Source organism: Brachionichthys hirsutus, chromosome 10 (assembly GCF_040956055.1).
Source record: "Brachionichthys hirsutus isolate HB-005 chromosome 10, CSIRO-AGI_Bhir_v1, whole genome shotgun sequence".
NCBI classification, from domain to species: domain Eukaryota; kingdom Metazoa; phylum Chordata; class Actinopteri; order Lophiiformes; family Brachionichthyidae; genus Brachionichthys; species Brachionichthys hirsutus.
This window is the reverse complement of record NC_090906.1, coordinates 1,343,887-1,459,766: the sequence shown is the minus strand read 5'-3', so window position 1 is coordinate 1,459,766 and position 115,880 is coordinate 1,343,887. Positions and strand designations below refer to the sequence as shown.

The 115,880-nt window shown below is 48.1% G+C and overlaps 12 protein-coding genes and 3 non-coding genes across 17 annotated transcripts in view; 10 read left to right on the top strand and 5 right to left on the bottom strand.

The window, feature by feature from the left end:
- The first annotated feature begins 28,440 nt into the window (after positions 1–28,440).
- Positions 28,441–28,513, top strand: trnav-aac (transfer RNA valine (anticodon AAC)). Its single transcript has one exon. It is a non-coding gene; the product is annotated as a tRNA-Val (tRNA).
- Positions 28,514–28,787: 274 nt separating this feature from the next.
- Positions 28,788–28,860, top strand: trnav-cac (transfer RNA valine (anticodon CAC)). The gene has a single exon. It is a non-coding gene; the product is annotated as a tRNA-Val (tRNA).
- A 1,915-nt stretch (positions 28,861–30,775) lies between these two features.
- Positions 30,776–34,623, top strand: pgap2 (post-GPI attachment to proteins 2). 3 transcript variants are annotated; one of them, XR_011105674.1, is made up of 7 exons: positions 30,776–31,113; positions 31,431–31,599; positions 31,687–31,936; positions 32,035–32,141; positions 32,866–32,974; positions 33,055–33,253; positions 34,367–34,623. XR_011105674.1 is itself a non-coding variant. In XM_068744807.1 (6 exons), the coding sequence occupies exons 2-6, from the start codon at positions 31,432–31,434 to the stop codon at positions 33,183–33,185; spliced, it is 765 nt and encodes a 254-aa protein (XP_068600908.1). In that variant the 5' UTR covers positions 30,776–31,113; position 31,431; the 3' UTR covers positions 33,186–33,300. The 3 variants fall into 3 exon arrangements, 2 of the variants coding, with proteins under 2 accessions (XP_068600908.1, XP_068600909.1); XM_068744807.1 differs by lacking the exon at positions 34,367–34,623 and having other exon boundaries at positions 33,055–33,300; XM_068744808.1 differs by lacking the exons at positions 30,776–31,113; positions 34,367–34,623 and having other exon boundaries at positions 31,423–31,599; positions 33,055–33,300.
- A 117-nt stretch (positions 34,624–34,740) lies between these two features.
- Positions 34,741–42,156, bottom strand: rhogb (ras homolog family member Gb). The gene is made up of 5 exons (XM_068744809.1): positions 42,075–42,156; positions 36,380–36,489; positions 35,989–36,141; positions 35,724–35,894; positions 34,741–35,479 (listed from the first exon to the last, which is right to left on the bottom strand). Exons 3-5 carry the CDS (start codon positions 36,115–36,117, stop codon positions 35,204–35,206), a joined length of 576 nt encoding a protein of 191 aa, XP_068600910.1. The 5' UTR covers positions 36,118–36,141; positions 36,380–36,489; positions 42,075–42,156; the 3' UTR covers positions 34,741–35,203.
- A 2,534-nt stretch (positions 42,157–44,690) lies between these two features.
- On the top strand, positions 44,691–57,296 carry LOC137900401 (stromal interaction molecule 1-like). Its single transcript, XM_068744483.1, has 13 exons — positions 44,691–44,814; positions 48,872–49,002; positions 49,080–49,194; positions 49,944–50,055; positions 50,173–50,288; positions 50,538–50,712; positions 52,328–52,505; positions 53,474–53,641; positions 53,719–53,819; positions 54,125–54,360; positions 54,727–54,813; positions 55,838–55,901; positions 56,785–57,296. Exons 1-13 carry the CDS (start codon positions 44,691–44,693, stop codon positions 57,206–57,208), a joined length of 2,031 nt encoding a protein of 676 aa, XP_068600584.1. The 3' UTR covers positions 57,209–57,296.
- Positions 57,297–62,003: 4,707 nt separating this feature from the next.
- Positions 62,004–67,002, top strand: dub (duboraya). The gene is made up of 7 exons (XM_068745037.1): positions 62,004–62,030; positions 64,361–64,450; positions 65,142–65,207; positions 65,305–65,373; positions 65,477–65,710; positions 65,789–66,214; positions 66,307–67,002. The coding sequence occupies exons 1-7, from the start codon at positions 62,025–62,027 to the stop codon at positions 66,334–66,336; spliced, it is 921 nt and encodes a 306-aa protein (XP_068601138.1). The 5' UTR covers positions 62,004–62,024; the 3' UTR covers positions 66,337–67,002.
- Positions 67,003–69,301: 2,299 nt separating this feature from the next.
- Positions 69,302–73,001, top strand: guca1d (guanylate cyclase activator 1d). The gene is made up of 4 exons (XM_068744227.1): positions 69,302–69,496; positions 71,404–71,553; positions 71,890–71,977; positions 72,877–73,001. Exons 1-4 carry the CDS (start codon positions 69,302–69,304, stop codon positions 72,999–73,001), a joined length of 558 nt encoding a protein of 185 aa, XP_068600328.1.
- Positions 73,002–73,419: 418 nt separating this feature from the next.
- Positions 73,420–77,486, bottom strand: alg8 (ALG8 alpha-1,3-glucosyltransferase). Its single transcript, XM_068745036.1, has 13 exons — positions 77,398–77,486; positions 76,780–76,858; positions 76,503–76,696; positions 76,244–76,353; positions 76,060–76,127; positions 75,760–75,886; positions 75,173–75,276; positions 74,879–74,999; positions 74,618–74,757; positions 74,313–74,452; positions 73,997–74,094; positions 73,829–73,901; positions 73,420–73,758 (listed from the first exon to the last, which is right to left on the bottom strand). Exons 1-13 carry the CDS (start codon positions 77,484–77,486, stop codon positions 73,533–73,535), a joined length of 1,569 nt encoding a protein of 522 aa, XP_068601137.1. The 3' UTR covers positions 73,420–73,532.
- A 518-nt stretch (positions 77,487–78,004) lies between these two features.
- On the top strand, positions 78,005–81,383 carry ccdc90b (coiled-coil domain containing 90B). Its single transcript, XM_068744738.1, has 9 exons — positions 78,005–78,105; positions 78,928–79,047; positions 79,224–79,327; positions 79,446–79,547; positions 79,633–79,674; positions 79,762–79,833; positions 80,066–80,119; positions 80,251–80,365; positions 80,480–81,383. The coding sequence occupies exons 1-9, from the start codon at positions 78,054–78,056 to the stop codon at positions 80,533–80,535; spliced, it is 717 nt and encodes a 238-aa protein (XP_068600839.1). The 5' UTR covers positions 78,005–78,053; the 3' UTR covers positions 80,536–81,383.
- Positions 81,384–85,682: 4,299 nt separating this feature from the next.
- LOC137900163 (hepatitis A virus cellular receptor 2 homolog) lies at positions 85,683–87,630 on the top strand. Its single transcript, XM_068744224.1, has 8 exons — positions 85,683–85,743; positions 85,912–86,090; positions 86,159–86,321; positions 86,403–86,468; positions 86,576–86,659; positions 86,738–86,845; positions 86,956–86,989; positions 87,449–87,630. Exons 1-8 carry the CDS (start codon positions 85,683–85,685, stop codon positions 87,531–87,533), a joined length of 780 nt encoding a protein of 259 aa, XP_068600325.1. The 3' UTR covers positions 87,534–87,630.
- Positions 87,631–88,141: 511 nt separating this feature from the next.
- Positions 88,142–88,213, bottom strand: trnad-guc (transfer RNA aspartic acid (anticodon GUC)). The gene has a single exon. It is a non-coding gene; the product is annotated as a tRNA-Asp (tRNA).
- Positions 88,214–88,760: 547 nt separating this feature from the next.
- lrwd1 (leucine-rich repeats and WD repeat domain containing 1) lies at positions 88,761–93,230 on the bottom strand. Its single transcript, XM_068744223.1, has 15 exons — positions 93,151–93,230; positions 92,846–93,080; positions 92,585–92,704; positions 92,357–92,503; positions 92,174–92,257; positions 91,757–92,095; positions 91,271–91,388; positions 91,091–91,197; positions 90,699–90,909; positions 90,536–90,608; positions 90,210–90,350; positions 89,982–90,085; positions 89,715–89,876; positions 89,425–89,528; positions 88,761–88,913 (listed from the first exon to the last, which is right to left on the bottom strand). Exons 1-15 carry the CDS (start codon positions 93,228–93,230, stop codon positions 88,761–88,763), a joined length of 2,178 nt encoding a protein of 725 aa, XP_068600324.1.
- Positions 93,231–94,424: 1,194 nt separating this feature from the next.
- On the top strand, positions 94,425–97,034 carry alkbh4 (alkB homolog 4, lysine demthylase). Its single transcript, XM_068744644.1, has 3 exons — positions 94,425–94,540; positions 94,949–95,137; positions 96,031–97,034. The coding sequence occupies exons 1-3, from the start codon at positions 94,433–94,435 to the stop codon at positions 96,550–96,552; spliced, it is 819 nt and encodes a 272-aa protein (XP_068600745.1). The 5' UTR covers positions 94,425–94,432; the 3' UTR covers positions 96,553–97,034.
- A 666-nt stretch (positions 97,035–97,700) lies between these two features.
- On the top strand, positions 97,701–104,500 carry LOC137900374 (E3 ubiquitin-protein ligase CBL-like). Its single transcript, XM_068744451.1, has 15 exons — positions 97,701–97,844; positions 98,118–98,365; positions 99,317–99,463; positions 100,101–100,257; positions 100,357–100,478; positions 100,567–100,704; positions 101,055–101,142; positions 101,235–101,366; positions 101,468–101,686; positions 101,887–101,997; positions 102,083–102,363; positions 102,995–103,153; positions 103,325–103,425; positions 103,490–103,669; positions 103,978–104,500. Exons 1-15 carry the CDS (start codon positions 97,701–97,703, stop codon positions 104,328–104,330), a joined length of 2,580 nt encoding a protein of 859 aa, XP_068600552.1. The 3' UTR covers positions 104,331–104,500.
- Positions 104,501–109,648: 5,148 nt separating this feature from the next.
- Positions 109,649–115,880, bottom strand: part of mcama (melanoma cell adhesion molecule a) — an 8,818-nt gene continuing 2,586 nt past the window's right edge. Inside the window, exons 7-15 of the mRNA XM_068744221.1 lie at positions 115,395–115,522; positions 114,419–114,560; positions 114,207–114,322; positions 113,976–114,117; positions 112,908–113,038; positions 112,653–112,794; positions 111,616–111,651; positions 110,289–110,418; positions 109,649–109,793 (exon numbers count right to left, since the gene is read on the bottom strand). Of these exons, the coding sequence (XP_068600322.1) occupies positions 109,649–109,793; positions 110,289–110,418; positions 111,616–111,651; positions 112,653–112,794; positions 112,908–113,038; positions 113,976–114,117; positions 114,207–114,322; positions 114,419–114,560; positions 115,395–115,522 (1,112 nt within the window). The remainder of the gene's footprint in view (positions 109,794–110,288; positions 110,419–111,615; positions 111,652–112,652; positions 112,795–112,907; positions 113,039–113,975; positions 114,118–114,206; positions 114,323–114,418; positions 114,561–115,394; positions 115,523–115,880) is intronic.

Here is a 115,880-nt window from a genome sequence, read left to right as displayed (position 1 = left end):
ATGGATGAATGAAACTAAAAGTTTACATCCTGGTTTTAAGAAATTCACGTCATCAGCTCCAGAGATGAAATCACATTTCCTCATGATGATGCATTTTTTGAATGTGAAAGCAGCATTACACACACACGCATGTGTGAGCACACACACACATACACACACACACACACACACACACACACACACACACTCTGCACTACATCTGTTTAGTCCAGCAGTTATCTGTTCCTTCTTGTCAAATCATTAACGGGCAATCAGCTTTTAAATCACCTTCTAATTGCCTTTAAGGCAGTTGTCATGGCAACCAGGCTACTCTTCAAAGCCATTTGATGGTTTTAGGGATGCTGGGGGGCTCTGTGAGTACGACGCTGATGATCTGCGGATTGGGCCACTAATACAAGTGACGGGATGGAGGGTGCCAGCTAAACACGCACACACACACGCACATGCACGCACACACACACACACACACACACACATTCACGCTGGGCTGCTGGTTGCACAGAGCTGTTGGGGAGGCAGACAGCTGCAAGGAAATATATTTTAATCCTCCGATTTGAGCTGGAAGCTGAAAGAAAACAGCAGCCAAGAAGTCACAGCTTCAACCCTCGTCATCATCAGTGGCTGAAGCTGCAGGTTCAGACCCGAAGGACGGAGTGGTTCTGGCACACGGTACCAGAACCGAGCTCAGCCTCTGCGACAGGAGGAGAGAGTGAAGAGGAGGCTGACGGAGGAAGGAAATCTGTTTGGACTAAAATAAATGCTGCAAGACAGATGAGAAGGTGGACCCCATGCCGTCCCGCTGTTGAGTAATACAAGCTGTCTCGCCGCTTCCTCTTCCTCTTCTTTGTCCTAAAATAGAGTTAAACCACAGCCGGTTTCTCCTATTCTCCACCTACATTCTGCAGTAGAATTTAATGCAGATTTTTGTTGTTTTCTTATTTTGCTGTGGTTTGGGCTCCAGGGCCACCGTACCATGGCATGCTATTTGGTGCTTGCATCACCTCCAATCGGTTGACCTGGGGGTGAAACGTAATCCAACATCTGTGTGAGAGCCAAACAAAAGAAGTCCTTAGAGCCAGAGAAGTTTGTGAGTTGTGAGCATGAAAGGTAAAATGAGCAGAGCTCATTCCTGCTCACACACAGCCGGCCAATCACAGGATGGCACACGCCCGGAGCGTCAAATCATCGGATTAGGAATCCCAGAGAACTGAATGCATCCTCCATACTGGTCCCAGAGCCACCGGCTTACTGGCGGAGGATGTCAATGATGGTATTAATGTGTGTGCGTGCGTCAAGGTGAACGCCTTGTCGTTGTCATCAGAGTTCCAACCAGCGTTAGCAACGCTATGTGCTGTTCGACTGCGTCTCAAAATGCAGAGGAGGAAATAATCCCTTAGCAACGGCATCTTAAAGCGCCGTTTCCCTCCTTTATACCTCTGCTCACTCTTTCTGTCCCCCGAACAGACCGATAGTTTTGGTGGTATTCCTGCTGAACACAGTCTGTCCTTTCAGCTCTGCTCAGCTGCTGCTGAACGCAGATCAGGAAACACACCAACTCATTCAACTAGGAAACAAAAGGATCTGCCGACTTTCAACCGAAATAGAAACGTCACGGAGCGACGGTTTTCCCAGCAGGCGGAACGATAAACAACAGCAGCTCCTTGTTTTACATTTTAGATGAAGCCCAGAGACGTTTTCCTGTCTCTCTCTCTGCCAGTAATTCCTGCGTCTGTGTCCAAAACGTATCTAATAATAATAATGATGATAATAATCATATATGTATTTATTGCATCAGTTTAAATGACAAGGATAATTCAGAAACAAATGGTTGCAAAAAAACAAAAGACAAAAGACAATCATTCTGATTCTGATTTCCTAAAAATATGCTCGACTGGATCCATGAATCATTTATCTGATTATTATCATTTATCTGATTATTATCATTTATCTGATTATTATCATTTATCTGATTATGCAGAATGTTACATTTATGTAACATCGAGGGATCATCTGATCAATCCAGAAGATTGATTTCTGCAAACAGAATTCGATTTGGTAGTAAAAAGAAAAGCTCACACATGGGTATTTTTATTTTGATTTGGCTGCTTTATTATTGTTTATTTCACAACACTAGCAAAATGTTAAATAAAAAGATCAACTTCTTCATTCAACAGCTCCTTCTGGCTATAGTTTTCATATTTATGACTTCCTGTGTGCAGACATGAGATGACGCTGAACTTGGAATTGAATTTGATTTGATTTGAATTTGGATGACGTGTGAAAATCAGTTGAACATGCTTTTATGTGCTGCTTCTCCTGCCGTCTCCATCCTTCCTGCCGCTTCCAGAAGAGCTGATTTGATGCTAACTGCAATCAAAGAAAACAGCAAAAGGGAGTAATTCCGTACTTGTGGCTCGGAGCGGCACAGCTTTGAAGTACAAAATGAATTGAGACGCCCAGCAAGAGTCTGTTTCTAAGATACATCCGACTAACCACATAGTGTGGAGGCACCTGGAAATTGGGCTCATGGTGGGGGTGCAGTGCCCCCCCCCCCCCCTCCAGGATCTGGTATGGAAATGGTGCTGATCATTAGAACATCAAATTGGATTGCTGAGGAAGAAAAGCTGGAAGGGTTTTCACGACTGTAGCTTTTATACAAAACGCCGCAGCTTGAAAGATTGAATTATAGCCCGAAATGGGGGGGGGGATTAAAGTCATGCAAATGAGGAAGGGATGCTGTAACGGAGGGGAAACTGCCAGACAAAAGAATCTCTGCTGTCAAAGAGCAACGCTCAGTTTAGCAGGGATAAAATGTCAGCCTTGCAGATGAAGAACAAACTAAAGTAAAGGGAACACGACGTGCGCCGCTCCGGGGGGGGGGGGGGGGATCAATATATAATAATGACCATGGTTACAGCTCTACGCAGGATCCAGATAGCTCGATACCTTAGCATTCTTTCTCGCTGATTTTACTGTATGACCCCTGATTGTTTGCTGAAGGGAACAATGAGAGAGGCGCCGCTACTCTTCCCTTCCACATCTCTGCTGGACTGCTGGTGGATCGCCTCCTGCTCATTCTTACAAAGGACGTTTCTTTCCGTATGGGCCAAAGAGTTTATCCGAATCCCTGAAGAGAACATGTTTGCTCTCCAGGCAGAAAACCAACTCGGCAGTTTTACCTTCTTGCCAGCAGAAAGTTTGTCGAGCCGTTTCCTCGTCTTTATTAAGCTGATGTGCGGAAAAGGCCTCATATGAAAAACACGGTCGAACCGGGACCAACCGGCATTTGATTTAAACTTCTACAGGCGCATGTCTTAATCTCCATATCTGCTGATGGTTCTGAATGACATCACAATCTGTTCCAATCCGTTCCGGGGGCTTGTTAGATCTCATCAGCAGATATTCGCAGACGTCTCCGCCTCCGCTTCGTCAGACAAGCTGGCTCCGACGAACCCCTGACCCTGCGTTCAGCGTGATCATCCTCTCGTTGCGGAGGAATAATAAATGTCATTTAAGTTTTGTGCAGCTTTGCATTTAATGAGGTCTGTTAGGGTCCGGCCTGTTTCTAGCAGGAGGTGAGCAGAGCGGCGAGGGAGCACGCCTGATTTAACTCCCCGGGCGCTGAAAAGGAGGAGCAGCTCCTCATATTCAGGAAGCTTAATGAGGCGTGTGTCCCTGCATGCTTCAGCCCACGCAATGTCCTCCACATGTTAAAGGAGCCTTCCTGTGTGGACACACAAACAGGAACAAAATGACTGTGAATAGACACGCAATAACCACTAAGAGAAAAAAAGCTGACAAAATGACCCCAAAGACACACAAAATATTCAAAAAGTATTTTTTTAAACGACCACAGAAGCACAAAATGATCACAAAGCTTTAACAAATGACTCCAAATACACACAATGTAACAACAACAAAAAAGACCATAATGAGTCCTCAACATGTCCACAGAGACACAAAACGATGACAAAAATGTCCAAATGGCTTCAAATAGACACAAATCGACATCAAAGAGATAATAAATGACAACAAAGACACACAAAATAACACAAACACAACACCTCTGACAAATCTCCATTAATAAACAAAACAGGACCAAACAATGACACAACTGCATTTCACTTTGAGAGATGACATCATTGTCTGCGTCCCCATACTGTGTGCGTCGGGGTTGTTTGTCTCGCGTCCATGTCCTAACGTCGTCCTGCTGCTACTATGTTGTGGTTGTTGTTGTTGTGGTTGTTGTTGTTGTTGTGGCACCGAAGGAGAAGCTCCTTTTAATCTCGTTGTACATGGTGTGTAATGGCAATAAAGCGTTCTGATTCTCTGACTCTGTGTGGCCCGCTGGCGAGGCATCCGGGGTGCTGGGATGGGCCCCAGCAGACCCGTGACTCGCAAGCCGGACAAGCGGATCTCGAAGAGACGATTGTGATCGTCTCGTCGACATGAAAAGGATGGATGGATGGATGGATGAACACTCTCCACGTTTTAAAAACAATAATCCAACTTCCGCTCCTCTTCAGTCTCTCCTGGCTGCCGCATCAATAAATTATCTGATAAGTTGATGAATAATTTGCGTGCAGTCATCTCTGCACTGCCAAAGTTCCCTCAAACTGAACTTTCCCCATCTTTATTTCATGTGTTGTCGATAAATGAGTCTCACCTCAAAACAAGAGGAGCAGCTTTGAACCATCAGCGACGGGCTTTGTTTGTTTTTGGTCGAAGCTCCAATTCACCAACAGGTTTCACCCGCATGATGTGAGATACGGTTTTAGTCTGAGAGTAAAACCTCTGCAGGTTCCCAGAATCTCAGCATGTGATTGGCTCCTCGCACAGGTCATGTAACCTCACAAAGTTTGAGTTGACAAATATCTTGTTCAGTCACTTTAATAAGAGAAAGAAAAAAAATCTCCGTATCCAAAAAGTCACAATCTAAAAGTAAATGTTGAAAATGAAAGAGACGTATCATAACAAAGAGGGAGGAGATGTGCTGCCTACAGTGACAGCTTCATGCTGCGTTCAGGCCGCGTGGGAGTTCCAACCGACTCAAAAACTGACAGCTCAAAGGCTTGTGAGTTGTCATCCTTTTGATTGAGCAGCTTGAAGCGATCAAAGACAATGACGGAAGTTTCCTCCAGACTGTGATCGCCGTGATGTTGCTTCGCCGCTGACGTGTGGCGGCGTCGGATGAATGAGAGCCAACGTGGTAAACTGTCTAATAGACAGTGGCGTCATCAGCAAAGCTATACCTTTAAAAAAATATCTGACAAATGGGGTTTGCTTTGATCACAGTTTGGAACATTTACTTTGTGATGTTCTCAAGGATCGGTTCAGGCAAAGTTGCAGCGTGATATGAAGTTGTTCTACAGGTTAAAGACTGAGGGACCTAAAATTGAGCCCTGAGGTATACCATTATTAATGTTTTGATGTCTCTTCCTGAAGTTTGACTCGTTTATATAATAATTACCATTTAACATAAAACATTAGATGCTCTTAATTTGTATTTAATGTTTCATGTCTCTTTATGAGTCTTAAAATGCAGCACCTAGACGCTTGAAAGAAACGGGTGCACCTGTGGTGGAAGAACAAACGGACGAGTCGGTGGCGTGTTTGAATGTTCTGCTTTTCTGGGAACGAAAGAAGAACTTAGAGATGTTATTGTTCATTTCAGAGAGAAGACCAAACATGAGAAGTAGAACAGAGAGGAGGCAGATGGGTGGATGAAGCGATGGATGGAAAAAGAAACAGAAGCGAGCAGGAGATGGAAGACGACGGCAGCAGGAGGTGTTGAAGCAGGTTAATGAGCCGACATGAAACAGAATGACAGAGCGAGGAGGTAACTAATGATGTTTCGGGCAGAGCTGCAGGTCGAGCTGAACATCTCCATCATCACACCCACAGACACCCAATCAGATTATTACAACGCAACATGATTCACTGCTCTAATCTATTTGGGTGAAGGCATAAACCTGCTCACAGCCAACAGCGGCGTCGCCGCCCTTTAATCAGGACAAACACAACGGGTCAGCTTTGAACCTCTGGAAAACTGCCTCGAGAGCTAAGTGCTGGAGGAGGTCGACCCGGCCGGGCGCTCACGAGTCCAGGAGTATTTCACATTTAGAAAAATGTCAATTCTGGTCACTCTGAAGAATTTTCAGCCCGAAACCCAAAGAGCCGCTTTTCCTTTCTTGTTCAACAGAAGGTGTGTTTGAAGTGGCGCTTGACTTAGAAATCTAAACCCCTTCGGCTCTCGCGCGCGTGTGTGTGTGTGTGTGTGTGTGTGTGTGTGTGTGTATGTGTGTGTGTGTGTGTGTGTGAGGTGACTCGTCAAACACGGCAAAACACAAGGCCCTTCGGTTAAAATAGATTCAGGCTTTAAATTTAGGAGGTGAGATTGTAAAGTGAAACATGGGTAAATATATATTCACCCATTTTTGTAGTCCAAGATCAAATGTCCTTTTAATTTGGTTAAGATTACGATGATGATGATGATGATGATGATCTCATTTTGTCCTGTGTGCACAGAATTATAATTATAGCATTTCTTTCCATTAAACCTTCCTCTGATTGAGATTTGTGAGATTTATTCATATAAATAAATAAAAATTCAGGTCAGATTTTATTCTGGTTTGTCTGGAGTAAATTGCCAACATATTCTTGGAGGGTGAGGAAGACGAGCGTCGTGATCCTCCTTTTGCTTTTTCATGTGTAAATATTTCGTTTCATTGAACATTTGTGATGATTCTATCCTGTGAATATTTCATGAAGTCACTCTTAAAACGAGACTCCCGGGAGCCGCTGGCTCTGTAATATCCTCCCAATGCGCTGCATGTGATTATTGTTCTATCGGTGATCATTAATCTCATTGGATTCTGCGTTACAGAGTCAACACTGAGAAGGCCTGTGTGGAAGAACGGAGTGAAAGGGGGGGGGGGGGAGGGAGGAGAGAGAAAGAGAGGGAGGGAGGGAGAATCAAATCCATTACCTGAGGAGCAGAGAAGGAAGCTGACAGCAGCAGCTCTGTTCCTCTGAGGGCTGCGTTAGCTCTGAGGCTAATAGGCGCTAACCTTTAAATTCAATCTCTTACCGTCTTGCTGACCTCAGAGCAGCAGAACCTGAGATCCGTTCAGACCCACGTTTGATTCGGTTCAGTGGAACTACTACGGAGTGACATGACTTCAGCTATCGTCATGGTGATGGATCCCATTCCCGTGCGTAAAACCAACTCTGCAGATGTTTCAACTGTTAATCTGCAGAATTTCACGTCTCCTATTTGGGCTGTTTGACTTTCACCGTCGTGGACGAGGCAGCTTCTCTCGTTTTGTTCTGTAGCAGCAACCTGAATGTTCTGCTCCGCGTTGGGACGGTTCATCCTCGGCGCTAATCACAACAAACCCACGTTGATATTCAGATTTGAGTGCAATCCTGATTTCAGAGCCAATAAAGCCTGACCCCCCCCCCCCCCCCCCCCCACACACACACACACACACACACACACAGAAAGATTTGAGTAATGATATGCTTGTAAATATCTTCTATGCAAAGGAAAACAGCAGTGCTTCCTCAAGCTTCATTTTTTGAAAAACAGATATTTTCATAGTGGAATATAATGCGTGCGTGTGTGTGCATGCGTGTGTGTGCATGCGTGTGTGTGTGTGTGCGTGTGCGTGTGCGTGTGCGTGTGCGTGTGCGTGTGCGCTTCATGGATCATTCTAAAGCCTCTCCTGTGTTTCTCAACATGTCACAGATCAGTAGAGCATTAATGGAGAACATGTTTATATGGCACCACACACACACACACGCACACACCCACACACACGCACACACACACACACACACATAAGCTCCATGATGTCTGAGAGTGAATTTCTCCGGAGCCGCTGACGCTCCGGTTTCTGTATCTCACTAGTTCAGCTGCTGCAGCCTTCACTGATTCTGCACCTCCTTGTAGGCTCTACGCTGCAGAGGGACCAGGAGGTCAGGGAGCAGGAGGCAACAAGGAGGTCAGGGAGCAGGACGCAATAAAGAGGAAAGGGAGCAGGAGGCAACAAGGAGGAAAGGGAGTAGGAGGCAACAAAGAGGTCAGGGAGCAGGAGGCAACAAGGAGGAAAGGGAGCAGGAGGCAACAAGGAGGTCAGGGAGCAGGAGGCAACAAGGAGGTCAGGGAGCAGAAGGCAACAGGCAACAACCTGCAGGAAGGAGGAGGTTCAAGTTGTTTTTATTTAAATATTTCCCTTACTCGGTCATCTCGACTAAAGGAGGTATTTTTACCAATAAACAGCTACTTCCCCCTCTTCCTGTTTTATCTGTCACCGCTCCTCTCTCGAATAGAGATCCAGGATCGGGGGGGGGGGGGGGGGGGGTACACTTCTGCACTGCCCTGGGCCGATCCTGGAGCTCCAGGTATGACCCAGTCGGACGGCCACGTGTCTTTGTTAGGAGGGAATATAATAAACTGGCTCTTTCTAGAAGGAAGAAAGGAAATTCCTTTCATTAATCCCACGTGGGGAAATCCCTTTTCCACTCGCCGTACTATTTCCACACACAAATACATGGAGAGACGGCAGAGTGAAGGACAAGCTGTGAAGCAGGGAACAGGGAGCAGCTTCTGGGGTTTGGTGCCTTGCTCAAGGGCACCTCGGCAGCACTCGAGGCAAACCAGCACCGACTACTAACCCCACATACTAACCATCCATCCTGCATCCATCCGTCTCTCCGTCCGTCCGTCCGTTCTTGAAACCCACCTATGAAACTTCCTGCATTCTTTCGGGACAGAATTGATCTTGATCGGCTGACAGCCAGAGGGAGAGATGGGAAGTTTTGTATCTTCAATAGACTTCCAGATTTTCCGGGTGTCTTAACGCAGTAACGCAGTAACACTGATGACCTGAACTATCTCGTGGACTTCACTCCATCATGGATGTTTTCCTCATGATCCAGATTTTAAACATTAAAATTGGATTATTATTTTTTTACAGCGCTCTGCTCCTTTCAGTTTTTTCCATCTGTTCCCCCCTTTCTATCTCTCCATCCCTATCCTTTCTTTCCCATCCGCTCGCAGAGGCACACCGAGCACGCTCAGCAGGGAGAGTTAGTCATGAGATGGTCTCATTAATATCTGAGAGAAACGGCTAATGAGGGTTAATGAGACACCCAGCAGGACTGACAGCCGTGTGTGTCTGCATGTGTGTGTTCAGGGTTTAATCAGCGGGGTTTCGGGTTTTATCGTCTCCTCGCCGGAGATGGATGAACAGAGAAAGGGAGGGATGAAGGAGAGGAGGAGGCGGAGGAGGAGGAGGAGCCGGATGGAGAGTGCTGACAGAATGAAATTAAACTTAATGTTAATGATTAGACACGAACCAATCAGACACCAGCGCCGCGGTTCAGTGTGAGAAAGCCCATTGCCACAGTCAGGTGGTTAGTTGCCATGGCAACCCCGGAGGTAATCAGAGAGCTCATTAGCAATGTTTTTGTTTTCTCCCATTTGTCTCTCCTCTGTCGGTAAACAACTAGATGATCGTGATTCTCACTGCATTACATGAGATTACAGGCGACAAGGCGGGGTCAGATTAGGTCACATGACATCAGATTAAATGAGAGAAAACAAAAGATTTTATATCAAATTAGATGAGAAAAGACTCAATTGAGCTGGACGTGATACAATGAGGCTCAATCAGATTAGAGATTAGACTCAATCAGATTAGACTAAATCAAATGAGACGTTGATAGATTATATTGTGAGGTCTGAGATTATATTAGATTAAAGGAACAAGATTATCATGGATGAGAGTGACTTCCCAACGCCGTGCTTTCTGTTCTGATAGAAGTTTGAGCTGCTAATCAATGGGCCTGTGACGTGCTCGATTACTATTGGTCCGATTGATGCTAAACTAATTGTTTCCTGACTGTGGAACGAAAGCGATGGGAGGAGTGAAGTCATTGTTGGTGGATGACCTGAAGAGGAGCTGCTGACGAGGTTGTCCATCTATCCAATAGCACAGCGACACGCCTTCATCTTTAGCCAATCGCCTTGCTGCTGGCATTTAAACAGTGTCTTTCTGCTCTGCCTTCCACCTCCAGAGTCTTCATCATTCGTCAGCTTCAGCAGGTTCATCAGTCGCCTAATTATACTGATCTGATATCAATGTAATAAACATCATTTATTCCAGCATTGTAAGACAGGTGAAGTTTCTAATAGTGTTTTATTTCTACCTTTTCTCTGACTCGCATGGATTGTTCTGTATTTTCACATACAATAATCAGAAAGAAAGAAAGTAGTTCCTCCTCCAGTGGATATGTTCCCGATTGATTCAAGCATTTTAGAGCTAAACTTCAGCATATTTCCATGGTTGTGTTTTCTGCCCGGCAACAGCGTGGAAGTCCAGATGGGATTAGCATTGGTGCAGCAGCGTTTAAACATCAAGAGGATTAGCCTTCTGTTAACATGAATAATTTCTTAATCCAGTTACAAACAGGAACTCGCCTCATCTCTCTCCTCCTTCCTGCCTCCCGTCACTTCACTTCGCCTCCTCTTATACCTCCTCCCTCTCCTCCTCCTGCTCCTCCTGTAGACGTGCAGCTATATTAAGCACCATTCAGGAGCGCTGACTGTTGCATTATTGTTCAGCGAGTAATAACAGCTGTCACCTGCGAGGACACAGTAGTGGGAAATGTTAAAAAGTTATTATGTGGCTGTCAAACTCACTCTCAACCGACAACCGAGAGGAGGAAGCAGAGAGAGAGAGAGAAACAGGAGAGTGGTGACAAGCAAAAATAAAGGATTTAAAGTGTTAAGCATAAAGAGTGACATCAACGGTCCCAAGCGGGTTGCGGCAGGAATTAAGCGTGTAATCGACTAGAAGGTTGATCTGCTGTGGAGACCCAGGATGGGACAAGCAGAAACAGGAGGAAGAGGAAGAAGAAGCATAAATGGGAGCGTTGACATTCAGATGGATAAAGGTCCAGCGATGAAGCTGAACTATCGTAACCTGATTAACTGTCGCATCAGCAGAGACTCAGCTTTTGCATTGTACAGCTTAAGCTCTTCATGTTCTTCTTCCTTTCTTAAATCTAATCATCTGCTCAACGGATCTCCCACAGGTTGTCAGCGGCGTGACGGATTCCTAGTTAGCGCAGGGGATGAGGGATTTCTCAGCCGGATGGGAGCTGCAGTGAAGTGAGACGTTTGTCGTCTCCTGAAGCGTCGCCCACTTAAAACGCGTTGCGTCCAATCGGTGGTCTGAATGTGAAGCTAGAAACTCGTTCATCCGTTCAGACTTTAGGCTCTGACTGAAGGCTCCACGAAAGAGCAGCGGTGACCGATTGCTCATCATTCATTGGCTATTTCCCTCCGTAGCTCCACACCCATATATGGTAAAACCAGGAAGCTCATCATGAAAATGGTTTTAGACAAATCACACATTTAGAGCAGAGTCTGCTTCAGGTTGTTGTAACTTGTTGCTGCTGGCAGGATGACGCTCCACCATCAGCATCATCATCATCATCATCATCATCTTGTTAGGCGTTGCAAAATAATTTGCACAGATTAGATGTTGACTGCTTATTTCTGGAGACGCAAAAGACGGCCGTCTTGAACGCAGCCGATCTGTCAGTCACAGAAGAGAGAGCTGAAGTCATGAATCGGAAGCGAAATGAAATGATTGCTAGCAGGCGGAAGCTGAGAGCGTGACAACAAGCTAACTAGATGCAAATTGGTTAAACTGGAATTCAGAAAGTCACCGTCTGGGGTTCAAAAAGCAGGATGGCAGGACGTCTGTGACACAAAGACAAAGCGACATGGCGATGAGGCAATGGCACACCGGCGACACAAAGAGGAGGAGCCTATCAGGGACAGGTGGGGACAGTCAGCCAATCACTCACTGACAAACAGAAGGCAAGGCAGCGGGGAGTGTAACACAAACGACTCAGCACGGAGACCTTTCAAAATAAGAGAGGAAAACGCAACACAGCACAGAACCGACGTGAGTTGTCAATATCTGGATCTCAGGCAACCTGAGGAGGCAGGTCAAGTTGGTGACCTCTGGTTGAAGCCCCTAGAATGGATCCAGAAAGTTCTTCACAACATGAGCCTTATTTGTCCATAAATAAATGGGGACTGCAGACATCCGCCGCTGGCAGACGTTGAAAGTAAACCTTCCTGCAGACCTTCCCCGACTTCCTTTATTACTTCAGGTATAAATTTAGAGGCTGCTGCTGTATATAACTCCTGTGATCAGAAGAAAAAGATCATCAAATGTCTCTCTGATGATTGGGGGGGGGGGTTTAGATGAGGATATTTTTATCGCAGCAGCACAAGAAGAAAAGAAACAGGTGAACATTTTGCTTGAAGTTAACTTGAGCTCCTCTCTCAGAGCCACACGGAGAAACGTCGCAGAATTCCACAGAATGTTCCACAGAATGTTCCACAGAATGTTCCACACCTGTCCTCCTGACCCGCCTTGCGTCTCCTGCACGGGTGAGCTAATGTTAGCCGTCCTGCACGACGCTTCAGGTGCTTTTAGTACCAACTCAATGCACTGGTTACAATTCACATGATCATATAATGTCATTATAGAATGAACTGTATATTTTATATTACACACAAGGACACCTACAGCAAGGACATTTTCCTTGAAGCAAAGCCTGCTGGGAAAATGTAACCAAATACTTTTTTTTTTTTGAAACACACTTTTCCTTTTAACTGGATATTATATTGCACAATGAGATGTTTGATACGTATTGACTGAAAAGAAAGAAATTAGATTCTCTACTAAGGAGATGCACAAAGCGAGAGCGAGACAGAGAGAGAGAGAGAGAGACATTTAAATCCTGCAGCAAATCACGCACAAACCCAGGAGCTTATTAACTGACACATTTCTCCATCCATCGTCCGTTCATTTCCTATCTCCTCTCTCTCTCTCTCCCTCTATCTCACCCACCGGGCCCAGCTCATGCAACGCCCTCCTCTCTACACACCTCTTTGTGTGTAAATAGATTAGCTTCATGCGCTCCATGTGGCCCACATAATATCTCCAGCGGCTCAGTTTTAATTTTCCTTTCTCAGCTGCTTCCTGCAGCTCATTAAAGCGCCGCGGTTTGGTTTTTAGTTTCACTTCGGAGTCACCGGCTCCCGAACAGACAGACGATCACGCATCGGCCGGTCCGTGTGCTTTGCAGATCAACTCTTCTTCATCGTCTTCGTGTATCGGGATGCTGCTGGGTTCTTCCGTGCGCCGCCTGCTTGGCAACGGGCCCGATTCTGATTCTGAAATGCATCTGTTTATATTTCAGATCTGTTTCTTTCCCCACACCGCCTCCAGCTCTTCCAGGGGGATCCCAAAGCGTTCGCAGGCCAGCCGAGAGACAGTGTCTCCAGCGTGTCCTCGGCCTCCCCCCCCCCCCCCCCCCCCCCCGAGTCCTCCTCCAGGACGGACGTCCCCGGAACACCGTGCAGGCGGCATCCCAAACAGGTGCCCAAACCACCTCAGACTGGACATCCCTGCTCAGACTGTTGCCTCCGTGACCCGACCCCGGACGAGCAGAAGAGTGGAGGTGTGTGTTTGATTTGAGAGGCAGGCACGCCAAGAGTCCGGTTCATGTCTAAGTTCTACAGGACCCATCATTCAGCGTACGTACATCCGTCCACCCATCCATCCATCCGTCCACCCATCCGTCCACCTATCCATCCATCCGTCCACCCATCCCATCCCAGCCTACTTTGGGTGGGAGGAGCTGTAATTAATCCGGAACGTTCCAGACAGATGTTGAATAATTAAAAGTGCGTTTTCAGGAGCTTTAAAGCATCGTTATCGCAGCTGAAACCTTTTCATCTCCTTATCTGCAGCGCACAGGAACACGCAGAACGTGTTCCTGTGCGCTGGCGGTCAGCGTGACTCCGCCCACCCGGCTCCGGGTGGTTAGAGCGACAGAGAGGGGCGAGGCTGAGACGCTCTCCCTCTCTGCAGGTCAAGGAAGCTGTTGAGCTGCGAAAACAATTGGTGATATCTCTACACCAATGAGAACTGTAACCACGGCAACAAGCGTCAAAGATGACGACCGGTCGTGCAGGCATTCACGGACAAACGCGGTCATACACACAACGAACTAGGCGTGGTTAGTCCAGGGTCTGTAATAACAGCAGAGGGTCTGGGCTCGGCTCCATCCATTTATTTTCTGTAGCCTCTTATCTTGTGCACGGTCACGGCGTGGGTGGAGCCTATCCCAGATGACTCTAGGTGAGAGGCGGAGCTACGCCCAACGACAAGTCACCAGTTTATCACAAAGAAAGACAAACAACCAGATTCACATGTTTTTGGTGGTGAGAAGAAACTTTAACAGAAACAGAAGTCTTTATTCTCAGTTATCAGTGAGGAAACGTTTCTCATGCGTGTGTGTGTGTGTGTGTGTGCATGTGTGTGTGTGTGTGTCTGTCAGAGGGAGGCTGATTAAAGATTCACAACTACAGCTAATTATAAACAGCATGAAACACACAAACACAGAATTTTGACATCACTTCTGCAGAAGACAATTTTTTTTCAGCCAGTTGTTTGAAGCAGGAGAGAAAAAGCAGGGGGGGGGGGGCTCTTCTTAGATCCTCCCACTGGGCGTCTTTAACACATAAATGTTTATTTATTCTACTTTTTCCTTTCACTAAATCACTGCCTCTCCACTGCCTGCTCTCTCAGCCCTGCCCCCAACCCACCTGCAGGCCCCAGGTAAAGAAGGGGCTGTCACGACCCGAACTAGGACTTGAACCCAAATGCACGACCCCCGGAGCAATGTCCAATTCAATGACGTTTTAATGCAACATTTCAACAGAAATCACTCTCACAGAGAAATAGAATTAGGACCGTGATAAAGAACAAAGTAGCAAATCAAGAATGGCAAAGTAATAAAGAAGAACAGACAAAGTATCAAATCTCACCTGCTTGGATTGGCGCCGGTTCTCTGTTTCATACATGCAAGACGAACTAGCGCAGGACAAAGGGGAACACAGGTGGAACCAATCGGGGCGGGATTGACAATCACACAAAGGCAGGAAGTCAAGGTTAGAAAGGTGAGAGGAGGGGCGAGTGCCAAAATAAAACAGGAAGTGGGAAAAACACAGACCCGAGACAAAAACTAAACATGACCCAGCACATTTTCCTGGACATGGAATGGACATTGCTGGAACACAAACTGCTGCTGTAATAAATATTTGGTTTCAGAACATTTTCGTCTCAGTTTTATATGTTAAGACAAAGCTGGAGATAAAAATGAAAATGAGAAAAGGCAATTATTTGACCGCTGAAATGAGATTCATCCTCATTTACAGCTTCAGTTTCCTCTCGAAGGAACGAAAGACGTGAGACGAGGAGTTAACTCAAATCCTGTTATTGTGTCTTCCTCCCTTCTGGCTCTTCAGTGTAATAAAATCATCACAGCTGACAGTAAACACACACACTCACACACACACACGCACACACACACACACACATACACACCCACACACACTCACACACACACACACGCCTAAATGTACAGTGACAGCCGTGTCCTCAGGCTGCACCTTTGCTTCCACTGAAAGACAAACACACAAAAGAAACCCATCGAGTTAAAACGCCGCCGTGGTGCATTCAGGGTCCTGCCGTTAAACTTCAACCCGTTGGCTCAGGCTGTGTTTTTAGCTGGTGGGAGAGCCGTCAGTCAAGAACAGCTCAGTCCCTGATGACTGCGTCTGCAGACCCACAACAGAGAAGGGAATTCTTTGCGTGTTTTTATTGTATTTACTTTGTCATTTGCAGCTGGACCTAAAAGAAATCAGTTGTCTCGGCTGCCCCGTGTTAGAAAGTTATTAATCCATCAGTTATTCATGGAGGCCGCTTCTCGCTCCTCCCGCCAGGCGGCTGCACGAAGGCGACTGACTTTCTGAGTGCTGTTTCGTCTGTTCGCCACAGAACCGCCGCCGCCAGACCAGATTCACAAATTGCTCTGCAACCGCAGCGACGGAATCCCTCCTCAAAGCATGTTTACATGAAAATCCACTTCCTGCCGGGGTCACACCAGATCCTCGTCAGGCAGCACCCTGACCCCCCCCCCCCCCCCCCAACAGTGAATTCCTCCCTCACATTGCCTCAGGGATGCCTCCAGCGAGACGATGTTAGCGTTAGCAAGACATTCAACAGGTTCCATCAGGCTGGGGCCATCGGATCAGAACCAGAAACATTGGAGAAGAAAATCTGCGTGTGTGCGTGAGGGATCTGACCCTCACACACACCTTCGTCGGGCTGAGCGGTGATTCTGCCGAGTCTGAACCAGGTCCAGGTCCCTCCTTCACTAATCCTTGATGTGATTCCAGCAGGCAGTGGCTTCGCTCGACCCACTTTACTGGGACACGTGCCCCGGTCCAGTATAGATCGGCTGTGGCCCAGTAAAAGCCCACAGTCAAGATTTGACGACCTCCAATCTGGGACAGCAGGTTCAGATTCAGCAGCGAGACAAACGAGCAGACGGGGGGGCAGCAGGTGGAGATGTGGTCGCGGCCCAGAGCTTCACAGTGTAGATATTCCATCCATTGTTCTCCTGCAGCCGCTTTTCCACTTTGCGGGTCACAGGAGTCTGTCCCAGCTTGCTGTGGGCGAGAGGCATGGGTACACCTCGGACGTGTCGCCAGCGCATCGGGGGGGGGGGCACACACATAGACAAACGAGCATTCACGCACACACTCATAAACTACGGACAGTTTGGAGTAATCACTTCACCTAATTTGCATGTTTTTGGAGGAGGGAGGAAACCGGAGAACCCAGAGAGAACCCGCGCGGACACGGGGAGAACATGCAGCCTCCACACAGAAATTATTCGAGCCTCGCACCTTCTTGCTGTGACAGCGCTAACCACTACACCAATGATGTTTTTATTTAAAGAGAGCATGCAAGCAAACAAACAGACCCCCCCCCCCCCCCCCCCCCAGATCACACAACCCTCTGGACCTGACTGAAACTAAAGACGATTGATTGATTGATTGATTGATTTGTGACATCATAATCAACGATTCATCCAACATGCAGTTTAATTTAAATGATAATAGATTAAAATGAAGGCTTTAATATGGGAGAAGGACACAGGAGATAGTTTATATGTATTGTTTAGTACACGTGTGACGGGATTATTGTGTGTGTGTGTGTGTGTGTGCGTGCGTGTGTGTGTGTGTGTGTGTGCGTGCGAGAGGCGCTGCTCCTTAATGTTTGATAGGTGGGGAGTGGCGGCGCTGCTTCATGTATTTTTAAAAGAAAAGTTGCCCAGGCGTTCTGCGTGCTTTGTTCTGCCTTTTAGTTGGCCTACTTTAAACTTTGCTACGGCGGCGGCGATGAATCAGATATCGACTCCGCCGGCTGCCGTAAACAGCATCTTCACACCTCTGAAGAACAAAAGAGGCTCCTCCGTCGCGGCAGCGATCCCACATCAGCCAGCGAGAGAGGAATCCATTCGGTTCCAGCGAGACCGCAATGGCGTCATAAAGGCTTTAGCGCGCTTCTCATCATGCATGTCGGGCTCAGATCAAGCCCCCGCCTCGGGCGCGGGTCAGTTTACATTCTAAAAGTGGCCAGGATCAGGTCCAGTGTGACCCAGATCCATCCTGATTGGACCGGCAGAACAAATCCAATCCAATCACGAAGAACCATGGAGATGTCCTTTGATCCAAATCTACCGCTCTTCCACACACGTTCATGAAAAGTCATTGATGTGTAACTGATCAAAAATATATCTGTATCTGATTCACTTTAAAGTATTGACTCCGCCCCCATCTATTTCCCACCCATCCATGCGCTTTCATGATGAAGCATCAAGTGCAACAGATTATTATTAACTAATGTTAGAAACCAGCAAATTCCTGAGTTGCAGCCCTTTCCTGGCGGACCTCTGGACAACAACGACAACGACAACAACAACAACAACAACAACAACAACAACAACAACAACAACAGGCAAAACAACAAGCACAACAAGAACAACAACGACAACAACAACGACAACAACAACGACACAACAACGACACGCTCCTCGTGTAGAGCTGTGTGCTCAGGTTTAGACCAGGGCGTGTCATCTATGATGCAACACGATAGAAAATAATGAAAGGGACATGCTGGGATGGAATAAATCCGTTCCCATTAGTCCAGCGGGAACCAGTCAGGTAAGCAGGAGCGCTTGTTAAGATGACAAATGACAAGTTTCTCTTTAAAGAGGACACGCTCCACAAAGCGATGGCGTCCAGAAACCCTTCGGGGCACGATGCACGTGACAGGAAGGGCGTCATCAAGCCAAACGCATCCTAAAAGGTTTTTAATAGCATGAAGGACTTTGATCTGTGTTCTAATAAAAGCGTCCTCTGGTATTGATCCCGCGAGCCCAATGCCGAGCCGTGATAATAAACGCTGCTTTCACTGGGATGCGACCCGGTTTCAGATCGCAACCAGCCGTCGCGCTTGAAGTTCGTGCATCTCATTGATTTATCGGTTTAATCATCTGTGGTGAGATTAGCTGGCATCATTGGAACCGGATGCCGCCGCCAATAAAAGTTTTCAACTCAGTAGGTCATTTTTTACGCGCGTGTGTTCTTCAGGTCGAACCGAGGAATAACAGAACTATAACAGAATAACAGAACTTCCCTGAACAATATTTAAACAAAAGGGAACGGTCATTCGGCTTTTTATTGGTTTGAATAAACTTGTCCACCGTCCACCACCGTGGGTGCTTTCTAGTCTCTCACCTCTAGGGGGCAGTAATGAGCAGCTCAAAAGTTATTTTCTATAAACCCTGCTGAAACCCCGACACCCCAAAGACAGGGTTTGAACTTCACTGGATGTATATTGGGAGCAAAACAAGTTCAAGTGTTTAAGACAAATACAATTCTACAGGAACCAATCAGGAAAACTTAACTTTACCGAGTCTGAAATCCCGTGTGCCATTTATAAGGAGACTGCTACCTTTCCCACCAATAGCAGGGCACGTCCTAAGAATGTTAAGGCTTTAAATATAGACTGATATTAAAAACCAGCCAGTGTACTTAACAAGCGGCGTGGCTAAATATTTCATCGCCTCCCCCCCCCTGTGGAGAATTAATTCAGCTCTAAGTGCTTAACGGAGTCAGCCGACTGCTGAAAGGCTCCTGCCATCAGGGCCACAGATTTGTTTGCCTGTCACCTGTGCGTTCATGTGTGTGTGTGTGTGTGTGTCCCAGCAGGTAAAGCAGCCAATTACAGCTGGCCGGCACTCACCTCGGCGGTAGCCGAGGGGAATGTGCAGCGAAAGCAGCCGTAAATGGGGGCAAAACTCTTCTGATGCAAAACGCTTTTGCTGATTTCAGCATCTCAGGTCTAAGCACAACAAATGGTGTATTCCCCCGCCTCCGGCCGTTTCCCTGACACGCAATCTTTCTTACTTTCCTCTGTGGAGATGCGTTTATGTGTACGATGGTAAACGGCTCAAAGGAACACGTTTTAAACGTTGCAGACATCGTTTCTCTTCATTTCTCTTTGCGGCTCCTTCTATCCGTGACAACTTTAAATCCATACAGGGTTTAGATCTCTAAGCATGACCAAGTGAGCATCTAGGAGCATGTCCAGGTTGATTATTATTAACATTTCAGATAACTTGGTTAGAGCATTTTAGAAGTATCTCTGTGGCCATAAATGCAATTAAAAAGTTCTGAGAACAATTACCTCCACCAAGCAGCTCATCCCCCTCCTAACTGGATTTACACCGTCCACATGGATGGTGATCTGGATCATCATCAAAATGTTCTAGATTGTTCTTGTTATCTTTAATACACCAAACATGAAAAGTAAAAGTGAATCAGAGTTGTTGTGTATTTTTAACTGATTTTTGTATCCGTAAATGGGTTTCAATGTTAAACTTCAATATCTTTTACTAACTCTATTCTGAATCCAATCTGGATGAAATTCAGTGGTGAGATAGAGGCCCCCGCCCTACATGACTGTGTGAAACTCCATAAACATTGATCAATAATCAACAGAGATATTGAGGAATAATTTTGAAGCTCCATTGACTGCAATGTCAACAAAGATTTCAAAGTGATCCAGAGTCCATGTTCTCTTCTGGATCATCACCAAAATTTAATCTAAATTTAATCCCGTAAATGTCACTTAGATCCGTGGAGAACCTTTTGAGTTATCTTGCTAACAGACGGCGAAGGTTCTTAGTTTGGTGCTCATGTTGTGTTTCCTGGACTGACTGTCGGACACGAGCAAAGTGAAACACACCGAGCGACGTGCCTGGGTTATGAGGTGAGGAAGACTCTCCAGACGAGTCTGCAGAAAACTCTCCTCTCCGTCACTCGCCCTTCTCCTGCCTCTTAATCTCGTTTTCAAACACTTCTCTCCCACGTTCCCTCGTTCCCTCTGCCTCTGAGAGACGCGAGAGGTAAAGACAGAAAAGCAGAGAGAGGGAAAGTGGGAGAGGGGGCGGGAGGCAGAGAAGCCATTTTATAACTGAGTGACCTGGAAATGTCAGAGATGAGGAGTGAGAGTTTCTAGACCCAGCTTCCTCGCTAACTTGATATGAATTCACACACACACACACACACACACAAACACTTTCAGGGCGAGGCATGCAGGTGGTTTGTCTCTTCTGACGGGATTTCAAAGAGTGAAGCTAAATTACAGCAAAGAAAACTGGAAAGTTGTAAGACATTAGCTGTGTGAGTGTCTGTGCTCTAGCGACCCCACAGGGCAGTCGGGTGCAACTGCAGGCGACCCTCCTTCATGATGATAAAGCGCAGGTGACACGGCGGCGCAGTGGGTGGCGCTGTTGCCTCACAGCGAGAAGGTTCCGGGTTCAATCCCCTTCTGTCCTCCCCGCGTCTGCGTGGGTTCGCTCCACCAGAAACTCGTAGCTTCGCTGGATCAATCCGTAGGTGTGCGTGTGTGCGTGTGTGCGTGGTTGTGTGTTTGTCTTGTCTTTCGTGCGGCCCTGCAATGAGCTGGCGTCTCATCCAGGGTGTGCCTCACCTCTGAACCACCATCAGCTGAGATATTCGAATAAGAGGCCGTAAATGGATGGATGGACTCCTGGAACCACAGCTACGTAAAGTAATGCAGGCTAATGAATAAATGCAGGCCGAGCATTTAATAAACAAATTTAAATGCTTTTGACTTCTGTTTAAAAAATCATATCAGGACGGATTAAACTGTCCCGAAGGCAGTGAACCACCCAAACGCCATGTTCTCGCTCTCGCTGCATGTTGTTTATGAATAAACAATCACACATCTTCAGTTGCTTCCCTTTACTTTTCATTTATTCATTCATGTTTTCCAGCGCTGATCGAATTTGGGGAAAATTTGCATATCTCACAAAGAGTAAACAGAAAATGTGAAATGTTTGTGAGAAACACTTCATGTCTCCATCTTTCATTCATTCCCATTCAGTTCAGTTTCTTTCCACCGATATATAATCACTCTGTCCTCCACCTGTTGATCCCACCATTTATTCACCCTTCCTCCCAACATTTAAGTCGTTCGTTATCGGTCCCTCCTTCTTTATGTCTACCATCCATCCCAGCCATCATCCCTCCCTTCATCCCAGAGGTCCCTCTGTTTTTCCACTGCAGACGGCTACAGACTGAGAATCTCTTTCTAAAAAAAACGGCCACAGGCGTTAAATCAAATTACGGCATCGCGCCAAATTACCCGAGAGTCTCCGCTCATCTTGTCTCTCGTTGGGTCCAATCTGTCCGTCCGGCTCCAGCGCTTCGCCGGGCGGCGCTGTTTGGTCCGATCAGCCTCCGAATCCTCCTCCCATCATTGGGCCGTAGAAATAAAACATGAAATCGATCTGCATGCGGCGGGAAGATGAGTGACACGTCGAATCACCGAATCACCAAATCTCTGTCTGGATTTGTGGCACTTTACAAACATGGGTGGGGCAAAAGTGTAAATGTGATCAATGTGATCAATGTGGCTGGAAGGAGGAAAGCAGGAGGGGAAAGAAACTCCCTGACAAGGTCACATGGTTGGGTTTCATCTTAATCTAGGGTGCCCCCCCCCCTGCCTGTTTTAGCTAAACCCTGTTTGTTCAGGATACATTTCAGTTCAAACAGCTGATCAGGAGCTCCGCCTCGTAAGCAATCAATCAATCAATCAATCAATCAATCCATTCACATCAGGTTCAAACTGATTCCAGTAAACTGATTCCACTCCTGTCAGAAAAAGGATTTCCTGTTCTGATTGAAACCAGAATAGTTTTTTTTTATCAGACTGCAGCATCTGAGAAACACACACACACACACACACACACATACACACTCACACACACACACATACACACACACACACCTACACACACACATACACACACACACACATACACACACACACACACACTCTGGCCTCAGGTTGTGATTGCAGATCATCTGGATTAATGACGCGGATACGGCTGGACTACAGCTCTGCTCTTTTCCTTCTCTCCTCCGCCTGTCCTCTATCGTTTTTGTTCCTCTCCCCTTTTCCCTCCCGTTCTTTCATCCTTTAATCCGTTCTTCTCTTCCCTCGGGTCACACGCGTTCCTTCACTCCCGCCATCACTTTCCGTTTTATGAACCTCCACATCTTCCTCCTGGCCTGCGGCCCTGCAGCTGTGCTTTAAGAAGCGTGATGACCTTTGACCTCCAGTCACTGATCGTTACGGGAAATAACATAGCGATGCTTCCTGATAGATAGCAATGCTAGCTAGCTAGCTATCTGTCTATCTATCTATCTATCTATCTATCTATCTATTTTTCTCTCTCGTTCTCCATCTCGACCTCTCATCTCTCTCTCCTGTCTCTCACTCTCCACCTCTCTATCTCTCTCCCGCTCTCACTCCGTCCCGCTCCTGTCTCTCTCTCTCTCCCTCTCTCTCCGTCTCGCTCCTGTCTCTCTCGTTCCACCTATCTATCTCTCTCCCTCTCTCACTCCGTCCCGCTCCTGTCTCTCTCTCTCTCCCTCTCTCTCCGTCTCGCTCCTGTCTCTCTCGCTCCACCTATCTATCTCTCTCCCTCTCTCACTCCGTCCCACTCCTGTCTCTCCCTCTCTCTCACTCTGTCTCGCTCCTGTCTCTCCCTCTCTCTCACTCTGTCTCGCTCCTGTCTCTCTCTCTCTCTCTCTCTCTCTCTCTCTCCGTCTCGCTGCTGTCTTGCAGCAGTCAGTTTGCGTTTACTGATTAGCCTTCAGCTAACCTGTGGACGACGGGATCCACCGGCTCCCGTCCGTCTGGATTAGAGTCGCCGTTAATTCTCCCTGTTGCTTTTGGCAAAGTTCCAACTGTGAGGAAAGAAGGAGAAAAAGCAGAAGAACGAAAGGGGCGGAAGTGAAGAGAAACACTCTCTGCGAGACTGATGAGTTATCAATGAATAATAATCACATTAATCAATGAGAACATTCCAACTGATCGTTCATTCTGAGGCTAGGAGCTTTCTTCTGGGGGGGGTGCTACCACTGCACCAATGTACCCCCCAATTAAAAGCTATTTTTGTAGCTACTGATATATCAGTATACACAGTTTATATACTGGTTCTCTACTGGTTGTATAAAACTTGACGAGGCTGAATTAGTATATTAGTACATTACAACATTAATGTAAAATAACATCACATCATCGTGTGAGACTGTAATTATCTACAAGATATAATAAAGTGCACGTCTGTTAGCATACAGAGAATACCCTCTGAATATGTGTGTGTGTGTGTGTGTGTGTGTAGGTGTGTGTGTGTGTGTGTGTGTGTGCGTGTGTGTAGGTGTGCGTGTGTGTGTTAGGGAGCTTGTTGGCCCGTTATCGGGTCTGTCCAGCTGCTTCATGTTCTCTAAGCTCTTTAGCTGCATGCGAACACACACACACACACACAGTGGTCCATCCTACCTGATAACAAGAGTATCTTCACCTCCACCTCTTTCTTTCTCTCCACCCGTCATCTCTCTTCTGCTTCAGGTTTCTTTCGGTTGAGTCTCGTTTTCCTCTTAATGACACAGCAGCAGAAAATCCACGGAGAAATTCTGAAATATATGAGTTGATGTTTGTTGTTTTACATCATCCTGCAAGAAGCTCCAGGTTTCAGAGGCAGTGTGTGTGTGTGTGTGTGTGAGAGAGAGAGAGAGAGAGAGAGCGAGAGACATACACATTCTATTCTCCAGTGTATATGTTGTGGTGTGTTTTTGTTTCTGCATCGATCAACATCACTCCAACCATTAACGACACACACACACACACACACACATCAGTCAGACCTGAATAATTAAATAAAGTCTGTCAGACTTCTGCCTCCTCTAATGAAACGCCACCGTTGCCTGTATTCAGCGGAGTGTAGACGCGACTGCAGCCGTAACAGAGTGGCTCATTATGCATGCGTGACCTCTAATGGACATAAACATTAAAATATACGCTGAGCTGTAATGATGCTTTTAATCCCTGCAGCGTTAAATGATGAAGGGATGAACTGCGCTCAGCACGTCTGTCTCTCCCTGCAAACTAACTTCATCAAACTTTCCACACGAGTCTTAAAAAACGATGCGAAATTGAGACTTTTGATATTTTGAGTGTTATTTTGCGTCGTTTCCATTGAAACATATTGAATTAAGCGACTCCGAAATGAGTAAAGTGTGTCTTTTCCAACCTGTGAACATCATAGACTAACCGTGATGCTGCAGCTCCCTCCGTTACAAGCGAGGAGCGACTTAAGATGACGTCATCATCAACTTCATACGCTAAAAAGGAGCCTCAGTTGATATCTTCTTCCTGTAGTTCCTGTGGTGGAGCAACCCTCTGATCGTTGCCGTAGTGACTCGCTCTGACTCCTGACCTGCTTACAGGCTGATCACCATGTCGGCGTTGGGAGGAGCAGGCTTCCGGTGGCTTTGCTCCAGAGGCGGACTGTCTTCACTGCGACCCGGCTGCAGCAGCACCTGATTTAAATGATGATGTCATATTTATGCTTTTCTGATCATGATGGCGTCAGTCGATAGAGAATCAATTAGTCTCTTGATGTCAGATTAAATTAAATAAAAAAGAATCTTCTATGGATGTAAAACCTAATTACAAAATAAATTGTCAATTGATTGATGATGATATTTGAGGCCTTATCGTCAGTGAGAAAATGCATTGCAATAGGAATCGTTTCATATTTAGTCAGGTCCAACTGTTGGTGTTAATTCGCATGGAGTCCTGCTCACTTTTGACCCGATACTGGAACTAATCTGCAACCTGGACATTTATATTGATGACTTTTTTTTTCTCTCTCTCGCTATATAGTGAAAAAATGTTGTTTAAAATTATAAAACTACAATTTTGAATGGTATTTCACTTTTTTACTTGCTCGTCTCCCACCGTGAAGCCAAGCGCTCCAGACGCTTCGCCATATTTCCTCGTCTTAGCTTCCGGTTGTCTCGCTACCTCCGTCTCTCTTCGCCTCTCTTTTTGTTATTATATTTTTCCACGCCGCCTCTTGAGTGGTTTGTTCGTTCACTGACCGGATGTTACGTCATAACTCCCGCTCTTTGCTGTGTGCGCGGTGAAAAAAACAAGCCTTCACCATAGTAGAGTTAATACTCCCGTTGGACACTGACAATTAACAGGCCACTGCCACCTACTGTAGTGGATGTGCAATTACACTTTAGTCGAACACACCGGCAAAAGGAAAGCATGCCCCCCCCCCCCCCCCCTGGCATCGCTGCCTTAGGGTGTGATTTTGGGATCGCATTAACGGGCTAAAGATGTTTTGGACTTTCTTTCTTGGGAATGATAAATGTCTGATATGAACTTCATTTTTCATACTTCAGTACGTTTTGCCACTGCTGTTGCGAGTCCTCAAGATGCATTTCCACTCCATTTTCTCTCCTTCTAAACTCTAAAGAGTCAGGAATGCATGCGATCTAAGCTTCCAGTCCCTTTCAGAAACAAATTCTGCCAGCTTTTCTTGCTTCTGATTGGCTGCCGTGGTGCACCTGAGTCAGGCACGAAGCACACGTCGCCTTTCATTCACTTCTGACTGTGTTATCTTTTAGGCGGTGGAATGAGCCTCGAATCCCATTGGCTCTGCATGCAGGTGCAGTGAGGCAGAGCGGCTGCAGCCGCCATCCCTGTGTGAAGAGGAACATCTTTTTTTTATTTTGTAACCATTTGGATGTGCTGCGGTGACATTGGTCCCACTGGATTATGGCAGAGCCCTGCAGTGACACTGGAGTCTCTGAGCCGATTATGAATCCGGGTGAAAATGAGTGGGAGCGCAGCTGGAGAGGTGGCGAGTGTGTGTGTGTGTCCATATGTCAGTGCAGATGAGGCGTTCAAGGGACTGAGTGTGTCGGCGCCTGGGGAATGGATTTGTGTGTGTGTGTGTGTGTGTGTGTCAGTTTGTACTGTCCATCAGATGCATCATGTTTCTCCACAATGAGACACGCGGACCTCATCACGCGGGATCACATGGGTGAGGTGAAGGGAAATTGAATATCAGGTTTATTTGCAACACGTTTTATCAGCTGTTAATTAACTTCATGCAAAACAAATTCCTCTGGAAAACGCTGCAGCCTGTAGTCAGAAGGATTCCATCAAGGATTCTGGAAGCAAACATCACCTGTGAGGAAGATGAAGCTTGGATGTCATTGAACATTCCTGAAGACCCCAAGCAGATGTCAGAGTTCACCAAAGTCTGGCTCGAGAAGAAGTCCTGGATCATTCGAGAGGCGTCTGTCGCCTGACTGGGATCCATAGAAAGCCTCTGGTGGGATGTGAAGAAGGCGGATTTACATCACCTTAAGGGTCTCTAGGAAGGACTGGTCTTTAAGGGCGGGGCCGTCAGAGACTGCAGTCGGGAATAGGAGGCTTCTGGGTTACGACTGGTTGACACAGCTGCTGTATTGATCTCTGACTGATGAATATTACAGTGAATTCAATCAACAACCCCCCCCCCCCCCAACCTTCCAGGGACAGTTCAGCCTCTCATAATGGTGCCTGAGTTACTATTTTTTGATAACATTTTGCCCCCTCTGGATCTCTAATATCTCTGATCAATCTTTTTACCAATAGTTGATCAAATCCAAGTCCACTGTTTGAAGATAACATTATTTTCTTCCTCCTGTAAATAAGTAAACACTTCTGTTGGTGTTTCTTTCCTAACAAAATAAGTCTGTAGGATTATGAGGATATCATGAATGTCAGGATAAAGTCTCATCCCTTCTATTTATTTTTTCAGCATATTTCAGTCTGGTTGCAGAAACTTCCTCCCACCTGTAGTGGAACGACAGCGGCGCCACATTACCCGTGAATCTCCTGTCATAAACAACTATTTTTATCCTTTACTTTTTTGAGGGTAACAGACAAACCATTGAGAGGCCGGAACTTATTTACTCGACCAAACCGTCTGCTTCTTTACTGCACTGGGCCGCGATCAAGATTCCGCAGATTCCATGTCTCCCTCCCTCCCCGTCGCCTGTGTGTGTTTGACGAGTGTGTGATGAGGAGGGCAGCACTCAGTGAGGAAGGCTCTCACGCTGTGATTTGGCTTATTGTTCCGCTGAAGGAAACATCCTGCCTGAATTAAACCCGGGATGAAGGGAGCGAGCATCGGGGGGAAAGGAGCAAAAAGAGAGCCAGCAAATGTTCTTCCGAGGCCTGCAATAAGGGAGGGACAACATGATCCATCGCAGAGAAATAAAGTGTAGAGCTGGGAACGCTGGCAGCGGCACTGGTTTGAGCCCGGCGTGAAGCGGTGCAGGTCAGGATATTGTTTAAGAGAGATTGAGGCAAAGTTCATAAATAAAAGCGAAGAGATGATCCACTAATGTTAGAAAGGCTCCAAATATTACCTCAGTAAAAACAGAATTATCATCAGGAATAAAAGAACAGTAGCATTACTAGCTTTGTGTAAATAAATCAGTGGTTTGCAGTAAAATGTGACACATTTCTCAGGATATATACTTAATTTTGTATTTGTACATTTTACATTTTGCTGATTACAGTATGCCTAAATAAGAAATATTTTCTTCATGTTCAGAATTAGTATTATGGTAAGTTAAACACAGATCCAGTATGCAGTGTGTTGATTATGCAACGTCGTCATCAGGTCTGTCGCGCCATCTAGTGACGCAGCACTGGAACAACTCCCGTGTTTCTCATCCGTGAAGCCAGCGAAGATTTAAATCATTTCAAGCTTAGATTTTGTGGTTTGAAATTTGAAAAGAGAGACGTTCTGACGTCACTTCCTCACAATGTCACTTGACCAAATTTAAGAAGAGAAAGTGGGTCAGAAATATTTGGAAGCATGTCATAAAAATGAGTTGATGTCGCAGCATTTAATTTCACACGCAGAGTCCTTTTCAGTCGGTTACGGATAACACATGTGAAAATACGGTATATAAAACCAATGTATTATTATTATAAACTAGTACTCACAAGCTGTTATTTTTAACTCGTCTTCGTGGTTTCTGTAGTGTAGTGGTTATCACGTTCGTCTAACACACGAGAGGTCCTCGGTTCGAAACCGGGCGGAAACATGTGGAATCCCAGTCCACAACGTTCTTAAGCTTTTTCAGTTCTACAAATAGTAGAATAAACACTATGGAAACCACAGGATTAAGTTAAAAATAACAGCTTGGGAGTACTAGTTTATAATAATACTACATTGGTTTTATATAGTGCTTTTCTGGACACTTGAAGACACTTTACATTGTGAATTATTTATTCCTTCACTGGTTTGTCTGTATGTCAAAGTCTGACTTTGTCTATTTGGACCCGCTTTCGGCTTTACATGTTTATTCCCCCACAGTGGTTTCCGTGGTGTAGTGGTTATCACGTTTGCCTCACACGCGAAAGGTCCCTGGTTCGAAACCAGGCGGAAACATTATAGTTTATGATGATATTTGGAAGAGATGCTGTCAAATTCCAAATAGGTTCAAGGCGACTTGGATTCAGTAAATTCATTTAATGCCACCTTTTTAAAGAAATTTCCAAGACATCCTTATGATGCCGTGTGAACGACTCCGTCCAGACCGGAACTTGTTTGGGTTCCGTGTGTTTCTCCTCCGGACCTATTTGTAGAACTGAAAATGCTTAAAAACATTGCGGACTGGGTTTCAGCATGCTTCCACCAGGTTTTGAACCGAGGACCTTTCGTGTGTTAGACGAACGCGATAACCACTATAGTGCTTTTCTGGACACTCAAAGACACTTTACATTGTGAATGATTTATTCCTTCACTTTGTCTATTTGGACCCGCTTTCAGCTTTACATGTTTATTGCATTTATTACAGTAAATTAAGTTAAAAATAACACCTTGTGAGCTACGTTCCCTCTAAGCTGCGCGCGTGCGCAATTGCGCACTGCAGATGCGGTCTTCGCGCAGCTAATCAACGTCTGCCGCCACAGGTGTTTGAGTGAACAAAGCGGCGAGGCCGATGTGGAAGGAAGACGCTTTATAATAATGACAAGGCGGACGGGCAGTGACGCGTCATCTCAGCACGCCAGAGTGGAAAGGAGATGCCATTCTTTTTAGCTGGAGCGCACCTTTTCCATGTGAGGCCTCAGTGAAGTTCCATGTCACCCCTTTAAATCCATGCATGAATGGCACAGTAGAGGCTAAGTAAAAAGAGGATTCATTCCTATACAGTAGTCCCTCATTTTCCGCGGGGGTTACGTTCCAAAAACAACCCGCAATATGTGAAATCCGCAATGTAGTGATCTTTATTTTTTTACAATTATTATACATGTACATAAATGTTTTAAGGCTGTAAAACCCCTCACCACACACTTTATACACCTTTAACAGTCAGGCATTAATCTAAATAGATTGTTTTCATTCTATAATACTGAAACAAAGATCAAAACCTTTTCAGGACGAAACATTTGTTTGAGAAATAAAAATATATAGTACGTACAGTAAACGTTTTCCTATTAATAATGTTAAGGCGTGCAGGTCGAGGAAAGAGCCGCTTGGAGTGCAGAAGAACAAATATTCTACTATTTAGCCTCTCATGCTGCTTTATTGGATAGCTTAGCACAGCGGAACGGCAGCGGCTACATATATAAACAGGAAGCTAAGCCCAAAAGGGACGTGACGTTTATGCTCCTACAAAATAAAAGCCTCTTTTTACACAGAGAATAGGAGCGCTATAAAACAAACGCTTAACAAATAAACATGATAGCTTTTAGAAATAACGAATTTAATTTTAATGATCAACCTACGAGGTTGAACACATGAGAAATGATTAATAGCAACTCACGCGTATTTCACAGTTCCTCCGACCGCACCCCGTCGTCTTGCGCCGTTTCAAGGCGCGTTCAAGTGCAAAAATAAAATCTGAAATTGCACTAAAAAACTCCGCGAAGCAGCGAAGTCGCGGAAAATGAACCGCATTATATCGATGGACTACTGCACTGAGAAGTTGGGCCGTCTGATAGGGGAAAAAAAAACAGCCATTACATTTAGTTCAATTCAATGTTCAATGTTCCAGATAGAGCGCTGTAATTATCCAGAAACAGTAAAACATGTACTATTAGAATAAATACAGGGAGGAACGGCAAATAAAATAAACCGCGTGTCATTAGAGGATCTGTTCCGGAAAACTCAACCAAAGTTTAAATTAAATGTTTAAGAGAGAGGGAGAGAGATGAGATATAAGACACAGGCCGGGGCTTCCTTCACGGTGTTGTTTCTCCCTATTTCACCACCGTCCACGAGGTGGCGCGACTGCGTCAGACTGGTGAACAAACGCCACAAATCCCACCAAGAAGAAGAAGAAAAAGAAAAATGAAGAAGACGAAGAAGAAGCAGCATTAGCGGTGGTCGGCTTGTGTTTTAAAACGATTTTATGTTCTGACAGCGACATCAAAGCCAACCGGACGTCCGGAGAATCGCTTCTGGAACTGATTTTAAAATGCTAGCAGCTCACAGCTAACGGAAGCTACACGCGGTCGTTCCCCGGACGAGCCCGACCTGAGCTATCGGGTTAGCCGCAAGCTAAAGGTGTTCCGGAACCAAACGAAGGAGCTGCGATCGGGTCGACTTCTGCAGTTCCGCTTGTCATCGACGATACCGGCCGGATGGACGGTGGCGGCAGGTCCGGGGAGCTAAAGTGACGTCATCCGACCGCTAAAGGTGAGCGGAAACGGACCAGAGAAGAGATTTCTGCCTCTCAAACACAAATCAGATTGTTAAAGTCACTCCAAGTTGTATCTGTGCCTTCCTTTAAAGGTAAATTACAAATGTATATTATAGTTTGTTGTTTTTCTACTTTAGAGAAACTAAACTCAGGTACAAGTTACAGTGTATAAACATTTAAGGCAGTTATCTAATGATGACTAACAACAAGAGGCTGCACTGACCTTTAACTGACCTTTAACTGACCCCGTCGTTTAAAGTCTGGGATCAACGTGGAAGAGTTCAGGTGTGTTTTCTCTGGTGGGTTTACCCAGGATGCTTCAGGGCCCGTACGGCGGCCTGGACCGGGACCGGGCCCTCTTCCGCCTCCCTTTCACCGTCTTCATCGTGGGGACGGTCCTGCTCCCTCTGGCCGCCCTCGTCTCCAGCGTCTTCATTTCTCTCGTGTTCCACTTTGAGGACGCCACGTCCACTCACTGCCACGTAAGTCGCCGCGCGAGGCTCGACGTGGAGCGCCGAACGCTCCGTGCGTCGGGGGGGGAATCAACGTTTGCGTCTTCCTCCAACCAGGTGACAAACTACCTGCCGTCCATCAGCGCCGCCATCGGCGCCATCCCGGAGCGCTACATCTGGCGCGCCTGCGTCGGGCTGCACTCGGCGCCGCGCTACATGGTGGCCGTCGCCTACTTCAACTTCTACCGCGGCCGCTTCGCCAGGAAGCTGCCGGAGCTGCTGCTGAGCGGACTGGCCCTGGTCTGCAACCTCGCCGAGAACACGGGCCTGGTGCTGCTCACCTACGTGTCGTCCGGTGAAACGTACGGTGAGTCCAGGGGCCCCGCCGGGAGCGGCCGCTCCGCCGCCGGCTGGGGTGGGCGGAGCTTTTCAGGGTTCCTGTTCATGGCGTGCTTGCCTCCGCAGCTCTTCACAAACACGGCTTCGTGGTGTTCATTGGGAGCTCGCTGCTGCACATGCTCGTCACGTGCAGACTGTGGCACGTGATCAGGAGGAGCAGCGTGAACCCGGAGGTAGAGAAATAAACCGTTTCCTGTTTGCAATCTGTAATCTGATTTATTGAGATTATATGAACACACAAAGTGTCCAAAGTAACACAATAACAGCTTTCTGTAACAATTGTATATTTACATTAGTAGTCTCAATCAGCAATCAATGATTATTATTATTAGGATTAGGGTCAGCTGTGCCGCGGGTTGGCCTGCAGGGGGAGCTAAAGAGCGCCACAGCAGACCTGGTTCTGTCCTCGTTGAAGCGCTGTTGGTTGAGAACGTTCTAAAGAGGCCTCTGAGGAGGTTTGACTGATCTGGACGACGGTTCTAGAGGAACATGTGAAGAACCGGTTTTTATTTATTGGTACCTGATCAGACGCGTTCAGAGTTTAAACTGGCGTCTGAGCAGGAAATGAATGAACGCGCTCTAACTGTAGCTCCTCCCTGAATGTTATTTTGGTGCTTCCCCGTTTCCGTATCGGCAGAGTGAACGTCGCTCAGCGGCGGCGGCACTTTAGCCGCAGTGACGGCGCCAAACCAGCGGATTCATCATTGATGATGTCCTGGAGAACACGGGATTATTTAACCCTCTCCTCACGAACTCTGGATTAAATTATGTATTCCTAATCCCGTAGGAACAAGCCCCGCCCTCATTCTCAGAGTTGTTACAGCGCTGAGAACTACAAACCCCATCTCGACGACGTTTTCCTCGCTGTGAATTTAAAATGGCTTCTCTCTGCCTCAGGAGAGACGGTCGTGCCGCTGGAAGCTGCGTCTCTTCGTGTTTAACGTCTCGTGCTGCCTCGCTGCCGCGTACTTCTTCAGACGCCACAACGGGTTCTGTGAACCAGGAGGTGAGTTTGAGCCTCCCGCCGGCGTCCGTTTGTCCCGCCCACCATCATCATCATCATCATCGTCCTCTCCTCTTCTCCAGTCTACACCCTGTTCGCCTTCTTCGAGTACCTGGTGGTCCTGTCCAACATGGCCTTCCACCTCACGGCCTTCTGGGACTTTGGGGATAAAGACGTCACCATGGCGACGGCGACGGAAGACAAGCGATACTGAGCAGCGTGTTGGGACCGCTGTCAAAGTGATCACAGAACTGAACCACCTGTGATGTCATAACCCCAAAGGTCCGCTGTCTACTGGAACCTTTCAAAATAAAAGCCTTCTGTTTTTATTATTTTCTTTACAGAGTCCTGGTGAAACAGGAACCATGAGCATCAAGGCAACCTGAAGTTTTCTGGGTTTTTTGTCTTCCTGTTTTACCTGCCAAATCCTTTATTTTGATTTGTTAAATGATTTTATCAAAACCCAAAAAAAAAATATTGTGCTTGTTTCAAACTAAGATAGAAATACTGTTTTTATTCTCCTTTATTTGCTTCCATGTCTGACACTGTAATCCGATGTGAAGACACAAAAGGGGTGTTGAGCAGGATCACGTAAAAACTGCTGGATGGAAATAAAGCCTGAAGATGAATTTAGATCCCATTAAATTTTGAGAGCGATCCGGATACGGAAAAAATCTGGGTTTTCCCATTTACTTATAATGGAGGCTTTTAAAAAACATCTTGCATTCAATTCACTCACCAAAATCCATAGAGGTGTCCGATATCATGAAAAATGTCTTCTGGATCTAATATGAGGTCAAGAAAGAATATGACATTTTAACATTGAAACCTGTTTATGGATCAAATAAATCATTTACAAATACGCAACAACATAAAGATATAAAGATACCAAAAACAATTTAGAACCTTTGGTGATGATCCAGATCGCCATGTGGACGGTGTAGATCCAGTTAGGAGGGGAATGAGCTGCTTGGAGGAGGTCTGTGCTCTGAGTGCTTTTCTATCTTTTTAATTTTTTTCTCTGCTGAGGTTTGACAGGTGAAACGTTTATTATTGAATTAACCAGGAATTTCTCATTTTCAAACATTTTTCAAAATGAATATCTTGAAAAATGTTTATGTTTTGACTGACTGCTACAGTGAAGAGTTTATTTTTTATAATTATCTTATTTAGAAAATCAGAATATGAGTTTAATGTTCCTTAAAAATGTTCTCAGAATTCTGAGATTATCTCAAACGAGGGAATCTTTTTTTCCATTCTGCTGAATAAAATTAGTTTTTAGTACAAATGTTTTCTCTCATGAAGTATGCAAAATTTTAATTGGTTTTTGCTGACCCGTCTGATGACCTCATTAGTGCGGCTGCCTCATGAGATTTTCTGATTTGTTAAATCCAGGTAGTGAAAAAACAAACTTGAACTTGCTTGGATCCGCCGGCGCCCAATCAGCGCCCGTCCTCCCGTTTCTAAGCTGAGTCATCGCCACTGAACCGGACTCACATGGTCCCTGCTCATCGCTGACGAGCTGCGTGGGACAGCTGATTGCCCTCGTTCCAGTGGACTTGGTGAGGAACAACAACGGCTGAGCCTGGAGAGTCTGCAGGAGACGAGGGACAGGAACAGGAAGCGGCTCCGGGGGAAAGGCGACATCCTGAAGCAGCGACTTCACAACGGCGAGCTGGAGCGGCTCCTTGTTTCGGCGTCGGCCTCTTCCTTTAGTGGGAAATCTGTTGTTTACTGACTTCACTGAAATACATTGCAAAAACCTTCAGTGGAATGTCATTCAATTTATTTCAGTTCTCAAACACCAAGCGGGCGAGTCCGGATCGACAGATCCTCAAATCTGTCCGTCGGTCTTTTCACAAGTCAACTAGATCCTTGTTGCGGGGTTTCATTAAAAAAAAAAGATTGAAATTTAAAAAAACTGCCCCCCCCCCAGTGCTGAAACATTCCAGTCATGATGCATTCAAACAACCTGCGAGTGTTGAAACACTTGAACTGTGAAGCCGCTCATTGAAAACACTTCGCTTGATCCGAATTAGCATGTTTAGCACTACAAATGCTACAACACAATCATCTTTCAGTTTCTGCCGAGCTCCGCCTCCATCATTCCGTCACTGATCCCAAAGCCAACTCTTGTAATTCTGATCAAATCCTAACCAATCATGAGAAACTCCTCCAGTCTCTCAGGCGGCTCCGACGGCGGCCGGCGGCCGAGGCGTTCGAGGCTCCGCCCTACAGCAACACGCAGTGCCTCTTGCCGACGGTGGGCTGCGGGTCGAGGAAGGCCTTCACGGCTTCCGTGAACACGTCCTTGATGCCGTCTTGGTTGAGGGCTGAACACTCCAGGTAGCGGAGGGCGTGGATCTGGCGGGCGAGGGCGGTGCCCTGATGGTGGGTGACGGGCGTCTGGTTCTGCTCCTTCAGCTTCTTCTGAGTGTCGCCGTCGTTCCGGAGGTCGCTCTTTGTGCCGACCAGGAGGATGGGAATGCCGGGACAATGGTGCGACACCTGACCATGTAAAACAAGGAATATAACTAAAAGTGGAAAAACTAGCAGAAAATCTGTTCATGTTCTTTGACTTTTGATGATTATATGTTGAAATAAATCAACAACAAATGGAACAAAAAAGTTTCAATTTTAAATCTCTTGAATATAAAATTCAAACTCATAGTATTTTTTTTCCCACAAAAAGCTTCTTTTATCTCATTAAAATCCTCCTTTAATGTGCGACCGTGAGATTTTGACCTCTGACCTCTGGATGCCACTTGTGTTTGACGTTCTCGTAGGAGGCGGGACTCGAGATGGAGAAGCAGATGATGAAGACGTGGGTCTGCGGGTAAGACAGCGTCCTCAGCCGGTCGTATTCCTCCTGCCCCGCTGTGTCCCACAGGTTGAGACTGACGGTTCTGCTGTCCACCGTCACCTGAACGCACCACAGACACACACAGATTGTCACCAAAGAGACCATGACTATCAATAGAACATAGTCCGACACACACACACACACACACACACACCTGGCTGCTGTAGTTGTCGAACACGGTGGGGATGTACTCTTTAGGAAAGGCTCCGGTGGTGTAGGAGATGAGGAGGCAGGTCTTCCCCACGGCGCCGTCTCCCACAACCACACATTTTATACTCTGCATGATGACCTCTGACCCCTCGGCAACCTGCGACACACAACGAAGCAGAAAAGCAGCATTTTTAGCAAAGTCGTCATGTTAAAAAACGCAGATGTTTATGGTGTCGGTGCAGCTCTAGATAGTAACAATAATATATTATAATGATAATAATTAGCCGCTACATGCTAACAGAGAAAAAAGGACGCGGCTATCAGCTGAGAAAATAACGTTGACAGTCGTCTGCATACGTTTGATTTAGTTCATCGACCGGACGGAGAGCGTTCACCTTCGGTGAATGTGATTGGTTCCCTCGTCTTCCTCCGGCTATCAGACGACGAAGATTCCTTCAGTCAACAGCTCAGTTTGTTCAGAAACACGTGACGTCCCATCGTCCTTCTGCCGAGGTGGGAGAGGAGGGGGAGACACACGGGGGGGGGGGGGGGGGGTGTCTTCCGTCAGTATTTGTGTTTATGGAAATAATCGCTGCAGAAGGAAGCGGCCTCCAAACAAAGCTGAGATGTTATCACAGCGACTCGGATGCCGGCGCGAGTCAAACTCTCGTCCAACAAATACACATTTACAGTATATTTTACAACTGCGCCTTTAGCCGCATGCTAGCGACCTTAGCTCCGTGGATATTTTACATCTGGTTCGTGCAGCACGTCCGGGACAGGAAAACTGCTTCTTGTTCTGCAGCTTTCCCTTTTCTCTCTCTCCAGCTTTTATGAAGTTCACCGGACCCAACAGTGATGATGATGATGATGACGATGATGTCAGCATGAGGTTTGGCTCAACGCCGCCGCGGCCAAATTCAAAGCCAGCGGCATCACACGTCCGCCAAACCGTGACCAAACCATGAGGACATGTTGCGTTTCCACGGTGTTCCGACACACACCTAGAAATACAAGCTGTTTGCTTCCAGAACTGAAGTCCACGGTCTTGACCTCGTCTTGAGTGATACGGATCCACATTACAAGCTCTTGAGTCATTTCTGAATCCCTGAGCTCCTGTAAACATCAGGGGTCACGTGTTTCCTCCGAGTTAGCGGGTACATCCGAGTCATTCGGGGTCTCACGTTGGACTAGGAAGCCCGGGCGACTTCAGTCGGACCTGAATGAATCAGGACTGACGCCATAGCAGGCCTCAGTTCGGTCCTTTCTGATTGACCCGGGTCAAGCCCAACTCTCTCAGGTCCAGTTCCGGTCCTGCACTCATTCTACTAACTTTCACCAGCTCTCACGTTGGTGCTGTTACTACGTCCGTCTGTGACTCGGAGGTGCAACCCCCCCCAATGTTCCCACAGAAAGGAGACATGCACCAAAGGCCAATAAATCACAAAGACGGCCCCCCGATCTTTTACGCATCATCCTGGCCCCGCCTCCCCCGGCATCGTATAAATCAGCCAGGCCACTTCTGAGTCACCAGCGTTCCGACTCGGATGAATTCCAAGCCCGAGTGACCAAATCATGTCGTAATCTCTGAGGTCATGTTTGAGTCTGAGCTGCAGCACCTCTGGAAACCACAGAAGAAGAAACATTTTCATATGGAAGTGTGTTTGTTTGCCTTCATTCAGCCTCATCGCTTGTCTCGAGTTTCAAATCTTTGGCAGGAATGACTTCAGTGTGGAAAGGGAACGTGAGTCGGCTGAATAACTGTTGTGCTGCTCCAGATGTCTGGATAGAGAACGTGGTTCAACCCAGACTCTGGGGATCCTGACCCCACCCTCCGCTCTCTCTGGGCGGAGGTCTGCTGGTCTCACTCCCGCTGGAAGCTTTAGCCTCTAATCTCTGCTGTTCCTTTTCTCCTGCCGATTGTTCTGTCATTTTCTCTAAGACTTCAGAAGGACTGTGACCTCTGACCTCTGACACAGATTGGTCAGATCCAGTACTTCTGAGGTTGTTCTAACGTGATTATTAATGCAAATCATGTATACCGGTTTGTGTATTGCTGTTCTGACCATTGACTCTTTCTAATGACTAATGACTAATGAGGGCGGGGCTTATCCATGCGTCACACACAGACACACAACTTGAGTTGAAGGCAAAGTCAGTTGAGGACACACTACAAGAGTTTTTGTCAGATTATATCACAATTCCCAATTGGGCAAAGTCTGCACCAGTTCGTACTAGTATAAACCACTATACACCAGATTGCACCAGTCTACACCAGTCTGTACCATTACGTACCAGTCCATGCTAGCATGCACCAGTCTACACCAGTCTATGCTAGCATGCACCAGTCATTATGCACCAGTCTGCACCAGTCGGCACTAGTTGTTGACAGTTGGTATAGATAGTTTTCATAAAAATCTGTTCATGTTTGAGGGGAACAATCAAAGTCAATCAGACATCTGTGATGGTGGAACTCAGGAAACAGCATCAGAGGATGACTGGAAGTAGCGGGAATGTCAAAACAACAACGGTGAAGAGTGAGTGAGGGAGAGCCGAGTGTCACCCTCGACAGAGACAAGAGCGATAGAGGTAAAGTATGCTGTAAAATACTCAAATGAACATGTAAAATTAATTACACCACACATCATCAATCAGCTGGACCTCAATGAAAGTGTGTGTGTGTGTGTGCGTGTGCGTGTGCGTGTGCGTGTGCGTGTGCGTGTGCGTGTGCGTGTGCGTTGATAACCTCCAGACACACAGAAATAAACGTTTCAGGTGTCGTAACAATTCCTTGATGTACTTTAGAAATTCTGTAGTTTGGAAAAAAGGAAGTTTCCTGTCGAAAAACTGTCACTGCGGTTTCATGTTGAAATGAAGCGTCAAACTGAAGAACTCCGTCCGCCTGCAGTTCCTCTAATGGCCACTAGGACACGCATGAACCGTAACGCTGTGCGGCTCATAACTGCTTCCTTCAGTTTGTTTAGTTGTACATGGTTAGCTTTATTTTCACTTTGAGCAGTTTTCTGTTCATGGAAACAGACTCTCAATATGGAACTACAAACATGGTCTATCCAATCACACCTCGGCCAGCCCCCAACACCAAACTGTGGGAGGTAAATAACAACGAGCGTAAACTAAGACCAAACAAGAGAGCAGACGCAGCTCAAACCGCCCGGCGAAAGCAGCAACTCCAGAATCTCACGAGGAACGTCGTGCTGACGGGCTGAGAGGAAGAAAGACGAAAAGAGGCTGAGAAAAAGAGGAAGAAAAACGACGATCAGAACCTCCAGCGGGCCGAAAATAACTGAAACACACATTCATTGTGTAAACGGAGCCTTCCTGTGTGTGTGTGTGTGTGTGTGTGTGTCGCTGAAATGTGAACCTGAAACAAACACAGTTTCTGCTGTATCTTAGTGAAAGTTCATCGTAATCCAAATAAGTTGAAGTTTGTCTTTGAGGGTTAATCTTTGTCTAAATACGTCTAAATAAATGCGGTGAGAAACATCCAATCGGAGAGCTTAAAATTCTTAAACTGAAGTTAGAGGAGGAACTTCTGTTGACGACAGCTGACTGGAATATTCTGGGCGGTTTGCAACATCTCGGAGTTCCTCCCGGCTCAGCGGCTCTCGTGTGAAACGGGCGTCCTGGAAAGGCCGGCGTGCGTTTCGCCACTTTGTGAAACGCCTGCTTCACAAAGGACGTTACTTCAGAGCGACCGGAGGACCGTTGTCTGTTTGCAAATGATTACGCTCGTCTCTGATTGACGCAACTCCTTGTGCGACTGTAGAGCGCGCTAGCACAGCCGGCTTTGTGGAACGCTGCCCCTCAGATTTCCACGCAACTTGTGTGGTGACATGGAGTCTGAGGAATCTTGCGTTTTGGGAAGTCGAAGAACTTTATAGTTCGCTGGGAAATGGGAATTAAAGGCGCAAAAAAGACAAAGGCTCTGTCATCTATTGTTTCAAATCCACGAGCCTCTAGAAAATGAGTTAAATAGGAGCCAATCAGAGCCAATCAGGTGGCAGCAAAGATTCCTGCTGTTTGCAGAATACGACCTCTGGACTGAGATCAGCCGTTAGGAGAGAGACCGCCAGCCGTCTCATCGCCGTTTCAGCGGCCACGCCTTCCAGGATTTCAGGAACCGGCCTCTTTGCTTTCGCCCCGTCAGCTGTGTTGTTCCTCTGCTTTCTGGTTTCATCGACCCGTTTCGGGAAAGTCTCCTGACCCACAGAGGAACCGAGTCATCCTGTCCGGTGGGAGAATCTCTCAATGATCATCTGTGTACATTTAACTCCCCCCCCCCCCCTCTCCCAGTACTCAGACGTGCTCAAACATCCTCCCTGCAAACTGATTAATGAGGACAAACGGGGGGGGGGTCAGGTACGCGTAGAACTTCAAACAGGAAGGTGGAAGGAGGAAGACTGGCTTTTCCTTTATGGTAACAGAAGCATTTGGGCCTTGAGACACGAGTGTCCAAACCCCCGGAGGACCGTCCGTCCTTATATGAATGTGCCGGCATGAATTTGTATGAACTTGTCTCACAAAATGATTCACCACGTCGGCACTACCTCAGCGACCCAGACGCATCTCACCCTCTGACTTCCTGTTTCATTCTGGGAAGCCTGACGGCGTCCAACTCGACTGACGCTTCTGATTCACATCGGAACGTGACGCTCCGGCTGACGTCACCACTCAGTCCACGGACTTGTCTCTTCTTGTCACGATCGCATGGGGCTACGTGTTTATTAGCGGTTAGCTCGGCGACAGGTTGGACGTTTCTTTTACCGACTCCGGCAGTCTGGAAATGATCCAAACACGTATTCAACAGCACATATTTGTACTTTAGCAGCAGAGTCCCAACGGTGCTGCTGTTCAAACCTCGACCCCCATCAGCTCCCAGACCTTCACCACCTCTGACCTGAAAAAGAGGCTCCAGCAGGCCAGAATCATCAGATCAGACCCAAAAGGTTTGAGATTCTGTTCTGTGGAGCCATGAAACCGAACTGGACCTTCTGGGTCCTCTGGATCCTGGAGGAGGAAGAGTGAAGCTGCCACTGATGACCCCCCCCTCCCTACATGAAGCACGGCGGGGGCCCAGCGATGCTCTGGGGCCGCTTCGCTTCCTGGTCCACTGGGAACCTGCAGCCTGTACCGGGTCAGATGGGTTCCATCAAGGATCAGGAAGTCTCCGTCTGTGAGGAACGTGAAGCTTGGACATCACTGGATGCTCCAAAAGGACAAAGATCCCAGAGTCCACCGAGACCTGGATCCAGAAGAAGTCCCGGATCCTTCTAGAGGGGTTACATTCCTGACTCGGATCCTGGTTGGATCTGAAGACGGTGACTTCATCAGGTAAAGCTGGAATATACCAGAACTCTGTCCATGAGGAATGGGCTAAGATTCCTCCAGAACCAGTAGCTGCAGTCTGGACCTGCATCGGGTTTGCAGCTAAAGGGCCCCTAGCAAGAACTGGAGACGCTGGTCATTCAGGACCGGACCAATCAGAGACTCGTGGGGTCAGTAAAAGTACAGATCTGTTGTATTGATCTATTTAAACTGATCTGATTATTGCAAGCTGCTGATCAATATTAGGAAATAAACCTGACATTCGTTGATTTATTTGCTTCTAACGGTAATAAAATAATCATATCAGAAATTGTCCATCAGTCATTTTTCGACATTGATTCTCACTTTAAATACTTTAACAGGGTATTATAGCTTTTACTGCAGTAAAGGATCGGAGTACTTTATTACTACTTATTATTACCAAAGTGTTACAGACACTGTTTCCCTTCGTGTTTGGTTCCGTGAAGTTAAAGGTTTACATGAAAATGTATAAAACCTAAACAAGAAGTGAGTGACAGAACTCCACGCACGCACACACGCGCGCGCGCGCGCGCACACACACACACACACACACACACACTGGGAGTGGTCCACTTCATCTCTAGTTTCCTGCAGCAGCGCCCATAAACAAACCAGAAGGTGATTGATCAGCTGGAGGGTTAAAGCCGAGATCAATAATGCGGTGAAAGGAAACACGCCCGTGAGAGTCCGCGGACCTCAGCGGGGGGAAGAGCCGACACTCACCGCTCATCAGTCCTCCTCTCCGGGCACACAGCTGCGCTCAGAGCCGCTTCTCCTGCGGATCTCCCAGTCAGCGTGAGGCGGGCGGGCGGAGCCAATGAGACGCCGAAGGCGGAGGGGAGAGGAAGTGAAGGGGGGGGGGGGGCAAGTTTGAGGAAGTTTGTGTTTGGTCAGTCCAGAGCTGACAAATTCAAGGAACCAATCAGCAAGCAGCAGGTAAACAGTCTAAAGCCCCGCCCACAAAGAGTGATTAACATAAGTGTTGATTTGTGATGGTGTTAAATCTGTTTAAACCTGCAGTACCAGGACCAGGTGGGCAGAGGGACAGGGACAGGGACAGGGACAGGGACAGAGGACAGGGACAGGAGCAGGGACAAAGGACAGGGACAGAGGACAGGGGCAGGGACGGGAGCAGGGACAGGAGCAGGGACGGGAGCAGGGACAGGGACAGAGGACAGGGACAGGAGCAGGGACAAAGGACAGGGACAGGGACAGATTAGATTACAGATTACAGGGTCGGCTGTGCGTCTCTTTCCACCAAATTCGTTTTATCTAATTCATTTATCATCTCCTCTCACTCTCGGACATGAACAAAAGTGTTAATTTGTTCGTGTATTAGTTTTATTTGATTTAAATTAACTTGGACCAGCGCTGCACTTCCTCCTTATGGCCACAGGGCGGAGCCATCACACTGCTGCGTCAAATGCCGCCTTGCAGGTGTGTCGTAAATTAGACATTGGGACCGTGCTAAAGAATGAAAGTACTACTACTACTACTCCGACTACTACTACTCTACTACTACTACTCTACTTTCGGTTTGTCCCGTGAGGGGACTCCACAGCACATCAACGTTCTCCACTTCACCCTGTCCTTTGCATCGTCCTCCCTCACCAGGTCCGTGTATCTTCTCCTGGGTTGACCTCTGGCCCTTCTGGACGTTCACGCGTGGGTGCGTCTGACCTAATCTAACCTCAGCATCGCATGAATGAACGCGCCTCATTCTAGAACAGGTGGTACCTGAATGCACCAGAAGAGCCTCCTGAAGAAAGTTAGGATTTTATGTCGTCTCTCGTCGCCATGGTAACTGATTAAGTCCATCTGCTGCTGAAGATTTTCTTTTTAATTCTTCTCCTTTCAACAAATCAAATGAAACCAAATCCCATTTCACTTTTGCTGTAATTCAAACTTCTCTCTCGTTTAAAAGAAAAATCGCATTTCATTATTTATAAGTTGAAAGTACACTGTATTGTTAATATAATAAATGATATATTAAATAAAAACACAAATGAATAGTGCCGTAACTTACAATCATTTATTTTCTCTATTGATCATTAAGTATATTAAATATCAAAAAGAAGATAAACTACGACTATCAGTCCATCAAAGAAAAAGAGCATTTATCTTTCACGTCTTCAAATCGAAGCATTCAATTGATCTTCATTATAACTCATCCTCAAAGTTACTCGATCGATACATTCCGATAGTATTTTTGTTCTCTCTGCATTCGAAGCTTTTTGCGGGTCCCTGAACGCAGCGCAGGCGGGTCTGTTCTTGTGTTGTATTTTCTTCCTCGGAAGCAGTTAGTTGAGTTTGAGGCGTGGAGAACTGAGGATCGATCAGCTGGAGCGGAGCAGATCGATGGATTAGACGCGCCGCAGCGTCGAGGTGAGTGATGCGTTCACGTCCGTCTGTCTCATTCTGGGCGCGTCTGCTGGCCGAAGTCTGCTTTTTTTTTTTGGCTTTTTGAGGCAGCGGGGATGTGAAAGTGAACAGCTGTTTAACCTTTGACCTCCGGTGTGGCGGAAAAACAAAATATACGTAAGAGAGACAGAGAGAAAATGAACGACTGGAACTCTAAGGAATAAGTTTACGTGCTGCGTTTAAGGTTCATTTACTTTCACGACGTTCTTGTTCCTGCCTATGAGGCGGACAGTGAACGTCGCAACGTGTTTGCGCTTTCTGCTTTTTTTGAGGTTTTTATTGTAATTTCTTTAACAATTTTCGTTTCGTGTGTAAATATCACCTGAAGCCGGGAGGAGTGTTAAAAAAGAGTTCCCAGCAATTTATTTATATTCAGGAAGCTCACAGAGGCGTCGGAGGAAGTCTGATTGGACCCGTTTGTTTGTTTGTTTGTTTGTTTGTTTGTTTGTTTGTTTGTTTGTTTGTGTCGGGAGTGAAGCTGATAAAACCTGTGGGTGGATCTGGATGCAGTTTTTAATAATTATTTCTCTGGCCTTTTTTCTCCAAATAATAAAACTAGACATCACTCGGCGAACACACACACACACACACACACACCATTAGTCGCTGTCTAAAACTGGCTGCCATGACGACCCTTATCATGAAATCCTGATTCAGCTTCATCTATAATCTGATCTCAGTTCAGTCGCTGTGATTATTATCCGTTGTCGCACGGCAGGGACTCTTCTGTGGTTCTGTCCATGCCAACAAGTGCGGGTCGCCGTATTTGGAGCATCGCTTGGCTCCGGGTCGGAGGCCGGCGTCTCCCGGCGGGACGCCTTTGTGTCGTAGAATCGAACCCGTCTGGACCCGGAGGATGTTTGACCTCGAAATGTTTCTCACAAACGTGTAAAAGCCATCTCGACTCTTTCCTCAGACATGGAGGGTGTGTGTGCGTGGCTGGTGTGTGTGAGTGTGTGTGTCGGGGCTCACGGCTCGGGGAACAGGGAGCACCGCGCCCACCCGGACCACCGGCCCGTCTCCAGCGGCGACGCAGCCTCAGGTAGGAAAACTCACTCCCTGCATGCGTGCGAGTGATGTTTGATTAAACCGTGTGTGTGCTGCAGATGAGTGTGTGTGTGCTGCAGATGAGTGTGTGTGTGTGCTGCAGATGAGTGTGTGTTTGTGCTGCAGATGAGTGTGTGTGTGTGCTGCAGATGAGTGTGTGTGTGTGCTGCAGATGAGTGTGTGTGTGTGCTGCAGATAAGTGTGTGTGTGTGCTGCAGATGAGTGTGTGTTTGTGCTGCAGATGAGTGTGTGTGTGTGCTGCAGATGAGTGTGTGTGTGTGCTGCAGATGAGTGTGTGTGTGCTGCAGATGAGTGTGTGTGTGTGCTGCAGATGAGTGTGTGTGTGTGCTGCAGACGAGTGTGTGTGTGTGCTGCAGATGAGTGTGTGTGTGTGCTGCAGATGTGTGTGTGTGTGCTGCAGACGAGTGTGTGTGTGTGCTGCAGATGAGTGTGTGTGTGTGCTGCAGACGAGTGTGTGTGTGTGCTGCAGATGAGTGTGTGTTTGTGCTGCAGATGAGTGTGTGTGTGCTGCAGACGAGTGTGTGTGTGCTGCAGACGAGTGTGTGTGTGTGCTGCAGATGAGTGTGTGTGTGTGCTGCAGACGAGTGTGTGTGTGTGCTGCAGATGAGTGTGTGTGTGTGCTGCAGATGAGTGTGTGTGTGTGCTGCAGACGAGTGTGTGTGTGTGCTGCAGATGAGTGTGTGTGTGTGCTGCAGACGAGTGTGTGTGTGCTGCAGATGAGTGTGTGTGTGTGCTGCAGACGAGTGTGTGTGTGTGCTGCAGATGAGTGTGTGTGTGTGCTGCAGATGAGTGTGTGTGTGTGCTGCAGACGAGTGTGTGTGTGTGCTGCAGACGAGTGTGTGTGTGTGCTGCAGATGAGTGTGTGTGTGTGTGCTGCAGATGAGTGTGTGTTTGTGCTGCAGGGAGAGGGCGAGGGCGAGGGAGAGGGCGAGAGCCACGAGCAGCGAACCACAGCTTCCTCGAGTCGACACGTTGATAATGTCACAGGAAGCGTGATGAAAGACAGAAGTTTATCTGTTGCGTTGGAGAAGATGAATGCAGAAGCCCCTCCCCCCCCATGTTTGAGAACCAATAGAAAGAGAGTCGAGGCCCTCCGGCGTGTTGCATCACTTCCTGTTCTCCTGCTGGAGTATTTGATCCAACATATTTCTGGTTTAATTTTGAGTTCAGTTTAGGTGTTTTTGTAAAGTTGGCCTTGATTACAACTTGAGCGGTTTTGGGGGACAAAAGCGTTTTTAATTTAAAGCTTAAAACATGTCGACATGTCGTTCAGCATCGATATTGTTCCCACACTCAGACTTTAAAGATCACAATGAAACCCAAACTGTCTCCCAGGATTGGGCCGTAAAACTCTAAAAGGTGCATGATGGGAAGTGAAGTGTTTTTGAACTGACCTTCCTCTTCTTTGACTCTATTAACTCCGTATTTTTATCCCACCAGCTGCTGACCTTAATCCTCAAACTAAACACAGACCTTGAGTGAAGCTGCTTCCTCATCTGTCACGCTTTACCTCGCTGTCTTCTTCTGTGGCGTCGCGGCGGCGAGGACAGCGAACCCGCATATTTTACAATATATTGTGGACGGTGTAGATCCAGTTAGGAGGGCAATGAGCTGCTTGGCGGAGGTCTGTGCTCTCCGAGTGCTTTTCTAGTTGTTTATTTTTCTGTGTCCCCTCCCTCTCTCATGTTCTGTTCTTTTAATTTAGTTTTGGGCGTGGCCGATGTAAAGACACATTTTTTGACTGTTGATTGTCTCTTCGCACCTCGTCTCTGCATCTGGCCCTTGACCTGGCCCTCGACGGATGACCTCCTTAACACCCGTCCATCTCCGAATCCTCGTCGGATGTCTCGTCGCCGCAGCTCGACCAGTCTGAAAACTCGAGTTTTGATCAGAGCCGCGGTGTGAAAAACCTGCTTGGTCTCAACTCTAATCTGTCCTAATATTTACCCGCGGAGCTGAGGGAGGCGACACGCACACACGCTGCTGCGGGTTCACTGTCATGTCATCGTTACCTGCAGTGTGAGCGACTAATATTTACATAGTCTGACTGATCCGAGATCTGGATCAGCCGCAGCTTTATCAAAGCTAACTAAACGGAACGATGTCAACGGTCGCCAGCCAAAGGATCAGATCTGGAAGTGTTTACTCTAAAAGTAGGAGGTTGGTTCAAACCACAAACGATACTTACCAGAGATGTGTGGATCCAGTCCCAATGAAGTCCCGATGAAGCGCAGACCTCCGCCAAGCAGCTCGTTCCCCTCCTAACTGGATCTACACCGTCCACATGGTGATCTGGATCATCATCAAAAGGTTCTAGATTGTTCTTGGTGTCTTTATACACCAACTATGAAAAGTAAAAGTGAATCAGAGTGAATCTATTAACGGGTTTTAATGCTAAAATGGAACATTTTTTCCTGACCTCGTTCTGGATCAGATCCAGAAGACATTTTGCATGATGGTTCATATCGGACCCCTTCATGACTGTGATGTCTGGTGAGTGAATTGAATGCAGATTTTATTTTGTCTCCAGACGGGTATCCAGATCGCTCTGGAATGTAATTGGATCTTAATTACACCGAGACCCATCTTCAGATTTTTTTGTCATCCAGCAGTTTTTCCGTAATCCTGCTAACAAACAGACAAACAGACAAACAACATCCTTGGCGAAGGTAATCGGTAGCTCTTTTTACCAGCAGAGGATCACTGCGCTCACGAGGATGTGGTGTGGCTGCTACCTAAGATGTCGGATGTCCTGGTTAAATCAATAAATAAAACCCAGCTATAATAATAACTTGAATGCAGCCTCACGGGTAGCGTAACGTAGCATAACCGGTTCCTCCCTTGTGCTCGACTCAAGCCCGGATAAATGCAGAGAGTTGCGTCAGGAATGGCATCCGGCATAAAAATGTAAATATTTTACATGCGAATCGACGTAAATAAGAAAGTCATACAGGATTGGTGGATGCCTGAGTTAACAGAGAGACAGAGATGGGAAGGATGCTCAGCATGTTAGTGAAGGATAGAGATGACAACGTGTTGACGGAGGCCAGTAGAAGGATTCTGAGGATGGAACTGCCAGGGAACAGGGCTAGAGGTCGACCCAGGAGAAGATACATGGACGTAGTGAGGGAGGACATGAGAGTGGCTGGTCTTGGGGAGGACGATGCAAAGGACAGGGTGAAGTGGAGAAGGTTGATGTGCTGCAGGCGACCCCTCAGGGGACAAGCTGAAAGTCCAGTAGTAGTATAATACTAACTTTATGAATTAAGAATTTTAAATGAAGAACATAACGTGTGATGTTTGTTCTCTGTCGGTTTATAAAAAGTATAGAATCCTAAATCAGTGACTCGGATGATAATAATACAGCAATAAAAATGACATTATGGTTCCAGTTCTGTAGATGTTGCTTCTCCTTTGGCTCTTTTAGCTACTTGTATCTATTATTTTACTGTGTAGTGTACTATTATTGGCTCTGAATACTTACGGTACTTATTATTACTTGTCTAAGTAATACGCACTTTAAAAAAGCCTTTTAAAACACCTTCACGCTCTCTCGCTCTCTCTCTCTCTCTCTCGCTCACACACACACACACACACACACACACGAGATCATGCAGACATTTTGGAGGCAGAAATGACCAAATGTAGGCATGAAGTTCTGTCTCTGCTCAACCTGAGTAAACGTGCTCATTTGAACTGATGCGAGGGATGATTGTGGATGCTAGCTGCTAGCTGAGGCTAACTGAAGCCGAGCCATGTGCTTCAGGTCTTCCCAAGCGTGGACGATGTGTCTTCTTGGTGTTTGCGTTTAGGTCTGCATGGTTTTCTTTTAAAGAAGTACTTCACTGCTGGAAACCCAGACTTTTAATAAACCTGGGCTGTTTATAGCGGGGAGAGACACTTACAGTCGGGTTGTGGGCCGGCCAACCAGATGAGTGAAAGCGTCTGATGCAGAGAGTCAGACAGACGTTTTCGTTGAGAAACATCTTTTTATTTGTGCTGATCATTAATAGCGGTCGTGTTTATTGTAGATCTGTGTCGGATAGACCCGCTGCTCTGCAGGGACCAGAAAGCCCTGCTGAGTTTTGAGGCCATCTGCAGCATCCACAAGCTGATGGACGACGACGCCGACGGGACGGTGGACACGGCTGAGACGGACGGGGTGAGGCGAAAGCACAAGCGCCGCTGGTCTGTCATGTGATTTCTGAGATTGGGGAGCTCACGCCAACTTGTCCTCAGTTCCTCCGGGAGGACCTGAAGGATCAGGACTCCAAAGCCAAACACAGCAGCTTCCACGGAGCCGACCTGCACATCAGCGTGGAGGACATGTGGGACGCCTGGAAGAGCTCCGGAGGTCGGCACACATTTATCTCAGCCTGTATCTCTGCTTGTGTCTCATGCGTGTCGCTCGATGAGCCCGGGGGCCTCGGGAAGGAGCCCGGGGGCCTCGGGAAAGAGCCCGGGGGCCTCGGGTAGGAGCCCGGGCTCCTCGGGAAGGAGCTCGGGGGCTTCGGGAAGGAGCCCGGGGGCCTCGGGAAGGAGCCCGGGGGCCTCGGGAAGGAGCCCGGGCTCCTCAGGAAAGAGCCCGGGGGCCTCGGGAAGGAGCTCGGGGGCTTCGGGAAGGAGGCCCCTCATGATTAAAACAGATATGAAGGAGAGAAAGTGGGGAGGAAGAGGAAAATCACTCAATGACACAGAATTCATTCAATGAGTAAATAAAACAGTTCGACGTGAATGAGGGGATGAGGCGGAAGGAAGGAAAGAAAGAAAGAGACACTTGAGGAAAACAGAGGCAGGAAGGAACCAAAATGAAAGGGAAAGAGAGATATAAAAAGAGAGCGAGGGGATTGAAGGATGACCGCGGCGTCAAAGTAACGTCCTTTTGGATCCACTTTGTTTTCATCTCGTTTGTCGCCGACGACGTAGAAAAAGACAAAGAAGAAGAAAATGTTTGTTTTTGAGAGGAGCATAAAATCAGCGCATCGTTAATCCAACATATTTAAACGGTGTTTTTGTTTTGCTTGCATTGGATGGCGCTTCTCCAGATGCGTTAACCATAAACCCTTCATGCGGGCTGTTGCGTCCCAACGCCTCCGTTTGCAGTGTTCAACTGGACGGGGCAGCAGGTGGAGGACTGGCTGACCGTCGGCGTGGAGCTTCCTCAGTACTCGGAAGCCTTCAGGAAACACCGGCTGGACGGGAAGGCCTTACCCAGGTATGGACGGAGGACACGCAGGGACAGACGCGAGCTCAGGTCTCCGGTGACTGACAGTCCTGAAATGCACCGGCAGTCTTTGAGCTTTGTGCCCCCCCCCCCCCTGCTCCCCGGCAGGCTGGCGGTGAAGAACGCCACCCTGATGGTGTCCGTGCTGAAGATCCTGGACAGAAGTCATGCCCAGAAGCTGCAGTTCAAAGCGCTGGACATCGTCCTCTTCGGACCGCCACCGGGTCAGTGCCGTGTCTGGTGGGACACGAGGTCGTGGGATTCTGGGTGTCGGGCCACAACGTTCTTAAATCCACTGGATCAAAAACACTCGTCTTAGTAACAAATGTAAAGTTTATAATTGGAGGCTCTGATTCCCCCAAAGGGAATAAGAGGCGCCAGGTATGTGGTCGGGGACCAGCGGACCCTCCGCCCCCCCGGCCCCCCCCCCCGCCATATATGGATTTATAATTATACGTACTGCCCGTCAGCAGGCCGACAGAACCTGTGGAAGGATCTGGTTCTGCTGGCGTCCATCCTGATGGCCCTGGGGGGCTGCTGGTTCGCCTACATCCAGACGAGGAGGTCCAGGGACGACCTCGGGAAGCTGACGAAGGACCTGGAGGGTCTGCAGAGGGCGGAGCTTAGCCTGCTGGAGCTGCAGGAGAAGTGAGTCACACGGAAACGCCACGAATTCAGGCGAGCCCTGATCTAACGAGCGAACCCAATAAGCCGTCCATACCACGGTGTCACGTTACACCAGAATCCGTCCGGAAGGTTAAACAAGGTGGGGGGGCGGGGGGGGGGGCTGTTCTTTCATCTCCATTCTGGAATGTAGTCGGTTCTTCCCAGACACTTCCTTTGGGATGTCGTCTTGCTGTGTTTGTGTAAATCTGTGGACAAACAAATGCACGACAACACCCTCGGGGGGGCGGGGACACACACACACACACACACACACACACACCAGAGGATCCTCAGTGGTTAGCATCGCCGCCAGCTAGCCGCTGCTAATATCCAGCAGCAGGCAGGTTGGACATCAGGACCAGTGTTCGAGCTGAAACCTGTTTCAGTTTGTCGATGATCAATGGATTTAGTTCAAATATCTTTGAACCAGGTCAGATTGTTGGAATCAACTCCTCATTACGCATAATCAATAAAATTAACCTAAAAACCGAGGCTGAACCAGAACCTCCAGAACAAAACCTTCATTCACTGCGTGAAGGGTCTCCGAGCACCGTCTGACGCCCTTATATGGTCAAAGAACAGCCAGAGGCTCAGTGTGCACACACACACACCTGATGTACTCACTAGTTCTAGTTCTAACAGGTTCTTCTGTTTTTACTACTTCTGCTTGTTACTGTGTCCTCTGACGACAACAGCACACAGTATTCAAAAATACACTCACTACTACACGCTGTAAAATACACTCACTACTACACAGTAAAATACACTCACTACTACTACACAGTAAAATACACTCACTACTACACACACTAAAATACACTCACTACTCCACGCTGTAAAATACACTCACTACTACACGCTGTAAAATACACTCACTACTACACACTAAAATACACTCACTACTACACACTGATCAATATGTATTTTCCACTCCGTTAAAGATTTAAGAATAGTGTTTCTCGTCCTATCATCAGAACCCATCAGATTTAAATTCGCCGTCGTCTTCAGGGAAGGCCTTGATTATTGAGCCTAAAGACAACAGCAGGGCGCCGGCGACCAAACGGACCCGCCTCCCATCCAGACTCTTCGGCCATTGTTGTTCCGAAACAACTGCTTCTTTCTCTGTCCGGATATCTCTCATGACATAAAGGCTTGTAATGATTTGACGGTAATTGCGTCCTGGTTTTAGCCGACGGGGTCTCAGCTTTTTAATGCCGCGGGCCGCTCCGAGCGCTGCTGCTGTATTTTGAGAGTCCTCCGCTGACCTTGATGCATTGTTGGTAGATTAAATACCAACAGGTGGCGATGAACTCAGGACAGGTCACATATATACTGTTACACACACACACTTCCACATTCCTTCATTCCCCGCCACCGCCAGGACACACCGCCCTCTGCTGGCAGCAACAACCATTACAGTCTGCACCAAAAGCGATGACTGTCTTTATACAGGTGTATATGCATTTACATTTTATTGTATTATATAATATTGATATTAAAAGCGCTTCATTTTAATTGGATGCTCTAACTAAAGGAAGTTGAGCGAGTAATGGCGGCGGGTGAAAATGACCCGATCCGATGTCTTTGATCCCGTCAGGCTGCAGAAGGCTCAGGAGGAGCAGCGCTGCGTTCAGGTGGAGAAGGTGAAGGTAGAGGAGGAGCTGAGGAGCGAGATCCACTCGGCCAAGAAGGAGGCCCAGCGACTCCAAGAGCTTCGAGAAGGAGCTGGGAACGAGAGGAGCCGCCAGAGATACGCCGAGGAGGAGCTGGAACAGGTGTGTACTTGTACTTTATACTTTTAGTCCACTCATTTTCATTGTCAAGTATTGTACATTTTACTCCATTACATCGGTCTAATTTGTTACCTCCGCAGAGGCGGGGCAGAGGTCACTGCCGTTTGTCTGTCTGTCTGTCTGTTAGCAAGACAGCTCAAAAGGATCTGGACTGATCTGGATGAAATGTTCAGGAATGTTACCAGGAACAGATGATTCGATTTTGGTGATGATCCAGAAGAGATCCTGGATTCTGGATCACTTTGCAGTCAAATGAGCTTCAAAATGTGTTCCTCAATATCTCGGTTGATTAGTGATAGATGTTTATGGAATTTGACGCAGTCAAGTAGGGTGGGGGGGCCTCTATCTCACCACCGAAGTTAATCCGGATCTGATCCAGAATGATGTCAGGAACAAATATTTCATTTTAACATTGAAAACTCAATTTGCGGATTCAAGAATCAGTTAAAATCAACTCTGATTCACTTCATGTTTCGTGTATAAAGACACCAAGAACAATTTAGAACCTATTGATGATGAACCAGATCACCATGTGGATGGTGTGAATCCTATTAGGAGGGGAATGAGCTGCTCGGCGGAGGTCTGTGCTCCACAGACACTTTCCAGGCATCACCCTCCTTCCTGTTCACGTTTCTTGAGCCGTGGTGTTCCTGCAGATGAGTTAGTTTAACAAAGGAGTGGTTGTTTACCCTCCGGGGAGCTCCCACCAACCCGGGATCTGCTCAGGAGGCAGAGCTGGCTCCCTTTTGGCGTGAGAGGCCTCCGATTGATGAGGCTGCAGAATCAGCCAAGTCTCATAATCTCTGCTACGTAGAGAATGATCAGCAGAAAGGAGAGGGATTCTCTGAAAGCAACAGATTCAGCAGCAAAGCACAGAACCTTTCACTGCAGCTGCTCATTTAAGGTGACCCCCCCCCCCCCCCGTATGCTGTGTGTGTGGCGTACGGTAGGTACGTATGGCGCTGAAGAAGGCGGAGCGGGAGCTGGAGTCGGGGGCTCGCTGCGCCCTGCCGGAGTCGCTGCAGAAATGGCTGCAGCTGACCCACGAGATCGAGGTTCAGTACTACAACACAAAGAAGCAGAGTGCAGAGAGGCAGCTGCTGCAGGCCAGAGAGGGGGTGAGGGCAATCGGACCGCACTGAAGCGCCAACCCGGGAGGGTGATGATGGTGATGATGATGATGATGGGGTTTCAGGCAGAGAAGATCAGGAAGAAGAGGAGCTCCTTGTTCGGGACTTTTCATGTGGCTCACAGTTCATCGTTGGACGACGTGGATCACAAGATCCTCTCTGCCAAGTGAGTGACCTTTGACCCGACAGGATGTTTGTCAAACCCATAAATATTCAAGTCATTGATCTGTAGCTAGTTGACTTGAGTTGGTCGGATCCTGTCCTCCGCTGACTGATTCAGGCCTCCAGCTGTTTTATTTTATAATCAATATGTATGCTAACAGGCCGAGGCTAAACACAGCAGGTCTCAGGTTGATATCATGCTAACATGCTAAAATCTTATGCTGCATTCATGACACATCGTAAATTGGGAGCATACAGGTGCCAGCTCTGACAGAAGGACACCTCCTCTCAACCCCCCCCCCCCTTCAGACAGGCCCTGGCCGACGTGACGGCCGCCCTGCGGGAGAAGCTCCACCGCTGGCAGCAGATCGAGTCTCTGACCGGGTTCTGCGTGGTCAATAACCCGGGTCTGGGCGCGCTGGCCACTGCCCTCAACCTGGACCCATCCTTCCTCGGCCTGCGCCCTCCGACCCCTCAACACCTCCTCTTCTCCGACGACCTTGATGACATGGATGAAGACATCCTGTCCCCTGGGACGCTGCAGTGTAAGTCTGACTTAAGATAACCAACGCCCTGTTACCTTCTGGTCACTGTTAGCACGAGAAGCTAAAATCTCTTGTTAGCCTGCGTGCTACATTGCCCTTTGCAAATTGCACTACACAAATGCGAAACTGTATATTGTGACAGCACATCGAAGCCTGTTACTTTTACTACTTTTCTAATTTTACTTATTGGGACAAACGTCCAACATGTCCGATTTTAGCTCCTGAGATTTAGGGAATCCAGTCACCACTCATTACTTCGGGTTTCTTACGGGGGCCCATGAGGGACAAACATGTCTGCCTGACTTCACCTCCTCTCAGCTCACCTGTGCTTTCCGTGCCTTCCTCTTATTGGTTGGTTCTCTCCAGATGCAGCATGGCAGATGGACCGGCGAGTGAGCGACCTTTGGCCCCTGAGTGGCATCTCTGACAACCAGTCACCATGGAAACACTCCGGTTGGCCCCTCTGTCCTTCAGCCTCCCCCTCTCCTGTTTCATGTGGCTCCTGTTTCAGTAACTTTTTCCTTCTTGTTTTAAACAAGCGTACAGGAGCCTTAAATCATGGGGGGAGAAATATAATAATAATTCTGATTGTATGCAGACCAATTTGTGTAAGATTGCCTGGATTTAATTTACTACTGAGCCGCTGCGCCGTGATAATGCTAAGCTAGGCTAACACCCTGACAATTCTACACTAATCTGATTTCACTCAGAGTCAGTGTGTTCCCTAAAACATCATCAATCTCCTATGAACCTGTCGCGTGAATGCTTCCTCACCTAACCTGTGCAGCTTCACTCCTCTTCCTCCTTCGTCAGACAACGCTCCTCCTCTTCTCCTCACCCTGCCGATCTATAGTCTAACAGCAGTTTTCTCTTCCTCTTTACACTAACATCCCCTTACAGGTGCAGGTGCAGGAGTGGAAACCACAGAGAAATGTTTCATCTTTGGCTGCTGACTCGGGGGGGGGGGGGGGATGATTGTCTGTGTTGCCCTGCGATGAACTGGCGCCTTGTCCAGGGTGTGCCCCACCTCTCGGCCGTAGACTGCTGGGATAGGCTCCAGCACGACCCGGTTACGGATTCAGCAGTCGGAAAATGAATGAATCAACTTTAGCGACTAAGCTAACGCTTATCCCAGACGACCTCAAATAAAACAAAACACATTCTCATATTTAGGTTTAAACTATTTTTGTTTGCATTTCCTGAGTCTGTCAAAAATAGCCAAAAGTGACTGATCCTGGAGCAGCTAATGAAAGCTAGCAGAGGGGGCGTGTCCTTTCTCCACACCTGATCGTCTTCACACTGATTAACCATCACATCTTGAAGACACGCTGCTGTATGACTGTTGACCTTTGCACCTGTGACGCCTCAGTTTAACAGCCATTTCCTGCTCCGTGCAAGGCTGAGCTTCCTGTATGTCTGGTTTTCAAAATAAAACCACAAACTTGGTGTAACTCCTCCCCCTCTCTCTCTCCTGCAGTGCAGAGTCTGATGCCCTTGAGACAGAGAATGGGAGACCCCAGTCTGACGTTCAGCTCTCAGAGGTTGGTTGAAGGGCGGGTCTCCCCCCAGCCAGAAGGGCGTGGCCTAGTCGCCTCATCCAGCTCTCCCAGTGGCCATACGCGGCAGAATCGCAGCCTCTCCATTGGCCAGCTGGAGTTTCTCCCAGTACCTTCCCCCTCTCTCTCCTCCTCCCCGGCCCCCCCCTCTATCGGTCCTACCTGTCCTCCCCTCACCTCTTCTTTTTCCTATACTGAAGGCACTGCTCTTTTCTCTGCTCTGCTATTCCATTCTTCTCGCGTCCATTCTCCGGAGGCTGCATCCAACCTCCCATCTGCAGGGGGCGCTGTGACGACGCAGGCGCAGCGCTGCCGCTCGGGAAGCCTCGGGTATCTTCTCCTGCATGGGTGTTCTCCATCGATAGCAACGTACTAACAGAACAGAAAACGACGAGTCGTGGGCGTGATAGATTATAGATTGGCTCCCGTTAGAGTGCGCTCATAACATTGATTGATTGATTGATTGATCACCTGTGGAGGTGTGTCTTTTTAACCATGACATGCCGTTCTGTCTAATCTTCATGCTCGGCAATGCTAACGCAAGTTGGTGCAAGTAAGAATCACAAATGTTGATGAGGTCCCACGTCGACATGAAAGCTTCACTCGATTCACGCCTGCCCGTTGTTTTCCCTCCTGGCTTTGCTTTATAGCTGCTTCTTTTTGGACTTAGTTTCTTCAGGCGGCCTCATCTGGTCACTGTTGAAACCTTTAATGTACAAATATGCTTGTATCCGTTTATTACGATTAGTTTGCATGATCATTATTTTATTTTCCCAGTAAATAAAGGAAAACGTGAAGAGGCTCTAGTTTCAGCGTTCGTGCTAGCAGGATTAGCCTCTACTGTCACTCATCTGTCTTTGTCTCTCAGGGACATCATGAACCGCTCAGGCTCTGACTCCGCCCTCCCTCTCTCTCACGGTGAATCACGAGGCCTGCACGGCGCCAAGCCCTTCCTCCTTTCGTCCAAGCTCCACCCCCTGCAGGGTCCGAGCCCCGGGGTTGGCGGCGGAGGCCTGGAGAAGAGCTCCAGCCTCGGAGAGCTGAGGGGCAACGCTGCCGTCAACCTCAACTCCTCCTGCTCCACCCGCTCTCTCTGCACGACGACCGACGCCATCGACAGCCGGCACGCCTTCTCGTCCTCCGCCTCGCCCGGCAGTCGAGGGACGGGCGCCCAGGTCCCGGCCAGGAGGAGTCCTGTGGGGGAGGATGGCGGCGAGGAGGGCGAGTCGTCCAGCAGTAGGAAGAGAAAAGCTTTTAATAAACTTTTCAAGAAGAAGCAGGGCCGTCACTGAACTGAAGGAACGTCTCTGCTTCGGTGTGGTACAGACTGAAGAGGAGGTCAGACTCCTCCTCATGGAGGAGGGACAACAGTCCTTAACACTCCTCAGCTTCTCTTTCAACTTTTCTCTCTAAACTGACAAGAGATCAGATTGAGATTAGAAGTACTCCGGCGATATGTGATGAGATATAGAGAACCAACGAAGAAGAACTCGTGTTGCCACACAAGGATCCAGGATGGGCAAATGCTGTGTCTGTGTTACATCAAAGTCATTACCAGATTTTCTTCTTCTAAATTGCATCCAGATTAAAAGTATATCATGAGAACTCTTTGATATCTTCAAAAAATATTACATGAACTCACATATTTTACAGGAATGATGACATGAACGCTCACGAAAACCATTGATGTCCAAAGACAGTGAACGCAGCACAAATGTTCTAACGCTGGACCATCCTGGAGTCTTTCTCAGACCGAGGAGTCTTCTCTAAACAGTCGGTAAGAACAGCCAGACGGCGGAACACGTGAGATACTGAGGACCAAACCATCGAGCAGCTCAACAGGAGAATCAGGTTCCGGTTTGTCTGTCAATGAATGTGTCAGATGCATGTTGGGAAACGTATTCTTCTGCAAATGTGTGTTTGTTAGGAATCGGTGTAAGGCGCTGCTTTTATAATGGGAGTTAAAATTATTTTGTCTTTCTGTTTTACGTCGATCCTTCAGCGGTCCTGATCTTTACCAGTTTTATAGAATAGAATAGAAAGCCTTTATTGTCTTGGCATAGTGGCGATGCAAAGAGATTGGGAGCGCTGCTCCGTCCGGTGCGTAGTACAACATACAGTTCACTAATAACAGAAAGTGCGGGTAAATGTAACAGAAAATTCACGGAATAAAAAAAAGACATATTTAAAGTGAGCAGTGCATGCAGTGCGATTGGCCAGTACTTTGCATGAGGAAGTAGAGTACATTAGTTATTGCACATATAGTTATCGCAGGTAGTGGGTGTTTGTCCTGTTTAGTCCTGGTTGTTGTTCAGAGCGCTGATGGCTCTCAGGAAAAAACTGTCTCTGAGTCTGTTGGTCCTGCTCTTGTGCAACCTGTAGCGCCGGCCCGAGGGCAACAGGCTGAACAAGGTGTGTCCGGGGTGGGAGGAGTCTCTGACGATGTTTGTAGCTCTGCTGAGGTAGCGAGAGCCGGCGATACAGTCCAGGGGGGGCAGAGAGCAGCCGGCGATACGGTTTTAGAGAGAGGGTGCATCCCTTAAAGCCAGTTTAAAAAAGCTTGTCTTTATGTATAATTAATTATGAGACATGCGGAGCAGTAACTGTTATTTATAGCAAACATATAACATTTCATACACAAAATAAAATGAATCCACTGATTAGTTAAGAAAGAAAAAAACAACGCATTGAATTCTTTGATCACAACTTTAAAACCTTTTCACAAACGTACTGAAATTGCACTTGTTGCTATTTAGGAACTGTGATGTACTTTATTTGTTTCGTTTCCACGGTTACAAGATGGATTTGGGATTTGTCCCAGATCAGGGTTTCTGGCTTGTGACTCGTAAACAGTTTAATATTTATTCAGAAGTCTTTATGTGCACGTCTCTCGTGTACCGGAGAGGTTCCGTTAACTAACTGAAGATAAGCATTTTATTTATTTATTTTTCTGTCACCAAATGAAACGCACCCATGGTGGGGGGGTCATGGTTGCCTTTTATTTTGATTTCTAAAAATCATCTCAGAATAGTTCCGGTGTTAGAAGGAGAACTCGGTGTGATGCACGGTTTGATGTTTGGAAACTGACAACACAAAAACACTTTCGTTCTCAACTTACTGCCAACATTGATTTTTCACCTGCAGAGGAATTAAACACAAATATGATGTGTGTCTACGCAGCAGGAACTCTGACACACACACACACAGACACACACTGGTACATCAGATGATGAGTGTTTTCTCTGAGGCAGGCTGTTTGGTGGGATGTGAACATTTAATCAAGTTAACGTTATTTGCTTTGAACAGGCTCACTATGTTTGATTCAAGAGAACAGCCAGAATCCCGTCACATGGTGGCGATAAAATAAAGAGAGAAACATCTATTTTGTGTTTGTGTTGATTGATTATCTCACCAAAATGTAATCATCTGTTCCTGGTAACATTCCCATAATTTCCTGAAAAATTAGTCAAGATCCATCTGTAACGATTTGAGTTGTGTTGCCAAAAGCCAGACAGACCGACAGACAGACAGACAGACAAACCATCGTCGGAGATTTTAATAAAACCTCTTCCTGTTTGAATTCGTGATTTATTCCTCTGAAAGGTGCAGAAAGAAAGCTGAACTGTTTAAACACAAAGAAGAGTTAGATTTAAGATGCAGCGACTCATTACTGTTCTCTAGGAGACATCAGGTGGAGTGTTAAAAAACCGTGCACAACTTGAACACCTCACAACAAAACACAAGGCAGCGTCCCATGCTGCTAGGGAGGCTAACTGGCTCCGTCAACTGGTTTGCATGAAATTAAATAAACTAAAGAGAATACAGAACATTTGTTGCTACATTCAAGTGATGTACAACATGCAGCCATCGTCATGGCAACACTTAGAACAAACAGGTGAGATACAGACATGCTGTCTGGTTTTCAGAAAACAGCAAGTGGAACACAAAAATAAATATTACCTTTATTATCTAAATATAATCTCTTAACTTCATTCTTAGAATGAAGGAAAGCAATAAAAACAAGCATATTCCTTGTTGAAATCTAAGATCAGTCTGATCAGTACAGGTCCATAATCAATCACTTCTGCCATAACTGCTGACTCTGACAATGTTGACAATAAACGGTGCTTTCACTGGCCTGTCAGCCGCGTGGGAAATGTGCCTTAAAAGGACTGACTTTTAACCGGTGGGTGGCGCCACAGAGATAAACAAGAGCACGGAGACAGGAGACGTTTGGCATTCATTTTGTAAGACAAGTTAAGACAAAGTCAGGTTCAAGGTCAAAACCAAAAAGGCACCAGGCAAACAAATCCAAAATCAGGATCGGCAACTCACAGTTCGAGTTTAAAGAAAAGTCTTGCGTAAAGTAAAGACAATCAAGTTCTCCATCAATTCCAAAAAAGTCTTAACAATTAATAAAACCAAGTTAAGATCAACCTTTACCAGGCCCTTAGTCAACACCAAGGTGTTGAGTTCAGAACGTCCAAAGTGGAAATCCAAGGTTCCAAGTCATAACCCGGCAATTTCAAAGTTCTAATTTAGTCCGGACTCAAGACAAACAAGTCCCTGCTTTAAGTCTAATAAATAAGTCCTTTTTTAATTCTGACAATTCCTAGGTCAAACATAGATATGAAATTAGAAATGAGTTAGAAAACGAGTCTTAGTCTCAGAACTTTTATTTTTTAGTCAGAAGTTTCTCCCCTCTGAGGAGATGCTTGTTTGGGTTCATTGGTGATTGACAGGCGCTGTTAGGTTGGGACATCTTTATTTCACCTTATAAGGTATCCTTCTTAAAAACATTTCCTGCCTGCCTCACTCCCCTCCTCCAACCACTTCCTGCGTCTCTGTTCAAACCATCACCACTGATTGGTCAGAAGATAAACTGATACACCTGGAGGGGGAGGGGTTATAACACTTAAAGAAACCTTATATTCTCTTTTATCTATTATTTTTTAAACGTTCTTTAGAAAACCTATCATGTTCCTGCCCTCGCCAACACCAGAACTTAATACTGGTCCTTTGCAAGAGCTCAGAAGTGAAGAAATATAAAACGAGAAGTGAAAGAAGAACAATTTCTCTCCTCAAGTGACTCAACTTCCTTTTCCTGCAGAGAAACATTAGATGATCTCTTAGACCTCTGGGGAAAAGATGAAACCACATCTACAAACAATTGAACAATTGGGTTAATTTAATAAAAAAAGAGGAATCTCGTCTTACCAATAAACTTTATATAATGCACTTGCAATAACTATTAAACAAGTATTACACCAATATCTACTCACTAAAGCATGAAAATTCACAGGCGAATGTAATGTTGGCAAAACTCAGGTCGTTTTTCAAAATAAAACACCTTTTAGACGCTAACAATAGATACAATGGAAATTGTATACATTAGTATTCAAATGACTCACGGACCGGTGGTTGGGGACCACTGTTTTAGAGCAAGATTTAAATGTAAAATCCTTCTACTCACTTTTAAAGCCCTCAACAACCAGGCAGAGCTCATTATGCCACATATTTCCCCACTAGAACCCTGCGGTCCCAAAATGCCGGCCTGCTGTTGGTTCCAAACATATCCAAAAGCAGACGGGGGGGCTTTCACTTATCTCACTCCTTTATTGTGGAATCAGTTCCCTGATTGGTTCATGAGACAGACACCATCTCTATGTTCAAGAATAAAGACTTTCCTTTTTAACAAAGCTTATAGTTAATCAATACAATTTAAATTTAAATAAATGTATGTGACCAAATATGAATCCAATTAATGTTCAAAGGTTTCACGTTCAATAGCTCCTTAAATTTGCATTTGTTAATCAAAGCCTTCAAAGCTCTGCTGCAGACATTTCATTCCCACCGGCTGCAGCTGCATTGGTCTGTCACTCTGACTGGGGCGGATGGGGGGGGGGGGGGGGTCATTAAACTAAAATCACATTTCATTAATCATAATGAAGCTGCAGAACAAGCAGCAGCAGAGCGAGGGAAGATCAACATGTGACAGAACATGAGCCGCTCTCTCTCTCTCTCTCTCTGTTTGTCTGCTTCTATATTTAACCTCCAGGCCGAGTCACACATACTCCACACAAACGAGGCCGCTGGCAGGCGAGCAGGATGGAGGTAAACTTTTCCTTTAACTCCGCTCAGTGTGTGTGTGTGTGTGTGTGATATAATGAATCTGCAGGTTAACATTAGAATTATACATTATATGAAATGGTTAAGAAATCAGAATTTTACACAAAATAAAACATTCCAGAAGCATCTATTCCCTTTTTATTCGCTTAAATGTTTAAAATATTATTTTAATTTGTTTAAAGTTATTAGATTTATGAGGAATGCATTTCCCTCTTTTGTGAACACCGGCCAAAGCTTCGTAGCAGAGCTTTCCCACTGCATTTAAATGCAACACATGTTTGTAGACCAGGGGACATTTCTCACTGCGGCAAACATCTCAGACGACAAACGACACCACGGAATATGACGCATCACCATTAAAACACAGCCGCAAACATTTTCTGTCTACATTTGAGAAATTGGAGCGCTTGTTTTTGTGGCAGTTAACTCATTTTTGAGAATGACAGACGTTTATGAAATGTGATTTATCTTGGGTGTTTCCAGAGTCCAGTTACCATTACATTTGGGTCATTTATTTAGTTTTCTGACAATACAATCGGCTTCTCGTTGTCCAACATGCAGTGAAATATTCAGGATGCTTTTAGCCTAGCTTTGGAGAGAGAGTTCAGATTTCAATGTCTGCTGATGTATTCTTGATCTTCTGTTGAAGTAGTGTAGATTTAATACGCAGACTGCAATTAATTTAAAAAGAAAAGTGGATCGGTAAATCCTTGCGTTCAACTTTGCACCGTTCGTGTTGCTAATCTGAGGAGCTTCAGCAGAATTTAAAGGAGACGATGCTAGCATAGCATGCTAGCTGTGCCGCCTTCATTTTTAATGATGTTGTGCTCCATTTAGACGTGATCTAAACACGAGGCAAATTAAGGGTTGAATACATGGCAGCTACCAGGCTAAGCTAGCAAGTTTGACAGACGTTTTGCTCATTTCAAAACATTTTAAAGGATGGAATGCTAAATAAACATGAAAACTGCAGTTCATCAGTAACTCGTGTCTAATGTCATCTGGACTCCAGACAGACAAACATCGTACTCTGACAACGAAAGAGACGTTGGCAACAACTCCCACGTTAGCTAAGCTTCCTTGCTCAATGTAGCGAGTGTTAAATGGCATTTCCAAAAGACGGTGAAAGGAATCTTTGTGGAACGTTACGGCGTGGAACAGGGAAGCTACCAGACGCGCTGGGTCGTTTGGACCTGGCGGAGGAATGTGCTCTCGAGGTTTTACGCAGTAAATCTGAAGTGTATTCTTAGCATGATATCGCCATTCCATTTTTAAAGCACATCTGTCATCGCCGGCGTATCCTGATCAGATACATGCCTGGGGTGACTGTGTTCGTGAACACATGAACATTTGAATGCAACATGATGAATGGCCTTCCAGGAGGTGTGCGCTGGTATCTCCCTCATCGCTATGACAACACCTTCAGACGGCTCCACCCAGCGCCCGTCTTCCGCTCATCCCGGGTTCATGTTGGCGTTGCAGCAGGCTAAGCCGGGTATTCCCAACGTCCCAGCCTGGGACATCTGAGCCGGATCACGTGTTGCATGAAAGACATGAACGAAGCCCAACAGGATTCGGATTATTAATCTGACACAGGTGCAACGAGACATGACGGAAACATGAAGGAACAAACATCCTGTCGCTATGGAAACCATAACCATCATTGATGTGGTGAAGGTTTGATGCTTTTATGTCAAACAGAATGAATTGTGGGAATTTCTGTTTAAAAAATAAATAAAAGCAGCAGAAATGAACAGAAAGAGGAAGTGGTTTAACGGTTGTGTTTTCATCACTGAGCTTCGGCTCATGGGTTGACTGGAAAGAATGTGTGTGTGTGTGTGTGTGTGTGTGTGTGTGTGTGTGTGTGTGCGTGTGTGTGTGTGTGTGTGAGGTGTGTGTGTCCTCCAGGCGATGTGATTTCATTATCTGCTGAATGTCAGCAATGTGAGACCTTCAGCTGAGCTGGATGTGGATCAGCGCCACGTCAGCCGGCGGGCCGGGCCGGTCCGTTCACAGAGTTCTACTGTCCTCCATGTTACGAGTTTTAATGGTTCGGCACCGACCCGACCAATCAAATCCAATTTTACTGAAGCGGTAGTGAGACCAACGGTAGCCGGTCACCACAGACAGGAAGTGACCTACAGCCCAGGGTGGGGCAAGACCAGTGGCGGTATTAGTAGTACTAGTAACTAGTAGTACTAGTAGTAGTAGTAATGATGCTGTATCTCTGCAGAGCTTCACCTCAGTGAATGAAAGACTACGTTTTTATTACATCACATTGTTTTTTCTTCGTCTTCCTGCCTTCCTTCCCTCAGGAGGACGCGTCATCCCGCCGCTCTGTGGCTGAACTCGCAGGAAGATTCAAAGACTCGGCTCCTCCACACGACGCCGCCGGACAAGGAACCGTGAGTTTAACACCTGACTGTCAGAGACACACCAGGAAACCAACAAGTCACGCAGGGGGAGGGGCTTGTTAGAACCAGGAAGAGATATGATTAGATTGTAGGGTATTGGGTTCAAACCCAGGGCCCTACACCCGGACAGCAGTCTGAAGGAAATAAACTCTGTGTGTGTGTGTGTTAGTAGATCACACACACACACTCTATTGATCCTGCAACACCTTGTTATCTCCGCCGAGGAGGTTCTGTAGTCACCAGCGTTTATTTGTTTGTCCGTTAGCAAGATAACTCAAAAGGTTCTGGACTGATCAGTAAATGTTGGGAATGTTACCAGAAATAGGTGATTCAATTATGATCCAGAAGAGATCCTGCATTCTGGATCACTTTGAATCTCTCGTTAACATTGCAGTTAATGGAGCGTCAAAATGTCTTCCTCAATATCTCTGTCGATTATTGACCGATGTTTATGCAATTTGACACAGTCCTGCAGGGTGGAAGACTCTATCTCACCACCGAATTTCATCCGAATAGGATCTGGATTTTCCAATTTACTTTAAATTCACTGATATGATCCAGATCACCGTGTGGACGGTGTAAATCTCATTAGCAGGGGAACGAGCTGCTTGGAGGAGGTCTGCGCTCTGAGTGCTTTTCTCGTTTGCTATTGAGTTTGTTTGTTTGTTTGTTTGTTTACCAGGAGAAGCCAGTCAGACGACGACCTCCTCGCTCCTTACAGCTCCCTAAAACACAAGACCAAGAGGAGGTACGAGATTAACATAGAGCCGCTGATTCACCTGGAAGGATAGAACAGAGCTCTCAATTCTGTGTGTGTATGTGTGTGTGTGTGCGTGTGTGTGTAGCCTCCAGATGTCATCTCTCCCCTACCTGCCAAAGCCAAGAGGAACTCTGCGCTGATTGAGAGGCTCCAGGCGAGTCCAGGTGTTTTGCAGCTGCCCTCTGCTGGTGGAGACACAGAGCTGCACCCTGACGTCATTCTGACATCATTGTCTCTCTCTCTCTCTGTCTGTACAGGCCAACCTGGCTCTCTCCCCCTCTGCGCTTCTGCCTTCACCAAAGAGTCCCGGCTTCAGGGTGCTGCCTCCCGTCTTCCCCCATACCTCCCCAAGCTCCACCCCAGGTACATCAGGGCCCACCTCCCCCAGCCCTGTCGCTGCCTCGCCAATAAGTGAAGAGGAAGGCCCTGTCTCCTTTGAAGCCCCTCCCACTGTGGAGGACTGGTCCATCCTGTCAAACAGCAACATCAAGGTCCGTCGGAGGGTTGAGGGAGTTTTCCCAAAATGTTTCTTCTGATTGTTCAATGACGGATGATGAATCCTTCACCAGGGCAGAGCTCGTCACTCCATCCGCCGCCGCCCTCCTTCTCGCCGCCACAGGCAGTCCAGCAGCGGCGAGGAGGTCAGCATCGCTACCGAGGAAGGAGCCAAGTCTCTGCCCTCCCCGAGCGGACCAGGAGACAAAATGATAAGAGACGTTTTCTTGCAGGATGGTGAGACAGTGGAGGTGAAAGAGGACAAAATAGAAGGTTCAGTGTGTCCTGAGAAAAACCGATCTGACCAAGACGACCGCCAAGCGAGCAGAGGAGAGGAAAAGAAGGAGAGAGAGGAGGAATCGGCGAAAGGAAAGGCAGGAGTCGGATCTTCATTGGGAGGAAAGGAGGAGGAGGAGGAAGCTCAGGAGCAGAACACGGAAAAAACAGCTTTGACTGAAGTAGCAGCAAATACAGACGACAAGGAAGAAGAACAGATGGAGGTCGGCCGTGTTTGAACCGCCGCTGAAATGTTATTACGGCGATACATATCCCGCTGCCGATGAGTTTCAGGACGTTTTTTTAACTCCCACAGGAGACGGCGAGTCGAGGTTCCGTCCGATGATGAGACGTACAGCCCATTGGAAGCAGCCATGTTTAGCCCCTGAGGAGCTAGGAGGGAGACCCCGTGGAAACGAGGCCTGAATGGAACGCCCCCCCCGTCTGGGCGTCTTGACTCTGAGCTGTCGCCACGGCTCGTTTCATCTCTGACGTGAAGACGCCGCCGCCGCATGTCGGAGTGCTGCCTTCTGCTATCTGGAAACCAAATGTTTCATACTCTCGGAAATATTCACTCTTCTCCAGGGAAACATTCCCATTCAAACAGCTGAACAATATTTTTCACCTGTCTTCATCTCAGACGTGTTCAGAGACATGTTTTGTGTCGTTTGATCTTTAACGCCGGTAAACGTTTACCGATCCTCCATCCGGCTCCACCTGGAGCGTTTCACTTTTCCACCTTTTTGAGCAACTCTTTTTTTGCAGGTTTCTGGTCATGTGGCACCAATATCATAAACATTAGCATCTTTTTTGTTTTTACTGCGTGGGAAACCCGTTTGATTTGAAGCTGCAACTTTCTTGTTTTAAAGGTTCACAGACTGTAATTTCTGCTGCGAAGGAAAGTTTTAAACTGGCATCAGACCTGAATCTGGTGCTGAGATTAAATTGTGTGTGTGTCTGTGAGGTTTTTCATTGGTTTCTATTTAGGACTGACAGAGGTGGAAGAAGATAAAATAAAATAAAGATTGACTTCTGAATTCTAATCTAATCTTTGTCATTCCCAAAAAACAACCTTCTGGTAATAAGAAATGATTACGGAAAAACTGCTGGATGGATCTTGATGAAAAAAATCTGAAGATGGATCTCGGCCTAATTTAGATCTCATTACATTTTGAGATTGATCCGGATACCGGTCTGGATACAAAACAACTGGATTTTCCCATTTACTTCTAATGGAGGCTTTTTCAAAAGATCATATTTTGTAAAATATGCATTCAATTCACTCACCAAAAATCACAGTCACGAAGGGGTCCGATATGAACTGTCGTGAAAAATGTCTTCTGGATGTGATCCAGAATGAGGTCAGGAAATGTTTTGAAATTTTATCATTAAAAACTCCATGTTTGGATTCAAAAATCAGCTAAAAAATACACATAAACTCTGATTCACTTTAACTTTTCATGGTTGGTGTACAAAGATACCAAGAACAACTTAGAGCAAGAATCGACCCACTGGGGACTTTCATTAGGAAGTTGAGGATCCAGAAGGCGATCTGTTGCGAGGAGGAAACTCCAGTGTCTCTGCTAAAACACACAAATGGGAGTTAAAATGGGAGGTGGAACATGAAGATTCTCCTCCTGATCCAAACACTGCAGCACTGCGGTCAGGGTTCCACATGTTCTCGTACCTTCGCCTCCAGTTCTGTTTGAATTTGAGTCCAGAATTGTAGAAAAAAACTACAAGACAGATTTCCCAGAATCTCCTTGGAATCTCCCAGGAAATGTGCATCTTGTTAATCAATTAAATATTCTGTTGGAATTATTAAAGTATTCTGATTCTGAAAGATAAGCATTAATCTTTTATTTTGATGCAACAAAACCTAAAGAACCATTCATTCATTCATTCATTCATTCATGCTGCAGCCTATCCCAGCAGTCTGTGGGTGAGAGGAAAGGCACATCCTGGACAAGTTGTAAAAACTTAAGAAGAAAATAAAGACAAATTCTTATAGCAATTAAAAAAAACAAATTGTTTCTAAAATGAAATTCCTTGTTGTGTACGGAACCGTCAAGGGTTCTTAATATTTGTTGACTTCAGACATGTTTGTTATTGGTAAATCAACAAACAAATAAATAATAATAAATAATCAATCAATCATAAAGGTTTTGTTATCACAAAGAGCAAAAAAGAAGAATCAACTGGAGTTGGTTCGAGTTTGATCGAAGACGTTTTGCCTCTCATCCGAGACTGGTAGAGAGTTTAGATACTTAAACTCTTATTGGAGCAGAAAACAAAGAAACAAAGAAGGGACTGAAACCACCAAGGCAATCAGAATCTCCAGGAGTATTAGCATTTCCTTTATGAATGCTAATTATGAACCCTGACTATCGAATCCCCATGGAGTCGTTAGCATCCACTAGGTGAAGAGTTGTTGCCCTCCAAATGTTTTCATCCTTTACAAAACGGGTCAAATGAAAGTCTTAAACGCTGAAATAAGAGGGTCAGATTCTGAATGTTCCCGTGCCGCTATTAATATGGGTTTCAATGGTTTAACTGGATCACCACCAGCGGCTCTGAGCCTATCAAAGATCATTATGGGCAGCGACCGTAGCACATCCCAGGCGTAGCCATGGAGATTAATAGACAGCTTCAGGTCCAGTCCGGCACGCCTCTCCGAACGTCCTGGGGATGTGGAGGATCATCTTCCTCCAGAAATGTTCTCCGTTGTCAGGTTTCTGCTGCTTCCTTGTTGAGTTCAGACAAATGAAAGTCGTTTCCTTTCAAGTCCGGCACCAGTTCGAGGTCGCAGGTTTTCTGATCCTTCAGACATGACGGCCTCGATGACGCTCTGCCTGTCCAGATCCACGTCTGAGCAGCATGGTGAGCGTCCTCCCCTTGTGGAAGAGTCCAGGGGCCGGTGTCTCATCGAGAAGCCTCTCCATCCGAACCAGGGCACCCCGGGTGAGTCCGTTACGTAACGCCCCGCTATCGGGTCCAGGGCGGCTCCCTCACCTCGCCTCAAGTCAGCAGGCAAAGCCTCTTGGCCTGTCAGCAGAACTCTGCAGCCGGGTGGTCTGATCTCATTAGGGACTTACTTTAGATGGTTCCTTAACTTTCCCTGCCGGACCTAAGAGGGTTAGCGAGCCCTGCGGTTCGCTCTCCGCCTGCGTCCTGGACATTGGCCGGCTCCCGCTGCTGAAGCCGAGCTGTCAGGCTTTCCGCCGATGCCGCGGATTTATCCCCTTCCTTTCCTGGCTCTTTTCCTCCTTTTGCATTCCGAATAAAAGGACTGGGCCTGTCGGACTCCACCAATGGGGAACCACGGCTCGAACCTGGACAGCATCCTGGCGGAGGACATGCACCACTGGTACAACAAGTTCATGCGGGAGTCTCCGTCGGGGCTCATCACGCTGTTCGAGCTGAAGTCCATCCTGGGCCTGAAAGGCATGAGCGAGAAGGGCAACAGCTACGTGGAGCAGGTCTTCTGCACCTTCGACATGGACGGGGTGTGTTCGCTCACACAGGCAGGCAACTGTCTGTGTCTCTGGTTGGTCCACGGGCGTCACTGGCCCAGAGCCAATCAATGGAGTCTGAATATTTGGTCCCCAATTAAAAAAAAAATTGTAAATGAAATGAATGAATCTGGAAACTTTAATTCAAAGTAGGATTAAAAGTAAAGATAGAAAATGTCCAGAATAAAGACAGGCAGGAAAACTTGAACATATTTAACAAGTATTAATAGACTTTTGAAGTATTGTACGCATTTACATTTCCTTCTACTTTGTACTCCATTACATTTATGAAGACGGCTTTAGATACAGGATTTTACTTTACTTCAGTACTTTACTTTAGTATGGCTGCGTTTTTGACGGAATATTTTCACCACAACCTTTGGGGAATAGTTGAAGACATGTCTTTACCGTCCCGGTCACGTGGTGCAGCCTTTGTCTGGACTTTGTCTTCCAGATATGTGGTTAGTGAATTGTGTAAGTGTGAAAAAGATTTCCTGCAGTACCTTGATCACCTCTTTCCCATTCTGAGATCCATTGATCCCCTGAGTCCATTACCTAAAGCCTGTTCAGACGTTCTGCTGACTAACAGGCGCACAGATTGGCTGGCAGAAAACTCCTGGTAGCGTTTGACTCCACGGTCACATGAGGTTTCCCTTTCCTCAGTGGAAGTGTGCTGTGTGCTGTTGATCAATGACTCGGACTTGATCGGTTGTTGATGATCATGCACAGAGAGCACGTAGGAAGTCACTTTATTAACATAGTGATCCTGAGCGCAAAGGGTTAAAGATGAGCTTCAGTCTGTGACTCAGGCAGCGATGGGCTGTCATTGGCTCGCTGTCTAAGTGGTTTACAGTTAGCGTGCAACACTATTAACCTCGCTGTGTGTGTGTGTGTGTGTGTGTGTGTGTGTGTGTGTGTGTGGTGAACAAAGTGGATTTCCTGTATGTGGTGTTCAAGTTCAGCGAGGACGTTCAGAGGACTCGGAGGACTCGGGGACTCCAGAGGTCAAGAGGGCTCAGAAAGGGGTCAGAGAAGTTTCAGAATTTGATGGCAGGTTTTAAACCTTTTTTTTTTTTTTTCTCTGTCTGATTGGTTGATTTGACAGCAGGAATACTGAAAAGTTTCAAACCATATTTTGTAACATTTTGCAGTAAGGTTGGATTCATAAGTCCTTAAGATTTTCCCAAAATTTGTAAAATAAGAAGAAAAAAAAGCTGAATTATTTAAATCGACAACACCAAAAAAAGAAAAACCCCACAACAACATCCAAACCTGCATTCATATACTGCTCTTCTCATAAGTTTCAGACGTGCCTCTAAATGAGATGAGATTTGTTGTGGACATTTCAAGCATGGGTCTCTGGGTCGTGGGTTTGTAGCCCCCACCCTGGCGACTGTTGATTGGGTGGGAGGAGGGAGCCTGCAGGACAAAAATGATGCTGGGTCATCGGTCACATCTGTTAATATAGTCGGTGCATTTTACAGTGCACAGTTCGGTTTTCCAGATTATGGTCTGAGGACAATGAGAAATGCTTTTGGGTTTTTTTTGGGGGGGGGGGTAGTTAGTTTAGTTAGTTTCACAGATTCCTGCAATGAATACGAGTTTTAACTGCCATGGAGGTGAAACTTCCACCCATCTCCAATTGTACAGTGGAAGGATGGATCATGGATCCGCCCTCAGATCGATTGGTAGAATCAGGAATGTTATTTTCCATCATGGATCATGGATCCCGGTGCCATAAATCAGGCAGATTAATAGGCCAATTTGTTTTTGCAGATGTTGAAAGCCGCACAGAGCACCAACGTGTGGCTGTAAGGACTGGGATTCACCGATGAATGTGAGAGGCCGTCTTTTAGTAGGTGCAGAGAAAGTGACGGCTCTGCTCCTCCGTGTGCCGGCAGGACGGTTATATCGACTTTGTGGAGTACATTGCCGGCATCAGCCTGTTGCTGAAGGGGGAAATCAACCAGAAACTAAAGTGGTACTTCAAACTGTTCGACCAGGACGGCAACGGGAAAATCGACAGGGAAGAGCTGGAGACCATCTTCTCGGTAACAAAACACACCGAAACATTAGCGAGTTTATCGATAACGTGAAACACACAGATTCACACAGTGATAGAGGAGAATATCCCGTCACAGATCAAATGAGGTGTGTGATGAAGGTTAACGCGTTTATCTGCTGTTAAAGCAGATGATGCCTCAATGAAAAGGTGCAAACGACGTGAGAACTAAAGAACAGCTTCCTGTGACACGGCCGGCAGAAACTGTGCTCCTCAGAGCGATCTGAATGCGATTGAGAACATTAAAGTCGCATTTTAAGGAGCACTTCTCTCATCCTGTCTCGTATGTTTGGCTGAAATGCGACTCAAGCGTTTCCCCCTGCAGGCCATCCAGGACATCACCCGGAACAGAGACACTGACCCGGAGGAAATCGTCTCGCTCATATTTGAGAGGATCGATGTGAAGGGAGAAGGTGAGACAGCAAGATGTAGCCAGAGATTATTGTGCTAACGGATGTGTTACCATGACGACTACCTGCACAGGTCAAGCCAACAGACTCCGACTAACAAACAACTCAGAGGTTCCTCAATCTCCAGCTTCAAACTCATCAGTCTATCCGACACTCGGTTCTCCTCTAGAACACTCTGCACCAACTCCTCCTTCATGATAACTCCTCCTCTTTCCTCTCCTCCGTTATAAACAACTTGAATCCTGCTCCTCAGCTTCTAGCCTTGCTTCCTTTCCTCCTGGTCTCCTGGACACACATCAACCTTTCTCCTCATCATGTCCAGCAGCTCTCCAGCTTTTCCCGTTATCGTCCCAACATCCAGAGTCTCTACTCTCGGTCCTAAACTCTTTCATTCCCTCTTCTCTCGCTGCTGATGCACTCGTCTTCCTCTTCTTCTTCGTCTCTGTGTTCGACCCACAGTAATCCTATATGTCCAGCAGCATCCCGTGGGTTAACAGCGCTGCTGGCGGTCGTTGTTAACTCGGGTCTCGACGGATCCGGTGTGACTTTCTTGTTTACATCGATTTGCATGTTAGATTTGGCCATTTTTACGCCGGATGCCCTTCCTGACGCAACTCTCTGCACTTATCCTGACCAGCACAAGGGAGAAATTGGGAATGCTACGTTAGCTCCTGCTATACACACCACCCAAGAGGCTGCATTGGTGTCTAGGGTCGGGGAAGTCTGGAAATCCCTGCTAAAACTGTTGCCCTCGTGGCTCGGCCCCGGATAAGAGATGGACGGAATCATGAACGTGGGGCTGAAACTTACACATCAAAGAAAAAAGTGATGAATCTTCCTGTATGCAGATTATATTATATTGCCCCATTATAACCCTCAGCTGTTGATCTCTGACCCCTCAGGTGAGTTGACCCTGGAGGAATTCATCAAAGGAGCCAAAGACCACGAAGACATCATGGACATGCTGAAGAAAATAATGGACCTGACGCCAGTGCTAGTCATCATTGTGGAGGGCCTGGCTGGATGACGGCGTTGGTTTCAGACACAACTGTGATGAGAATCACCCTTGATGAACGGCTGCTTGCCGTGCTGCGATGCCTGAATATCTCCACCGGCTGTGATGAAGGAATCAGGCTGGATGGTTAGCGTGCAGAAAAAGAAGCCACTATGTCCTTAACGCTGCTGACTCGTCCTACGGTGCAGGTTAGCATCAATGCTAACACTACTGATACCGCAAATGCACATCTTTACAGTGTGTCACTGTAAACTCATGTCAATCAATCATGTTCTGCGTTGCCTTATTCATAAAGTTTTTTGAACAAAGCCTGTGGCGTTTATTTGAACTCATTTCTGATGGCTTGATTCAAATCATTAATTTAAAGACCGATTTAAATCCGTCAGTCAGTAAATCACAAACAAGATAAATGAATATCTTTATTCGGACATGTAGAATAACAAACATCACAATTATACAAGTCGTATTTTTGGTCCACAAAGCATTCACTATCTTGAAACCCCGTGTAGCCGGGGTGGGGTGTTGGGGATCTGACCTTTGACCTCACTGCTGCTTTGGCTTCTCCTCTTGCCTCAGCAGAGTGACGTAAAGGCGCAGGAAGGAGTAACAGACGCCCACGGAGCAATACACAGAGGTCACCAGCAGGGGCAGGAAGGGCAGCCTCTGTTGCCATAGCGACAGAGGGAAGACGATCTCACAGGCTAGCGCCATGGGGACCAGTCCGAGCAGGTAGACTGACTCCAGAGGATGGAGCAGAGACCCCTGACCACTGAGAGAGGAGTAATCTGATTACTGAGGGAGTACAGCACCCCCCCCCCCCCCCCTGATTTATCTGTTACCTGTAAAGCGTCTTCAGAGCGCTGAACGAGTAGATCACAAACATCAGCATCAGGACCGCTTTGATGGGCAGCTCTGCAAATCATGAAACCAACAGTCACGTCATTCAGGTCGATTACAAAAACAGGCTCCGCCTCCTCCTGCATCCTGCCTGCCGGGCGGGTGTTTACCTGCAGGAGTGAAGATGAGCGGGAGAAGGGAGTAATGGCCTGTGGTGGTCAGGACCAGGAAAATCCCAGCATCCTCTTTGGTCTCCACCGCCAGAATGCTACAGGAAGTAGCAGACAACAGATTAGCGTCTACGGACATCTGACAGGAAAGACGGAGACGGAGACCGTCCGGGGTCGGGGGGGGGTCATTCCAGGAACAGTCGACATTCCGGCGACGCCGATGGGACAAAACACTCGCCGCTTATTTCATCCATTTATTTTAAGGGAGGCGACAACATGGACGTTTCTGTGAAATATCCGCAGACGCGTCACGGACCTGAGCGGCAGGATGGCGAGGAGGACGGCCTTCTCGTGAACGTGCCAGCCGAACATGAAGGAGGCCAGAGCACAGACCAGCAGGCAGCGCAGGAAGCCCCGGGCGCCACGGGGGCGGCGCCAGATGGACGCCACCGCCGGCTTCAGAAACGCAGAGTCAGAGGAAAGAAAACATCAGTGAGACAGGAGGACAAACTGTCACCACGGCAACTGCTGTTGAATCGTTACACGGTTCCCATAATCAATAACGAAAAAACACTGACGTGAAGAGACGAGCCGATCCCAGGTCAGTTTGCAGAGACTCACCAGGACGGAGAGCAGCGTGCAGGCCAGCGTGACGGCGGGCGAGACGGACGGCAGGACAGCGTGTGGAGACTCCCGAACCAAGCCGCCCGTCATGGCGGCGCGAGGAAGGTTCGCCTCATCCAGCAGCTGCAGCCGGACACCTGGACGGGGGCGGAGGACAGGTGTCCTTTCATCGCCACGGTCGTTTGATCCGTCCCGCGTCGACGAACGGAGGAACTAAATCACGACCAGAGAGGTTCGAGCGAAGGGTTCGAGTCTCACCGAGAATCGTCAGAGCTTTGTCCAGCGTGTTGTAGAGCGCCCAAATATTGGGGGCCCAGTAAGCGTGGCAGAGGCCCCGCCCAAAGGGGAAGAGACGGGCCAGGACCTGAGGGAGCTGACCCTGCAAACAAAGAGCAAACCCAGAGATCACGCGGCTTCAGAACCGGAGACGCGGGCCTCAGATCGACTCCTTCCTGCTCTTTGATCCTGCTCTTTGATCCTGCACGTGATCTCTGTCTCTCGTGAAACGCCAGATTACATTCTGTCCGCTACTGCGAGGCCTCCGGGAGTCACCGTGAGGATGAAGGGGCCGAAGGACAGAGCGCAGACAGAAGCCACGATGCCGCCGAGAGCCAGCAGGCGGCGTGGACTGAAGCTCCGCCAGCAGGGGGACCCGTCTGCAAATCAAACACACCCCCAACATGAACGCACGCCTCTGCTGGCAGAACAGAGACGCCGTCGAGACTCAAGCAATGAAGCGCAGCGAACGTTCAGAGAACCGGACCTTTGTAGTCCCGTGTGTGTGTGTGTGTGTGTGTGTCTGTGTCTGTGTGTGTGTGTGTCTGTGTCTGTGTGTCTGTGTCTGTGTGTGTGTGTGTGTTGGACCTTTGTTGTCCTGTGTGTGTGTGTGTGTGTGTGTGTGTCTGTGTGTGTGTGGGTGGGTGTAGGTGTGTGTGTGTGTGTGTGTGTGTGTGTGGGTGTGTCTGTGTCTGTGTGTGTGTGTGTCTGTGTGTGTGTGTGTGTTGGACCTTTGTTGTCCTGTGTGTGTGTGTGTGTGTGTGTGTGTGTCTGTGTGTGTGTGTGTCTGTGTCTGTGTGTCTGTGTCTGTGTGTGTGTTGGACCTTTGTTGTCCTGTGTGTAGGTGTGTGTGTGTGTTGAACCTTTGTTGTCCTGGGTGAAGCAGTAACTCCTCAGCAGGTAGACGCCGTAGGCCGGAGCAACGTAGAGGTAGATGTGCTTCAGGTTGAGCAGGATGGCGAACAGTAGCGCCCCCTGTAGGTGTTTAGACTGTTCAACACACACACACACACACACACACACACACACACACACACACACACACAAAGACTGATGACAACGTTGCAATGGAATCATCAAGACGTCAGAAGACATCGAGCTTCATTTGTACGACTCCCTTTGTTGGACGCGGCGTGAAATGGGGGGGCGGGGCTCAGTCGAACCTGCAGGTGTTTGGCCACCGACAGCAGCAGGAAGCCGAACAAGAAGCCGTTGTACTGGAAGTGAATATCTGAGGAGGCGCGTGAAGGACGTTCGGTCATGATCATAAAAGCCACGAAATGGGAAGCGTCCTCAGCGTCCTCCGCGTCCTCAGCGTCCTCCGCGTCCCGCCACGGCCAAGGATACGGTCGACGACGAGGAGGCCGAAGTTCCACAGCAGCAGGACCGCCAGGACGAAAGGCCGGCGGTTCAAGATGTCCGAAGAGCCTTCCTGTGCCTGAACACACCTGCAGCACCTGGAGGAGCAGAGAGCCAATCAGGACGGAGCTGCTGGAATCTAAATAAGCTAAATATCGTCTTAAATCGCCGCGTGAAGCTTTGAGGGAGTTTAAAGGAGGCGCCAACACAGGAGGGAGGAACTCTGGAACTCAGACTCTGAACTCACTCCCTGGTGGCGAAGACGAACATTGCGTCGGTGAAAATGACCGACAGCCTCTGGAAGACGACGGTGGAGGGACTGGCGTAGTTCAGGTTCTCCACGGCGAGCATGTTCCCGTCGACGTGCTGAGCCACGCGGGACAGACCGAACTCGAACCAGGCAAACAAGGGAGGGTAGTCCAGAGTCCACTCCGACGTGTTCTAGGGCGGGACAGGGCGGGACAGGGCGGAGACACGAGATCAAAGCGCTGCATCGCTGCAGGGATGCTCAGCAGCAGACTCACCTCACGGTACCACCTGGACAGCGGCAGACTGGATGTGACGGCCAGCCAGTTCCTGTGAACCTCAAAATCGGTGGAATGACTGACGGACAGAAAACAGACGATGAGCACCAGTCTCACAAAGTCCACGCAGACAACGGGAGCATGTTTGGTGTTATTGTATTGATATTTAAGATGGTCGTTAATACTGACTGTTGCACAGTCGGTTTTGAGACGTATAAGATGACAGCACGCAAGAAAGTAACTAACAGCATCATATAAGTAACTTTTTACTGAAGAACAGTGCCATCTTGTGGCCATTTGGCTAAACAAGTCGCCAGAGCAAAACACGTCAAGAAAGGTTAGCTTGCATCTATAAAACCTTATCGTTTCCTTTATTATCAAACATATAAAGTAGTTATATGTTTGATAATAGATGTTCCTTACCAGCTACCCGTAGACTGATGCATAAACAACCACCTTCACATCATTGTTTACCTTAAAGTCATATATTCTGCCTTTGTTAGCCATATGCTAACAGGAGTCAGGCTACAGCTTACACATGATCGTGTACGATAAGACTACAGTTCCCGAAGCTCCGCTGGTTAGTATAATTACTGTAAAAAACTTATTTTCACTCACTAGGTGTTAATGAACATGCATTTCAGAAGGGAAACCCCGAGTGCTAGCACAGGAAACCAGTTCCCACTGTCCACCCCGGGCGCCGCCATGACTGTGACGTAGGGACTTTGAAAAATAAAACTTTATTGACATGTCGGTGAATCCCGAGTCGAGCGGTTCGTTCGCGGACTTTCGGAATACTTGTTTGCTTATTTGTACGCAAGATATCTCTTAAAGTTGCTGACGTATTTTAGCTACACATTTGTAATGAGTGATTTAAATGCGATTAATACTCGAAGACTTAAATTCTATCACTCTTTCCTCTTTGTTTAGCGAGGTGAGTTCAAGACTGTCACTTCGTTTACGTTTCTGAAAATAGTATAAATATAAAAAGTAAATGTTGGTCTATTAATTCACATGTTTGCAATAAATAAGAATCGTGATTTTGTCAACAGAATAAATGCATTTGGAAAAAAAACCTCTGCTTGATAATCGCTTTCCGACAGTTCTTGAACGCAGCATCGCTACCCAATGAGCTGTCAGCCTCGCACGTGACGCAGCGTTCCATTTCCGGTCTGCCTGCGTGCTCTCGAGGCGTCAACACTCCCGCGTCCCGGTTTGAGTCCGTCCCAGAGGTTTATTCTTCAGGCAGCTTTATTTCAACAGCGGCTTCCGGGATGAGCGCGTTGCTGCGGCGCTGCTACTTCCTGCGGGTCGGGACGCGGAGAGGTGAGAGGAGCGAGGAGTTGTTCAACCGCAATGCCCCTTGGGTAATGGTGCGGGAGTGCAAGCGCAGGCCTTTCACGTGATGATGATGAATATATTTATTAGATGTTAAGAGTACAAGTACAGTCACACAGTAGACTATATTACAGTACAAGTACAGTCAAACAGTAGAATGTATTACAGTACAAGTACAGTCACACAGTAGAATGTATTACAGTACAAGTACAGTCACACAGTAGCATGTATTACAGTACAAGTACAGTCAAACATCCTGTCTAAGAGGAGCATTTCTAAAAAGCCATTGCGGTCTTGTTTCCGTTGAAAGTCCTTCGTACATAAATCATCGACATTTAACAATACAAATAAAACTACTATTAAATTACTCAATTGATGCAGAATAACATTAGAAAAATAAAAATAATTTTACACCACAGATGCAAACTAACAATAAATTTAAAATAAATTACACCACAGATACAAAATGTCACTGACACAAGTAATAATACGGCAGCGTAGTGATATCTTGTCACACTGATAATGTAAATTGTGCAAAAGGTTTTAAAAGATCAACGGTTGTTAAATGTCACCATATGTGTGAAGTCTGTGTTATAAAAGTGTGTTATTTACTGGTGATTACCAGTTGCCGGGCAACCGTCAGAGTCCCATGAAGCAGCCAATGTCCGTAGCAACAACGTGAAGCTACAGCATGCTAGTCAGCGTGAGAGACACTACCAGGCCTCATTTTAGCTTCATGAGCGTGGAATCAACCTGTCGATGAATAAGAAAGTAACCCTCCGGACTAACTTGTTTTTCTGCATCTGATAGACTTCCATGTGACGGCCCCTGTGGTGACCTTTGACCTCAGGAAAGTTGAGTTAAAGCCCCTGGAGCAGCGAAAGCTCACCTTTGACTCCCACGCCATCGTTACGCAGCTGGAGAGCAGCGGTGGGGAAATAATTCTTAATTATTTAAACCTTCTCCATATTACATAGAACTAATGTTTCTACTCATAGTATGTACTTCTTCCAAGATGGTGGTAATATCTCAAAACACAGACGACTTTTCACAGGGATTTGGCTCAAAGACGCTTCGATGCCTTCATGGCCTCTTACTGTGCGCAGGTTTTCTGAAGACTCAAGCGGAGCTGATCGTTTCCGCGCTGGTCACTCTGACCACAGCCAACATGGACATCGTCTATAAAGACATGGTGACCAAAGCCCACCAGGTGAGACGCGGCGCTGCATTGTCTTTCTGACTTTTAGGTGCAGTTAAAGTCTTTATTTAAACCCAAAGATGACAGAAGCTCGTTGGTACAGCTCTTCCGTTGCCTCGTTGTCTGTTAGGAAATCGCGCTGCAGCAGATGATGGCTCACCTGGACTCCATCAGGAAGGACATGGTGATCCTGGAGAAAAGCGAGTTTGCCAACCTCCGGTCTGAAAACACGGTACTTGCCCTCCCTGCTCTCCACCAAGTCTCGGCAGTCGGCGGCGGCCGCCTTTATTTCCTGTTTCCTCTTTGCTGTCCCTCAGAAAATGAAGCGAGAGCTGGAGCAGCTGCAGAACAGACTGCAGGTGAGGACGACGCCCATTTATCAGTCGCACTGTCGTCACGTAAAGCAGCAAGCGTGCTCCAGGCTGTCTGTGGATCTCTTTGTTCAGGAAGAGTGTGCGAGGGCCCGAGCGGAAACCAAGCTGGACATCAACCTGGAGAGCAGCCGGATCTCTGACATGGTGCGTTTGCGTGAGCGGACGGTGACTCTGGACATCTGGACGCTGCTGGGGGAGCCTTTAAGGGTCGCGTTGTCTCGAGGACGGGCGGCATGAGGAGCGTCCTCGGCACAGCAACGAGGGATGCAGAAGAAACGGTTTTTATCAGACCGGAATCAGAACTCTGAATAATTGAACTGTCCCGAGAATGTCCGACAGCCCCTGAACTGCTCGTGACTTTTCGTTTTTCTCTCAGTTCACTGAGCAGGAGAAGAAGCTGATGGAGGCCAGCACGGAGTTCCATCAGAAGGTAAAGGACCGTAATACTTCTGTGTACAAGTACACGCGGTTACTGCCTTCTGTCCTGTGACGCTGGCTGTGTCAAAGTTGGTTGTTACAGTTCAGATAGGTGATTGGTTGTTTAACTGATGACATCATCAGAAAAGCGGCCTCGAGCTCGACAACATGGAAATCAACAAGAAGATGGACCTCCAGGTGGCGTCGCTGAAAACCGTCCTGGAGTCCGTGAAACTGGAGACCATCCGATACCTGGCAGGTAAAACGTCTCTGTGAAGTCAGCTCCACATTAAAGCTTTAATGAGAACAGCTGATTGGCCGAGGCGTTGAGGGGCGGGGCTTGGCGTCATGCCATCTTTGTGTTCCCCTCCAGCGTCGGTGTTCTCCTGCCTGGCCATCGCTCTGGGAGTTTACCGACTGTGGAGGTGATGGGGCTGGACTGAGACGGACACGTATTCATCCTCGACACAAAGTAGTGCCAGGATTAGACGCCATTTCAAAATGTGCAGCAGTAGAAATGTCTTACTTTTACGTTCTAAGCAACATAGCGCAGATTCTTTTAATCACCCGCTTGTGTTTTAACACGTTTTCACTCGCTGCATGTTAAGTACAGTTTTAAGGTATTTGTACTTCAGGATTTATTTGTGTTTGAAGCTGCTGTACATGTACTGCATATTGTAACGTAAAACCACATTTCAGAGGAAATTGTTGTCAAGAATACTGAATTACAGTAACAGAACAACAGGGAATAAAATACTTCAGTCCTCAGCGTCATGGAGTTGAAGCATTGGGTAATAGTACTTCAAATTGTGGTATTTCTACTTTAATTTGATCAAACGATATGTGTATGTCTATCTTGAACTTAATGGAATATAAATATTGGAAATATTCAGACAAGTATGTAAAATATTTACCGGTATCTAATATTCTGTCAAGTGTTACTTTATCAAATACAGTCACACCTCGGCACACGAGCGTTACGAGACACGAGCAAACCTGCTAGCGAAACTTTGCTTTGGGACACGAGTAACTTCCAGATGCTGGCGCTAAATGGCACAAACATTTAGGGACATTTAGTGGAGTCCACTGTCCACAGTGGGACAGTGGACGCCTCAGTCTCTGTGGTCTGAGGGGACTAGACCCACCCACACCACCGGTTGGACCGGAGTGGAAGGGGCAGAAACGGGGGGGTGACTGGTTTTCCCTCCTTGTGAATCTCCAGAAATATCGTAAGAGCTCGTTCTCGGTTCTAGCCAGACGCTGGAACGAGGAGAAAAAACGAGAGAGAGAAACATCGGACCGTCTCATTTTCACGCAAGCCTCAAAGTTCAGTTTGTGCCAAGCAGGAAGCACTTCAAAATAAAAGTCGCATAAAACAACACAAAGACCTAAGAGTCATGCATTTGATTTCAACATTATACTCCATTTATTGATTGCACTTTATGATCTGATCCTTCCTGTTTGACTTCAGAGACGGAACAGGAAGTTCCTCCTTTACGAAGGCGCTCAGCGGGTGATCGGTTGCTGGGCGACGGGCTGACATTTGTATAATCTTCAAAGCAGGCGGGATGGAAGTTCTGCGGAGGGAAAACAAATTCAGTTAAACTTCACTCAAAGCGTTTGGGAGTGGACGGGAGGCGTGAGGACGTCGGAGTCGCACCTTGTCGTCGACCCGGACGGCGTTCTTCAGGAACCAGTCCTCCTCCTCCTCCACCCAGTACGTCTCAAACGGCTCCTGGCAGATCTCGCACGGTTGCAGGTGGGAAAAACACACAAAGTCGTTTGTGTTCGTCCGGCTCCGCTTCGGTGGGACGTTCCCGATCAACGGAGGTCTTCGGTCTCACCTCTCCCACTCGGTCCTTGGTGGCTTTGACACTTTGGAACTCCTTCTCTTTGGCGGCCGCCTGGTTCTTCTGCTCCTCCTCGCTCTCCTTCTCAAAGAACTGACTCTTTGCTCGATCCTCCAGGTCGGCAGTCTCCTCCCTCTCGATCCAATCCTGAAGGCTGTGGTACCAGCGGCGGTGTGTGACCGCCGTGCTGGCGACCTTCCTGGCGTGGTTCTGTCTGAAGTGCCAGTCCAGGTGGTCGACGTACGCCTGCGAGTCGGTGAACCTCATGCTGCACACGCAGCACTGCCTCCCAGAATGCAGCTTGGTCACCACGCTCTCGTAGCGCCTGAGAGGACACGAGAGGTCTCGGCACCGACCCGTCACACGGGAGCTCCGGCACGTCAACGCCACGCCTCAAACTCACTGTTTCATGTCTTCAACGTTGAAGCTGGTGAGATCGGGTACGTCTTCGTCTACCTCATCCTCCTCCTCCTCCTCAACTGCCGGCGAAGCCGTCGGAGCTGCAGCGGGGGTTTCTGGGAAGTCGACACAAGAATTAGGAACCATTTTGATGACCGGAAGCTCCAGCAACGATCACGAGATCCGGTTCCACTGACCGGCGCCGGAGGACCGGCCCGCGTCGGGCTGCGCCGGCGTGATGATGCCGTTGGAGATGAGTTTAGAGAGCAGCTCGTTGACGTCCACCTGACCAAAGTGGTTTTCTGCGGGGACGACCTGCGGAGCTACGGGAGCAGAACAACCAGTCAGAAACACGGAGGCAGCCGAGCCGAGCGAGGAAGAGGACGAGGATCTTCCTCTCACCGAAAGGCCCCGGGTTCTGGTGCAGGAAGGGCTGGTTCAGGTTCATGCCGTTTACCTGCGAACAACAACGAAGCTGCAGCCTCAGGATTTATGAAAGACGCGAAACCCCGGAGAAAATAATGTTGCAGTTTGGAGCAAACTAAACGACAACCCTCAAAGGGTCTCACTCACCGGCGGCTGCACGCCCACGGCGTAGAAGGGGGCGGGGCCTTGTTGGCTGAACGCTCCTGGCTGCATGTTGAAGTTTCCCGTCTGTTGCAGGTTCGGCTGTGCCGGGAACGCCATCGGTCCGGCGGGGAACTGAGGGTTCATGGGCTCTGGGAAACACTGGGGGGCCATGTTAAAGTTCTGCTGGGGGGGTGTGGGATTTTCATACATGGGGGGGGGGGCATCGGCCCCATGGAGGCCTGCAGGTTGTGCTGGGGAGCAAAGCCCATCGGGCCCTGCTGGCCCGGGGCAGGCTCGTAGAGCTGGGACCCTCCCTGATGGGGAATGTCGAACCTGGGTCCCGCCGGGATGGGCCCGTCGTAGTGACCCGGACCGGGACCTTCAAACCTCACGGGGCGCATAGCTGGGGCCATTTTGGAATGGCCCCAGCCATGCGCTGGGCGTGCTGGTACCCATGTAACCGGTTCATAAGTGTTCATATAATTACACAACGCAGAAGTCCACCGGTCACACACAGGTCTGCATGTTGCGTTCCACGTACAGCCTGCCAGTGAACCAGTCCGACCCACAGATCAGACGGTACTCGTCCCCTTTCCCGTCTGCTCACCCGGCCTCTCTCGCGGTAGCAGCTCCTTCTCGGACGCCGAGTCGAGAGCTTCAGGTATCTGCAGGTCGGCGTCCACGCTGAGGCCATGCTTCGGGGTCCGGGACGCAGCAGGGCGAGTCGGGGCGCCGTGTGCTTTGTGTCGCGGGGGTCCAGGCTTCACGTGGCTGAACTCCGGGGGCTTCGCACTAGAGACACAACAGAGCCAATACTAAACTGCTGAAACCAACCGACATTAAACTGCTGCAGAGGAATGCTATCGACATGATGAACTCACTGTTTCTCCTCCTCCCAGCCACTCCTCCGGCGGTGAGGAGCATCCTTGGACTCCGTGTTGCCTCCGCCGTGGTTCCGTGGGGAGTCTCTTGGTTTGGAGTGCTGGTGATCTGGGGAACGTGATCTGGACCTTGAGCGGCTGCGTTTTCTGGTTCCGCCGTTGCCTCCAGATCGTGAGTCTGCAAGATCCTTCTTGTCCATGGACCTCCTCTTCTCCTTTGGCTCCTCATCTTTGGCCTCGCCAAGCTTGTCATGCATGCGTTTCCTCATCCTGGGGTCTTTCTTCATGCTGCCCGCTGGTGTCATGGCAATGGGGCGTAACACTGGCTTCTGAATCTCAGCGTCCAACTGTTTGTTTTTATTCTGGAGGTCTGTCATCAGCGGAGGCAGAGACAGACTGGAACTTAGAGGTGTAGCCGTCAGCAGATAAAAGGTTTCTGCTTTGATGTCGATCCCGCTCGCCCCGCCCCCTCGCCCCGCCCCCTGGGTTAAAAGTTTGCACAAGTTCGTGCTTCGTCGTATACAATGTGTTTGGATCGTCTTAAACAAGCTGTGTGTAAAAAAGGTCCAGAGTGAGACATCACCGTAAATGGGGATCGTTGCTTCTATTAGCAGAGTGGGTGCTCTTCCCATACATAGACGATCCGTTTTTCTGGTCGTGCAGAGACCAACAAACGGCAGGGAAACGGCCGAACAGCTGACTGTAGTAGTAGCTATAGTGGACTACGAGTCCCACAATGCTTTGCACCTACGGGTTGCAGGGGACTTCCTGTTATCTGATAAACACGTTACCAACTAGAGTCCACCGTGTCCTCATTATACACGACTGCATCTTGTTCTTCTGTATTACGTTGAACATTGGACAATGACCGTCTTTGTCAGTATTTGTGATGATGATGATGAATATATTTATTAGATAGAATGTACAAGTACAGTCACACAGTAGCATGTATTACAGTACAAGTACAGTCAAACATCCTGTCTAAGAGGAGCATTTCTAAAAAGCCCTTGCGGTCTTGTTTCCGTTGAAAGTCCTTAGTACATAAATCATCGACATTTAATTTGTACAAATTTAACAATACAAATAAAAATAAAACCAATATTAAATTGCTCAATCGATGAAAAATAACAATAGAAAAATAAAAATAAATTACACCACAGATGCAAAATGACAATAAATTACAATAAATTACAAAGACACTTAATATGTGCAAAGTAGGTGGACAAAAAAAAAAGGGGGGGGGGCGGGGGGTTGATCCGGAGAGAGTTGTGATGACTATCTCCGTTTCTGTCCCCCTAAAAGGTGTATTTTTAGGGCCGTTTTGAAGGAGGCCAAAGAGGTGCATGTTTTGAGGGCAGGAGTCAAACAGTTCCACCCCTGGGGGGCAGTATTGTAAAAAGATGATTTACCCATGTTAGTCCTATAGGAGGGGGTAATCAGGTTGTTGTTTGAGCTCCCTCTAGTGTTGTGGCTGTGGGTGTCACTAAATCTGTGGAGGTGTTCCGTCAGGTATGCAGGGATTGAGGGGACTGAGGGCAGAGCTGCATTGACTATTTTAAATGCCAATCCCATTTTGAGTTGTTTAACCCTGTCTTCTACCCTGAGCCATTTTAGGCTAGCAAAATGTCCAGGAAGAAGGTGGGTCATGGGCCCCAGACTGAGAAGCACCTCTATGTCTCCATTTATAAATCTTTTTCACACACACACACACACTCACCACCAGCATCATCACACAGCTCTATCAAAGACACAGTGTTCTTCTAAATGGACAATAAACACACACAAAATGACACTGTGTCCGCCCCCCCCTCTGAACCCCCAGCACCACCCACATCCCCGTCTCACACACACGCACACACACACACAGAATGACAGGATGGCTGCCGTCTCGCCTCGTCGCTGCCGTTTAACGCTCTTGACTCTCTTCTTTCTGTCAGGTGACGACAAAAGTACTTTATTGTGTCTTAATTTAAAGTGAAAGTGAAAGTACTGCGTGTGGCTCCTGTGTGACGTCATGAGATAGTTATTGTGGATTCACGTGAACCAGGATTTGATTTCTGCCGTTTTCTGAGGTACATTCATGGTGTTGTGTCTCTGCGCCGCAGGTGGACACCTGTGGGCCGTTTCCTGTTTTAAGGTTTCGGAGGGGGGCGTGGCCTCTCTGTCGTGTCACTACTCCGTGAAGAGCTTCGGGTCGAGTCGGGCCTGCTGGGGCCGAGGCTGCGGGACCTTCTGGTGCAGCGACATCCTGGTCCAGACGGACCAGAACGGCGTCGTGTCAAAGGTCAGACACTAAATAACAACAACAAGAATACAAATGGACCCTCCGATCAGTGTCAGACTGCACCGCAGGCGGAGGACCGGTACCGGCTGACGGGTGACGTCCTGGACGGACAGATGGACCTGGAGATCCAGAACGTGAGGCGGGCGGACAGCGGGCCGTACTGCTGCAGGGTGGACATCGACGGGGTCTTCAACGACAAGAAGGTGATCATGAACCTGAGGGTGGTGAAAGGTGAGTGGTTCCGTCCTGGCTCTGGGGATCGGGGGGGGGGGGGGACTGAGACTAACCCGTGATGCTTCTGACTCGTCTCAGCTCCGGTCATCAGTTCTACTCCGTCCACGGCGGCCGGTCCAGCGATCCGGACCTCGCCCCCCACAGGTGGGACCGGTTCTTACCCCTCCGGGGTCTCGGATCCTTTTGCAGTTGTTGTGTATTTTCTGGTCCCGGTCCAGCTGCATAAACTGCCGGCTTTCGGTTCCGTGCAGTGAACTGGAAGTCGCTGGTGTCGTCCCAGCTGGACCTTCTGAGGAAGAACTCCACCTCGCTGCGCTCCGACGCCGTCACGGTGGGTCCTTCAGGTTCTGCCATTACGAACATCGAATTCAAACACTTTGTCTCTCTCTCTCTCTCTCTATGCATGCAGGGAGAGGACTCTCCACCTTCCCTCTCCCTTCAGATCAACGTTCCCGTCCTCTCTCTCTTCGTCAGCGTGTTGTTCATGTTGGCTGCAGTTTCTCTCTTCCTGGCCTTGAAACGTACGTTTCCTCTTTTCCTCCTCCACAGCGTCTATTTTCTTTTACTTTGGTTACATATTATGGAAGCAGAATATTTGTTCATGTTCTTTGAATCTCATTCCCTCCACCAGACGGGGGACAGAGAGGAGCCTTGAAGAGCGGCTGGTGAGTTCCGCGGACTCTTCTGGCATTTTGATGAGCTGATGAAGAGGTGCATTGTGGGATAGTTTATCACCACAGCAGCAAAAGACACCTGCTCAATATAGAGGGGCTGAAAACAGCGTTTAAACATAGAAACAATCAGTGATCAAATGTCCTGCAGTTATTACAGTCAGTGAACTAACCACGGTCAAATGTCCAGCAGTTATTACAGTCAGTGAACTAACCACGGTCAAATGTCCAGCAGTTATTACAGTCAGTGAACTAACCACGGTCAAATGTCCTGCAGTTATTACAGTCATTGAACTAACCACAGTCAAATGTCCTGCAGTTATTACAGTCAGTGAACTAACCACGGTCAAATGTCCTGCAGTTATTACAGTCATTGAACTAACCACAGTCAAATGTCCTGCAGTTATTACAGTCATTGAACTAACCACTGCATATCTTTAACGCTCTCTTCAGCTTGTCCTCTGAAGAACCTCCTCACATCATCTATGAGATCCGGATGAGGAGACCGCTGCAGGAGAACGTCTACACTCTGGACTAGAGGCGCGTTCTTTTATTCAGTGACGCCTCCAAAGAGCTATTTAAGAACTTTCTGTTTTGGACAGATAAAGAAAGGAGACATGCACACGTTCCAAAATATTCCACCAGTATTCTTTGCTTTGCTGGAGAACAATAATTAATAGTAATAATTCATTAGTTTCTGTTTCTTTTGTGTGTTTATTTGTCCGAACTGTCCTAAAACAAATAAAAGCCGTCAGCAGACAGAAGTCTCTGGGTGATGTCATTCTTCTGACTCTTATCGTGGCTGAGGGAGACGGCGGCTGCTGATCCGGCAGACTCAAAGTTGCATCCAATTGTTTTAAAAGGATTTAGGTACGTAACATTTTTTGGGCCTTTTTTCTTTTTCTCCTCTTTAAAGTAGTTTTCACGTTTCCAATGCTGCATGAGATGAGATTCAGCAGACTCGGCATTACTGCATATTGAATCATATCTGGGGAGGGGCCTCCAGGGACCAGGGCGGTCATCCTGAATATTTCAAACGCATTCATTACTTTTAATTTAATTTGCTGGATTTGCTTTATTCTTTGTAGTTTGTGCGGAGACTTCCGGGTCCGTCTGCGAAGAAATGGAAGAAAAACGAAACGGGGCCTCCCCGTCGGGGAATCGAACCCCGGTCTCCCGCGTGACAGGCGGGGATACTCACCACTATACTAACGAGGATCAGCACGGGCTCGCGATGAAGTGGCTGGCATTTGAACGCGTTCGTATTCTGAGCCTTAAATACAAGAACCATTTTCAAACGTTTCACAACCGTTTATTGGTCCCTACAACGTCAATGACGTACAGCTACGTCACGTTTTTAATTAAATTACATTTCAAAAACAACAGTTAGCCTGGTAGCAGCTCTGGCGATGAGTAATTTATTTCTTTAATGTTTAACATAACATTATTTGTGATGCAAATTTGTAAAGATCCAAAAACTGTTGTAAAACAGCAGGTCTTCATTTATATACAGTTTCTATCATGAAACAGCAAAAATAAAAAACAGGTAATGCACATTTCTTTTTGCTCTTCAACCCAGTAATTAAATACAACTATAACTCACACAAACATGACTGTTTCACGTTTCAAAATAAAAGCATGAAGAAAATAAAAGCCTCCCAGCTGGGTCAAAGATCCTCTTCCATAACTCAGATGGTTTGCCTCACAAATACCAGCCTCTGGTAAGCTCCGCCCCTTCTTTGTGATTTAACCCCCCTCCCCCCCCTCAGGTCGATCCCTCCCTCTTCCACACGATCACCATGTTCCTGTCACTAAGCGCCACCAGGAAGTTGAGCTCCGGGTCCATCGCCACGCAGTTGATGGAGGTGCCCTCTATCTGGCCGACGCCCTTCCTCACCGGGGTCGGCCACTCCAGCACCTGCCGAGACGAAGATCTCATTAGTGTCTGACTGGAGGAGGAGGAAGAGGAGGAGGAAGAAGTCAACGGACAGGTTGGAGACTTCTTAAAATGAAACTGATCTGAACAATTTAACAATCCAGACATCGATCAAATTGATCCAGTTTTCCGCTCTGCGGGTTACGGGGGGTTGCTGGAGCCAATCTCAGCGAGAGGCGGGGGGAACACCTCGGACGCGTTGCCACACAGAGACGCCTGTTCACTCACGCACTACGGACAATTTGGAGTCATCAATCATGTTTTTGGAGAACCCGGGGGGAGAACATAGAAACTCCACACAGATGGGATTCTAATCAGCGCTAACCACTACGCCTGCATTATTTCTAAAAAAATAAAAATGAACCGCAAGCTTGTTCTTTTCTCGGTCTTCTCTTCCGACTGGCCGACCTCCGTCTTCCGTAACGTCCCTGATCAGAAGCTCATTGGCCGAGACGAAAACCAAACGGCGAGAATAATCTGGGAGAGGCGGTACCTCAGTGGGCTGAATGGGCGTCGCCGTCTGGAAGCTGCTTGCGTTGTTGAGGAGGTACATCCACAGCCGGCCTTTGTCATCGCCACACACGACGTAGGCTTGGTCTGACGCGCACGCACGCACACACACACACACACGCACACGCACACACACGCACACGCACACACACACACACACGCACACGCACACACACACACGCACACACACACACACACACACGCGCAGTGAGACGTCGCTCTGAGGCTGGACGGCGATAATGCCACGACGCTGCTTCTGATTGGACGACTCACCGGGACAGGCGCTGAGGGCCAGGTAGGGGATGTCGGTCTGTGCCCACTGCAGCTCAGCCAGAACCACGGCGCACACGGACCGGCTCTTCCTGTCGGGCCTCTGGGCTCTGGTCTCGGTCCAGTTCCACAGGTAAATGGACGCGTGCGTGTAGTTCTTGGAGGCTGGAGGACGGGACGGAACCATCAGCGCAAACCAAGATCGGGAAACGAAAAGAAGCGCCACCCGGAGAAGGCGTGTCCCGAAGAACCGGGCGAGACTTTACTGACCCACGATGTCCTCCGTCAGGAAGCTCAGGCCGTCCACCGTGTGGAAGTCGTGGTCTTTGTCCTCCTTCTTATAGATGGGGAACGTTATCTCCATGTCCTTGGACCTACGGAAAATAAACATCCAAGTTTGTGTTAGCATTAGACACACACACACACACACGCGCACACACGCACGCACACACACACATGCGCGCACACACACACACACACACACACACACACACACACCTCTTTGTTGCCTTGTTGCCCAGCAGTGTGTTGTAGCAATGCAGACCGTCCTCACAGGCAGCCAGGAGGTCCGAGTCGGGGGACGTCGGGGGGAGACAAATGTGTAAAGGAGTGGCGCTCATTTCCAACACCAGCAGCTGCCTGGAGGGACAAACCGGGCGGAGACATGACCCACATGTTCCTCCTGGAACCTCAAATCTGGTTTATGTAAATGCAGCAAGAGACTCTCACACACACACACACACACACACTCACACTCACACACACACACACACACACACACACTTTTAAAATGGGTTGTCCTTGTAGTTTGTGGAAACACTCACACGACTTTGTATTTATAGTCTCCGTCCACGCCACCGACGTCCCACATCGCTATCTTGTTGTCGTGTGACCCCGCTGAAAAGAGAAAAGGGAAGTCAGAATGAAACGCCGACCCCCGAAGGATCAGAACTCGCGACGCAGGAAGAAGCAGCAACAGCGACTGACTGAACAGGAAGTTCCTCAGCTTGTGGTTGAAGCGGAGGACGGACAGCGACTTGCGGCTGGCTCTGAACTCGCCGTAGGCCACGTTGTTCCTGGGGTGGATTAGTTTGACCAGCCCCCTCTTCCCGCCGGCGGCGAGGATGCTGCACGGTCGAGCCGGCGCCTTGCCTCCCCGGGACATCAGCACGGTGGACCAGGCCAGCGAGAAGAAGACCTGTTGCCGGGAGCAACGGATTCAGAATGCGCGATGAAGTGCATTTTAAAAATGTAATTTTTCGTTACTCGTCTTGCCTTCCCTGTTGAATGTCAGGCGTTTCCATAGCAACATGTTCAGACAGGCATTCGCAAGCATGCAGGAGGACGTTTCGGTTTCATCGCGCGCTTCCGGGACGAACCTCGCCGGGAACTTTGTACTTCTTCATCACCATCCCGGTTTCACAGTCGATCACGCAGACGGAGTCTCCGCCACAGGTAGCGACCAACCGGCTGCCCCCGCCCACACCTGCGCACACCGGGAGAGCGCCGCTCAGTTCGCTCGGACGGACACGCGCAGCGCTGGAGGAACGGCGGCTCACCGTCCGCCTCTGGCGGCGGCTGGAAGGCGCACGCCCACAGCTGCGTGGCGAAGTCCTCCGAGCTGTCCTGCCTGCTGTGGCACTGCAGGACGTGGCGAGGCTTCAGGTGCACGGGCCGCTGGAGGAACCACACGCGGGGGGGGGGGGGGAGAGGCGGAGTCAACAAAGCACAACGGGCTCACCGTGAAAGCCGCTAGGACATTAGCGTTTAGCGCATTAGCGTGCTACGATAGGCTATTTAGGGGTAACGAATCATCAGCTCTGCAGGTCATTTAATTTAAACCTAAACTTAAAGCATCCCCGAAGTGTTTAATCTGCATCCTGACATGTCAGGAGCTGCGAGCAGGAAGAAGAAGAGGTTCATTAAAGCCTCAGGCACCGTTAGAATCTGGACTGCCGGTTTCCTTTGGGACAGATCGTAGACCAGCTTTAAGGACGGACAGACGAGATGGACGCCGTCCGTCCCCGAGCTTTTCTGTAAATTACCTGCGTCTCGATGCGGCTCCTCCTCCCGGGCAGCAAGGCAGCGTCGCTGGGCGGCTCCAGCTCGCCCCGACCGTCCTCTGGCGTGAGTCGAGCAGCAGAACCTCCGCCGGCTGTCTCTGCACGCTTCTTCTCGCTGGCGGGGGTGGGGCAGGGGGAGGAGGCGGGCCGACCCGCCTTGCGGGGCCTCATCCCGATGGTGCTGGGGGTGGGCGTCAGAGGTCTGAGGCGGAAGCCGAGTTTGTTCGGACCGTCTGAGGAATCGGAGCGCAGCCTCTTCAGAGGCATCAGGCTGACGCTGGAGGCCGTCGCCGCCGGCTTCCTCTTCGGAGTGGAAACATCCTGGAAACATCCAGTCTGAGCTTCAGGCGGATTCACGGGGGGAAAGCATTGAACCATCATCGCCCCCCCCCCCCTTACACATCTCTCTTTAGACTCCTTGCTCTCCGGTTCCTCCTTCGTTTCCATCAGAGAGCGAAAACACTCCTTCGCCAAAATCTCCACCTGAGAACCAAACACGAAGAGGGCGGTTACTAGAAGTGGGCGAGGCGGCGTGAGAAAGGAGCCCCCCCCCCCCCAGCGTCCCGGAGAGCCTGAACTCACCCTCCATTTGGTGAAGTCGCTGACCGAACTGGGTCCAAATTTAACCTGCTGCCGTGCGCTGGAGACGAAGGTCTTCTCCAAAGCCGCCATCTTCCCCGCAGAGGCGCGGCGGGGAAGACTGAAGCTCTGCGTCCAAACCGCGGCTACCTAAGACAAGCGGAAGACGGCCTGAGCGATGAGACGCGCGTTCACCATCGGGCACGGCAGACGCCCGCGTGCGCTCGGTACCCGGGTCCTCAGGTTCTCGCTGTAGACGTAGCGCAGGTGGTTGGCCGTGCTGCTGACGTCCTTGCCGTTGTAGATCCGCAGGTTGGGCAGCAGCACCATCACCTTGTAGTTATCGCTCACCTGAGGAAGAAGAGCGACGAAGAAGGACCCTTTAAAAAGGCATCCGGAGGACGGATGATTCACGTCCTTGTCGTCTTTCTGACGTAACAAACTTCAACATTATCCGTGTGAAAACGGCGCCGCGGCGAGACGCGTCCTCACAGTGACGTAAAGGTTGTCTTCCATCTTGAGCTCTTCCAGACTGCGCAGAGACGCCAGCGTGGTGACGTCCTCCATCTGGTTGTCGCTCAGGTCCAGGTAGCGCAGCGCCGGCAGCAGCAGCGCCCCGGGGAGCGCCTGCAGACAGTTCCCAGACAGATCCCAGCGCTCCAGGGAGCGGAGCCGGGACAGCAGGCCGACCGGCAGGTCCTGCAGCTTCAGCCCCAGTTTGGACAGACTGAAGGGGAGGAAGCGCCGCGTCAGAACGCAAACAGGCACAACTGTGACGAGAACAAAGCCGCGCTCACTTCAGAGTCTGGATGTGCTCGAGCTCGGGGGTGTTTGGGGAGCCTCTCGCCAGTAAAACGCTCTCAGTTATTTTCTCCATTGTTGATCTGCAGACAGGACAGAAGACCCTGCAGAGACAGGACAGAGTAGTCAAACTGTGGACTGGACTCTCCGGGTCGGTTCGCCGTCCTCCGGGTGGAGGTAAATCAAGAAGAGCAAAAAAAGACGTTTCACTAGGAGAGCGAGAGAGTCCAGATATTTTTACTCCTGTTGGGGCGGAAGACAAAGAAAGGACAGAAACCAGCAGGACAATAAGACTAATCAGGAGTCATTAACATTCATCACGAGTCATTAACACTCATCAGGAGTCATTAACATTCATCAGCCGAAGGGTCGTCGCCGCCCCGCCTTCAGGCGAGCCGTTAGGACGTGTCCTCCTCAGGACAAGAAAGACACAGGACACTCTTTTGAGGACAGCAATGTCCAGGTGTTAGCCAGAGAGGACAGATACAGAGGACATCCCCGAACAGAGGAGGAGGATTAAGACACCGTCCATCAGCAACATGCAAAGCGGTGACCTTTGACCTTTGCCCCCAAAATCCACGACCGGTTCGCGACTAAAGTGTGCGATAAACACAATCAGCAGTAGACAACAGCACAGCTGACGTGTTTTATTGTGGTAAACTCTGAGATGAGTGTCTCACGGCTTAAATCTAGTTTCTAGATTAGAACATAAATCTCTATTTAAAGGATCGCATCAAACTCCGCAGACGGGTTCTCCTAGCAACAACAGCTAACCACGCTGGAGGCGCCGACGAGCTAAACTCGAAATATACATAAATAAATATATATATATGCCACGAAGTTACCAACATACACAATAAAACCCCCACAGCCGATCTGAAAAAGATCCATAAAATGTACTCGCATCAATATTCCCGTTTAAATGACTTACCACCGCTGCAAGAAGCTCCGATCATGTAGAAATACAAGCTTTCCCGGGAAATATTACGCACTTCCGGGGGGCGTGGTATTCTTTAGGGCTGAGGTCAGAAGAACACTAAAAATACTCTAAGTACTAATGTCTAAGCACTGTAAAATACATTTAGCTTCCACTGAGTAAATGTATGTTGATTGATGTTACATTCCACACATTAAATACTGTATGTTAGTAATAAATACTGCTGATATACTGTTTATAGGATTAGCCTTCCGGAAGTTCGTCACCTTGTAGTTTTCCGAACGCTTCGGTAGATGGCGCTGTTTTACTAATCCATCGCCTATAACACCGGAAGAAGAACGATGGCCGCGGCTCCTGGCAGCGGCGGGCGTGCGTCTCCGTGTGCTTGTAAAGGCATTCGACGCTGTCTCACATGTGAGAAGTTACCGCTGGAGGGAAACTGTTCAAAGGTAGACATTCATACGGTCGAAGGCCTTTTGTCGGTGGGTAACGGCTATATGACTAGCTTCCGCTAGCTACCCGCAAACAACTACGGATGCCCCGATAGGACAATGTGCCTGTCAGCAGATTAAAACATATTTAAGGTTAAGTTGCGAAATGTAAATAAAAATGTCCACCCACCCAACCATTAATATAAATATAATATGAGTTACATTTAGCCTGAAGTTAAATGGCTTTTACATAACAGCACAGCGTGGATGTTCACAGTTCAATCAGCTTCCACTATCCTCTGGAATAAACAAATTACGTGTCTATTCTGATCTTTTTAAAGAGTCCGATTATGGTAATATAACAAATGCTTTGTCTCATGACTGTCGCGTAAACCTAACCTTGTGTGTGTTTTTTGTTTTTTTGAGAATATGCATCAGTTCATCTACGATCCTGAGGCAAAGCTGGCCATTTGCACAGATGCCACGGCGGCATCGTTTCCCTTTCCGGGGGTCTTCTTGTGGGAGAACTTCATATCGGGAGAGGAAGAAGAAGAATTAATCCGCACGATGGACCAGGATTTATGGAATGAGTCCCAATCTGGTCGAAGGAAACAGGTTAAGTGGCACGCGTGGGATTTTCTTTACCTCAGTTAACATTATTATACATATATATTCTATAATGACACTAAATTCATTGGCAATAGAAAACTCCTATCCAGTGGCAATTAATGGTTCATTCTTAATGATTCATGTTTAGTTCACTCAAGTCATCCTTTGCCAAGTTCTCACCCCCCACAAAATGTCATAAAAAAACGTAAACTTTTTGGGAGATACAGTAATACCTTGATATACGAGTAGAATTTGCTCCTGGTCCGAGCTCATAATTCAAATCACTCGTACGTTAAATCAATGTTTCCCATTAAAATGAACTGAAAACAATTTAATCCGTTCCGGCGTCTAAAAACACTCAAATCGACGCTAATAATAATGGAAAAAAAGTATTTAATTGCTATATATATAGATACATCCACAAAACAATTATATAACAAATGATATGCAGTATTACTGTAATATAAATATGGTTTTACTATGTGTTTAACCTTCAATGCAGCCTCATGGGTAGAACGGGTACTGCGGTTAGCATAAGCTAACGTAGGATTACCAGTTTCTCCCTTGTGCCGGTCTCAAGCCCGGATAAATGAAAAGCAAGAAATTATGAAAACCAGTGTAAATAAGAAACACACACTGTATCGGTCGAGGCCCGGGTTAGCAACGACCGCCAGCAGCGTTGTCTGGAAGTTGCTCGTATCTCATGTTTATGCTCGTGTATCAAAGCAAACATTTTGCTCGTGTCTCGGAACACTCGTATGTCAAAGCGCTCGTAGGTCGAGGTGTTGCTGTCTAATAAAGAAAAACAGAAAATAAAAAACAATGAGTAATCATCATAAAATAAAGCGTGATTGTTGTTGTCGTTGTTATTACAAATCTGTTTTGTCGTGCTGATACAGGATTTTGGCCCAAAAGTGAACTTCAAGAAAAGGAAAATTCGGGTTGGTAGCTTCAATGGACTTCCTGCTTTGAGCCAAAAGCTCGTTCTCCGAATGCAGCGAGAGCCGACCCTCGCAGGCTTCCAGCCGGTGGAGCAGTGCAATCTGGATTATCACCCCCAGCGAGGCGCGGCCATCGACCCACACCTCGACGACTGCTGGCTCTGGGGGGAGCGCCTGGCCACCATCAACATGTTATCAAGCACCATCCTCACGATGTCGCTCGAGCAGAGTCCGGCAGAGCCGGGACGATCACAGGACGTCAGAGTGGCTGTCCAGCTTCCTCGAAGATCTTTGGTAGTTTTATACGATGACGCTCGGCACAGATGGAAACATGCCATTCATAGGGAGAACATTTCCGAGCGTCGGGTTTGCAGCACCTACAGAGAGCTGTCTGCAGAGTTCTCACCCGGAGGCCAGCAGGCAGAGCTGGGAGATCAGCTGTTAGGCATCGCTTTGAGCTTCAAAGGAACTCCAATATAGGCTCCATACGAGGACGTGCTTTGATCATGTAGCATCCAGGTTCATCAGAAATCTCAAAGACGATTTAAGGGACGAGCTGAATGTATCCCAGGTCAGTTAGGTTGACATCTGATAACTTTGACGGCCATGATTCACTTTTGTGTTGTTTGCAATCGTTCTTTTATCCCTTTATGTAATTAGATAACTGTCTTAAATGTTTATACACTGTAACTTGTACTTTGTACTTTTCTAAGGTGTCAATCGTTTGTGGATCAGTTCATGTGATGACAAATTATAAACTGATAAAAACACAAATCTTTAGCAACTATAATGATAGTCGAGGTTTCAGACTTGTGCAGTTCACAACAGGAGAGATTTCATGTGATGGAAAAATCTTTTTAATCAAATATATGTGTTTTCACACCATCTGCACAAATCTGCATGTCATGCACATTTTCCTGGGACTCGAAAATGCTATATGAATAAAAAATGAGTTTGCTTACTTTGCTTGTTTTGTTATTAGTGAAAATGAGACCTTCAGTTGTTCTTCCAAAGGCCCGTTCTGGTGGTTGCTTCTAAAAGAACAAAGTAAATGCACTTTAGGGGATCCTGAGTATTTCATGATATCTTTGGAGACTATTTCTCCCACCGCAACTCGACGATTTACAACATTTCATGTCGCTTTGGCGTGTTCGTCTTATTTTGAAAGGTCGCGACCCGGACATCCGTTTTCGCTGTGACGGTCGCGAGCTTGCCGACCGGAACCACGGCCGGAACTGCTGCTCATCGTGTTTGTTGATCGCTCGGTGCGGCTGATCGGCACTCCCGGGTTCGCCGTAAAGCGGGTCGACTCCGCAGGTGGGGCCGAGTCATCGCCCGGAGTATTGATCCGACTGCGTGATGACGACATGACGTGCGCGCCTCCGGCTTGTGGTTTAAACTGAGAGACGCGTTTCAAACGTAGCTTGTTAGCTAACCTAGCCGCGTCGCTAACGGTGGACACACAGCTCGTTTTGTTCTGCCCTTTGACGGGGGTCTGCGGGACGGATTAGCAGCAGTTTTCGGCACCGGGGGGGGGAGGGGGGGGGGGGGTCGTTGCTGTGTTGGAGTAGCCGCCGGTTGTCCGCCGCAGCCCCGGGGCTAAGCCCTGGCTTCTTTCGACCGAGTTAATGGCCGGAAATCCGCGGAGGGGCGCCGGTCTCATCGGTTTGATGAAGGACGCCTTTCAGCCGCACCAGCAGCCCCCCCAGCCCCCCCAGGCTGCAGTGGTCGATAAGAAAATGGTGGAGAAATGCTGGAAACTCATGGATAAGGTGAGAAGAACGTCTGCGTGGGAGCATGTCAATGAGTCGCTGTGGAAAAACCTTCCTGCGGGGTTTGAAACGGGGGGGGGGGGGGCTGCTTCCGGGTTTCTGTCTACAGGAGAAACGCTTCCTTTTGCATCTTTATTTATCTGTATAATCTGGGATTATTACATTCTCTTGCAGATCATCACTCATTATTGATTATTGCATTAGGCATGGATCGATATGAGGAGCCAGAGTGATTCCTGCAGACACTGATCTGTTTCCTGGACTTGTTATCAGGTGGTGCGTTTGTGCCAGAACCCCAAGGTGGCGCTGAAGAACAGCCCGCCCTACCTGCTGGACCTGCTGCCGGACACCTACCAGCACCTTCGCACCGTCCTGTCCCGGTACGAGGGCAAGATGGAGGTCCTCGGGGAGAATGAGTATTTCCGGGTCGTCATGGAGAACCTGACCAACAAGACGAAGCAGACGATGAGCCTCTTCAAGGAGGCGAAGGAGAGGATGTACGAGGAGAACTCTCAGCCCAGGTAGGCTCTGTTGGGGTTCTTTAGTCTCGCTTAAGGAAACAAAGAGTCCCGAATGTTCTACAGCGGCCATCTTTGTAGTTGTTGATCAGTCCCTCCATCTGGGATGGGCCGCCCTCCATCCTGATCCTTGTACTGTGTTTTATATGTGGTTTAATACAAAGTGAATATTTCTACTCGGAGTTTCTACTGATTGCACGGCTCTACGGGAGTTCTGATGGTTTACCGTCGACCGGCTCGTCTTCTGTCGTCGCAAAGGAGAAGCAGCAAAGCTAAAAACAAACTAAAGGAAGTTAAAGTGAAACTTGTGTCCGTTTCTGCTTGTCAAGCAGACTCGACAGATGAGCAGCTCATAGACCGTGTCTCTAGGTGTTAGCGCCTGCGTTTAGCTCGAGTCCCGCTAACGATACTTTCACTGTCGCTGAGTTTTAGACGACGCATTTTCACCTTTTTTTAGATTTCATGTCGTGCTTAAAGGACCTTATTTATAGACGTTCCTTCAGATCGAACAGGCCGAGCCACAAAAATTGCGTGACTCGAGGAAGCGCTAATCTGATGCGTAATGAATGCGTGACAGATTCACTTCCTCTGTTCTCCGAAGCAGAAGTCCCTTCCTCTGATTCTCCCCAGATACCGACGTTACGCTAACGTATCACCAGAGCCGTAATGAGTACGTTTATAGTTAGGCCTTGGGGTCTCGGCCGCCGTCGTCAGGGAGACGCGTTGGTAGAGCGTCTTCGTTTACTTGCTGTCATCTCCCGTCACTGACTCTCATTTCATTGTTTCCCTGCATGTTTGAGTTGCAGGAAGTCGAGTGACTTCAGGAGACGTGCCGGACGCTGTTGGCTCACGTCCGTGTTTGTTCGCTGCGGTCCTTGTGGACAGACAGAGAGACGACCTGCCGTTCTAGCGCCCTCCAGTAACGGCTGCTTTCTTTGGTTCTTCCTCGCCCAGGCGGAACCTCACCAAGTTGTCTCTGATCTTCAGTCACATGCTGGCGGAGCTGAAAGCCGTCTTCCCCAACGGGCTGTTTCAGGGCGACAATTTCAGGATCACCAAAGCCGACGCCGCTGAATTTTGGAGAAGGTCTTTCGGGGACAAGTGAGTCTTTGCCCAAACGAGTAGGGATGGGAATCGAGAAAACCGCTTCCTGTTGAGAACCGGTTTCCAGTGGACACGGATGATTGGCTGCACTCAGCAGGAAACATGGCGGCACAAACGCTCGGAGGTTTGACTTAATTTAGCTCAAAAGGATGAAAGCAGGAAAAGCAGGGAACTAATACTGCCTAGTGTGTTAATACCTCCTCTACTGCAGGGAACTAATACTGCCTAGTGTGTTAATACCTCCTCTACTGCAGGGAACTAATACTGCCTAGTGTGTTAATACACCCTCTACTGCAGGGAACTAATACTGCCTAGTGTGTTAATACACCCTCTACTGCAGGGAACTCATACTGCCTAGTGTGTTAATACCTCCTCTACTGCAGGGAACTAATACTGCCTAGTGTGTTAATACCTCCTCTACTGCAGGATATCTTAAAATCGGATCAATTCTCAGAAGAGGAAATAAACTTTCTATGAATTCAGACTTGCTAAAGTTGCAAATCCGTATCTGTAGTTTCTGGAGACGTATCTTTGGTTGTGTTTCGGTAGCGGCCTCAGTCGTCTTTAGGTGTTGAGGATGTGAGCACAATGCCTGGTATTGACCCCCCCCCCCCCATCCCCCGGCTTCCTGCAGGACCATCGTGCCGTGGAGGACGTTCCGTCAGGCCCTCCATGAGTTCCACCCCATCAGCCTGGGCCTGGAGGCCATGGCTCTGAAGTCCACCATCGACCTCACCTGCAACGACTACATCTCAGTGTTTGAGTTTGACATCTTCACCAGGCTCTTCCAGGTGAGGCGTTCAGGGGCCACGCGTGAAACCACTCCGTTTCATTTGCAAGCCGCTGCGTTGAAGCCGAGCGTGAAACGCGTCTCCTTTCCGTCTGTGCAGCCGTGGGCGTCTCTTCTGAGAAACTGGAACAGCCTTGCGGTCACGCACCCCGGCTACATGGCCTTCCTGACCTACGACGAGGTCAAGGCTCGGCTGCACAGGTTCATCCACAAACCTGGCAGGTGAGGCACCGGCTGGAGACTCTGATTGGTCGAGAGCCAGAGGCCTGTCGGTGGCCGCTGCTCATGCGCCGCTGCGTCTCCCTCTCAGCTACATCTTCAGGCTGAGCTGCACCCGGCTGGGCCAGTGGGCCATCGGCTACGTGACGGCCGACGGGAACATCCTGCAGACCATCCCCCACAACAAGCCGCTCTTCCAAGCCCTCATCGACGGATACCGGGAGGGATTGTGAGTCCCGCGGCGCCGGAGCGCACGTTTTAGGGTTGACTTTACATCCAGACGCGCTCCGAGCAACGTGTAGAAAGGCAGTTCCCCCTCCCTCCCCTGTGGGGCATTGTTTCCCGTTTCTGTAGGCGATGGAGGGATGGAGGGATGGAGGTCATCTAGCATTCCAAGCTAATTGTTTTCAGATGCAGAGTCGGAACAGAACTCCCAGAATGCTTTGTCCCGTTTCATAAATAAATATTTCAACCACTGGCCCTCCTGACGTTGTTTAGACTTATGAGTCAGGGGGAGGGGGGGGGGGGGTCTGCTGTGATCTGGATTTGTTTGTGTTTACATGCGCTCTGGTTCTCCAGTTATTTGTTCCCGGATGGCCGAGCGCAGAACCCCGACCTGACGGGCCTGTGTGAACCTTCTCCTCAGGACCACATCAAAGTAACGCAGGTCGGTTCTTGTTCTCGTCTCTGCTGCAAACCTCTCGGCCCGTATTCCACGTGCTGCCATCTAACGCCCCCCCTGCCCCCCCCACCCCCCAGGAGCAGTATGAGCTCTACTGTGAGATGGGCTCCACTTTCCAGCTTTGTAAGATCTGTGCAGAAAACGACAAGGACGTGAAGATCGAGCCCTGCAGACACCTGATGTGCACCTCCTGCCTGACTGCCTGGCAGGTGAGACCCCCCCCCCCTCCCCCCCGGGGGGGGTTTAATTCACCCCCATCACCGAGACAACGGATAAAGGTCGATTCTTCCTTGCTCTCCGCGTTCTTCAGGAGTCGGAGGGGCAGGGCTGTCCGTTCTGCCGCTGTGAGATCAAAGGCACAGAGCCCATCGTGGTCGACCCCTTCCACCCCAAGGCCAGCGGGGCTTCCTTCGCCGGTTTCCAGGGGTCCAGCAGGGCAGAGGCGGCGGCGGCGGCGGCCATTGATGAGGAAGATGACGACCGCATGGAGGACCAGCATCTCGTCATGAGCCGGCTGGCGTGTTCCAAGGCAAGAGGGCGACCATCTCAGGACGCTCGGCCAATCAGATTCCGTCTCAGGACGCTCGGCCAATCAGATTCCGTCTCAGGACGCTCGGCCAATCAGATTCCATCTCAGGACGCTCGGCCAATCAGATTCCATCTCAGGACGCTCGGCCAATCAGATTCCGTCTCAGGACGCCGCTGACTAAACGGGTTTCTTCTGTGCAGGTGGAGCGTCCTCCATCCCCGGTGTCCCCGCTGCCCCCAGTGCCCCCCCGACTGGACCTCCTGCAGCAGAGACCCCCCGGCTCCCTCAGCGCTCAGGGAGCCACGGCCAAGGTGTGTGTGTGTGTGTGTGTGTGTGTGCGTGCGGGCTCATTGTGAGGTGACGGAGACGTGACCTTTGTTGTCCTGCCCCCCCCAGATGGCTGCCACTCACAGAGACAAGCCCCTCCCTCTGCCTCCAGCCCTGAGAGAGCTCCCCCCTCCCCCCCCTCCAGAGCGCCCCTCCCTGGTGGGCCAGGACTCCAGACTCCAGAGGAGACCCCTTCCCTCCACTCCAGACCACCCGGCCTGGGCTTCCAACTACATGGTCCCGCGGCCCGTCAGCAAGGCCCCGCCCTCCGCCCCCCAGAGCAACGGAGCCAGCGTGGAGGGGGGCGGAGCCCAGGCGGCCACCAACGCCGTCTACTGTCTGGCTACAAGGTACAAAGTTCTGTCACTGAGCGGCGCCGCGGTTCCTCAGGAACTGGGGGTGTTGATCCAGAAGAGATCCTGGATTCTAGATCAGTGGAGAGACTTCTGTGAACGCTGAAGTCAGTGGAGCTTAGAATATTGATTATTGACTGATCCATTCCAGACACTGTCGCGACTTTTCCAAAAACAGTGGTAAAGAAAAACTTCTGGATGGATCTTGATCTAACTGATCTCGTTATATTTTGAGAGCGATCCGGATACCCGTCTGGATACAAAGAAAAAATCTGTATTTTTCCATTTACTTCTAATGGAGGCTTTAAAAAAACGTAAAATAAATCTTGTAAAATATTCATTCAGTTCAGTCATAAAGGGGTCCGATATGCTCCGTCATGAAAAATGTCTTCTGGATCTGATCCAGAATGAGGTCAGAAAAAAACAAAACATTTTAACATTAAATCAATCAACTCTGATTCACTTTGACTTTTAACGGTTGTTGTATAAAGATAACGAGAACAATCGAGAACCTTTTGATGATCCAGATCACCATGGGGACGGTGTAGATCCAGTTAGGAGGGGAATGAGGTACTCGAATGTTACCAAAACAATCCCATCATGCTTTGTGTTTTCCATATATGGTCAGATCCGTTCTGATGCCGAGTGAGGACAGGTCCTCCTCTGACTGTGAGGAGAACGAGTACATGAGTCCCACCTCTCTGCCAGCCACCGGGGGCTCCTGGGTAATCGCCGGCTCCTCGGTGCCCCCGCCACCAACCCAAGCCAACAGCCACGGTGACGTCAGGTGAATGGGAGGGGCTTCCCCTGGGCCAATCATTGACCTGAAAGCGTCTCCGTTGATCCACTTTGACCTCCTGGAGATGAAATGAGCGTGGACGTCCACCAGAGGGCAGCAAAGGTCCGTAGCCGGTCCATTAAATGAAACGGCTGCTTTCTGTCTCTGTCCCTGTCCCAGCGGGGAGGTGGACGACGGCGACTCTGAGGACCCCCAGGTCTACGAGTCCATGTGTAACATCCAGGCCGGTCTGTCTGAGACAGCGCTGACCTCTGACCCAGGTCTGAAACGTGTTTCTACGTCCCCCGCTCACTGCCGCAGGGACTGATCATTCTCACGTTTCAGATCTGCACTCCTCAGTGGTCACGCTGGACAACAAGGAGGAGACCAGTGAGGAGGACGTCTACGAATATGACTGTCCCAGGCCGGTCGTCCCCCCGGCCCCCACCAGGAGAACCATGTCGGACATCGGGGGCCCCGTGGCTGCCTTCAGCACCCTGAGCGTAGACGGCGGGGTAGAAGCCGGTACGTCTCCCTGCTGAGATAAAACCGCGTCCAGACGAGGACGTGGTGCGTTTACTTCCTGTCTGCGCGGCTGATGTCTCCGGACGTGATGCGTTTACTTCCTGTCTGCGCGGCTGATGTCTCCGGACGTGATGCGTTTACTTCCTGTCTGCGCGGCTGATGTCTCCGGACGTGATGCGTTTACTTCCTGTCTGCGCGGCTGATGTGTCCGGACGTGATGCGTTTACTTCCTGTCTGCGCGGCTGATGTGTCCGGACGTGATGCGTTTACTTCCTGTCTGCTCGGCTGATGTCTCCTTTCTGTTCCAGGTATGTTTGATGCAGGCGTTGACCCCGAACGTCCCCCCAAACCTCTTCCACGCCGAGCAAATTCTGACCGCCGCCCTCGGCCAGTAAACCGGGAGTTTCTCGCACCGTTGCCTGACCTCCCTGGCCCCTCCTCTTCCTCTTCCTCTGCCTCCCCTCCTCCTCCTCCTCCTCCTCCTCCGGCAGGTCCAGGAAGCCTGGCTCTAAACGGGGAGATCGAAGGCCTGATGTCTCAGGGCTACTCCATCCAGGACATCCAGAAAGCGCTGATGATCGCCCAGAACAACCTGGAGACGGCCAAGAACATCCTGCGCGAGTTCGTCTCCGTCCCTCCGGCGGCGCACATCGCCACATAGTCGCCGCGGGACGCTCCTCGTCTCCGTCTCCGTCTCTGTCTGCGTCTCCGTCTGCGTCTCCGCTCTGTGCCATTATCGTGGATAGCATTTACTAAGCACTTTCCTGCAGGGCCACGAGGACTAGAGGGGGCGGGGCTTGACCCTGAGGACTAACGCTGCGTTCACGTTGTGTGGGGAGATCCGGTTCTCATCGCCTGCAGCAGGGAACAGTCGGGTTCTAGCGAGTACACCTGTAGTTCTGGTTCTCCTCGGTTCTGCTGTGTCGGTGCAGAATGAACGCTGAGTTTTTGCAGCTGGACCTGAACGCACCACAGAATCGAGGCCTTTCGTTGTGAGCGTTGCGCCGCCGAGCTTTGACCCTGAGTGCTGCTTCTTTCATTAAGCTAAGCGACGGCGCCGTCGCCCAGCAGGGGGACGCAGGACACGCCCATCTCCGGCGGCCGAGCCGTTCGGTGCTTTACAGGCTTCTCAGCAGGTCAGTAGCGACGCGAGACTTGGTGAGTAGCTCACGCCGGATGTGAATGTCGAGTCTCGGTGTCGCAGGGCCTCGTGTCCATCGCCTCGCCGCGGCGTCGTTCCGTTACCGGTGGAACCTCCTCCGGGCTCCTCGATGATGAAATAACACGTTTAGTGTGTAAATACTCTCACTGTGTCGTGTTGTGTGAACTAACAATGGCGGAATCTTTACTTTGGCGTTTCATTTCATCGTCGCCTCCCAGACATTTCAGGTCCGACACGAAAGGAGGCTCCAGAAATCACTCCCGGAGTCGTTTACTAAAAGGACTTTGTTGTCGTCTCCGCACGCGGTCACAAACTTTCACAGCTTCGGGAGGTTCTGAAACCTGATTGGGTTGTGAGGAGGAAGGGAAGGTCGTCAGAAAGACGATGGAACGTTAGCGACGAGCACAAACCCCCGACTCGCCCCGCTGTCACTTTAAACGCGTCACAGCCACGCCCAGTTCAAGTTCGTAAACTTGAACTGGACGTTTCAGTCGTTTCAGTTTTTATCTTTCACATTTTGCAATATTTAGCATTTAGCAGTTATTTCAAACAAACCAATGGACAGTATTTTAATCACTAAATCATATTATTACATGACCTGTAAAATATTTTTCACTTTTATTGATCTGTTTAGCTAACACTTCCACCCATTAACTTAACTTTCAACACTTTTTAGCTTTATTTTTATTTTTTGCTTCGTCAGCATTCGATACATTTAAGCTAACAGTTTCAAGTCGCTAATTATCGATCTCGTCTCTTGGTCGCGTCTCTTGCTAGCTATGTAGCATGTCTCTTCTCGTCAAGTGATCAATGAAGGTGTCCCTCAGGGCACAACTGAATGTAATAATCTGAAAGTTAATCTGCCACTGAAGCCAGTAAACATTTCATGTTGCTGTGTTTTTAATCGGAGGACTCTTAGCTGATCGAGACGTCAGCTTTAGCTTCATGAATTTAGCTCGCTAGCAGCGAGCTTGGCGGGCCGTCTTTTTGTTTCACCTCAAAAGTTGCGTGAAAGGAAAATACTGATGAGGGTTTCGTTTCTGCTTTTGCACACAAACGGTTAAAAATAGCCGGTTTTTCCTTCTAAATTGTACAATTTCTCCTTTTCCCTCAATCGTCACTTTTGATTTCTGCAGTCACGCATAAATAAATGTGCATAAATGTGCCTTCAAAACCAGCACAAGCCCAAATAAAAAAGGTCCTCCATGTTTAAACGAGAGAAACGTGCACAGCTTCCGTTCCGAACCCTTAATAAACCGCGAAATAAATACTAAAAACTAAAACCTCACGTTCATTAAAATGTGTATTAGCGGTCCCTGGTGGACAAACCGTGTAACAGCATAGCGGTTGATCGACATACGCTGTGTACTACTTGGTCTTTCTGCAGTTCTACGGTACTATTTACTCATCTGAATATTTATTATTACTGTAACATGTGAGTTTTTATGTTCATGCAGTTTGCAGACGTACTTTCGCAGTTCTTTATTGAAATGTTTTACTTCCTGGTTCATGATGACTCGAGGGGTGGGGCCAATCAAATGTTGTCGCTGTTTATTCATTGAAGGTAATATTGCTGATCCTCATCTTACTGTGTATCTGTGGTGACGCCCCATTAAAACTGATTATTGCTTAAAGTGATTAAAAGGAAACATGCAGTACATTAATGTAAAAAAAGAGGATGCTGGCATTATGTAAATTCATAGCGCCCCCTGCTGGCGAGGATGATGTTTGCCACTGTTTCGGCTCCACTGGAGTCTTGCAGCTTTCGCCTTGAGCCAAAACGATTTGGCCGCTTCGCCGCGTCTTCTCCCGCCGCTTCAGCTCGATGATTTGCAGAGAACGAGTCTCTGAAAGGGACGAACCTTCAGCTGTGGATGTTTCACGCCAGGGTCCGAAGGCCCGGTCCGAAGGCTCACACGGTCCCTTCATACGATGCTCACTTGCCTTTTCAAACAGAACTTGCCTACTAAAATTCTTTTTTGTTGTTGCTTGTGTAAATATTTTATTTATTGTCTCTTTAATATCCTCAGCATTTATTTTGTTGTCATGCTTAAGCCATTAAGAGTTTTAATTAAACAGTATTTTCTTTAATATCTGATTGTATTGTGTTTCACTTGTTCTGACAAACATTTTAATTAATTCACAGATCGGATATTGAACGGGTTTATCAGGTTTGCTGTTCATTGTCAGAATCAAGACAACAGATGTTTAAGGTCTTTACCCGAGTAACTTTTGAAGGAGTCTGAAGATGAGAAAAACCAGATTAGACCAGATCTGATGGATCTGGATCCGCTTTGCTTCCTGGTCCACTGGGAACCTGCAGCCTGTACCGGGTCAGACGGATTCCATCAGGGATCAGGAAGTCTCCATCTGTGAGGAACATGAAGCTTGGACATCACTGGACGCCCCAAAAGGACAAAGGTCCCAGGCAGACCTCAGAGTCCACCGAGACCTGGATCCAGAAGAAGTCCCGGATCGTTCTAGAGGTTACGTTCCTGACTGGTTGGACCTGAACTGAACCGAGTGATGAGAGTGACTGGATCCAACCGTGCGTTTAAAAAGTGTGACCAATTATCATTCCAGCAGAAGCCGCCGCCATTATCATCCAGAGTCGCGTCTGACGCCGCCCGGCGAAGCGCTAACCCAATTAGCTCGTTTCTTTTATCACTGAAAAGGACTTCCAGCCGGTGGAGGCGAGTTCAGAGGATGAAGCTGATCAAAGATCTGAAACGGTACCTCGCTGTTAGCATCACTGTTAGCATCACTGTTAGCATCAGCTGGGCTGCAACTTATTTAAAGATGCAACGTTCATATCTGACGTTTTAAAGGTTCACATCTCAAAGGGTTGAGTCGTGGCCTGCAGAAACGGAACCGGTCCTGATGCAAAGCTGTGACAAACTGGGTGAACCGCATCTGTGGATGAAGCTGGATGGACGCCCCCTAGTGGCGGGGCTGCAGACGATGAGATAAAATGAAGCGAGCGATCGGAGGCTGTCCTCTGACCAGCGCTGCCTTTCTTCCGGGATAAACGCGTCACCCGAAGCCGTGCGTAACGACGGTTAGCAACGGTTAGCCGATCGTTTGGCAGGGAGGAGCGCTTCAATTTGTTGCAGATGTGTTTTCTGACCTTCCGCCTTCCAGACTCCGGATGGAAATCTGAGCTACCGTTGGAGCCGTTTCCAGCTGGTGCTGACAGCGGTTTGGAGGCAGCGCTCCTTCCTGCCTCCGGACAGAGGAACACACTGAACCGGGCCCCGCAACAACAGGGAGCGTTCCTAAACAAAGACAAAGACGCGTCACAGAGCAGCCGCTTCAAAAGAAACATTTTTATTTGGCATTTTCTTGAGAAAAAAAAAAAAAAAAAAAAGTAAAAATGGGAGCATAAAAGAATCACATTTAATTTACACACATTTAGAAAAAAGAACATGAATGTTTATTTTCAAACTGGTCAAGAATAAAAAACAAACACAAAATGCTGTTTTTAAAGTTCAACTGAAAAGAATGATCAGTTTTACAGCTTCTCTGAACCATAAAGATGCAAACCGAGGACACGAGGACACGTCCTGCCCGAGGACATCACACACCCGGGTTCTCCTAAGAGTCAGCGCCTCAGCTCAACATGGCACGACTTTGTCAACGCTGCAAGTCTTCTGGGCGGCGCCAAAATATTCACAATAACCAACAACAAGCAAACAATTCAATTCAAATGAAGGAGCGGAGCTGCATGTTTGAAACGTCTGAATCGAAACCACTGATTCTCAAACTGTACTATTAACTCTGCGTGTGTGTGTGTGTGTGTGAGTGTGTGTGTGTGTGTGTGTGTGTAATCGGCAGTAAACACATCAAACATGCAGCGAAACTGGAACGCTTCCTTAAACCCGACGAGCTCCGAGTGGAGTAAAGAAAAACAACAAATTCAGTGTACGAGGCATTCTCCACAGGCACAGCAGAACTAAAGGTTGACCTTTGACCTTCAGGATCAGTCCAGGTCTGCACACTACAGGTATATACAAACAGCACAAACAGTACGAGGGCTGGACAGCAGTTTGCAGAAGGCTCCCAGTGCGGCTTTGGAGACGTGATTATCCTGCGTCTCCTGATGCTCAAACTGTCCAGGACTTCGGTTCTGGAGGAAGTCCATCAGTGTTTATGTGGAGGTTCTCCAAACGGAACGTGGAACTGAAGCGAACACGCCGACGAGCCTCCTTTCAGTGTAAGGGAACCGACCCGGACCAACGTGCACACATCCCAGGCGATCAAACGAAAATGTGACTGGCAGAATATCTTAAATAACAAAATATATATAATATGTACACTTTTGTAAAAAACGCACACAGAACGATGGCGGCGAGCTGAACGCAGCTCCAAGGAAAAGTACAAAACGAATGGAGAGACTGATACTAAGGAAGCAAAACAAAGTACACCTCTGTACATACAGTGTGTGCGTGTGTGTGTGTGTGTGTGTGTGTGTGTGTGTGTGTGTGTGTGTGTGTGTGTGTGCATGTGCGTGTGCGTGCCCTGTGTCATTCTACCAAATACTGCCAAGAACAAAGCATGAATGGGGAATGTCCGGTTGTGTGTCCCTCCTGCTGCGACACACGCATGCGTCCATGCGTCCCGCCTCCCGCTGCATGGCGTCACGTTTACTGGTGGGACAGAGGAAGAGGAGGATGTTATCTCTCTGCACACCAGCAGCTGCCATGTTTATCAGTACTTTATCATTATTGATCCACTATCATCCCAATCATGCTTTACTTCCGACTTGAAGCTGCTTCTAGTGAGGGTTTAGGACTAGTGAGGGTTAAGACTAGTTAGGGTTATGACCAGTGAGGGTTAGGACCAGTTACCTGCTCATTGGGGACTTTCTTGTCTCCGTTTAAAGCCTTCAGCAGGACGGCGTCCTCATTCTTTGTGTTGGTCTTCATCTCCACGACGATGTCGTCTTTGGTCTTCTCTTTGGTGCTGCTGACAGAAACCCGGGTTACGACCATTTAAAAAGTGGGCTGGGTCTCATTAAAGTGACCCGGTGATCAGGGGTTCTAAATGCCAGAACCAGAACCCATTAAAGAGAACCCCTCTCCATAAAGACGTGGACGAGTCAAAGAAAGAAGGGCGTGAACAAATCCCAGAAAAAAATGAATCACTCATCTAAAAAAAGAGACTCAGCTAAGTGTGTGTTTCTGCGTGGTTCTGTGTGGTTCTGTGTAGTTTTCTGTGTGGTTTTACGTAGTTCTGTGTGGCTCTGTGTAGTTTTCTGTGTGGTTCTGTGTGGTTCTCTCTGGTTCTGCGTGGTTCTGTGTAGTTTCCTGTGGTTCTGCATAGTTTTCTCTGTGGTTCTGTGTAGTTTTCTGTGTGGTTCTCTCTGGTTCTGCGTGGTTCTGTGTAGTTTTCTGTGTGGTTCTGTGTAGTTTTCTGTGTGGTTTTACGTAGTTCTGTGTGGTTCTGCGTGGTTCTCACATCTCTTGTTTCCCTGAGCGTCCACACGGGATCTTCCCCTTCTTGTGCAGGAAGTAGAGGACGCTGCCGAGGACGGCCAGCAGCAGCAGACACAGAATGATGACCACAATGATCACACCGCTGCCCTCTGCTGCACGCACACACACACACACACACACACACACACACAGGTTAGTGTCATTTCCTGAGCATTCTGGGGGGAAAGATTCATTGTGGGAGGACTACATATCAGAATATTACTTCACTTCTCTTTCAGTCTTTGTAAATCCAGACTAAAAACATCTCAGAGTCTCTAAACTCTATCAGAGGCTCTGTTTTGCATCTTAAGGCTCTTATCCAACAAAGTCCACGTCCTCTTGCAGAAGACATCATTAGCAGAGCGTGAAATTATGTCACTTCAGTCATTAAAGTTGCAGGACTGCAGAGAAATGTCATTTATTTTGTGCAGCATCTGTGAAACATAAACTTAATAAGTCTGAGACTTTATTCAGAGGATTTGATTTTAAATCAAAGCATTTTGTCCCTTTGCTTTTTAGCCGTGTTTTAGTTTGCTGGTTCGAGGCCGCAAGGAAACAGCTGGGAAATACTACGAGTAGAAGTAACACCGGAAAGTACTGCAGTATTACCACACGTCTGACTATTAAATACAATGTATGAATGAATTCCAGCTCGAGTTGAACGTGAAGATTCATCAGCTCACATTTAATACTCACTCAAGTCAAAACTATTTTTATCATTTTCTGGGTTTTAGTTTAGTTTCCAGATGAAACATTCTGCATCCGAGGATTTAAAAATAAAACCAGGCTAAGCCGTCGTTAGCTGTTTAGCATCGTGACATTCCTTCTTAGTAGCGCCGCTGCTTCCAGGAAGCGTCTCGTCTGAAGGACTGTTTAAAACAGACCCTCAGAACCGTCATAAACAAGGAGAGAACCGAATGTTCAGAACGCAGCGGCCCGCTCTGTTCTTGAGGCTCGTGACGACTTCACTGTGAGAGGAAGACAAAATGATGCCTCTCTCCACTGCAAAAACAAAAACACCACTGCTGGGAAATGTCAGAAGTGAGACTAACGAATTCACAAATAAGGTTTTTGCTGGTGATTCGGGCCGAGGATCATCACGGCTGCTGCTGCGCTTCACTTTGCTGAGGTTGAGATTTCTCTCTCGGTATCAAACAGAATATTTCATGTGCTCCCGGGCCGACCCGACGAGCCGCAGCCGACTGAAGACAGGCTGGATTAAAGCCGCCGTAACGCATAAATAATCTACAGCGACGCAAACCTTTGTTGTCACAGACAGAAAGCAAGAAGACGCCGGTCGATGGGCTTACCAGGAGTGAAGGGGGCGGCTGAGGTGACCCTCGGAACTGAGAAGAACAGCAACACAAAGATCAGAAAACATTTTCAATTTAACAAAAAAACAGCAAAAAAAGAATAAAATAACGTACTCTAAAAACACAAAAATGTTAAGCGATAATTATCCAATGGAGCAGAAAAATAGACGGAAAATTCAACCTGAATAAAAACCAAAGTGGGCGTATAATGTTGGGAAGAATTCCCAAAAAAGGACTGTCGGAATGGAAACTGTATTTAAAGCTTTAAAGCTGTGTTGGTCCTCGCTTAAAGACGTACTCGTTTAGCGACAAGGAATCGCTGTTACGACGACTGGAATATACCGTCTGCAGAGTTGTGAGTGAGTACGTACAATAAAAACGGCCTGTAGGCATGTAAATAGAAAACGGTTTTTGACCACACTAATTGTCGGCAAAGTTGTCGGTCAATAGGTGTTTTGTTTAATGACGAAATGTTTAACGACAAATTTTTAACAACGGACTCCGTCAAACTGTAAGAAACGTAACTCCATCGCTAAGTAAGGACCAGCTGTATTTAAAAATGTACAAACTGTATTTAAAATTGTGTAAAACTGTATTTAAAATTTTATAAACTATATTTAAATAAAATTTATTTAACACGATAAACTGTATTTAAAACTTTATTTAAACTGTATTCAAAACTGTATAAACTTGATTTAAAATTGTATAAACGGTATTTAAAATTGTATAAAATGTATTTAACTTTATAATATTTATTTAACACTGTATAAACTGTATTTAAAACTGTAAAAATCTGTATTTAAAATGATTCATTAATTCATTTGCCAACCGCTTATTCCGTCATCGGGTCGCGGGCCAAGCTGGAGCCAATCTCAGCAGTCATTGGGCGAGAGGCGGGGTTACACCCTGGACAAGCCGCCAGTTCATCGCAGGGCAACATATTTAAAATTAAACTGTATAAATCTGTATTTAAAACGGTATAAACGGTATAAATCTGTATCTTGAGCATGGAGGATGCGGCTCCAGACTCTTACTGGCTTTGATGCTGAAGAACTTGACCTCGGTTCCCATGTCGTTGGAGGCGTTGCACAGGGCGCTCACGTCTGACGTGACTTTGAGCGACACCACGCTGCGAGTCGTGTGATCGTTCGCTTTGCTCACCACCTCGTGCCAGCTCTGTGGAGACAAACACAAAGTTATCGTCGCTAGGGCTAAAGCTAACGTCTACAGGTCATGAGCGCCGCCTGTTGGAATGTTGGCAGCCGTCACGGTGTCGTCTGATTGGCTACCTGGCTGCCGACGATGTTCCAGGTGATGCTGGGAAGCGGATGTCCCAGAGCCTCACAGCTCAGGTTCACCATCCTGCCTGCTGCCTCCTCCTGCTGCACCTCCTGCTGCACCCCCACCAGCTGGGGGCCGCCTGGACGCACACACACACACGCACGCACACACACACACACACACACACACACGCACACGATTCGATCACCGCATTAATATTTCCATGAATGATGTAAACAAAGAAACAAGGTGACGCGCTATTCACATGAATTCAATTCCTCTGCAGCATTTTCACATTAAAAGTCCTTCCATGATATTCGCTCTTTTCCTGGGTGTCTTCCTCATCTTCCTCTAAACGACTCCCTCTTTACTATCTAGCAGGTCATACAGGTCATCAGATGCCCTCTGTTTGACCTTTGCCTTGCGTCTCACCTCCCTGTACTCCCGTCTACTCTCTTCTGTCCTCTCAATGTCCCACTGCAGGCGGTAGCGCTAACAGCGGTGTGCAGTGCGACGAGGAGAAAAACGCAACCCGGGAGACGAGGACGGAAGGTGACGAAGACCTGAACTGAACGGGTTAAGCGAGATTGGAGCGCTCGGCCACTTAGCGTTAGCATCTGGAAGTTGCTCGTGTCTCAGTAGTCGGAAGTCGAGGTATTACTGTATATTTCAAAGCTTTGCAGTAGATTTTTGTCTTAGATTAGTTCCTCTTTTATTTTGTAGCGTTTCCTTTTCCCGCCTTTCCTCCGGGAGTTATTTTTCTTGCGGTTTCTCTTGGTTCTTGCACCTTTTGGACGTACTTTGCTGTACTTTTGTGGACTTCCTGTCTGCATGTCTTGTTTTGTAATGTTTTTGTTATTCAGCTTCCCTGCCCTGGATCCTGAGCGAACTAACCGACCCTGAGCGACGGGATCAGGGGGATCAGGGGGATCACGGGGTCACGGGGTCACAGAGAGACGAGACAAAGACAGGAGGAAACAATCAGAGTCTCAGAGCGGAGGGAAAGTCAAGCCAGGAAAAGGAAAGCACACAAAGACTGTCCCTCAGGAAGCGATCCTCTGTGGGCGGAGACTGACCTTGGACGATGATGTGAACGGAGCCGCTGGCGTGCAGCGCCGGCAGGGAGGGAACGGTCACCTCGCAGACGTACTCCCCCGTCGTTTCGTAGGCAGCGTCCTTCAGGTGTAAGGTGTTCCCCTGACCCACCTGCTGCCCGTCCTGCAAACACACACACACCATCTCCAGCTTTCTGCGTGGACTCTGAAGGCAGCTGATGCGTTCGGGTTCTCCCCCGGACTGACGCTCACCTTGAACCAGACGGTGGACGTCTTCAGAGAGGACAGGGCGTTGCAGGTCGCAGTCAGATCTTCTCCTTTCAGCATGACCTCTGAGTCTCTGGGTACCACCACAGCCGGGTCCAGGTCTTAGCACAACACACACAGGCTGGTCATGATGCGATCAGCATATCTCTGAGTGAAGACAGGAAGCAAGGTGTGTGTGTGTGTGTGCGCGCGCTTACAGTGCACAGTGAGCTGCACTTCTCCTTTGATGGTCTCGTCGGCGGTGTCCAGAGGACGACACTGGTAGATCCCGCCGTCTTTCCGGGACACTGGACTCAGGATCAACACGTCGCCGCTTTTTTCCAGTTCAACGTCCGGCTCCTGTAATGATGAAGATGATGATGAAGCTCCAGTATGTTCTCTGCTTCTGGTATCAGGCGTGGTTTGGACGGGTCTCGTGGGTCTTTGCCTCGCTGCTACAGTTTTATTTAGCAGAAAGAAAAAGGTTCCACAGACGGGATGCGTGTTTTCATTTTACTGATCGATGGCTTCTGAGCCGTGACGCCACTCAAACACGGTTTACACGAGAGGCCATTAGGCGAGGAAACGACTTAAACACATCCCAAATATTTCACTGTAACATCCAAACTGTCTTGGTTGATGGCAGGAAGCAGCTTCCACTCGATCGGAGGGAATCATCTCAGCGGCTGTTGGAGCTCGACCTAAAAACATGTCTTCGTTTAATGTTCATTTTCCCTAATTACTTATTAAATGTGATAAAGTAGGTCTGAACTTTCAGGGCGGACAGAAACTACGCAGCTCATTTGGTGAAAGGGCGACGGATTCACAAAATCAATTAAGAAGCTACTTTTCACCGTGAACTCCTTTTTTATTCCTCCAGTAGTCGGTTTTCTGGTCGGTTTCTCCCTGAGAGAACATGAAGTCATCGGAGTTGTGTGTTGCCCCCCCCCCCCCCCCCCCCACACACACACAGTGATTGTGTCTCCGACGTGGGAATGAGTCCTCGTCGGGTCGCCCCCCCCCGTCTCAGACCCGGTCCGGGCCAGCCAGGGTCAGATCAGAGGCGATACACATTTGTGTACACGGCCTTCGTCGGGCTCTGCATATCAAAAACATTCCCTGCGTGTCTCCCGTGTGTCACCCGTCGTCTCGGGGGGACGACTTCAAGGGTGAGAAAATTCCCTCCATTCTTACTTGTTCTCTGCTGAAAATGAAGGGCGATGGGGGGTTGCCGTCGCCCTGGCAACGCAGCTCCACAGTATCCCCCTCTTTCACCAAGCCCTGGGGCAACTCCTTCCACAGCTCCACCATGGTGGTGGGGTCTGGAGACACACACACACACACACACACACACAATGTCCATAATGCTGACAGCTCCGACTGTTTGGTGTCATTCAAGTCCAACAAGGGACAAATAAAGACAAATAAAGTGTGTTAAATATAAAACGTTGGGGCCTTAATGACGATAACAAGGTTTAAGGCTAACGTTTGATCTCAAGCTCAACCCAGTCTTTGATTTTGACGTTTTGCAGCGATGCTCGGGAATCCTCCCACGCATCACTCGCATGGTTGCAGTTGTTGCATCATCAAGACGAACATTCTTATTACGTTTACATCTGCAGTGCCGACTGGACGAGAACATTCTCCGTGGTGTTTGCCACAATATCAGCACACAAATAG

Coding starts and splice junctions, on each gene's coding strand:
- dub (XM_068745037.1), top strand. Junction 64,451..65,141: donor ACGCCGCCGGACAAGGAACC/GTGAGTTTAACA, acceptor TTTGTTTACCAG/GAGAAGCCAGTCAGACGACG. Junction 65,711..65,788: donor TGTCAAACAGCAACATCAAG/GTCCGTCGGAGG, acceptor ATCCTTCACCAG/GGCAGAGCTCGTCACTCCAT.
- ccdc90b (XM_068744738.1), top strand. CDS start 78,054: ATGAGCGCGTTGCTGCGGCGCTGCTACTTCCTGCGGGTCGGGACGCGG. Junction 79,675..79,761: donor AGCTGCAGAACAGACTGCAG/GTGAGGACGACG, acceptor CTCTTTGTTCAG/GAAGAGTGTGCGAGGGCCCG. Junction 80,366..80,479: donor GACCATCCGATACCTGGCAG/GTAAAACGTCTC, acceptor GTTCCCCTCCAG/CGTCGGTGTTCTCCTGCCTG.
- lrwd1 (XM_068744223.1), bottom strand. CDS start 93,230: ATGGAGAAAATAACTGAGAGCGTTTTACTGGCGAGAGGCTCCCCAAAC. Junction 92,705..92,845: donor AAGACAACCTTTACGTCACT/GTGAGGACGCGT, acceptor CTTCTTCCTCAG/GTGAGCGATAACTACAAGGT. Junction 92,258..92,356: donor GCGACTTCACCAAATGGAGG/GTGAGTTCAGGC, acceptor TTTGGTTCTCAG/GTGGAGATTTTGGCGAAGGA.
- pgap2 (XM_068744807.1), top strand. CDS start 31,432: ATGCTTCAGGGCCCGTACGGCGGCCTGGACCGGGACCGGGCCCTCTTC. Junction 32,142..32,865: donor GGAGCAGCGTGAACCCGGAG/GTAGAGAAATAA, acceptor TCTCTGCCTCAG/GAGAGACGGTCGTGCCGCTG. Junction 32,975..33,054: donor CGGGTTCTGTGAACCAGGAG/GTGAGTTTGAGC, acceptor CCTCTTCTCCAG/TCTACACCCTGTTCGCCTTC.
- rhogb (XM_068744809.1), bottom strand. CDS start 36,117: ATGCAGAGTATAAAATGTGTGGTTGTGGGAGACGGCGCCGTGGGGAAG. Junction 35,895..35,988: donor TCGACAACTACAGCAGCCAG/GTGTGTGTGTGT, acceptor TGGTGCGTTCAG/GTGACGGTGGACAGCAGAAC. Junction 35,480..35,723: donor AACACAAGTGGCATCCAGAG/GTCAGAGGTCAA, acceptor TTACATGGTCAG/GTGTCGCACCATTGTCCCGG.
- LOC137900163 (XM_068744224.1), top strand. CDS start 85,683: ATGGCTGCCGTCTCGCCTCGTCGCTGCCGTTTAACGCTCTTGACTCTC. Junction 85,744..85,911: donor GACTCTCTTCTTTCTGTCAG/GTGACGACAAAA, acceptor TCTGCGCCGCAG/GTGGACACCTGTGGGCCGTT. Junction 86,091..86,158: donor AGAACGGCGTCGTGTCAAAG/GTCAGACACTAA, acceptor ACTGCACCGCAG/GCGGAGGACCGGTACCGGCT.
- alg8 (XM_068745036.1), bottom strand. CDS start 77,486: ATGGCGGCGCCCGGGGTGGACAGTGGGAACTGGTTTCCTGTGCTAGCA. Junction 76,697..76,779: donor TGTCCAGGTGGTACCGTGAG/GTGAGTCTGCTG, acceptor GTCCCGCCCTAG/AACACGTCGGAGTGGACTCT. Junction 76,128..76,243: donor CGGCCTCCTCGTCGTCGACC/GTATCCTTGGCC, acceptor GCGCCTCCTCAG/ATATTCACTTCCAGTACAAC.
- guca1d (XM_068744227.1), top strand. CDS start 69,302: ATGGGGAACCACGGCTCGAACCTGGACAGCATCCTGGCGGAGGACATG. Junction 71,554..71,889: donor AGCTGGAGACCATCTTCTCG/GTAACAAAACAC, acceptor TTCCCCCTGCAG/GCCATCCAGGACATCACCCG. Junction 71,978..72,876: donor GATCGATGTGAAGGGAGAAG/GTGAGACAGCAA, acceptor CTGACCCCTCAG/GTGAGTTGACCCTGGAGGAA.
- LOC137900401 (XM_068744483.1), top strand. CDS start 44,691: ATGGAGGGTGTGTGTGCGTGGCTGGTGTGTGTGAGTGTGTGTGTCGGG. Junction 49,195..49,943: donor CGCCTGGAAGAGCTCCGGAG/GTCGGCACACAT, acceptor CTCCGTTTGCAG/TGTTCAACTGGACGGGGCAG. Junction 53,820..54,124: donor CACAAGATCCTCTCTGCCAA/GTGAGTGACCTT, acceptor CCCCCCCTTCAG/ACAGGCCCTGGCCGACGTGA.
- alkbh4 (XM_068744644.1), top strand. CDS start 94,433: ATGGCCGCGGCTCCTGGCAGCGGCGGGCGTGCGTCTCCGTGTGCTTGT. Junction 94,541..94,948: donor TGGAGGGAAACTGTTCAAAG/GTAGACATTCAT, acceptor TGTTTTTTTGAG/AATATGCATCAGTTCATCTA. Junction 95,138..96,030: donor AATCTGGTCGAAGGAAACAG/GTTAAGTGGCAC, acceptor GTGCTGATACAG/GATTTTGGCCCAAAAGTGAA.
- LOC137900374 (XM_068744451.1), top strand. CDS start 97,701: ATGGCCGGAAATCCGCGGAGGGGCGCCGGTCTCATCGGTTTGATGAAG. Junction 101,367..101,467: donor CCTGCCTGACTGCCTGGCAG/GTGAGACCCCCC, acceptor CGCGTTCTTCAG/GAGTCGGAGGGGCAGGGCTG. Junction 103,154..103,324: donor AACAGCCACGGTGACGTCAG/GTGAATGGGAGG, acceptor TCCCTGTCCCAG/CGGGGAGGTGGACGACGGCG.